Here is a 144,179-nt window from a genome sequence, read left to right as displayed (position 1 = left end):
CAGTGGAACAAAAACTTTTTGATTATTATGGAACTCAGACCAATAAAAATTGCAGCATTGTTAAAAAAACAAATTTTTAAGATTAAACACAGTTTGTAGATAGTACTGTGTTGCACAGTTACCTATATTAATTGGGAGAAAATACATTGAGTCCTACTTTTAGCTTCCACATCAATCACCTAGAAAATCAGAAAGTTTTTATGGAAATAGGAACATGAAGGCATGCCTCACTATGTGCTGTAGAAACCTTAATCGGGCAGGACAGATAATACAGCAGCTGAGGCACTTGTCTTGCATGTAACTCACCGGGGTTCAATCCTTGGTACCATATATGGTACCAGGTGCTGGTCCCCTGAGATTCACTAGGAGTGATTCCTGAGAACTGAGCCAGCAATAATACCTGAGCACAGTCAAGTGTGGCCCCCAAACAATAAATAAAACACTGCATTGTGTATCACTGTCATCTCATTGCTCATCTATTTGCTCGAGCAGGCACCAGTTAACACCTCCATTGTGAGATTTGTTGTTACTCTTTTGGGCATATTGAATATGCACAGGTTACCTTGAGTAAACAAAATATTTCAGTGACATATTTACCCTAATTAGAGTAGTTTAAAATATACACTGCTGACAATTAAATGGTACATATAAAATCTGCTCCTAAATATATAACTTACCATTATTTGAAACACCAACACCATGAATTTCCCAGGAAGTTAGAGACATAGGTAATGTCAAATCCAGCTTATACCTAGAACATAAAATAGTTTATGGCTGTCAAATTTTTGGAACCTGTCCCTCTCCTTCCCCTCCCCCATGGGACTCTGAGATGATGCCCAAGAACTGCCCCCAGCTACTTATTAAGCTCCTAAATGGCCATGATCCAGAGAAAGACAAACAACAGATTGTTTAGCACTGCCTTTTCGGCAGGTTTGAGTGGTGGTGGCAAAATTCCACATAATAATGGTGGAACTGGTGTCAAAATATTGAATGTAATCAAAGTAGAGAGAGAGTGAAATGAGTCAGAAAGAAAGAGACAGACACAGAAAGATTGCACTCATATATGGAATATAAAGTAGCAGAGAGGTATGAGCTAGCAATGATGCAACCTCTGGCAGAAAGCCCTCTAGACTTAAGCATTATAATACTAAAATACAGAAATCTATAACTTCGCGGCCGCTACTGTTGCCATGCAATCTCATATCTCTTCATTCTCAGCAATGGAAAACGAAATGTCAAATGGTTGCTTTCCAGCAGGTCAGACTCTGGGGGAGGGGGGAACTCCAAACAATAATAGTGGTTTCTTTTGTTTGTATGTAATCAAAGTAAAGAGAAAGTAAAGTGAAATTAATCAGCTACACAGGCGAGATGGGGGGCTGGGAGGCAGGGGGTGGGGTGGGGAGGAGGTTCACCATGGTTCTTGGTGGTGGAATATATGCACTGGTGAAGGGATAGGTGTTCGAGCTTTATGCAACTGAGACTTAAGCCTGAAAGCTTTGTAATTTTCCACATGGTGATTCAATAAAAAATAAATTAGGAACAAAAACAAAGTAGAGAGAGAGTATTGTGGAAATTGTCTGCCACATAGGCAGGGAAAGGGTTGGGATGGGGGGGCGAATACTGGGGATTTTGGTGGTGGAAAACGTGCACTGGTGAAGGGATGGGTATTTTATCACTGTTTGACCGAAACTCAAACATCAATGCTTTGCAACTGTATCTCACGGTGATTCAATAAAAAAGAAAATAAAAAAGAAAAAATAAATGCCTAAACCCAGCGGCTTCTTACAGAAATGTAGCTAGACTGTGAGCTGAGCTACAACCCCATGCCACCCCAGGAGGGGAAATGTCTTTTTCTCTTGGCCTTTTTTTTTTCTTTTTTTTCGGCAACTTCTAGCAGAAATCTCTCTGGACTTAATCACTAAAATATCAGAAATCCAAAACCACGCGGCCGTGACAGTGGCTGCACAAGTCCATAATTTTTTCATTCTCAGCAATGGAAAACAAATTATCAAATGATGCCTTTTCAGCAGGTTTGATTGTTGGGGCAAAATTCCAAAAAGTAATAGTGAATTTTCTGTTGAAATATTGACTGTCTTCAAGGTATAGAGAGAATAAAGTGGAGATCATTAGCCATGCAGGTGGAGGGGTGGGTGTGGAAGGGGGGGTATACTGGGGTGCTTGGTCATGGAAAGTCTGCATGGTGAAGGTATGGGGGTTTGATCATTATGCGACGGAGACTTAAACTGAAAGCTTTGTAACTTTTTTCAGGGAAATTCAATAAAATAATAAAAATTTAAAAAAACAAAAAATAAATGCCTAAATGTAATAGGAAAAAAATTTAAATAAAAGATGAGGGCATATGGTGCCACCAGCAGGTCAACCTATACCTGTAGGGCAAGTGCATCAGCAGCCTGATGGTGCCTTCAGACTTCCAGATAGCCCAAAATTGCTACTGTGCCTTTGGCCAGACCCCAAGAAATTGGGGCTATGTTTACCAAGAAATTAAACGGCCCAAAGGTAGATATGTGGGAGATACACCCAGAAACCACCTCCGGCTTAGCTCTAAAAGCTCATTTATTGGCCTTATTTCAGAGACCCATAAATCTCAAAAGAGATCAAAAGATGCAGTTAGGGCCTGTAGCACAGAGGTAGGCGGGAACCTGTGACTCAGAGCTCCAGGCCCACTTGGATCGGGACTGGTCCTCCACCTGTCAGGTAACCAGTTTTCCAGTAGCTTGGCAGTCACACCCACAGACTACCCCAGGTACTATGTAATCTCATCAGTGGCCAAGACCCAGGGACTATAAACCAACTCCTAAAAGAGAGAGTCGCAGAATGTCCTGACCCCGTGCCAGGCTGTCTTCACCAAGGTGCCCCGGAGGGGGGCAGGGGAGAGTCCTCCCCACCCCAAGGGACCCAGCTCTGGCAGCCATAAGCCTCCACAACCCAACCACTGCCATGCTCAAGACCACTCCCCACGTGCTCTGACTGAGCCTCACATATGAGTAAACATGCTCCTGGACCATGTGGCTGCGAAAGACACATCATAAAATACTCCCTTACCCATTCCCCATAATTACCACACCACATTTGATGGGGTTCAGATAGTAGGCAACAAATCATAGAAGCAAATATATATAATATGATATATACATATTTTCAGATATATATATATATACTAAAGCTCATATCATCCAAACTTTAACAACATGTTAGTGATATACTACAGGATGTCTTAATGGCTCCTGCCAAAATAGAACAATCTTCACACTGTTTTCTATATGAACACTTTTTTGTAAGTATGTTCAGCAGTTCTTCATAACAGACAATATGAAATATACTATTTCAGTTTGAGATTGGGGTTTGGTATGGAAACATCCCAAATTTGGTGGTGGGAAGGTGTAATAGTGCTGGGATGGGTGTTTGAATATTGAATGCAATCAAAGATTGTGAACTAACTTATAAAATTTAAAAAAAGGGAATGTGGAGTTCACGCCCAATTCAATCAGCTTAATCAATGGCTAAATAAATGGGAATGCTCCTACATTATAAAAATAATAAATAAAAATTAAAAATGTTGTTGCATACCTGTGGTACTCAGGGACTATCCCTGGCTTTGCCTTCAGGGATTACTCCCAGTGTTGCTCAGGGAACAGGCAGTACCAGATCTCTGCATGCAAAGCACGTGCTTCATTGAGCTATCCCTATGGCCCTAATCTTAAAATCTTTCCCCCTCTTCCCTTCCCTGTATCGCTGCTGTCACTGTCATGTCCAGGACGGTTACACTCTTGGTTGTGGTACACCAGAGACTGTGCAGGGGGGGTCACACTCAGGGATGTGGGCGGTGGCAGGAGATAAATTTAGGGTCTCAGGCCTACAAAACAAGACTTGTTTGTGAGCCACGTCCCCCAGATCCTAGATAATTTCTTTACTAGTTGAATATTTTAAAATAAAATTTAAACGAACAAAGGGGCATTCTACAAAGATAATGAAATCTGCAAAGATGATCACATTTTCACTTAGTCCTGGTACTGACAGAAAAACCGAACAAACCAAACCTACCAACAAACCAAATTAACCTTCATCAATTTTAGCACCATCCTTAGTTACCAAGGAAGCTTTTAGCAGAATAATGAACCATTTATCATTTTAATATTTTTCAGGTTTTCTAAGAAAAAGAAAAATGAAGTTTCAGATTACCTTTTAAGAACATGATAAACATTCCATAAGCGCTTGTCAGGAAGCTTCAATGTAATAAGGCCAGAACCTAGTAAATTAGAAACATAACAGTAATTATCATCATAACAGAAGATAGGTTAATATATAAAAGCATTTTGGCTAACTTTTATTGAAGTACTTTAAGACATTTGGTCATGCATTTAATGTCTGTGATATCAAAACTGAAAAGAAAAATATTGATTTCAATATCTAAAATATCATCGTGGCACAAAGCAAGGTGAAGATGAGATACCCCATACGTACAATACAATAATTATACACAGAGCCTGGCCCACCATTCCCTGCCCTCAGAACCAGATTCCACCCTACACACACACACACACACACCCGACCCAGCCCCCGAATCAGAAATGAAAAGGGGGACATCACAACAGAAATTAAAGAAATTCAAAAGATCATCAGAGACTACTTTAAAAGTCTATATGCCATGAAACAACAAAACCTAGAAGAAATGGATAGATTCTTGGATTCCTATAATCTCCTAAAGCTGAACCAAGAAGATCTGGAATGCCTGAATAGACCTCTTACTATCAAGGAAATTGAAACGGTAATCAAAACTCTTCCCCCCCAAAAAGATCAGGCGCAGAGTTTTCTTTTCTTTTCTTCTTTTTTTTTGATAATTTTACCAAACATTTAAAGAGGACCTATTGCCAGTTATTCTCAAGGTTTTCCAGGAAATTGAAGAAACAGAAACTCTTCTAAACATTTTCTATGACATACATGTCTTTGCCTCAAAGACACACAAAAAGAGACAATTACAGGCCGATATCCCTGATGAACATGGATGTGAAGATCCTCAACAAAATATTTGGGAACAGAATGCAAAAACTCATCAAAAAGATTATACACCATGACCAAGTGGGATTCATCTTGGGATGCAAGGATGGTTTAACATTCAGAAATCAATCAACATAAACATCATATCAACAAAATAAAAGTTAAAAACGATATGATCATATCAGTAGATGCAGAGAAAGCATTTGACAAGATCCAGCACTCATTTATGATGAAAACTCTCACCAAAATGGGTATTGAAGGAACTTTCATCAATATAGTCAAAGTCATCTACCACAAGCCTATGGCAAGCGTTATCCTCAATGGGGAAAAACTAAAAGACTTCTTTCTAAGATCAGGGACGAGACGAGGATGCCTACTGTCACCACTTCTATTCAATATAGTACTGGAAGTACTTGCAATAGTGGTTAGGCAAGAAAAAGATATTAAGGGCATCCAGGTAGGAAAGGAAGAATTTGAATTCTCAGTATTCACAGATGATATGATACTGTATTAAGGCCCTAAAATATTTTGATGCTAAAGCCTCTACAAGAAGCTCCTAGAAACAATAAACTCGTTTGGTAAAGTCGCAGGCTGTAAAATCAATACCCAATAGTTCATGGATTTCCTATATGCAAGTAATGAGAAAGAAGAAATTGACATGAAAATAGCAATCCGTTAACAATCATGCCTCAGAAATACAAGTACCTCGGAATCAGCTTAACTAAGGAGGCAAAGAACCTATCCAAAGAAAACTACAAACTGCTATTTCACAAGATAAAAGGGGACACAAGCAAATGGAAACATATCCCCTTGCTCATGGATTAGGAGAATTAACATTGTCAAAATGGCAATACTCCCGAAAGCATTGTACAAATTCAATGCAATCCCTATACGGATACCCCATGACATTCCTCAAAGAAATAGATCAAACACTTCTGAAATTCATATGGAACAATAAGTCCCCACAAGTAAGCTAAAGCAATTCTTGGGAAAAAGAAGATGGGAGGCATCACCTTCCCCAACCTCAATCTCTACTACAAAGAGGTAATAATTAAAACAGCATGGTATTGAAACAAAAGCAGAGGCGCAGTCCAATGAAACAGGGCTTAATAGCCTGACACACAACCTCAAATATATGATTATCTAATCTTTGATAAGGGAGCAAGAAATGTGAAATGGAGCAAGGAAAGCCTCTTTAACAAATGGTGCTGGCAAAACTGGACAGCTACACGCAAACAAATGGGCTCAGACCTCTACCTAACACTATGCACAAAAGTCAGATCAAAATGGATTAAAGACCTCATCATCAGACCAGAATCCATAAGTTACGTTAAAGACAGGGCCGGCAAAACCCTCCACGATATTGAAATTAAGGGTATCTTCAAAAAATGACAAGCCACTGACCAACCAAGTAGAGACAGAGATAAACAAATGGGACTATCTTAAACTAAGAAGCTTCTGTACCTCAAAAGAAACAGTGAACAGAATTCAAAGACAGTCTATAGAATAGGAAAGGATATTCACCCAATACTCATCTTATAATGAGTTGGTATCAAGGATGTACAAGTAAAATGTGGTTGGAGGCCACGAGGGGGAGGGGTGATGAGTGCTGAATGTAGACTAAAGACTGAACACAATGGCCACTCAACACCTTTATTGCAAACCATAACACCTAATTAGAGAGAGAGAACAAAAGGGAATACCCTGCCACAGTGGCAGGGTGGGGTGGGGGGAGATGGGATTGGGTGGGTGGGAGGGATGTTGGGTTTATTTGTGGTGGAGAATGGGCACTGGTGAAGGGATGGGTTCTCGAACTTTGTATGAGGGAAACATGAGCATGAAAATGTATAAATATGTAACTGTACCCTCATGGTGACTCACTAATTAAAAAATAAATTAATTTAAAAAATTAGAATAAAAAATGTTGAACTACTAATGTCATATCTAAAGTGTTGCTTTTATGAGTAACTTATTTTACAATCTCAATTGTCTATGTTATGTATAATGTGATAACAGGTAAAATATAATTAGATTTATTTATTAAAACATACTTAAATTGGCAAAAAAAAAACAGGCAAGGAAGGATATGCCAAACATAAGAGAGTGTGCTTTAAATGTGAAAACAGTTCAACTGTACAATATAGGTGATAGAATAGTTGTATTATCATAAGTTGTAATAGTTGATTCCAAAGTATGTACAGAAGATAACATACCAATGAAATATGATTTGTTTCCTAAAATAATTAATATGTTAGTATATCCTTTGCTGAACATATATAAAAAAGAGAGTAAAACCCATAACAAATATGAATTAAAGTGGCAAGGGTTACCATAGATGAGGGTGTAATGATAGCACAGGGGGTAGGGTGTTTGCCTTGCATGCGACCAACCTGGGTTCAATTCCCAGCATCTCATATGGTCCCCTGAGCACCACCAGGAGTAATTCCTGAGTGCAGAGCCCGTAGTAATCGCTATGCAATGCCGGTGTGACTCCCAAAAAGCAAAATAAATAAATAAATAAAAATAAAAATTATTAGAAGTAACAAATCAAAACAAATGTTTCATTACAAAAACATACCTCAACAGAATCAGCAAGATAGAAATTGTGTCAACGATCTTTTCACACCATGATGCACTGAAAATAGAAGCTAAGCACACACAGACATGGAGCACCAAATCGAACACCTGGAAATTAAACAACTCCCTGTTGAACAACGAGTGGGTCAAGAAGGAAATCAAGGAAGAGAGCAAAAGATACCTTGAAACAAATGAGAATGAAGACACAACCTACCAGAACCTATGGGACGCGGCTAAAGCTGTGTTAAGGGGAAAATTTATATCTCTGCGAGCATATCTCAGGAAGGAAGAAAGGGCCTGCATAGAGAGCTTGACTTCACAGCTCAAGATCTTAGAAAAGGACCACCAAAAGGAACCCAAGCCAGACCAAAGGAAAGAAATAATAAAACTTAGAGCAGAAATCAACGATATGGAAACCCATAAAACAATCTGAAAGATCAATGAAACAAAGTGCTGGTTCTTTGAGAAAATAAGCAAGATTGATAAACACTAGCAAGACTCACAAAGAAAGAGAGAGAACCCTAATAAACCAAAGCAGAAATGAAAAGGGGATATCACAACAGAAACCGATGAAATTCAAAAGATCATCAGAGACTACTTTGAAAATCTCTATGCCACTAAACAAGAGAACCTAAAAGAAATGGACAAATTCCTTGATTCCTACAATCTCCCAAGACTGATTCAAGAAGAGTTGGAATACCTGAATAGACCCATTAATATCAAGGAAATTGAAACTTATCAAATGTCTTCCCAAAAACAAGAGCCCAGGCCCGGATGGATTCACTAGCGAATTCTTCCAAATATTTAAAGAGGACCTGTTGCCAGTTCTCTTCAAGCTTTTTAAGGAAATTGAAGGAACAGGGACTCTACCAGTTTTTATGAGGCTCATATCTCCCTAATACCAAAAGCAAACAAAGATACCACTAACAAAGAAAACTACAAGCCAATATCCCTGATGAACAGGAATGCAAAGATACTCAACCAAATTTTATCAAATAGAATCCAACAACTCATGAAAAAGATCATACATCACGACCAAGTAGGATTTATCCTGGGGATGCAAGGATTTTTTTAACAGTCGGAAATCAATCAACATAATCCATCATATCAACAAAAGTAAAAATAAAAACCATATATATTATTGTTGGTATACAACATCCCATAATTTCAGGCCTAGCTAGGCCTGAATGTAAACGTCATTTTCTATTATTGTTACTGTTACTTTAACTGACTTTGATACTGTTTCTGTTGGCTAAGTTAATTTGCATATTCTGCCTATGTGACTGAATATCATTGGTTAGTACATCAACCTAGTAAATAAAAGGGGGTTGAACAGGCTGCTCTCCAGCAGGCCATAACAAAGAACCTCGGAGACAGTCATGTGATCCTCCCCCAAAATGTATATTTCTTCAGCGAGTGAAATGCCTCGACTGTCAAGTAAAACTGCAACATTGTTTCAACATATGGCGCCCAGTGCGGGCGGTAAGGAAGAAGTAGAGAAAGGGGAGAGATAAAGAAAGGGAATTAAGAAAGACAGAAAGAAAGAAAGGAAAAAAGAAGAAAAAGAAAGCGAATAAAGAAATATGATAGAAAGAAAGGAGGAAGAAGAAAAAGAAAGGGAATAAAGAAATATAGATAGAAAGGAGGAAGAAGGAAAAGAGAAAGGGAATAGAGAAATGTAGATAGAAAGAAGAAAAAGAGGGAAGAAGAAGTAAAGGAGAAAGAAAGGGACAAAGAAGAAATATGTAGAGAGAAAGAAAGGAAGGAAAGAAGAAAAAGAAAGGGAATAAAGAAATAGAGATAGAAATGAAGGAAAGAAGAAAAAGAGAAAGGGAATAAAGAAATATAAGTAGAGAGAAAGAAAGAAGAAATATAGATAAGAAGAGAAGAAGAAAAAAGAAAGAAAGGGAGAAAGAAGAAATATAGATAGAAAGAAAGGAAGGAAGGAAGGAAGGAAGGAAGGAAGGAAGGAAGGAAGGAAGGAGGTAAAGAAATAGAAAGGAAGAAGAAAAAGAGAAAGAAAGGGAGAGAGAAGAAATATAGATAGAAAGGAAGAAAGGAAGTAAAAAAATAGGAAGGAAGAAGAAAAAGAAAGAAAGTGAGAAATAAATAAAGATAAGGAAGGAAGAAGAAAAAGAGAAAGAAAGGGAGAAAGAAGAAATATAGATAGAAAGGAAGGAAGTAAAAATAGGAAGGAAGAAGAAAAAGAAAGAAAGGGAGAAAGAAGAAATATAGAAAGAAAGAAAGAAAGAAAGAAAGAAAGAAAGAAAGAAAGAAAGAAAGAAAGAAAGAAAGAAAGAAAGAAAGAAAGAAAAGAAAGAAAGAAAAGAAATAGGAAGGGAGAAGAAAAAGAGAAAGGGACAGAAAAGAAATATAAATAAGGAAGGAAGAAGAAAGGGAGAAAGAAGAAATATAGATAAGGAAGGAAGAAGAAAAAAGAGGAAGAAAGGGAGAAAGAAAGATAGGCAGGAAGAAAGAAAGAAAGAGAAAAGAAGAAAGAAAGGGAGAAAAGAAATAAAGAATAAATAAAGGAAGAAAAAGAAAAAGGGGCAATGGGCAATTCTGTAACTTCTCAGCAGGATGCCTATGTTGACATTTTGAACTCTCTAACAAAAGCAGCTGGTCTGCCTTTAAAGGAACAGATAGGGGCTGGAGCAATAGCACAGCGGTAGGGCGGGGTAGGGCGTTTGCCTTGCATGTGGCTGACCTGGGTTCGATTCCCAGCATCCCATATGGTCCCTTGAGCACCACCAGGGGTAATTCCTGAGTGCAGAGCCAGGAGTGCAGAGCCAGGAGTAACCCCTGTGCATTGCCGGGTGTGATCCAAAAAGCAAAATAATAATAATAATAATAAAATAAAGGAACAGATAATAAGATGCCTCCTTGAGAGGATACAAAAGTACTGTCATTGGTTTAAGCCAAAAAATATAGAACAATTCTATCTAGATTTATGGATAAAAATAGGGAGAGAACTGTGTTATGCACAGAAAAATGGAGATTAGATCCCAGCAAAGAAATGGAGGGTGTACAATTGTATTGCTGCTGCCCTGAATTTTTCAGTTAGACTTTGAGTATGAGGAGCCTTCTCTCTCATCTTCTCATATGGCTCTCTCCACTAATTCATCAAATTCTAAGTCAATTTACAGGGAAACTCCTGTGTTAGAGGAGAAAAGTGGAGAAGAATCTTTGATATTGCCAAAATTTTGTGCTAAGCTAAGAGCATCTGTCTAGTCTGGTGAATCATATCAAATTGATGATTCACCTGCCCAGTCTGAGTCTGACAGCGTCAAGTCAGACACAGAAAATTCAGTTTTAAAAGAGGTTGTAAACTCCCATGAGTTGAGAATAGTTAATGAAAAATTAGATGAATTAATTAGACAAATGAAGTACCTTGAGATGCACCACCCTTCTGAAAGAAGGATAATGCCTGCTGTACAGGGTGTCACTGATCCTGACCCTTTGGCAGTTCCTTCCCCTCAATTATATAAGAATAAGGAAGAGGAATCTCTGTGTTGCCATTTTAAGCTTACTCCTGAGTTACATTCTCTGATGCAAAAATATGAAGCTCCTTTATATAAAGCAAAGTTGAGTCAACAGCCTGTTCAGTTTATGACTTTTCCAGTTGTTTGTAATCCTGATATACAAAGAAAAAGACAGGCAGGGCAATATGAGCCTGTTCCTTTTAAGTTTCTTTCCTTGCTTAAGCAAGCTGTGACCACCTATGGTGTTCCTTCTAACTATGTGCTAGCTCTTCTAGAAAATTTTGCAGAAGCTAATACTGTAATTTCGTTTGATTGGCAAATTCTTGCAAAGGCAGTGTTAGAAATTAGAAAATTCTTAATATGTACAATTTAATATGTACATATAAATTCTTAATATGCACAATTTAAATCCTGAGACCGGGATTTAAAAGAGGCTGAGAAATTTGCTAGAATTAAAACACTAAAACAAGTTGATAACACTGTGAACCGGATTTTAGGCACTGGCAAGTGGGCTTTAGTGGAAGAACATGTCCGTTTAGAGGCAAACATTTTAGAAGCTGTCAATAAGACCTGTCTAAAGGTGTGGCATTTTCTTGAGAACTCTGCAAAATGTACTATGTCATTCACAAAAATCTTTCAGGAAATAAATAAACTTTACACAGATTTTATTGCCAGACTCCAGACTCTCTTGAAAAGGTTGTACCTGATGAAGGCCTTCATGAAACGCTTATGCTAACTTTAGCAGTGGAAAATGCTACAGCAGATTGCAAAAAGGCAATTCAAACTGCTAAGGTAATGGGAAAAATCTCTCTGGATGATTTTATTAAAGTACGTAGGGAAGTGGGAACACCAACCCATCAGGCGCAAATAGCAGCTGATATTTCAGTTTTACAGGATTTGTTTCTGACTCCTCATAAAATTTATAAAATTTCAACTAATTTTTATGGCCCCCTTCCAAAAGGAACAGCAGGATTGATCTTAGGGAGAAGTAGTATGACTCTGCGAGGTGTTAATGTAAAAGTGGGACTCATTGACAGTGATTTTGTGAATGAAATCTCAATTATAGTCACTGTCCAAGCAGATATTAGAATATTAAAAGGGGAACATATTGCTCAACTTCTTTTGCTTCCTTGTATACTAGGAAAAAATACAGGCATGAAAAGAAAGGGTGATTTTGGAAGCACTAATGCAGAAATATTTGGGGCAAAAAAGATTACTGATGATAAGCCTACTTTGGTTATGACCTTTGAGGATGGAACAAAACTGGAGGGTATGTTAAATTCAGGTGCTGATGTTACTGTTGTCGCCTCCCATCATTGGCCTAAAGTTTGGCAAAAGCGTTGTGTGGACGTTACTTTTTCTGGTATGGGCGTGGTCACTGATGTTCAACAGAGTGTGCAACCTCTTCGTTGTAGTGATCCTGATGGAGACATGGCAGTCATCCAGCCATATATTGCTCCAATAGCTATCACCCTATGGGGACGAGATTTGTTGCAAAAACTTGGTGTGAAATATATTAAAGAAAAAGAGGTGTCTCAGCAATCGCCTTTTTAATTTGGGCTGCTGCTCAAAGAACAGCTCTCCCAATAGTCTGGAAAGAGGTTCAGCCTGTTTGGGTTGAGCAATGGCCCTTAATCAAAGAAAAACTTAAGGCTTCATTTAAAGTTACAGAACAGTTTGAATTGTGACATATTGTTTTAAGCTCTAGTCCCTGGAATTCACCAGTATTTGTTATCAAGAAAAAGACTGGTAAATGGCAAATGTTAAGTGATCTAAGAAAAGTTAATGACTGCATGGAACCAATGGGCCCTTTGCAAATGGGTCTACCTAATTTAGCCATTATTCTAAAACAATGGAGTATTATTATAATTGATCTAAAGGATTGTTTCTATCCCATCCCTTTGAGAAAGGAGGATAGAGAAAAATTTGCCTTTACTGTGCCTTCCTTAAATAGTAAAACTCCTGCTAAAGATATCACTGGACTGTTTTGCTTCAAGGGATGATGAATAGTCCCACAATGTGTCAATATTTTGCTAATCAACCATTGGATATAACGAGGGCACATTACCCTGATCTCAAAATTATTCACTACATGGATGATATTCTTATCACTGCTCCATCTTATATAAATTTGTAAAAGGTTTATGAAGCTGTAACTTACCAACTAGAGTCATGGGGTTTAAAAATTGCACAGGACAAAATTCAACGTCAGGTTCCTTGGGAATTTTTGGGACAAATAATATGGGAAAGTAGAATTGCACCTCAAAAGGTTCAAATTCAGAGATATAAATTAAGAGCTTTAAATGACTTTCAAAAATTATTAGGAAATATAAATTGGCTACGGCCTTCTTTGGGTATTCCAACCTATGCCCTACAAAATTTGTTTCAAACACTGGAAGATGATCCCTCTTTAAATAGTCTAAGGCAACTTAGCCTGGCAGATGAAAAGGAATTAGAAATAATTGAGGATATTGTTAATAAGACTCAGCTGGATAGAATTGACTTTTCAGAAAGTTTAAATCTGATAGTGTTCTGTACTTCACATTCTCCTACTGGAATTTTGCTACAAGGAACTAATATTGTGGAATGGAGTTTTTTATGTAACAAGTCTAGTAAAGCATTGGGAAATTCAGGATAGTTCAGAAGAAATAAGTTCTAATATAATTAAAAATGATTTAGATAAAATTAATCAGAGATGTAAGGTCCTTTACAGGGACCCAGTCTCTGAGAGTTGGATGCCAGGTCAGGTGGAAAGGTGGGGACAAGGTTTTGCTTTTATTTCAGCGAGCAAAAACCACTTTTGGTGTCCTACAAAAAGACTAAAGCTTCTCAGTGAATAATGAATAGCAAATGAAAAAACTGCAGTATGGATTTCTTTTTCATAGATTTTTGCCGGCTTTGTAAAAACAGAAGCGCTTCTCTTCTTTTCTTTTTGGATCCAATTTTACAAGCAGGAGACAGGCTAGCTGAACTGAAAAATGGGGGATAATCCCAATCAGCCGACAGGGACATTTTTACCTTGGGGACTGCCCTTCCTTTCTCTGTCCGTCAGTTTTCTTCCCTGGTTCTTGAGGGTCAGAATCAGGATCAGGTATGTATGAATGCACATGCATGTGATTTTGTTGTCTTTCTGTATATCTGTCTGTGTTAAGTATTTAAATATTGAAGTCAGATTGAATAAAGAAGTGGCAGGCCTACTCCAAATTTTCTTAAAATTTTGAGTGTTTTTTGGAGCTTATTAAGAGTTGTAAAATTAGAGCATGAAACCAAGGTGAAAACTGTTAAAGATTAACATAAAAGGTTCATGATTTAAAATATCTAAAGTATAATAACTATTAAAAGAACTGTTAAAGGAGAATTGAAATAATTGTATATAAAATAGGTTCAAAAGATATTGCTTTATTTTAAGAGATAACAGGTTTATTATATAAGATTGGATGATATTCCAAGCATATGTTATGGGGACATCTATGAAGTTTGAGAAGGAGGAAGTTTCTAATTTTACTTATGGATGCCGGTGATTCTTCTTTGTTCTTGAGAGAAGAATCTGAAAACAGGAGTACTTCGGCAGTTACTGATTGTGGAAAAACCTGGACTGTGAAGATTATCCAGAAATGGCATGAAAGTGTTGTTTTTGCAGCATGGTACTGGAACAAAAGCAGAGCCGCAGACCAATGGAACAGAGTGGGATATCCCAACACACAACCCCAAATGTATGATCATCTAATCTTTGATAAGAGGACAAGAAATGTGAAGTGGAGCAAACAAAGCCTCTTCAACAAATGGTGCTGGCATAACTGGACAACCACATGCAAAAGAATGGGCTTAGATCTCGATCTGACACCATGCACAAAAGTCAGATCAAAATGGATTAATGACCTCAGCATCAGACCACAATCCATAAGATACATAGAAGACAAGGTTGGGAAAACCCTCCACGATACTGAAGCTAACGGTATCTGCAAAAATGACATGCAGCTGAGCAACCAATTGAAAACAATGATAAACAATTGGGACTATATAAGAACCTTCTGCACCACAAACGATACAGTGACCAGAATACAAAGGCAATCAACAGAATGGGAAACGATATTTACCCAATACTCATCTGATAAGGGGTTGATATCAAGGATTTACAAGGCAGTGATTGAACTCTACAAGAAGAAAACATCCAACCCCATCAAAAAATGGGGCAAAGAAATGAACAGAAACTTTCTCAAGGAAGAAATACGAATGACTAAAAGGCATATGAAAAAAATGCTCTTCATCACTAATCATCAGGGAGATGCAGATCAAAACAACTATGAGATACCACCTCACACCACAGAAATTGGCTCACATCCAAAAGAACAAAAGCAACCGCTGTTGGTGTGGATATTTGGAGAAAGGAACCCTCCTGCACTGCTGGTGGGAATGCCAACTGGTTCAGCCCTTTTGGAAAACAATATGATCACTCCTCAAAAAATTAGAAATTGAGCTCCCATTTGACCCAGCAATACCACTGCTGGGGATATATCCCAGGGAAGCGAAAAAGTATAGTCGAAATGACATCTGCACATATATGTTCACTGCAGCACTGTTTACAATAGCCAGAATCTAGAAAAAACCCGAATGCCTGAGAACTGATTGGTTAAAGAAACTTTCGTACATCTACACAATGGAATACTATGCAGCTGTCAGAAAGATGAAGTCATGAACTTTGCATATAAGTGGATCAACATGAATAGATTTGTGATAAGTGAAATGAGTCAGAAAGAAAGAGACAGACACAAAAAGATTGCACTAATTTGCGGAATATAAAACAACAGAATGGGAGACTAACACCCAAGAATAGTAGCAATAAGTACCAGGAGGCCTGCTCCACAGCTTGGAAGCTGACTTCACATGCTGGGGGAGAGGGCAGCTCAGATAGAGAAGGGAACACCAACTAAAGTGTAGTGCAGAATCCACTCAGGATGGGAAAGGCAGGTTGAAAGCAGAGTATAGATTGAACATGATAGCCATCCAGTATCTCCATTGCAAATCATAAAACCCAAAAGGAGGGAGAGAACAATAAGGAATTCCCTGTCAGGGGGTGAGGGAGGTGGGGAGACAGAAATGGGGGGGTAGGGACCCTGGGCCATCCATGGAGGAGAATGGGCACTGGTGGAGGGATGGGTACTCGAGTATTGTATAACTGTAACACAGGCAAAAAACTCTGTAACTGCACACTCATGGTGACCCATCGATAAAAATAAATAAATAAATAAAATATAAAAAATGCTGTATTTCTATATAGAAAAAACAAATTAGAAAAAAGAGAAATCAAGAAAATAATTCTGTATTCCCAATTTCATCAAAAACAATTAGTAATAATTCTAGAAATAAATTTCAGAGAATGAAAGATTTGTATATTTAAAAATGTATCACTATTAAAATAAATAGAAGATACAGAAAATGGAAATGTAATCTTTTCTCTTGGGTTGATATTTAATATTAATATTTAATATTAATAATTAACATTAATGACAATCTTACCCCAAACCCTACATATTATATTATATTATATCAACAAAATGGAATACATTTCAAATAAAATATTAAAAATTAAAGTAAAAATAAGTTCTTAAAAGTGTAAAATAAACTGGGACTGAAACAATAGTACAGTGGGTATGTAATTTGCCTTCATGTGGCCCACCCAGGTTAGATACCCGGCATCCCTTATGGTTACCCAAGCACTGCCAGGAGCAATTTCTGAATGGAAAGTCACGAGTAAGCCCTTAGCACTGCTGGGTGTGCACCAAAAACAACAACAAGAAAAAAACCCACACAAAATACACTAAACCTGCATTATATTTTTTAGTTTTCCTCTGCTTTGATTTTCTTATTCTCCATAGTAATGTAAATAGAATTCAGAGGAAACCAAAGAAAGTATGCTGAAAAGTAAACCTTACAAGTAAAAAGGTTTTAAATTGCGCATATTACAATTTTGCATGTTTTGCATTAAAATGACATGTTTGAATAATTACTTTTATGTAGCCTCATTGAAATTCCTTCTATATCTTATACTCTTATTGACTAGTACTTTGTGAAAGGATCTGGAATGATACTTTGATTCCTTAAAACATGGCAATATCTTTATGGAAAATTGTAAGTATCATGCATGGGTAATGACCTGTGTATAAATATCACAGTCATTTGACTAATTTTGTTTTACATATCAGGATTTAAAGGATGGATAATGAACAGCAGCCACTGCATGAAGACAGTGGTTAAGCTGGGTCCAGTGGTATCTAAAATATTATTGCTGCTGCTACTGTATCTGCATTTTCCCACTGAGTTATAGTAGCCTATACTTATTTTTCTGTATTAACGCAAATTTGGAAGTATTTATTCCCAGGCAGCTCACACTCTTTAAACATGATGTTACTCACTGCAATGGAGAGGGGTTTTTATACATACCACGTACTGTATCTAAGGACATATGAGTACTCTCGAACCGCTGAATATTTGCCTTGGTACAACAATGAGAGAAAGCCTTGAAACAACTGGGTCCAATCTTAATCCGTGCAGCTCTTTCCTCGCAGCTCTCCTCAGATTCCCTGGCCCCATCATAACAACATTTCTGAACCACCGGGTGTTTGTATTGGGATGCTGAAACAATGACATAACGGTCAGCCAGGTACAGATGCAGAGGCCTGGATTTGGACTGGTCCAGCTTCTTCCCCGGTGTCCTGTTCCCCTTCTTGTACTGACAGTGACCAGAACCAGGTGGAGTAGCTCACTGAGGAGGCAAATTACTCCCTTCCCAGAAAGTTCTTCAATTTTATAGAGTTCCAAAGCTGGAAAATTCTTCTTGGCCTCTAAACCAAGATCTAACTTCTATTGCTAGTACCTACAGATTTCATCCTCTTGCTCAGAAAAGGACACAAAATGCTGTTTTGCAAGTAACTGCTGAAATGGTGAAGAAACTTCTAAGATCATCATCATTACTAAAGCACAGTATCCCTAATTCCTCCAATTACTATTATTATAATTCATATGAAATTTAAGTGGTATATGAAATAATTGGTTTTTTCAGATTCATCTTTCAAATGGTCTATATGGTCCTAAACAACTATAGATCAAAGAAAAGAGGAGATCAGAGGACACAGGGTAGAGATCCCCAGTGCCATGGATTCTGTCTCAGTCTCACCTGGGTTTACATTTGCCCTGTACCATTCACCATGCTAGGGCATTGGGTATGCCAACTCGTCGTATATCATCATTATTACTAATTTCTCTTTGTGCTATATGTTGTCATATGGAAAATGCAATTATAAAGTACCTTCAACATGTCACTAGAGTAAATATTAAGAGAAAACTATGAATCAGATTATGAGGCTTTCAAAAAGCCTCTCACATTATAAGTGTTCCAAGCTATTATTTACTATTATTTCACCAAATATAAGTCTTCTATAAAATTATTTTTTTAAAGTCATGCATTTGGGGCTGGAGCAATAGCACAGCAAGTAGCGTGTTTGCCTTGCACATGGCCAGCTCAGGTTCAATTCCCAGCATCCCATATGGTCCTCTGAGCACCGCTAGGAGTAATTCTGAGTGCATGATCCAGGAGTAACCCCTGAGCATCGTCAGGTGTGACCCAAAAAGAAAAAAATTCATGCATTTGATAGAGTAAAATCTATTAAGCAATTAAAAACCATATTATAACTATAGAGAATAGATAAGATGGAGACCTATTTCCTTTACAGCAACACAATATAAATTTTTAAAATCCTGGATGATTGATCCTAAGGAAAAGTTCAGTGTCCACAGATTTTTCAACCTGATGTATGTCAATTAGCTAAAAAAATATTGCAGATGCTGGATTATTTCCAAAATCTTATAAAAACAAATGAAACCTTAGAATACCTATCTTATCAATCTTCTGCTTCAAGTCTCTTTTTGACCTGAGAACTTTCTTAAATGATCCACCTGTTAAAAGAAAGACAGCAAGAATAATACTTAGAACAAATATTTCAGCTAAATTATATACTATGCTCAAAATAGTCACAGAGCTGAGACTAGAGACAATGCCCAAAGGGTTGGGGTGCATATTTTGACTCCAAAAGGCCTCCAGTCCGACCCTCAGCTCTTTATAACTCCCCTGAGCGCCACCAGGGGAGGGTGAATAGGGATCACCAGTGCATCCTGATTCTCCATCTCACCTCTGGAACCAGTGCACGAGAGGCATGTGTGACAGCCTATCTCTGGGCACATACATATTTGTTTTTGATTATAAGGGTTAATTTTAAAATAATGTTAAGAAGATAAGCTCTTACTTCAGTAAAAGGTTTCCTTTTGATTCTGTTTTGGCACCATATTCAGCAGTGCTCAGGGATTATTCCTAGCTCTGCATTCAGAAATCACTCTTGGCAGAGTTCAGGGACCCATACCTGGTGCTGGGAACCTAACTGAGTCAGTCGTGTGTGAGGCAAGGGCCCTACCTGCTATGCTATATCTACAGCCCATTTCGATAAAATTTTTAATGAAAACCAGATCATACTATGGGTATAAGAAAGATTTTTAAGGGAGAATGTATGTGGGGTCAGCAAAAGCAATATATTCTTTTGAAATCGTATCCAGGTCAGAGCTTGGAGACAGCTGAGGCACTCAGGAGAGCGCGCCGCCTTACACTCACAAGCCTGAGTTCCACCCTGGCAACTCATCTCGCACTGCTCCCCCAGAACTACTATGTATAACCAGGGAGGTCCCCTAACATGCCTGAATGTGGTTGTGTTGTCGTCCAACTTTGCCAGGCCACAGTACTGAAATTTACTCCATTATTATGAGGAGTGTCCCTGCACCCCGTAATCATTGTTTTGGAGCCCACCCCCGGATAAAGAATTCTCCGGTGAGTTTCAAATGGAATGAGTTACCATCTTGTTGGGAGCAGGCTGTGTCCACGTTGCTAAGGACAGTGAGTCCCGTGGAGCAGAGCACCTCGGTATTATTCCTGCCACCACCTGCCCCGCACTCCTGGCCGGGTTTGTGTGAAGACTGAAGTATCTGCTCAGAGAAGAAATAATTTCCCCAAAAAACAATAATTAGTGAAATGTTGGGAATTAGCAGAACTGTAAATAACGTTAGCTGTAAGTTGCTTGCTAAATGCTAAAACCTAAGTTTTCAGTTTTCCCAAGCCTTTTCCCATTTTTTATTTTAAAAGTAATTTTTAAAATGAGTCAGAGAGAAAGAGACAGACATAGAAAGATTGCACTCATATGTGGAATATAAAGTAGCTGAGAGGTACAAGCTTGCAATGATGCAATTTCTGGCCGAAATTTCTCTGGAATTAGTTACTAAAATATTAAAATACAGAAATCCAAAACCGTGCGGCCGCTAGTGTGGCCGCTCAACCTCATATCTCTTCATTCTGAGCAATGGAAAACAAATTATCAAATGCTTCCTTTTCAGTGGGTTCAACTTTGGAGGAAGAAACTCTAAACAATAATAGTGAGTTTTTGTTGAAATATTGAATGTAGTCAATGTAAAGTGTAAGTAAAGTGAAATTTATCAGTTGCACAGGTGGGGAGTGTGACTGGGGAGATGGGGGGCATGGGGGTAGGTATACTGTGATTCTTGGTGGTGGAATATGTGCACTGGTGAAGGGATGGGTGTTCGAGCATTGTATAACTGAGACTTAAATTTGAAAGCTTTGTAACTTTCCACATGGTGATTCAATAAAAGAATAAATTTTTTAAAAAATGTTGTTTTACAATAATAGTGAGTTTTGTTGAAATATTGAATGCAATCAAAGTGAAAGTAAAGTGAAATTTATTAGTTACACAGGCAAGGGGCTAAGGGTGGGGGGCTAGGGGCGTGGGGGGGTTAGGGGTGTGGGGGTGCGGGGTGGAGCTATACTGGGATTCATGGTGGTGGAATATGTGCACTGGTGAAGGGATGGGTATTTGACCATTGTATAACTGGGATTTAAACCTGAAAACTTTGTAATTTCCACATGGTGACTCAATAAAAAAAAAAACAACTTAAAAAAATGTTTTACTAAAACACTGTGATTTACAGAGTTTTTCATAATACAGTTTTTCCGGCATAGAGTGTTCCACATCAATTTATAAATTATTCCTACTGAAATTTACTCCATATAATACCTCAAATATATAAAATACTTGATATGAAAGTATGAAAAGATGCTAAAAAATCACCACAACTCCAGTGCCTTTACTACCAGAATAATTCCTCTGTGAGAGGACTGGTTTCCAGCTCCAGCATTTTGGGGCCCCAGCACCACTAACTGTGACCCCTGAGTCCACCAGGAGTATCCCCCAAGCATTTCCAAAGTGGCTGAACAACAGAAAAATTAGAAAATGCAAATTATGACTGCTACCCAATCCCTGTCCACCTTCTTTTTTCCCTCTGGAAATGGCTCGCTTTTTACACAAAGTTTGTATTTTTTTTAACCTCCCAAGAGAGAAAAAAATTTGAGAAAAATCCTTAGAGACTCATTTTGATCAAGAGAATTCCTGAATAGTGCTGATAACTATTACTGAACGGCCTGTGCCAGGAGAGGCAGGAGAGAGGAAATGGCAAGTCCCAGATGTAGCTATTTTGTGTGTAGCTATCTAGTCTCCCCACCATCGCCCTGTTTCTGCTGCTCTTTCATCATTGTCCCATGGACTGAGTATACTCATTCCATAAGAAAACCAGTTTGTAGTTATCTACATTCCTTGGAATGAGCAAGGAATCTAATTTTATACATGAACTTAGAAGATGCTCTATAAATAGACTTATTAAAATGGCAAAAGAAACAAGGCCTCATATACCTGGGAAGAAACATGATTCACACAAGATTTTGTAACTAAAATTCTATATGCAAGAAGAAAATGTAATGATGTATTCAAAGTATTCAATGAGAAGACTCTCTAGCTAAGAATCCCAAACCTGAAAGATTATAATTCATATTTAAAAAGTGATAAAAAATATTCTCAGACAAACCATGGCCGAGGTCATTTGTCAATCAAAATCATCTTTGCTAGGAATACTGAATAGCATCATAAAAAGCAAAGGTCAATGGTATAAACAACAAAATTCTTCATATGGAATTGTCACAAAATACTTCCTTCATATCAATAATTTCTCTAAATATCTAAGTGTTGAACTCTCCCATTAAAAAGCATAGACTTGTTAGTTGAATCAGGAAAAAAAATCAAATTTCCGATTAAAAGAGTCACACTGGAACTCTCACAATAAACAGAATCAGAGTTAATGGTTGGACAATGATCTTACAAGATGAAAGTAAGCTAAAAAAATCAAGGACAGTCATACATATATCAGATCAAATAACATTCAAGATAGAGAAATTATTACAAGATAAGGATGGATATTACATACTGATTAAGGGATTACTAAACTATTATCAATAGCAATATACCAAGTGAAGTTTAGTTTGAAAAGCAAAGTTTATAAAGCAAACGTTGGTAACCCTGAGGTAATATATAGGTGGCAACATACAGTGGGAGACTTTAACACCCCATTATCATCCTGTTCAATCTATAGTCTAAGACTTTCAGCACACATCTCCCATCCTGGGTGATCCATCCAAGTATCATTTACTTAGCAGAGGAACATTAAGTTTTAAAAAATGTATGCACCTTCATAAGTGGATCAACATGAAAAGTATCATACTAAGTGAAATGAGTCAGAAAGAGAGGGACAGACATAGAAATATTGCACTTATCTGTGGAATATAAAGTAACAGAATGGGAGACTAACACCCAAGATTAGTAGAGATAAGTACTAGGAGGCTTGTTGCATGGTTTGGAAGCCAGCCTCACATGCTGGAGGAAAAGGCAGCTCAGATAGAGAAGGGAACACCAAGTAAAGGGTGTTTGGAGGACCTGCTCGGGATGGGAGATGTGTGCTGAAAGTAGACTATAGATCGAATATGATGGCCACTCAAGACCTCTATTGCAAACCACAACACCCAAAAGGAGAGAGAGAATAAAACAGAATGCCCTGACACAAAGGTGGGGGTGGGTTTTGGGAGGGATACTGGGATCACTGGTGATGGAGTATTGGCACTGGTGGATGAATGGGTACTGTGCATTGTATGACCGAAACACAAGCATGAAAGTTTGTAAGTCTGTAACTGTTCTTCACGGTGTTTCACTAATAAAAAAATTATTAAATGTATGCACCTCTACATTTGGCACTTAGTATAGCAGCAAGAATATGGAAACAAATCAAATTTCATATCTCATAAATGTATAAAGAAGTTGTGATATCAATACACAGTTGGATACTGTAATGTTCTGTAGAACAGGATAGAATCCTGCAGATTGCTGCAACTTGGATGAAACTGAGGGTATCATGTTATGTAAAATAATCAGAGGAAGAACAAATATTAGATGACCTTAGTCTTCTTGTATATAAAGAAACAAAGCAAGGTAATAAAGACATCAAATGAGAATAGGCTAAGATTACAAAACTGTGAGGGCAAAGGAAAAAAGGATGAGGTGGACTGGAAGTGATCTAGGAATAGTGATAAAGGGTCTTAGACATTCTGGAGGAGGTAATGGCACAACTTTGTACATCAAAATCATGAAAGCTAACACCAATGTAACCAAGTCTCTTAAACTTGAGGAAATTAATTGATTTAAAAGGAATAATCTGAGTTAGTAAGATTATTGCTCTTTCCAGCAAATGTGTTAGTAAACAAGATGTTTTCATCAATTATTGATAGGAAGACAGTATGAAATTGGTTGTGATTGGTTTGTTTCTGAAGTGCATGTAATTATATTTTAGCTTATTCCATGAGTAAATGGATATTTGGCATTTTACCGGGATAGACACAAAGTGATAATATAATACAAAAAATAAATTAGAGAATAGACCTATTGGATATATGTAATATATATGGATAAATATATGGGGTAACTTGACCAAAAAAGTTTTCTTAACTCTAGCTTTATAGGGATTCAACTCATTTAACTCAGACCATAAGTCACCAAATATTCCTAATTCAGTTTTCTTCATCAATGACATAAGAACTGTACTAGTGTAAAACTTTTTTTAAATTTTTGAAATGTAGACCCAGCCAACCGATGAACAAAGGCTGTTCCAAGTCAGTGCTTGGGGATTGCTCCTGGCAGTGCTCAGGAACTATGCAGTAGCAGAAAATCAAAGCCAGATCTTGTGCATATCAAACTTGCACTTGAGCCCTTTGAGCTATCACCCAGCCCCATGTTAATTATCCTTATTATTGTTATTCTTCTCAAGGTTTTGTTGTGGATATTGCATTTGTGTGCAATTTGTATGCCGATAACCTGTATTTAAACCCCTGCAATACGTGGTCACTTAAGGACAACTGGGAGACACTCTAGAATCTTGCCAGGTATGGTCCCCAAATCAAGCAAACCAAAACTATTAGAGATGTAAGTCTTCACAAAGATACTTTGAATAGTAATGATGTCATAAATGCTATTTGTATTCCTATCCTTAAATCTTACTGAATTATCCTTCAATCTAACTTAAATCTAATTAACTCTAAATTACAGGTATACCAATGAGCATCTATGTGTTTCCTTAATCTCCCTTCTACCGGCAGCCCGCAGTGTCAGACAGAACATTGGTGGTCACTTGGCCCTGAGTCAAGTCAAGTGTCAGTAATCACAGCAGTTATTTTACTTAACTCTTTCCACGAAACTTTTGCTTCTTTCTTCAGAGTTATATGTAGCAACATCCGCTAATGATAATGCTACCCATGATTCTGACCGAGTTTTAACAGTCAGAGAAAGGCGTTCACCTGGTGAATATACATCTTTATTTGGAGACACACGTATCTAAAATATTTGAAAAAGTAAGAATTTTAGTGTCAGGTTAAACAGCCTTAGTATTAGAACAATGAAGAGGAATTCAGGTGTTTTTGTGGCTTACCTGAAGCTGATTGCCACATTTTTCTTGAATCTTTAGGCAGACTGAGTCAGACACTAATTCTGTCGTCTGATCTCCTGTGACAAAGTAATAGACCAGGAGACAGGCTGTAGGAGCCATGTGCTGAGTCAGGGGAAGTTTCAAAACTTGGGAGGATGAGCCTGGGAGTTTCTCCGCTGTTCCAAAGTGGATAACTTTTCCTTTAGAAGAAACCTAAAAATACACAGCAGTCAATAAACATCAAATGGGGCTAAAAGCTGGGTAGAAGTTGGTGAAGAGGAAAAGAATTAATATTTGTGAGTTTCTAAAGAAAAAAGTGCATGGGTGCACGTGGGACTTGAGCGGTCGGTGGCTGAGAGACGTTTCCTGGCCAACACAAGGCACAGACAAATGTGGATGGATAGGAACGAACGGGAATGAAGAAACAGGCCCCAGGCCCCAGTGGTCGGTGGTCAGTTGATTTCTCTCTCCTCCTTCTCCCTTAAGGCACAGTCACAGTCATAGGTTTTTTTGTTTTTTGTTTTTTTTTTGCTTTTTTGGGTCACACCTGGCTGGCGGTGCTCAGAGGACCATAAGGGATGCTGAGAATTGAATCTAGGTTGACTGTGTGCAAGGTAAATGCCCTACTCACTGTGCTATTGCTCCAACCCCCACAGTCGTAGTTTTGGTCAGAGTCCCAGTCACCATGGTTCCCTCATCCTAGTCTCTTCGTAGACTCAAAGTCCTCTCTTTCTTACCTCTTCTTTCTCATCATGTTGTAGACTCCTAGTCCTCTACTTCCAGCCATCATCATAATCTAGTCCTTCTTCGAGTCCCAAAGTCCCAAAGTCCCCGTTCTCCTCTAGTCTTCAACGTCTAGTCCCCTCTTACCCCTCACAGCATAGTTATATAGAAATCATGAAAGGTGGCGATACACAAAGGTGGGGTTGAACATTATCATAACAGCAAAGAGATGTAAAGCCAGTCCTTCAGGTGACTAACTCAAGAACAAAGTCTCATCTGAGGGTTCAACACTCCAGATTAGTAGGAGATCCACTCAACAGTGGAATTCCACCCAGGGTGTATTACTGTATCCTTGCCTCAGCTAGCTAGCGATCCATTTAAACAATCATAGTAAATCTTGTATCACTTGTATCACTTCTCTTCTTGTTGATCTTCGATTTGCTTGAGTGGGCACCAGTAACATCTCCATTTGACTCTGTTGCGTGCTAGTATAGCCCAATGATATCTGCTGGCTCCCGGGACAGGAAGTGCCTCAAACTGTTTATTCAGGGTTTTGATGAAGAAGTCTGACCATCTCGCAGCCACACGGTCTTTTGATGTCCCATGGAATACAGTCGGTAACAACTCTAGTCCAGCGGTCGTCCTTGAATTGCATTATATGTTTGGCCCATTTGATTTTTGATGTCTCGGCAAATGAGACAGCATGCCTGATTCTTGACCGTCTACAGATGTCGGAACTCTGGATTCTTTCCCTCACTTGAGTGAGACGTGATACGCCTAGCATAGCTCTTTCGATTCCTCTTTGGGATACCCAAATCGGTTTCTCATCCTGTTTGCATAGGGCCCAGGTCTCTGAGGCATATGTTAGTGCAGGAAAAATGGTGGAATCAGAAAGATGTGCCCAGAGTCGGAGATCCTTCATAAATCTACTTCTTATAATATTTCTAGTCATTTTGTATGAACATAGTAAGAGTAAGTAAGTAGGCTTAAAGGTTGGCTCTTCCTAGGAACATTTCACTATATATTCCAGGCCAGGTTAGTCTTTGCTAACCCCAGCAGGGTCCTTATTCAGTTACTTCTTTTGAAGTCATGACTAAATTTGTCCATGACCATGCTCTTAACTTATTATACTTAAGGAGCTTAGCTTTGTCTCCTTTTGATGCCAGGGTAGCTTACAGCTTGCCCTTAGTCCATCCAGTTCCTTCACTGGGCCCCTGCTTTTGGAGCTCAAGGAGCTAAATGCAACTGAGGCTTAAGTCAAGTAAATATGGATGCCCAGGAGTAAATATTATTTTGAAGTCAATTAACTCCCATGTTACAAAGCATAGCATAACTGTCTTCATGTATCTATACAAAAAGGACATTGGCAAATAAACCATGCAAATGACATACAGGAACGAGAAAAGCAATATAGGGTTATTAGTGCCTGATGGAATTGGGTGTGCCTCAGGGCACTGTTGTGGGAATAGCTCAATAGACCTTAAGCATCCTGCAGGAGGAGCTAGGACAACTCAAAGTTATCCAACAAATATTCATTTGGCATATATTCTGAAATTGGTACATATATGAACATAAACACTTATTGTGATCAAATTATTATGGTTTTATTAAACTCATTGATTAGTTGCAAATTAAGTTTCACGTATAGATACAAGGTATTCATTTGCTCAGGCTGAGTGATAGTGCAGCATTTTTCCACAAGTGAGGCCCACAAAAGTTCAATTCCTGGCACCCCCTATGGTCCCCCATACTTCACCAGGAGTGATGCCTGAGCACAGAGACAGGAGTAAGCCCTGAGAACCATTAGGTATGACTAAACCTCTAGCCCTGATAAAAAACAAACAAACAAACAAAAAAACCTGTCCATTAGCCTAAATCTGCTTTTCTCAGAATCAATAAGGTTCTTACCTAGTTTTTTAAAAAATGGCTTAGTAAATAATACGTTATTAGACACTGAAAGAAAGAGAGCTTGGAACTGTTTGCATTAGTTGTTGCTTTCTAAACAGATATTTATCTAGGAAAAAAATCCATATCACGATGATCTATTTTTTAATAGATCATGCTGTTGATCTTGCTATTTTTCAATTCAATGGGTTAAGTGGGTTTTTTTTTTCAAATTTTTCCCCTTCCCTTCCTATTGTTGTTGCTCTGATGACCTAGGGTTGTCCACATTTGGTTGTGATACTTGCCAGGATTTCACAACTTAATTGTAGTGCTCTCACTCATTTGGAAGTGCTGCAACTGATATCACACACACAGTTAGTACTCACATTGTGGTGGGCCCTAGGATCCCGAACAATAGTGCCAAGATTTCCCTAGTATATGGGACTGTGTTGAAGATGAAACTTTAGAACTAATGTCTGCAGGGCAGATGCTCTACCACTGAGCCATCCCTGAGTCCAACTAAAAAATTTTTTTTTCAGGGACCCAACATTCATTATTTAATAAGACAAAAAAGAATTATTTTGTTTTTTTTGTTTGTTTGTTTTGGGGACCATACCCAGTGGTGCTCAGGGCATAGTCCTGGCTCTGTACTCATAAATCACTCCTGGTGATGGGGGACCATGTGAGGTATTGGCCACATGCAAGGCAAGTACTCTACCCGCTATACTATCACTCTGTACCCAGGTGAAGAGAATTGTTTTTATATGCACAAATAAAATTAGGACATCAATTGATTTTAAAAATACAATGAATACACTCAACTTAATTTTATTTTCAAGAGAAATTAGTGCCTAACAATGCTACATCCTTTCTTGAATATATGGTTAAATTCTTTTTTATTGTAATTCAGTCCTAGAGACTAAATCCCTTGTAATGGCCATGACTACTCTGAAGACTGAACAAACGCTCTCATTAAAACGTTGTCAACATATGATCCAACACCCATTTATGATGAAAACTCTCACCAAAATGGACTTTGATGGAACTTTCTTCAAGATAGTCGAAGACATCTACCACAAACCCATGGCAAGCATTATCCTCAATGGAGAAACACTAAGGGCCTTCCCTCTAAGACCAGGACAAGAGAAGGATGCCCACTCTCACCACTTTTGTTCAATATATTACTGGAAGTACTTGCAATACCAATTAGACAAGCAAAAGACATTATGGGTAATCAGATAGGAAAGGAAGAAATCAAGCTCTCACTATTTGCAGATGACATGATTCTACACCTAGAGAATCCTAAAACCTCCACTAAGAAACACCTAGAAACAATAGACTTGTACAGCAAAGTCTCAGGCTATAAAATTAATACCCAAAATTCCATGGCCTTCCTATGCACAAATAGAAAAAGAGAGTGAAGTGGCATTAAAAATAAATCCCATTCACAATTGTGCTCCAGAAATCAAGTACCTCAGTATCAGCTTATCTAAGGAGGTAAAGGATCTCTACAAAGAAAAATATCTACAAAGAAAATTACAAAACGCTACTCAACGAAATAAAAGAGGACATGAGGAAATGGAAACATATCCCCTGATCATGGATAGGAAGACTTAACATTGTCAAAATGGCAATACTCCCCACAGCACTATACAGATTCAATGAGATCCCTATAAGGATACCCGTGAAATTCCTCAAAGAAATTGATCAAACACTCCTGAAATTCATATGGAACAATAAATGCCCACAAATAGCTAAAGAAATCCTGGGAAAAAGATGATGGGAGGCATCACCCTCCCCAACCTCAAACTCTACTACAAAGAAGTAATAATTAAAACAGCATGGTACTGGAACAAAGGCAGAACCGCAGATCAATGGAACAGAGTGGAATATCCCTACACACAACCCCAAATATATGATCATTTGATCTTTGATAAGGGAGCAAGAAATGTAAAGTGGAGCAAGGAAAGCCTCTTCAACAAATGGTGCTGGCATAACTGGACAACCACATGCAGATAAATGGGCTTAGACCTGAACCTAACACCATGCACAAAAATCAGGTCAAAATGGATTAAAGACCTCAGCATCAGACCACAATCCATAAGATACATGGAAGACAAGTTCAGTAAAACCCTCCACAATACTGAAGCTAACGGTATCTGCAAAGATGACACGCCACTGACCAACCAAGTGGAATCAGAGATAAACAAATGGAACTGTGTTAAACTAAAAATCTTCTGCACCACTAAAGTTACAGTGACCAGAATACAAAGGCAATGTACAGAATGGGAAAGGATATTCACCCAATCCCCATTGGTAAGGGGTTAATATCAAGAGTATACAAGGCACTGGTTGACCTCTACAAGAAGAAGGCGGATTGGGGTGTGCGGGGCAGAGTGGGGAGGTGGGAGGGACGCTGGGGTCATCCTTGGAGGAGAATGGGCACCGGTGGAGGGATGGGTACTCGAGTAATGTATGACTGTAACACAAGCATGAAACTCTGTAACTGTACCCTCACGGTGACTGATTAATTAAAAAATAGTAATAATAAAAAAAAAGAAAAGAATTTTCAAAAGGAAACAAACAAACAAACAAAAACTTCGTCAACATCATTCATAGTAACATAAATGGGACTAGAGGATATCATGCTGAGTGAAGTCAGTCAGAATGAAAGGGACAGAGACAGACTGATCTCTCTCATCTGTGGGACTTAAAGACACATAGCAATGTAGCAACAAATGTCCAAAAGCAGCATAATGGGAGAACTGATCCACGCAGTTGGGGAGGGGAAGGGGTGACAGGGAGGGATGATGGGGTTCTTGGGGAGGAGGATGCATACACTGGTGATGTATGTGATACTGGAATTATGTGCATGAAAAACTATTAATAGCACGGAAAACCATGAGCTCTCAATCAATAAACAATAATTTTAACCCCTTGACATCATGCCATAGGCTATCACTCCAAGAGTTAGAAGACGTTAAAGGAATCTCAAAGTGCACGCACTCATTCACTAACAATTGAGCACAGCCTTGTCTCAGGTAAGGAACTCTTTCAAATATTTTTTGTGTAGTAGGTTTCTAGGTATAAGTTAGATATTATCAATCTTACCAGGTAGTTGTAGTGTGTAATACTGTCAACGTAAGGACTTTCAGGGGTGACGGTTATGCTCAGAGTTTTCCCCACAAACAAAGTCTTGTGACTGTCTGGCCAGCTGAGTGAAAGGAAACTGTGACTGTGGGATGAGTAAGCCACCGCTTCATAGTCCTTGCTGGCTTGGTATTTGGCTGGAAGGTCTGGGATAGCAGTTCTGACCTAAGGAAGATAAGAGACAAACACGTCAAGTGCTCTCTTCTTGGGGAGATACAGGAAGAAGGGAAGTAAAGATAATCTGTTTAAGAGTAAGGTCATGGTGAATTCTTGCAAATATAAGTGCCACTCTATACCCATCCTTTAACCCACACATATTTGGCCCATTGATGTTTTTCTTGAAGCTGAAGAATTGGATGCTATTTGCTGAAGATATTATTGTGGAGGTAACTTGGAAACAGTGAAATACAATGGGGAAAATACTCTGAGAGAGAAGAAACATCTATTTTAACCCTTCTTTAGTATTAGAAATATATATATCCATTCTGGCAACTAATATTTTCTTGTTCCTACTTTGTCAGTGTGTATACTAATTGACAGACACAAAAGTGATGAGGATATATTTTTGAGAAATTTGAGGGCACTTGAAATTTCTAAGATCTGCATCAATGTTGATGCTCCTGAGGCTTGAGTCAAGGCTCAGTGAAAAAATATAAGCTTTGTCTGCGTGACACCTGTGTTAACTCCCTGGACTGAAAGGGCCGGTACTGACAAGGAAGAAAAAACAGACATCCACCATTGGCCCCAAAGTAAGGCATTAAGGACTGAAAAACAGGGAGAGTCGAAGGTAGAGTTTCAAAGACCTCTCAACAGTAGAGAACAGGACATTTGGAACCTGAAAACTACCTCAGATGACTGAATTTGAGGTAGCATGGGTGGGCAGTACGCAATGTCTATGGAGGGGATCTAGGACAGGGTCAGTTGAGATCAGAGGTGACAGAGAGTACACTCCAACTCTCTGGCACTTGTTGATAGAGAAGTAGGATGGTTGTAGACCGTTTGCTAAAACAAGGCACCCTGGAGGAGATCTAGACTGGAGGTGGAAGGAGGCGTGTAGTTTTATACAAACTGAGTCTTATGGGAGCCAGAATGTTAGTACAGTATGTGGGTTGCTTGGCTGGTATGCGACCAACCTGGGTTTACTCCCCAGCACCCCATTTGGTGCCTGAGCCCCACCAGGAATGCACCCTGACCACAGATCCAAGAGTAAGTACTGAGTACCGAGATGAGTGTGACTGAAAAATAAAGAAAATAAGTCCTATACTTTTGAAAAAATATGAGAAAAAGTGGGGCCAGAGAGATCGTACAATGGGTGAGGTAGCTGCCTTCACTGGCTGACCAGGACTTATTTTTCTGGCACTACATATGATCCCCTGAGTCACTAAGAAGTGATCCTTGAGATCAGAGCCAGGTGTAAATTGCCAGGTATGGCCCCCCAAAATGAAAAGATAGGAAAATATTAATCCGTAGAAATGTCTTGACTGCATAGAATAACTTTAATATTAGATTTAAGAGAAAACTGAATCACAGAAATATTTCAACTAAACTGTTTCATATAAGAAGAAAAGATAGGGCGAACATAACCTGAGAATCACCCCAAAATAGCCAATGAACAAGGGATTACTGATCAAAAGTGAAGGCTAGAAGAGGAAAGAAGAAAAGTTTTAAAGTAAGGAACAAATAAAATTGTACTGAGAGTATGACAGGATACACATGTGTCTATGTTTCATCCTGGTCCCCCAAATGTCACTAAGGGAGACCCCCAAGAACCAGTAGGTGTTTCCAAAAAGGACAAAAATGAATAACAAAGCTCAAAAGCAAGTGCAGTACAGAAGGCAATAATAAATTTAAATTTGTCACTTTAAATAGTACAATGTTTAGAAAAAGAAGCAAAAAGTTAACTCCTAGATACAGAACTAATAGGATCATGCCCTTCATGGAATGTTCATTATGTGAAATTGTACTCCTTGTGATGATGGGTCAAATGTTCCTGAGAAGTTCATGAGACATGAAATAAAACGTTCCCTTCTATCTGGCACACTAATTACTCCACAGGCTTAAATACATTTGAAGTACAACACATCATAATTCTGCTCACATGAAAATCCAGTGTTGCCGCATCAGAGGGAATGTTAATGATAAATGAGGCTACTCCATCAGAATTTGTGGTACTTTGCATTGTTCCCAGATTCAGGGATTTATCAAATATTCCTTCCAGTATTACTGCAACCCCTCCTGTAACGTGGCCAGGAGCATTCACCTGTACCTAATGGAATAATCCATTTCAATAGCTAGTTAATACTATTAACTGTAACAATATAGCACATTGTACAATAGCTAGCATTGATTTTTAATAGATCAGTCTATATTTTATGGTAGAAAATAACACACATATCCTTTATACAGTCATGATTTTTCTATTAAAATTTTTCCCATCTTTTAAGAACTATGATTTATAGTACTATCAGTGATAGTTTCCTGCATACATTTTCCCAATATCACCCTCCATAGGTAAGTCTGCTCCCCCCAAGAATGTTCCAGGAACCCCTACACCTCCCCTCTATCTCCACAATTGATTCTTATACAGCAAACCTTAAATAAATTCCCTCTTTCACTACCAGGCACAAACTTGCTGGATTTAAGCTAGTAATCAGATGCATTTCTACTATGCTTGTGTTTTAAGAATTTCAGATATATATAATAATTGCATTCAGTTCAAAGTCTAGTGACTGAATTGTTAGATTAGTGTTTGACATGGATTGGTAAAATTATTGCCAGACCAGTAAGTAGACAATTGTTTGTTGTTATCACTTTTGTTCTCCTCTTTGCATTATAGGCTTTATGACTGCCTTGTCTTACTCTTTGTCTCCACAATCTCTTCTTCTTTTTATTATGTACCCTGTAGCCCACAAAGGAGCAATAGCTTTCAGAGATTCTCTGCCCACCACAAACTCGACCATATTTGATTTTCTAGTCATCTCACCTTGATGGGAAATGGATTTCCAGGCTTCAGGAAAAGAGGAGTGGCAACCAAATCCAGAGTGTAGGGTGAGATGCTGTATTTGATATCAGTTATTTTGCTTTCATGGAATTCACCTGTTAGAATAATATGCACTACTCTGAAAATATGGTACGCACAATGTAACATCTCCATGTTCCTTGGTTCCCACTCTGTGAGAACCAAGAACGTATTTGATTAAGAATACGACATTCATTTATTCTCTGGTCACTTAATAAAGAATTACAAATCTATATTTCAATGATTTCTCTGCTCATCCTGAAAGAACCTGACTCCTCCTTGAGCCAGTAAAGTGTGGTTGTCAGGAGGTTGGCCAGACTTCCATTCATCAGTTGCAATAACTGTGTTCTTGTCTAGACGATTTGAATTATCAGATCATTTAATCTCATTTTCTCATTGAATAATTGAAATAGAAAATAGAAATAGTCTCATGTCCTAAAGTATAAAGTATACTTTCCTGTGGGAAGATTCATGCGCGTATGTTCTCACAGCTTGTTATTATTTCCAAGGCCACAGTTAAAGCATTTCCACGCAGTGTAAAAGAGGGCAGCCTCAGTTTCCCCTTGCCAGTGAGAGAGAGTGTCACAGTTTTCTCTTGCCACTCTCCATCCACCTAACACATGCTTCATCATCCCCAGGGTTCTGACTTGACATTCCCGGAATTACCCAGGACCATAAAATTCTGCCCTGGAGTTTAGGCTAATAGGGAACTCACAATGACTGAGGCAAATGGCAAGAAAGCTAATCCAGTAAACTCTTTAATTAATAAGAAGCATGAAAATCCCAGTTTCCTTCTAAAAGGGTCTACAGGAAGAACCTTTATCTTCCTGTAACTTTACCTGTAAGTTTTTTGCATCCTCTGTAATATTTATCAATTGAATACCAAAAGAAATTCAATTGACCAGAGAGCCTTTAGAAGGGGCTATACAAAACTCCCTTTTTAGTACAATACGAAATTCTTCCCTACTTGGGGAGCTCCTTTTCTTTTCTCTTCTCCATTCCAATAAAGTTTTCTACTTTCCAACTCTGAACATCTTTATTATTCAATATTTTCATTCTTGAAAATATTGACTAACCCGAGAATAGTGAAGGAACACGGAGACCTGCCATCACTGCTTCTGCCTCACCTGTGACAGCGTGATAAAAAAAAAAACAAACTTGTGATAATTCATTAAAAAATTTAAAAGGACATCCAAATGTCAGTGAAGTTTTCATAATTTTATTACTTTTTCTATAATTTACTATAATTGTGCAAGTAAAATTTCCTGGTAGCAGCACCACTTATTCTTTATGATAAAAGGTTATCTTTTCCAGGCATAATTTGATGAGTCACTATTAGAGACAGAAACTTTTATTTTAAATTTAAATATTTTTTTATTTTATAAGGTAGTTCACAATAACAAACACTCCATTTCCATGGAGCTCATGGATAGTATTTTGATAGAGCGACTGTGCTTGCCAAATACTGAATCAATATCAGTTACTGATTAAAATGTAAACTTTGAAATGTGAAAGAACTGTAAGATGACCCCTGGGGTCATATTATTGCCACTACCTATTATCATAAATTGCACAAGTTTCTGCCGAAATTAATATGTTTGAAGGAGAGTTAGCCCCAAGGATAAGCACATTCACGTCAAAACCAGAAGTGATTTCTGGTGTGGGTTGCAATCAAGTTTGCAGAACCACAACACAACCATGCCTGTGACCTAGGTCAGGGCAAAAGAAATCAAGAGAAATAAAGGGGAAAACAAGGAAAAGGAATTAGAAATGAATTTATACAGTACTGTAGGAACTTACCTGCACTTACGTCCATGAAAATATTAAGGTACTTGTTATTTAAATCTCCTGGACTTATATTTAATTTTTTAATTTCCTCTGTAGTATTAAAACTGATTTGTGCAACACCATCAACCAGCTGTTGTTTTTTAAATAAAAGGGCAAAAAAGGAGAGTCAATAATTTATAGAACTCTGAGAAACAAACTCACAGAGAAACAAGTTCTCCTTTCATCAATCTGCAAATCCTTCACTTGAAAATAGCATTGTTTGGGGCAGGTATGGCATTTGCCTTGCACACGGCCCACTAGGGTTCAACTTTCCACATTTCATATGGTCCCCCTGAATCACCAGCAGTCACTCCTGAGTGCAGAGCCAGGAGTCACCTCGTAGCTTCGCAGAGTGTGGTCTATCCTCCCGGCACTCTGCCCAACTGCCTTCCCCTCCCCCCACCAAAAAAGAACATTGTAGATATTATTCGGATCATTCCATGTAAGCCTTCAGCTTCAGGTCATGTTCTTCCTTCCTAGGCAAGAAGATTCTGATGGACTGAAAATCCCTGATGTCTAATCATGTTAAAAATTTAAGGTTGTAATTGGGTACCACCATATCTGCTGGATCCAAATTTAAAGTGTATAATATCAGGTCCACAAAATGATGAGGCTTCTTTAGAAAGCAGGTTTTGAAAACTGAAATCATATATTTCCAAAGCCCAATGGCTTATTGGTTTGGCTTAGTTCTGTAAACCCTTAAAGAGGAAAGCCCACTTTTATTCTATACATTCTGATTAGCTTGCCCCAATTCTCCATTTCTGTAAAGACTGATTTATCTCTTCTTACCTTTGTCGTTTGTATTTCTGCAAGCAACATTTCTTTTTCATCATCATGTAAATCTTCTTTTATTGCAAAAAAGACAAAAACATCCCCTTCAGGAATAATCCTATTGAAATATTTGTTAAAAAATATGGTTAACTTCCTTTTGGGCTTTGTTATTTTTGGGGCATTTGGATCCTTGGGGAGAAATCACCAGCAGTTTTCAGGGTTATCTCCTGACTTATGCGCAGGGACCACACACAGTGCCTGGGAATTAAACAGAAGCCAGCTCTGTGCAAAGCAAGTGCCGTAATGCCTTACCATCTTTCCAGCCCTTAACTCCTTTTTAAATAGTAATTTTTTATTAAAATCTAACGTAATCACTAGACATTTGCTTCTCTCTGGAAACAGACTTGATGTTCACTAATGTATTTCATTCAGAGTCCACCAGTGCTGGAGTAGCAATTTCTATTATTGACAAATGAGGAAGTTGAGTCTCATGATGACAGAAAGAACTTATTCCACTTCCATATATTTTAAGTTCATAATAAGTTGGCACAGAACTGTGTTTCGACCCACGTGTCTGTCTATAGAATCCTTAAACTTCTGCTGCCCATTTAATAAAACAATTAATATCACATTGATCCCAAGGGTACTGGAGGCAAATTGTTTGTATGTTAGCTGTGTATTCCTAAAACGAATACAAAGCCCGAAAGTCTCTCGAAGCCTGCATTTGGTGGTCTCAAGCCACTTCTCCCACCCTGGAAGACCGATGGCAATGGGTGGACAAAGGAGGAACCGAGGGCCAGGCTGGTTGGTATCAATTGCAGTTTACTCCAATCTCGTCTCATTCTCTCCTGATTTGCTGGGTCCTCTTGATTCTCCCTGGGATTCTCCTTAGTTCCTCTCTTGGATTCTCCTTCATTCTCCCCTTGCCCAATCTCTTTTACTCCTCCTCCCTCTGCCCCTCTTTCAGCCTAGTTATCTCCCAAATCATAAGAGGGCTAGGGTAGCAATTACACATAGGTGTTGTCATAAAGTCAACCGATGTAAGATCCCTCCCTCAATGTTATACTGCAATTAGTCACATATATACCTTTCCATTAAAAGGAAAACATGAACTCTCTCTTTTTAAATATAAAGCAGCAAACCGGTGTTCGTACCAGTTCATATGCAAGTATAATTTCTGATCTATTCAATAAATTCTAGAATCACTGTATCACTCTCGTGCCATTTATTAATATTAGCACTTGTAGCACTGTTGTCCCATGTTCATCGATTTGCTTGAGCGTTCACCAGTAATGTCTCCATTGTGAGACTTGTTACTGTTTTGGCATATTGAATAGGCCATGGGTAGCTTTCCAGGCTCTGCCGTGCGGTTGGGATACTCTTGATAGCTTGCCGGGCTCTCCGAGAGGGATGGAGGAATCGAACCTAGGTTGGCCGCATCCAAGGCAAACGCCCTACCCGCTCCTGCCAGTTATTAATATCAATTGCCACAAATAAAAGGAACTATATTTTTTAACATCATATTTTACTACCTGAGTAATTGGAGTCACCTAAATAGTCAGTGTAATGTTCAATATTTTTGATTATTTATTACAAAGTTATAAAACACCTCTAAGTACCAAACCAAGTATACTTCTGATAAGTATTAAACTCACCTGCAGTAACTATGGCAGTTATTTTAAATTATATTATTTTAAATTTTGAATCAGTCTTTTTCAACACAAAACCCGCTGGAAATCATAATTGACTCACTCCCAAAATTAAATACTTTTGCATACTTGATGAATCAGAAAATAAAATTTTCTTACCTAACTTTTATATTAATCTTGAAGTCCTCTAGATTTTTATAGCTGATAACATTGTTTTCTGGTTCTACTAAGACATAATTTGCTCCCTCTAAAAATAAATGTAAGCAAGAAATAATACATTTATTACTATAACTGCTATTCAAGTAGAAATTCTTTGCTTCAAGGGGATGATAAATGTCAATAACATTAATGTCCTTCCCCTGGTCATGCCCACTGTTCACACACAGGGAGCCTCTTTATCACCTCACAGAGACGAACCTCATCTTTCCTCTAGCAATGCTATCTTCACTGAAGCGCATGTGCTACTATCAGAAGTCTGATAAGACCAAGGTTCAGGTTTGCTTATTGTGTAAAGGTCTTTTCCTATGACTTTTATAGAGGGTTTGATGATCTCCCAGGTATTCATGAAATTGAAAAGAAGTTGATTCATTAGTATCCATGGTGTTTAGCGATTCTCTTTCACTCTATCCAAGATCCAAACAACAATCTCATACTCTCACCACAGCAAGACATTAGTATTTGTAGAGCATCAATTAATTTTTTTTTTTGCTTTTTGGGTCACACCTAGTGATGCACAGGGGTTACTCCTGGCTCTCCACTCAGGAATCACCCCTGTTAGTGCTCAGGGGACGATATGGGATGCTGGGAATTGAACCCGGGTGGGCTGTGTGCAAGGCAAATGCCCTACCCATTGTGCTATTGCTCCAGCCACCCGTAAATTAATTTTTAAATGAGAACTAAACCAAGGGAGTGAAGGCAAATTTGGTACCAAGGTGAGCAGAGCAGGTGGTAAAAGGCAAAGCAAGTATATCTTCAGGCTGCTTCTCTCTAAAGATAAGTAGAGCAAGAAGCTTATGATTTGACTGGAGTCCAAGACACTTAATTAGTAACTCCAAATATCGACTTCAATCATGTCAGGGGGTATTCTGTTGCAAGTCTTTTTCCAGACATTACCATTCATCTTAATCTCAAATTGCGTAGTTCCTGTTGTTGTGAAATTCTCCCTGTGCTTAGCATTAATTGTCCATAAACCAAGCCTGTGGAAAAAAAACATTCAAAATATGTAGGTCCCATCAAATCATATCTCTAATTCACCCATTGATTATGTCTACTCTTCCAATGAGCTTTTAGTAAGGGTTAAGCACTGTGCTCATTGATTTGTGTGTTAAGTCATTCAATCCCCACATAAGTATTCAAGAATACATTATATTATTGGGTTGGGTTACCCAATTACTTTATTGGAGAGAGCAGATGCGGTTGGGCTACACTAGCACGCAACAGGGATGAAGGGAGACATTACTGGTGCCCACTCGAACAAATCGATATACAAAGGGATGACAAGTGATACAAGTGATTACATTATTATCTCGATTTTATCATCAGAAAAATCTCTTCCAGAGAGATTAATTAGCATGCCCAGGAACAAAATGGAGACTTGGACTTTTATTGATCTTTCTGGCTCTTAAAATCCTTGGCCAAAATTCTGTGCTAGTGGACAATGACCACAGTGGATAACCTAATATACTATGTCTGCTGGATTTTTAAATTATAGATAAAAACATGCATTTTAAGAAGAGTTGTATGCATACTGCAACTTCTTTATTTCTGTACACTGTCTGGTATACCATAGTATATATTTAGCTGGAAAATATTTAAATTTAAAGGCAGTGGTCAACCAACCAATATGAAGTTCTATCATATTACTAGATAACACAGAATATAGCATAGGACAGAAATATGGATTATGTGTTTAGGACCATTTGATAAGATGAAGCTCGAAATGATCAAATGCAGTTTTGAAGACAACTCAAAGCTAGTGTGAATTTTTTTTCAGTGTCAGGAATGAAATATGAGACTTCACACATGCAAAGCATTGACTCTATCCATGAGCCACATCTCCAGCCCCCAAAATAATTTTAGAGGGGCTATATGGAGAAAGGAAAGAGCGAAGGAGCATCTAGTCATCAGGTAGATCTGGGTTCTTATTTCAACTAACTTTTTTAGATCTGCATTACCTGAAAAGGGCTATACATTTCTCTAATACTTAATATTCTTAACTGGAAAAGAGAAAAATTAAGGAGCCGAGTTCTTGGCACACAAGAATTCATAAATGTTCATTTTCTCTATATGTGGAAGAGTTTCAAAACACTGTGCAATATGAAATTATCCATGTATATCTCAGAATGTCCTAGGAATTATCGTCTGATGCAATTTGAATGTTTCTGCAGACTCTGAATCACATACTTAGTCCATTTGCAACATTTTTCTATTCTATGAAACTCTTAGAAACTTGGGGGCAGTGTCTGTCTCACAGTGTCCCGGGCCTGTCTTTTTCTCTGAATCAGACAGAGCAGACTGGCTTGGTGCTGGTGCTGGCCATGTTGTCAGGCCCTGTCCTTGCTGCAGAGAAGCCCATGCCGATGTCCCTATAGGAAGAGGACAAAGGACACTCACTGGCTCTGAGAAATAGTAGGAAACAAACTTTCTTTACATCAGTTATTTTTGTCATATATAAATGTCTCCAAAAATCCATGCCATAACTCCAGGCACATCTACTGATTATAAACAAAATAATTTCAACAACAAATATTTTTAAATACTTAGCATCTGATGGAATGTTGAAATGAGGGAAAGTTACAATTCCAGGATTTGTAGTACTTCCTACCATGTCAGTTTCTTTCCCTTTTGGGTCCTACAAGTAAGAAGAAAAAAGTGAGTTTTATTTTTCAGACAACCTATAAAACATGAGTTCATATATACAAAATAGCATGTGATGGATTGTCTCAATAGATATATATTGTCTAAGAAACTATGTTGAAACTAGGTACAGCAACATTGGCCAGGTATAGAGTCTGAGACTGTCAGCCATTCAAGTTAGTTAGCAAATATTAATAACACATAACAGAGTAAGGCAATTAGAAAGGCTTATATTTAGAATAATCATAAACAGAATGATGAATGGGTGTTAAACTCACTTTCCTTCTCCCTGAGTGAGACTTCTAGGATAATTTTCAGGCAAAGTCTCCAGCTATGCTCAAAAGGTTTTCTTGATTTCCTGTCATATTCAGGATCAACTCACAATATATCAGGAAATGTCATAGTAATGTCCTCTGACCTCTTCAATATCTCCTCTCCATGGAGACTCCTAACAAGTATCCACAAGGCTGTGTGGAGCCATTTACCTTTCCATCAAGACTACCTGAACCCAAACCTGTCTGTCCCAGACAGTGTCTCTTGATGCAAAGTAACATATCAAAGCTTTGACTCTATCATTCTGGAGTGTTTCTGAGACATTTCTTTGTGATCAAGCCATTATTTGGTCCAGTCCTATACCTTGATTTTTCATGTCTTCAAACCTCTGCTTCTTCTCAGATGCCAAGACATAGTCCAGCTTCTATCTGTCAATCTTCCCAGTGGTATTCTAAAAGACCAAGATCAGAATCTGCCTTCATTCTTCAGCACTTTCTTCCAGAATAATTAGTAGCTATCTTTTCTTAGATCTGTTCTTCGATTGGTCCTGTATTTTCTTTACCTGGTTTATTATATTCAACTGAAAAATCAGTTATTATCTGTATGATCATGGTAGTGACTCAAGTTTTCTAAACTTCCACTTTCTCGTGTATAAGGAGAGGTGAAAATCATTGTAAGGTTGTCATGACAATGCATTTCATGGTCCTCTTACATAACACACACACACTTGCTTTACCTGTCCAGGATTCACAGTTACCAAGAGGACACACACATTTAACAGAATTGCATAAAGAGTCTTCCACTTTGTTCCACTTCTGAGATACCTTTATTCCCAGAAGTGGAATTACTGTGTCAAATGAGAACTCAATTTCTAGTTTCTTGAGGAATGTCCATATTGTTTTCCAAAAAGTTAGACCAGTCTGCATTCTCACCAACAATGAAAGAGTTCCTTTCTCCACATGCATGTCAGCACTGGTCTTTAATGTTCTTTTTGATGTGTACTAGTCTCTGTGAGTTGATATCTCATTGTTGTTTTGATTTGCATCTCCCTGTAGATAAAACGTAGAGCATTTTATCATGTGCCTTTTGGCCATTTGTAATTCTTCTTTGAGGTAATTCTTCTTTGAGGTTCATTTTTTCTCTCCATTTTTTGATGGGGTGGGATGCTTTTTTTTTAGGAATTTCTACCTGTGACAGATATATCTTGGATATACATCCCTATTTGATGGTTATTGGGTGACTAATGTTTCCCATTCAGAGGTCTGTCTCTGTATTTTGGTCACCATTTCTTTTGAGATGCAGAAGCTTCTTAGTTTAATGGAGTTTCATTTGTTTATCTTCGCTTTCACTTGCATGGTAGCTGCTGTTTCATCTTTGAAGATGCTTTTAGCTTCAATGTCAAGGAGGGTTCTGCCTACATTTTCCTCCATGGAGCTTATGGATTCAGGTCTAATATTTAGATACAACTGAAACTCAACCATGAACAGCTTTGGAACCATGTATCTCACAATGATTCAACAAAAATAAGTAATTTATTTTAAAAAAAGGTTGCCAATTGGATAAGATAATACTGAAATTGGGGGCAGAGGTATAGAGCAGCGAGTAAGGTGCTTGCCTTGCACCCAAATAACCTGGGCTTGATCCCGTGGCATCAGGAGTGATCCCAGAGCACAGAGCCAGGAATAAGCCCTGAGCACAGCCAAGTATGGTCCCCAAACCAAAATAAATACACAAACATTTAAATTGGTACCTTGTACACATAATTGATGTACTATTGTAGCTTTGAAATAAGTTTTGTCACATTTGACCAGAGATAAAAGAATGAAAACTCTTTATTAATATGATAAAACCATCCAAGTGAAATTTTTGTATTTAAAATTAAAAATACTAAATATTCAGTCATGTTAATTACAATGTAACTTGTGATTACATTTCAGGCATTCTATATTCCAACACCAATCCCACCCCCAGTGCCGACTTCCTTCTGCCAATGTACCCAATTTCCCACCAGCCTGCCTCCTTGACAGGCACTGTCTTGTTTGTTTGTTTGTTTGGGGCTATACCCAGTGGTGCTCAGGATGTACTCTTGTGTCTGTGCTCAGGATCATTCCTGGAAGCCTGAGGAACACTATGTGGTGCTGGGGATAGAACCCAGGTGGCTTCACACAAGGAGAATGCCCTATCCACTATACTATTGTTCCAGACAGGCACATTTTTACTTGGTTGCTGTAGTCCCAATCTCTTACTTGCAGTATGTTTGGCTCTATAGCATATATGTGTTTATATATACATATGTACTAAAACTATGATTCAGCTTATCATAAATTATTTTTGTATTTAAGCCAGTTATAGCACAGCAGGTAGGGTGTTTGCCTTGCATGCAGCTGACCCGGGTTTGATTGTTCCGTCCCTCTCACAATGGAGACGTTACTGGTGCCTGCTCGAGCAAATCGATGAAAAAAGGGAGGACAGTGCGAAAGTGCTACATCAAGGTTAAATTTTGATTTTAACCACAGGCAGTTCATTGCAACTTGGATGAAACTAGGGTTTCTTGATCAGGAAAGTGAGTCAGAAGGAGCAGAACAAATACTGGATGATACCTCTTTTGTGGTATATAAAGAAGCAGGACAGGGGAACCTCAAGTATCAGATGATGGTAGACCCTTACCCCTGATGACAGAACTAAAAATGTCAAGTAAGTGGGGAGACATACTAGGGAGAGACAGATAAAATGGACTGAACGTAACATAATGACTCTGGTAGTGATTAGGTAAGATACTTATCCATTAAAACCATTAGTGTTGACACTGTTGCAATATGTGACCCAAGTATAGTAATAAAATATTTTTTTAAGTTTGCCAATAGTGTAATGTGCAGTCCAGGAGGGAGTGTGTGTGTCTGTGTATGTGTGTGTATGTGTGTATGTGTGTGTGTGTGTGTTGGGGTAAGGGGTAGTGTAGATCTTGAAACCTTGGTGGAAGGATACTGTCACTCTGGCTATAGACTTGGAACATTTGTATGCCTGAAACTAAGTTATTAACAGTATTATATATCCTGGGTCCCAAATAAAATCTCAAAAGAAGAAAAATTTAAAATTAATGCCATACTCACTATAAAAGTTAAGATAACTTCTCTTTGAGCTGGTTTTAGGTCTTCGTCAAATGTATAAGCTCTAACTTTTACTGTAAAAGAAAAGTCACAATAGAAAACTTTTTAAAAGTGAAAGTAAAGTGAAATTTACCAGTTACACAGGCAGGGTAGAGGGCTTGGGAGGTGGGGGGAAGAGGGGGAGGTATACTGTGATTCTTGGTGGTGGAATTTGTGCACTGGTGAAGGGATGGATGTTCGAGCACTGTATAACTGAGACTTAAACCTGAAAGCTTTGTAACTTTCCACATGGTGATTCAATAAAAGAATAAATTAATAAAAAAAAGAAAATTTTTAAAAAACATTTAAAAAAGTTTTTAAAACATTTTGGAAAAAGAAATGGACACGATCCTAAAGTTTTTTATATTTTATACTGATATGTTTCTCATATTTTGCTTTTATCATTTATAACTTAACCTTTGGTTTATCAATTCTTAACCATTCTATATGGTATAAGTTGAGAATTAACTTCATTGATGGGGGCAGGGGAGAATACAAAAATAAGTCATTGTCTTGATTTATCCATTGATCAACTATCTTTCTCCCACCACCATACCCCAGATTAAAATTTACTCTTAAACCTTAAAAGTCTCCAATAAAATAATTATCCACTTTATCCCTGTTATCCCAATGTTCATCGATTTGCTTGAGCGGGCATCAGTAACGTCACCATTGTGAGAATTGTTGTTACTGTTTTTGGCATATAGAATACGCCACGGGGAGCTTGCCAGGCTCTGCCGTGCAGGCGGGATACTTTCAGTAGCTTGCCTCGCTCTTTGAGAGAGATGGAGGAATCAAACCAGGGTCGGCGGTGTGCAAGGCAAACGCCCTACCTGCTGTTCTATTGCTCCAGCATTAAAAACAATAAACAAAGCAAAATAATAGGTTGGAAAAATCAGCGCACAAAATACGTAGCATTCTATATGCAAATAAAGTACTTGAAAAGAAACAAACAACAACAAAATCAGCTTAATGGTGGTGAAGAATCAAGTACTTAAGAATCAATTTACAAAAAAAGTGACACTCTGATACTGATGAGAGGAATTTGAGGCCACTGAACATGGCCAGAGTAACCTGCATGGCAGCGTCCAAGCACCCACATCCCTGGACACTAGCACTGTACCACTCGCCTGACTATCACCTGGAGTGGACCCAGCACCCCTGAGCACTGCATAGGAGCCCCGACCCCTGAAGAAGATACAAGACTTATACATAAACAGCTTTAGACACATTTAAAAGACATAGCAGAGAACACATGGAAAAGGAAGAGAATTCCCATGTTTTTGTATTGGAATAGTTAACAAAATTAAAACGACTATTCTTCCCAAAGCATTATACAAAATCTGTGCAATCCCTATCAAAACGGAGGATATAGTGAAAGAGGAAACTTTATCCACTGTTGGTGGGAATGTTGTGATCAGGTTGTTTCTATGAAAAACAGTTTAGAGACTTCTCATGAAATTAAAAAGAAAACTCTCATATAACCCAGTGATTCCACTCTGTGGCTTCTATCCCAAGAACACATAAACCTTATATGAATACTTTTGCCCAAAGCAGCAATATTTAAGATAGCTGAGATTCAGAAAGAACCCAAATATCCAGCAACAGTCAATGATTTAAAATGTGGTAGCAGTAAACTATTCAGCTATAAGAAAAGATTGCATCATGAAATTTTCTGCTATGTGGATGGAAGAGAGTATCCTACTGAACAAAGTCTGAGAGAACGGGACTGACACAGAATGATCTCTCTCATGTGTGGAATATAAGGAGTGACAGTAGGAGTATAGCAAGTATCCAGCGAGTAACAGAAACTCAGAACTGGTCTTCAGGGGGAATTGGGTGGGGAAGGTGGGGAAGGGAGAATGCTTGGACAACAGAGGAGGGAGCAGACACTCAGGGGTAGGGGTGATGTTTATATACAATCATCATCATTAACAATATTGTAAGCCCCCATGCCTAAAATAAAATTTAGGAAAAAATTTTGTGGGTTTTCTATAGCAACACACTTTCTGTAATCTCCTGGCACAATGAGGAATAATTCCAGAGCACAAAGTGAGGAGTGAGGCCTGAGCCCTTCTGAGTGTGGCCCAAAGAACAGCAATAAGTTGTGGCATTTATATGTGATAAAAGGTTGGAGTGATAACCTAGCGGCTTGGGCGTTTGCCTTGCACGAGGCCAACCTGAGTTCGATTCCTCCACCTCTCTTGGAGAGTCCAGCAAGCCACCGAGAGTATCTCACCCACAGGCAGAGCCTGGCAAGCTCCCCGTGGCGTATTGGATATGCCACCAACAGTAACAAGTCTCACAATAGAGATGTTATTGGTGCCTGCTTGAGCAACTCGATGAGCAGCGGGATGACAGTGATACAGTGAAATTCTCTCTGTAGCACTGTTGCACTGTTGTCCCATTGCTCATTGATTTGTTTGAGTGGGGACCAGTAACGTCTCTATTGTGAGACTTCTTGTAACTTGTTGGCATATGTAATACACCATAAATAGCTTGCCAGGCTCTGCCATGTGGGCTGGATACTCTCAGTAGCTTGTCTGGTTCTCTGAAAGGGACGGAAGAATCAAACCCTGGTCGGCCACGTGTAAGGCAAATGCCCTAGCCGCTGTGCTATCACTCCAGTTCTTAAATTCTCTCAACTATAATGAAACATGAAATTTTTCTTTATTTACAGAATGATTGGAAGTAGAGTCTCATATTCAATAAGTCATAGGGAGAAGGACAATGATAAATCATTTTATTTACAATGTTTTGTAAGGAAGAGAAGCAATGGAATAGAGAGTACATACTAATTACAAACTCTTAAGTTCAACTACGGAACTGAAATTACCAATCAGTTGTGAGGAAAGGCTTGGATGGAAGGAAGAAATGGTCCACAAGTCACATTAGGTCACTGGTGGTGGTGGCACGGTGGGGGGGAGGTGTGTGGGGGAGAGGTCATGTCTTTGGCACTTTGGTGCTGGTAGAGGTACAATAACTCTGCCACCAAAATCATAGATATTTGCGCTTATTATAATTATATTACCCCAAGTATAATTTTTTAAAAATCCCATCTCATACCTGATGTTTCATCTGGAGTGTAAATAGATTTATCTGTCTGAATAAAGATGAATCCATTGTCATAACGCAGTGGAATTTTTGTTGTTTTTGAAAAATGAGCACATACAACTTCTAAGTACACATATGAAATTGCATTTGGTTCTCCAGGCAAATCTTTTCGTTCTATCTGTTAAAATATCAATATTTTAATATTAATTGTAGAAATATAATATATGTGGCCCTTTTCAGACATATTGATAAGGTCAGAAAACTGTACTACTAGGTTCATGGATATTTTTTCGTATTCCTTGAACATATGGTTCACATATTTGTCTGAGAAAAAGTTCACTTGCTTTGATATATATTTTAGCAAAATAATTATTTTGGAGAATCAGGTATATTTTCTAAAATATAAGCATAATTTAGTAAAACATATGTTCAGAATGGAATGTTCTCCATTCTATAAATATTTTGGAACAAGTGATACACCAATATATATCTCTCTCCAGATGTATTTTCCTTCTAATATTAGTTAAAATTTCATTATATAAATAATCTTTCCCTAAAATTCATCATGTAACTTTGAGACAGTTTCAAAACTGGTTTTGTTTTCAAGTCGCCAAATCTTTTCTCATCAATAATTTTTATCTGACACATCTGACTTGTGTATATTCACATTAACCACAAATCAAAAGCAAGTTTCCTAACATTTTATTCTGACCTGAATATACAAACATGGGATTTTTCAACTCATCAATGATTGCACACACTTTTGTACTGTGTATCATATCTTTATCTATATGTACAACAGATGAGTGCATTAGTGATGCATGTCCTTTACAAGGAGAAATTAGACATGATGAGAAAATATACATACGATTAAGCTTGCAGAGTCTTGGAATTTATTTTCTGGAGATAAATTAACTTGCCCAAGGGAATATATGAAATTTTTGTCAGGATAACTTTTAATAGCAACAGACACAGAAAACGGTTCTGTATATCCATGAGCTTGAATCACTACTTTCTCAGAGGCATCAACACAGAAAGCTTTAGGTGCGAAGACAACATACCTGTTGAAAGAGCAAAATTATAGACATTTTTTTAAGTCTCCAAACTTCCTTTCTTTTTCTTAATATTTTTAAATTTTTTACTAGTGAATTACCGTGGCGTACAGTTACAGATTTGCAAACTTTCATGCTTGCATTTCAGTCATACAATGATCGAGTACTTATCCCTCTATCAGTGCCCATTCTCCACCACCAATGATTCCAGTATCCCTCCCACCACCCCCACTCCTTATCCCCCACCCCACTCTGCCTCTGTGGCAGGGAATTCCCTTCTGTTCTCTCTTTCCTTTTGGGTGTTGTAGTTTGCACTGGAGGCATTGAGTGCCATTGTGTTTGATCTATAGTCTACCTTCGGTTCGCATATATAGAGATATTCTTTTAATAAAAAAATAATATTTATTTTTTTACCTAAGAGAAGCAAGACACTTAATCAATGGTTCATGTACTTAGCAGTACATATTTTATTTCTCAAAATGTAACTTTTCTATGTTAAAACTAGGAGACTCCAGAGAGCATCCTAAGATGCTTTTATATAGAAGCAGATAAAAGGCATTTGGCTCCCTATCTCCAGGGGAATGTTTAATAGAGTCCCCTAAAGATGCTGCAGATAGGGATTATGATCTGGGCGGCTCATGAGCATGAGTTCATAATGACACAGAAATGCCTCTGGACCTTGCACCAGGACGATTTCACCTGGGTGCCTCAGATGGGAGCAGGCATTGGCCCTCCACCTGTCCCCTTTGAGTCCCGGCAGCCACAAACTTCCAGAACCCAATGAAAACACCCGGTACATGGGACCAGTGACTGCTAACTCCAGGTCTCAAGGGACCGGGAACAGGCCACTCCTTCCCATCTCCATGAAACATTTAAAATCAAAATACTAATCAGCAAGTTATACCTCTAGAATACCTGGATACCATCTTATATTAGGACACAAATCATGCCAGGCCAGTAACAGCATTGATCAATATATACAAGTGGACATTTTCATAAGTAGGAGGTTAGGAGGTTAATTTTTAGAAGTAGGAAGTTAACATTTTAGGGCACGAACTAAATTTGGCTTCCTCTGTAACTACTACACAAACATTTGCAAATGAAATATGGAATCCTTCACTTACGTTTGCTCCTGTCCCCAACTTCTTCCCAAGTAGAAAAATATACATATTATGCTTAAGATATCCATGGCTGGAATAGTATCAAATTGTGCTTGTAAGGTATCTCTTTTTGTGAGCTCTACTTAAACGTTTTATTTAAATGAGTGTTCAGGTTAATAATTAATGTCTGAGAGTTTGTAAACTTAAGTAAGAAACCCAATTGTTTACGGGATAACCTCTTAGTGTCTATCAGCAATTTTGGAATCTGAAGCGAGTGCTGTTTGCTCATCTGTTTGTTTGTGATGAATGTGTTTGACTATGATGAATCAAACAGAAATGACATCCAAATAAAAGTCTCTTAGAAAATGTTTCAAAACTGGACACAGGCACAAAGTTCTTGAAGGCTGTCTTAGGTTCCACAATTTCTGGGAGTGGACTATGGAGTGAATGCCCCGAACCATTGCCTTTACTGGTTCCAGTGCATCGATCCTACAGATGTAGGGGCTGATGGCTAGTTTCCTTATTGCTTTGTTTTTCTCATTAAGTCATCTTGGCTGCTGGAGACAGCCCAGAGAAGCCTGGGAAGTCTTGTCCTCACACTATAATTTGGCCTCAGTGAACAGTTAACCTACTCTGGGAGACATACCAGTTAGGTTACAAATCTCAAGGTGGAACAACCTTGCGCCATCATTCAATCTATTGAGCCCCCTCAACAGGGGCACCTGAGTTGTTTGTTTGTTTGTTTTTACCTTCCTTTCTGCCCTGTTTGCTCTCTACACTGCTTCCAAATCTCGCTTGAGAGAAATGTCACTTAAACTGCTTGTAAGAGGCTGTCTTAGGTTTTGTCTCTTGGAGACTTTAAATGTAATAATCAAGGGAGGAGATTGTCAACCAGGACCGCCTGTGGTGAGTCTCTGAAGCTTCCCTGATATAGGTGGGGTTTAAATTTGGATCCACCAGGCCTTTATCAGATCCACTTGAAAACACACTTGAAATCCCAAGGCAGTCTTCCAAATGCTGAGGTGTAACCAGGAACTCTAGGACCAACAATAACGCATCAGTGTTCAGAACGTGGGCACAAGAGCTGAAGCTATTGCTGCCTTAGGTTTCCTTAAGTCTAAAATCAATGACATGCATAGATTTATTCTGAACCATAAGTTATCTGTTTTGGATGACTAATGGTTAGATTACTATTTCAGACAGTCTTCTGAACTGAAACTAATGGGCTTATATTTAACCAATGTATGAGTTTTGAGCCATGTCAAACAAAATCATAGATAAGAAAATTATGAAGCAACAGTAGATTGTAAAGGATGATTTAATGTAAAAGAATCTTTCGTTTGCAGCAGGTGCCATAAATCTGCCATAAATCTAGTGCAGAATATTCTCAGACCAAGAGTGTCAGGAGCAGATCACCTCTGATGAGACTGACTGACTGAATTTTAATTTTGTGCTGATTGTCTCAATCATTGAAGGGCTCTGAAGAAGAAGGAATTACCACGCGGAGCATATGATCACATAGGATCCAGTTTTGACCATTAGAGGACATAGATCTCTGGTCTGTACTCAATGCTATGCATAATCTCACTTTGACATCAAAAGATATCACCAAAGGAAAAAAAATTCAGAGACCCAAAAGCTTTGAGTTAAATGCATATTATTGCCAGTAATGGTATCACTTTATTAGGCCACAAACATCCCACATTTTCCAACACTGAAATATTATGGCTTCCCTGCCGCTGTATCTTTTCACAAGTAGGAGGAAATAATTTTTCAAGTGCTCTCATCTTTTAGTGGAGAGATAACTCTCAAACAAGGCTCACTGTGCACTGAGACAACTCCTAGTGATTCTCGCCCCTAGTGAGCTGAAAGGTTCCATGAACCAGAGCTAGAAGGTTCAATGCTAGCGAATAAGGATCTGGTGCTGTTCAGGCCTCTGTGGTGATGGGGATAACCAGAGTCACCCCAGCAGTGCTTGGGGAACATGAGGTTCACACAGTGGTTTCTTAGGCGTGTCCTGTGCTATGCCGCCGAAGGCTCACAGATCCATGTTGTGTGAGAATTTAATCTCAGGTCAGGCACATGCTTAAGTGAGGTTGTTTAAGCTGACTTGTTTCAACCACACTGTATTTTATTCTAATACAGTCTGCTACCCTTGTACCCAAGAAGAACAATTTGATTATTATATACTAAATTCAAAATTATTATCTTTTGCATGACTGATTTTATACTGGAGGAGAAGACTAAAAAGACTGAAGATTCAAAAGCTCTGTTTACATGGGATAGGTGGTAGAAGAATTTATTGGAGGGTGGTATCTAGCAGATCTTTAACAAGAAAGGGAGAGAGATATAAAAAGAATAGAAAAATAAAAAAGATATAGAGGAAAGGATGGTGGGAATTTTCTTGGATTTTTTATCTTGGTATGTAACCTCTACTTTGAGTGGTGTCTGTTTAACCCCTCTTCTACATTTTTCTCTTCTGTTTTTTATATTTTTAAATTTTACAAGTGCTTTATGTATACTTAATTTTTACCCATTGTTAGATGAATAGTGAGCAAATACACAGGATCAGTCTGTACAGTTATTGAGATGCTTATTAATTTGATGTCATCCTATTTGTTTATTTATTGATTTTTATTTTTTACCTTGTTTTGCCTGGTCAATGACACTAAGTATTGTAAAAGCCTCCAGGTTCAATGTCATGATGAGTCCTGCTTATGTTTTCCTGAATTCAGTTTGTGGGTTCAGGTCTGATAACAAGACATTTCATCCATTTAAATAGATTTTTGTGTATGCTGTGAGATAGGGGTCTGAGTTCATTTTCTTGCATGTGACTGACCAGTCTTTCCCACCATTTGTTGAACAGCTTTTTCTTGCTCCAATTCATATGTCTAGCTCCTTCATCAAAGATTAGCTGTCTGCAAATGTGAGTCTGTCTCTGGACTCTCAATCCTATTCCCTTGGTCTGAGAGTCTGTCTTTATTCTAGGTCCACACAGTCTTGGTTACGATAGCTTCATAATTTTATGTCAGGATAGATAATACCTCTCATCTCCTTTTTTAAAAAATTTCATTGGATAGACAGAGAGGCCCATAATTTTGTACTAAGCTGAGTTACATTTGCTCTGCATCCAAATATTGAAAATGTCATCAATATTTTAATAATGCTTGAATAGGATATTTTGACAATATTAGTTTTTCAAATTCCTGAACATGAATTTTTAATTTTCCAGTGTTAGCTTTTATTTGTTTTCATTAGTGACGTCTAGTTTTCTATGTAGAAGTCTTTCACGCCCCTTTTAATGTTGATTCCTAAGTCCTTAAGATTTTTTAATGCTATTTGAGGGTCTCTTGCCCGCACGCCTGGCTGTCTTCTCAGGGGCCCCTGGAGGGGGATGGGCTCCAGCTTCCCTCCCCACCCCGAGCAGAACTCAGTGGCCGAAGACTACCGGAACCTAGCTACAGCCATGCTGGAGGCCCCTCTCCACACATTCAGACAGGCCTCATGCATGAAGGTACCAGCAGAGGAACCCAGGTGTGTGTAATCCCATCAACGGCCAACATCCAGAGAGAGACTTAAAAGCAAGCTCTTAGAAGCGCGATATCTTTAGCCTTCTTCTCCCTCTGGGAGAAACTGGCAATCTTCTGAGAGTTTCCTGCCCACATGGGACAGCCTTGCAAGCTTCCCATGGTGTATTCATATGAAAAATCCAGTAACACGCTGGATCTCATTCCCCTGACCCTGAAGAGCCCCCAGTGCAACACCATTAGGAGGGCCGAGTCAAGATGGATTTCTAAGATCTCAGGGAAAGGACGAAATGAGATGTTACTGAGCCCGCCCGAGAAATCAGTGAATAACGGGATTTCGGGATTTCGGGATTGTGATTTGAAATAAAGTTGAATTTCTATTTCTTTTTCTAGTTACTGTTTACATATATAAATGCAATAGATGCGGGGAGGGCATATTTTGGACCACACCTGGCAGTGCTCAAGGCTTATACCTTGCTCTGCATGCAGAGATCACTCCTGGCAGGTTTAGAGATCCTCACAGATGCTGGGGATCAAACTGGGGATGGCCACTTGCAAGGCAACTGCCTTAACTGCTGTACTAATGCTCCAGCCCTTCAATTGCAGTGTATTTTTATATCTCTTTTATAACCTAATACTTTATTTTTATGGTTATTTTTAAATAGATTTTTAGTAGTAGCCAGGTGTGATTCACTAATGCAGAGGCAGGAGTAAGCCTTGAGCACCACCAGGTGGGCCCCTACAAAAGAGCTTTTTGGTGAAGTCTTTAGGGTCTTACTGTGTATTACCAAACCACCCTCAAATAGTGACATTTTAGATTTTGGGGTTTTTACTTGGAGAATCTCAGAGTCTACTCATGACTCTGTGCTCACAGATGACTCATCACTCCTCGTGGTGCTCACGAGACCATATATGGTATCCGGAATTGAACCTGGTTTAGCTACATACAAGGCAGTTGCCCTACCTCCTGTACTAATGCTCTGTCCCTCACGCAACTGTTTTATTAAACTTCTTGGTACATGTGTATTCTTCCAATACTCATTATATTTACCTATAATAAATTAGAAAAGCCTAAAAGACGAAAAAACTGTCTTCTCCCTCAGTTTACGTCTAGCACAACATATTTTGTGTAAGTGGGTGACTAATTCAGAGAAGTGATGGGAGCAAGGAAAAAAGTGAAAAGGTTTCTCAGTCATGTGCATGTTCTAAACACAGCAGATATATATATTTTTTAATTTTATTGAATCACCATGAGATAGGTACAAGCTTTCATGTTTGGGTTACAGTCTCACAATGATCAAATACCCATTCCTCCACCAGTGCACATTCCCCACCACCAATATCCCAGGTATAACCCCCCTTTCCCACCCTCCCCCTGCCTCTATGGCAAACAATATTCCCCATACTCTCTCTCTACTTTTGGGCATCGTAGCTTGCAACACAGACACTGAGAGGTCATCATGTTTGGTCCATTATCTACTTTCAGCATGCATCTCCCATCCCATCTGGTTCCTCCAGCCATCATTTTCTTAGTGATCCCTTCTCTATTCCATCTGCCTTATCCCCTCCATTCATGAAGCAGGCTTCCAGCTATGGGGCAATCCCCCTGGCCCTTGTATCTACTGTACTTGGGTGCCAGCTTCATGTGATGTTATTTCATATTCCACAAATGACTGCAGTCCCTCTATGTCTGTCTTTTTCTGACTCATTTCACTTATCATGATACTCTCCATGTCTATCCATTTATAAGCAAATTTCATGACTTAATCTCTCCTAACAGCTGCATAGTATTCCATTGTGTAGATTTCCAAAGTTTCTTTAACCAGTCATCTGTTTTAGGGCACTTGGGTTGTTTCCAAATTTTGGCTATTGTGAACAGTGCTGCAATGAATATATAGGTACAGATGTCATTTCAACTGTGCTTTTTTGCATCCTAGGGATATATTCCCAGAAGTGGTATTGCGGGGTCATATGGAAGTTCAATTTCTAGATTTTGAAGGCCTGTCCATATTGTTTTCCAGAAAGGCTGGACCAGTTGGCATTCCCACCAACAGTGACAGAGCGTCCCTTTTCCCACACATCCACGCCAGCACTGGTTGCTTCTGTTCTTTCAAATGTGTGCCAGTCTCTGTGGTGTGCGATGATATCTCATTGTTGTTTTGATTTGCATCTCCCTGATGACTAGCGGTGTGGAGCATTTTTTCATGTGCCTTTTGGCCATTTGTATTTCTTTTTGAGGTAACTTCTCATTTCTTCTCCCCATTTTTCGATGGGGTTGGAGTTTTTTTTCCTCATACAATTCTACTAGTGTCTTGTGTATCCTTGATATTAATTCCTTATCAGATGTGTATTGGGTAAATATTCTTTCCCATTCTGTGGGCTCTTTCTGCATTTTTGTCACTGTATCTTTTGAAGTGCAGAAAACTGGATAGTTACCTGCAAAAAAATGAACTCTGACCTCTGTCTGATGCCAGGCACAAAAGTCAGGTCAAAGTGTAATAAATACCTCAATATTAGACGTGAATCAAAAAGCTTCATAGAAAAAAATGTAGGCAGAGCTCTCCATGACATTGAAGCTAAAAACACAGCAGATATCTTTTCAAAAGTTCCTTTGCAACAGAAAGTGTCAGCAACTCTGCTTGCCTGTAGCTGAGGTATACTGAATTTGTTCTCACTGTGACTCTCATCGAAGGTCTGCACTTTTGGGGTCCACAGATGAATTTCATTGTGAACACTCAGTATAAGTGGGGCAGCAGGAATAGTGTAAATCTTCTTCTTCACATACTCTATTGTCCCATCAGACTTCACTTATAAAGTTCATATGCAAAATAATTATTTTGAGACAGAGTTTTCCTTGAAATTAAGCATGAGGACTTCTAAAAGCTGAGTTCTGTGCCAATGAACAGATTAGTTGTCTAAAAATTCAGCTCTAGAATATCTCTGGTTAGGACTACACAAATAAGAGTCTTAGAACATCACACGGAGTCTCCCCAAATAACAATGGACATGGGACCTACAGAGCAAGTAGACAATATCAGAAAGATGAGACACTTCTCAGAGGCTATGAAAGTAACCGAGAACTACTGTCCTGGGACTGGGTAGTTAGAGATGTCATGAAAGAGATTGAAAGATGGGAGACTATCAGAATGGAAAGGGTGTAGGGGCTAAAATATGGGAGGAGAATAAGGAGTGGTTAGACTCACTAGACAAGGAGAGGGTGATCAGAGGACAGAACTATCCAGAGACTTCAATAGACTCATCAATGGATGGAAGTTATGGCCTAAAAGGAGCAGTCCCCCAAGGACAGAGAAAGTTCTAATCTGTAGAGGGTTTTGAGCACTTGTGGAACTATTATGTATAGCAAGTATAGATGTTTCCCAAGAAAGAAAAGGCCAAAGAGTTGGCTAGTACCATGGGTTTAACAAAGTGAAGTCACATATGGTTGGCTATCCTGGGGTCATTCCTCAGAGCCACATCAGGTCCACATCAGGTCATATCATGGAGCCCTACATAGGGAAGCAGATAGGACCTAGAAACAAGACAGAGGCCCATTTCTGACAGAGAAGCAGATGTATGGGGATTCCTTGTTTAATGGTACAAAGTTTTGTTGTAGATAACAGGAAATGTGGGGTATAAATGTGGGATATAAATGGTGGTGTTTGTTGCATCGCATCATGCATATATGTGTGTACTGAAAAGTCAACATAATGTTATATTTATTATACTACAATGTGCAAGTGTGTGTTTGTGTGTGTGAGAGAGATGCTGAAGCTCAGATTTGGGGTCTCAGACATGAATGGCATGCTCTCTTCCACCCACCAGAATTCCATTTCAATGCATTTTTTAACCTGTAAAAAGGAAAATGGGAAACAAGCTGTGCTATGAAATTTGCCAGATGATGCATAGAAAAGTTAAAAAATTAGAATTTTTGCATATATTATTAGGAAGTTCCAATTTTAGTGTATGTGCTCCTGAAGTGAAGGGACTGGAGTGACAGCACAGAGGGTAGAGCATTTGCCTTGCATGTAGCCGACCCAGATTTGATTCCTCAGTCTGGCAAGCTACCCATGGCATATTCGCTATGCCAAAAACAGTAACAACAAGTCTCACAATGGAGATGTTACTGGTGTCCGCTCAAGTAAATTGATGAACAAAGGGATGACATTGCTATTATTTGGAAGATAAAATGGATGTCAAATTCCACATCACACGTACTCAGAATCTTACTAACAATCGATTTGAGATGATACAGAATCACCTAGGAACTATGCCTGTTTCCCTCAAGAAAATCAAAACCTCAGGAGTGGAGAGATAATGCAGCACATAGTTTTCTTTGCACAACACCAACCTGGGTTCAATTCCTGACACCCTATTCGCTGCCCCTAGTCCTGCCAGGAGTGTTTCCTTGACACAGAGCTGGGGATAAGCCCTGAGCATCACTGGTGTGTTGCCCCCCGCCCCCACCAAAGAAAAGGTTTAAAAGGAAAAAAGATGAAAATCAAATTCTGGAGGCAATAGCTGAGATCTGACTGGGGATGCAGGACTAAATTCTTCCTCATCCTCTTTGTGGGGAGGAAACAAAGCAGCTTGATGTGGGCACCTCTCTTTGGTGGGTTTTTTGATTGCTGAGCAGATTCCCTCCTGTGAGAAGCAGCTTTTCAGGGTCCTTGGGTGGGACATGATCAGAAGACCAAAGTGTGTGAGCAAGGTGGGGGATCAAATACTGCCATGTCAGAGGGAGGTCCCTCATACCAATTCCAGGCTGGTCACAGTTAGAAGATCTCTGGAGCCACAGTGCCACAATATCATGTGTTAAGTATGAACTTGCCTCTCAAAATCCCCTGGAACCTGCAGAATCCCACCTTAGGTACTATGTGGGACCCTGCTTCAAGTGTGGCCAGAGAAAAGAGACCTGAGTTTCCGTTTCATTCTCCTCTTAGGGTCAGGTTCTTGATCTTTGAGAAACTGGTGGAGTATATCCAGGCATCCTTGACTTGGGAATGAGGCATACTCTGGAAAGGCATAAGGGGTCGTGAGGGGCGGATGAGGTGATGGATCAAGGTGGGACAGGATTGAGTTGTCACTAAGGATAGAGGAAAAGGATGAGTTAATGAGATTAAAAAATTGGCATATGGGGTAATATATACAGCAGAGAGAAGGGCAAAGATATGAGGGAAATGCTGTTTAAATGGTCCTGTCATCATGAATTCACAAATGTTCATGGGCACTTCACATACAGCAGACACTGAGCTTGGAGTTGGGTAGCAGTGAACCAGACTGAGGCTCAAGGAACCCGTGTCTAGGGTTGAGAACAGAGCAATCCGTGATGAACATTGTGAAGGGAAACTAGGTTGAGGAAGGAAAACGATTTACACTTAGAACTAGGTCTTCTTGTTTGTAACAGATGATCGACAAAGTGTTGCTGAAATGAGATCAAAGTTTATTTTTCACATGAAAGAAATAAAAATCTGGGATGGCATCTCCACGGGTCATCAGAGATAGGAACTACTATTTTTTGTTCCTCCATGGTAGCATCAATCTTCCAATTTCACTGTTGCCTCTTAGATGACTGCTGGAGCTCCAAGTTCCAAGTCACTTTTGTTTAGGGCTGCAAAACAGAAGGATAAGAAAAGGACCCTCTCCTATGAATAAACTCTCCTTCCTAGAAGCATCACGTAATTTCTTTTTTTTTTTATAGTTTATTTTTAATTAGTGAGTCAACATGAGGGTACAGTTACAGATTTATACATTTTTGTGCTCATGTTTCTCCCTTACAAAGTTTGATAACCCATCCCTTCACCAGTGCCCATTCTCCACCACCAGTAAAACCAACATCCCACCCCCCCTTCCCAGTCCCGTCTCCCCCCACCCCACACTGCCACTATGGCAGGGTATTCCCTTTTGTTCTCTCTCTCTGATTAGGTGTTGTGGTTTGCAATAAAGGTGTTGAGTGGCCATTGCGTTCAGTCTCTAGTCTATATTTGGCCCGCATCATCTTTCCCCCACATGACCAACAACCACATTTTACTTGCTGTTCCCTTCTCTGAGTTGCCCAGAATGAGAGAACAGCCTCCAAGCCATGGTGACAACCTCCTGGTACTTATTTCTACTATTCTTGGGTGTTCGTCTTATAGTCTATTATTCTATATTCCACAGATGAGTGCAATCTTTCTATGTCTGTCTCTCTCTTTCTGACTCATTTCACTTAGCATGATACTTTCCATGTAGATCCACTTATATGCAAACGTCATGACCTCATTTTTTCTAACAGCTGCATAGTATTCCATTGTATATATGTACCAGAGTTTCTTCAACCAGTCATCTGTTCTAGGGCACTCGGGTTTTTTCCAGATTTTGGCTATTGTAAACAGTGCTGCGGTGAACATATAAGTGCATATGTCACTTCGACTATACTTTTTGGCTTTTCTGGGATATATTCCCAGCAGTGGTATTGCTGGGTCAAATGGGAGCTCAACCTCAAGTTTTTTGAGAATTGTCCATACTGTTTTCCAAAAGGGCTGAACTAGCCGGCATTCCCACCAGCAGTGTAGAAGGGTCCCTTTCTCCCCACATCCTCTCCAACAGCGGTTGCTTTTGTTCTTTTGGATGTGTGCTAGCCTCTGTGGTGTGAGGTGGTATCTCATGGTTGTTTTGATCTGCATCTCTCTGATGATTAGTGATGTAGAGCACTTTTTCATGTGTCTTTTGGCCATTCGTATCTCTTCCTTGGTAAAGTTTCTGTTCATTTCTTCGCCCCATTTTTTGATGGGGTTGGATGTTTTCTTCTTGTAGAGTTCAACCAGTGCTTTATATACCCTTGATATCAACCCCTTATCTGATGGGTATTGACATCACGTAATTTCGATCCTACAGGAGTCTCATAACTTATCTCTACCCAATTTCATGACCAAGAATGGTGGCAATATGGCAGGCTAAAATTGAGATTCTTAAAATAAGGAAGAGATTATACTAGGTTAGCCAGATATTTATGACACATATTGTTTTCCTATTTTGCCTTTAAAAATCATGAATATTGAGTATTTAATATTTAGAAATATTATCCTGACTTTGTAAGATCATCATTTTTGATACAGAACATTTTAATAAAATGTAAAACTTATAAAAAAATCATTATAAATTATATAATTCTTCCCTTTTTGACCAAGAATCACACTGTTTGGCTTGGACCCCAGCTCCATGTCAAGGTATGTTTTATCCCCACCCTTGCTTCAAGGTGTTTATTCCTGGAAAACATTACTTTTTGATATATGCTTTAATTTCCCCTTACAAAATTGCAATTCTTGTAAGAGGAGAATATATAAAATATCTTCTTCAGGTGAAGTTACTGCAGGATGACATTACTTTGTCCTCTGCCCCCTTGCCACACGGAGCTTGTCCCGGTTTTTCCCGGAGTTTAGGCATACCCCAGTCTCACCCATCAAGGTGTTCCTGAATCACTCCCATCCCTTTGTTTAGCTTATAATCACTTCTCTATGCTCTCTTTCCCAAAACAGTTAATTCGCTTTCCCTTAATCTGACTCTGCTAATTTGTAATGTCAGACCTTCCTAGGACACTGAATATTATAACAATGCCTTTCTCCCCTCTTTATGCCTTTTGAATAATTTACTTTAAAACTATGTCTTTTTTGTATAGACACAAGAAGACAATATTATGTTTTTGTAACTTGGGACTTAATTGACTTCGAATATTATTCCCTCCCGGGCATCTGCTTTCTTCACTTAAGCCTCAGTTGTCCTCAGTTCCTAGCACCCCAAAAGCAGGGTCCCGATGAGGGACTGGACGGATCCAGAGCAAATGGTGAGTTATGTGTTACCCTGGCATCGAGATGGACCTGGCCAAAGTGTCTAATTCTTAACTATAAGTTAAAAGCTTGATCATAGACAAATGCTGTCATGATCCAAAAGTAATGATGAGACTAGGACCCTGCTAGGGATAAAAAAGACTGATCTGGCCTGAGCACTGTAGTCTGAGATCGAGATGGCCCCTGAAGAGTAATTCTATAAGCTTTAATTTCTATAAGCTTTTCTTATTGTGTCCACACAAAATGATTAATATTATGAATTCTTATATGTTTGCTGACTGAGGAGAGGAGAAACACACTCATGGGACTCCACCCTTGGGTGGATCCTCCTGCTGAAAGGGAGTCAGTCCTAGGAGAAGCATCGCTTGAGGGAAAGGAACCTCACCCCTATTGATGGTGACCACACCTATGTGTACACCCCAACCCCCTCATGCTGGGGAGATTTAACTAGGCTGTAAGAGTGGGTTGGGGGGCCAGATCCAGAGATCCAGTGAGAGATCGAGAGCCGGGAGAGAAGCAGAGAGAGAGAATGAAATAAAATGATTGAGCAACCAGTTTGGCCTTCTTCCTTCTGTCGCCTGCCCTTGCCCAACAGCCACACACAGTGGTTCCAGGGCACCGAACGTGAGCGTTGAGACAGAGTCTCTCGGAGAGCCCGCGAGTGCACACGGCCCTCGGTGTGCTTTAGTTTTTTACAAGTTACAAAGTGATTAGTTAATAAAGCTTGAGGGAGGATAAGATAGACTAGGTGTGACAGTGGTGGAGGGTCTTGAATACTTTGTTTACCAAAAGCATATGTGTTAACACTACTGTAAGTACATTACCTGAGCCTGCAATGTTTTTTAAAAAAGAATAAACAAAACCACTTCTTGAATAATATTCCACACTACTCCAACTCCATTCTTGCACTGCAAGTTTGTTGTATATATTAAAATCTAATAAATATTTCTTATTCTGATTTTAATGGAAATATACCATTTATCTCAACCTAAATCACCACTTACCTGCCCTGTTTGATATACTAGTCATTGTATTTTCAGTCTTTCCACTTTCTCTCTTTCCTTCACCTAAGTCTCCTTCTCTTGAAACTCCTTTGCGAGTTTCCAAGAAAAGCGTGGGGGCACTCAAGGGAATTGAGAATTCGGTGGCTGAGAGCTGCCTCCCCAGGTCGGCCTACAGCAGTGAGAGACAGAAGAAGGACCCGGGTAACGGAGAAACATGGTCCAGGCCCCAGCTGTTGGCAGTCAGTTTATTTCTCTTTCCCAGCATAGTCCAATCTCTCCCCTTACGGCGCAATCGTGGTCATAGTTTTGGTCGTAGTCCCAGTCACCATAGTTCCATCATCCTCGTCGACCTCAAAGTCCTCTCCTTCATTATCTCCTTCCTCATCTTGTCGTAGATTCATAGTTCTCTACTTCCAGTCACTGTCTTCCTTCTAGTCCTCACAGACCCTCTAGTCCTCAAAGACCTCAAAGTCCCAAAGTCCCCTTCTATTCCCCTGAAGAGCATAGTTATATAGAAGTCATGAAGGGTTGGGGTACACATAGGTGGGGTTGAACATGGGTATAACAACAAGCCACTCTTTCTGGGGCAGCTCTAGGAGATTAACTCACGGACTAAAATTTCATCTGAGGGTTCAGCACTCTAAATTACTAGGAGACCTGCTCAAGGCAGGATTCCATCCAGGGTGTATTATTTTATCCTTGCCTCAGCTAGTAATCCATTTAAACAATCACAGTAAATTTACTTCTTATATTCTATCTAGTCATTTTGTGTGAACACAGTAAGAGATGTATTAAGGTTAAAGGTTGATTGTTCCTGGGAACATCTCACTGTATATCCCAGACCAAGTTATGATTTCCTAACCCAGCAGGGTTCTTATTCAGTTACTTCTTTTTTGGATCATGGCATAGTTTGTTCTATGACTATGCTTATTATACTTATGGTGCTTAGCTTTGATGCCAGGTAGCTTACAGCTTGCTGTGGCTTCATCCAGCCCCTTTTCAGGACCTTCCTTTTGGGGGTATTAAGAAGTAAAGAAACTGAGGCTCAAGTAAGGTAAATATGATGGATGCCCAAGAGTAAATATTATTTAGAGTCAATTAACTCCCATGTTACAAAAGCATAGCATCAACTGTATTCCTGTGTCTATACAAAAGACCAAACCATGCAAATGACATAAAGGAAATAGAAAAGCAATAGAGGATTATTATTAGTGTATGATGGAATTGGCCGTGCCTCAATGGCACTCTGTGGGAGTAGCTCAATAAACCTAAGTTCTGTGCCGGAGCAGCAAGGACAACCCAATGTTATCCAACACTCCTGCATCTCAAAAAAAAAACAGTGAACAAGATATGAAGACAGCCCACAGAATGGGAAAATTATTTACTTAATACCAATAAGAGAATATAAAAGATATATAAGGCACTGGTAGAACTTGACAAGAAAAAAATCCAAACTCATCAAAAAATGGAGAGAACAAATGAACAGAAATTGCCTCAAAGAAGAAATAGGATTGGACAAAAGGCACATGAAAACATGCTCTACATCGCTAATCAGCAGGGAGATGCAAATCAAAACAAGCATGAGATATCCTCTCACAACACAGAGACTGACCCACATCAAAAATAACACGAACAACCAGTCACGGTATGGATGTGGTGAGAAAGAGACCTTTATTCATTGTTGGCAGAAATGCTGACTGGTCTAGCCCTTTTAGATAACAATATGGGCATTCCTCAAAACACTAGAAACAGGGCTTCTATGTGACCCAGCAATACCACTTCTCAGAATATACCCTGAGGACCAAAAAACATGCGCAGAAATGCCATTGCAGTTCTATGTTCATTGCAGCACTATTCACAATAGCCAGAATCTGGAAACAACCCAAGTGCCCAAACACAGATGACTTGATAAAGAAACTGTGGTACATCTACACAACGGAATACTATATAGGCACCAGGAAAAATGAAATCATGAAATTGGCTTATTAATGGATGGACATGGGGACTATCATTCTCAGTGAAATGAGACAGAAGGACAGGGACAGACAGGATAATCACACTTCTTTGTGGGATAATACAACATAAACATTGTAGGAGACTAATACCCAAGGACAATAAAAACAAGGGCCAGCAAAACTGATCCATGGTGGGAAGCTTGCTACAAATGGTGCAGCGGGAGAGGGTAGTTAGGATAGAAAAAACCACTTGACAGTGATAGCCAGAAATAATCAATCTGGACCAACACTAGGTGCTGAGAGTAGGTAAAGCGATAAACATGATAATCTTTTCAGTATCTGTATTGCAAACCATATGCCCAAAAGAGCGAGAGCAAGAGAGAGACAGACAGACAGACAAACACACAGAGACAGAGAGACAGAGAGAAAGGATAAAGTGCCTTCCAACAGGACAGGTTTTAGGGAGTGGGGGAGACACTGGTGGCAGGAAGTGTGCACTGGTGAGGGGAAGGGTGATGGAACATTGTATGACTGATACCCAATCATGAACAGTTTTATAACGGTGTATCTCACGGTGGTAAAATAAAATAAGAGATATTTTAAATGCCCCCAAAAGCTTTCTATACACTTAATGCTCAATTCACTCAGCACTGAAGTGAATTGTGTGCACTGCTTTTACTTCAGATTTCTCAGTTCTAGTGTTACATGGAATGATTTAGGTTTCATGGTGCCATCCACGTAAGAACTTACATTCTGGAGTCTGGGTGTTGGAAGTGGCCTCTCAGTTGTCTCTTGTGATGTGGCCTATTTTTAGAAAGTGATCTTGAAAATTCCACAGGTGCTGCGCATCAGTAATACACAGACCTACAATACATGAGTGTGCACGGGTATATCAGGGCTTCTCCATTCAGCTTGGATATGCTTTAAGAAAAAGCACTGCATCACAGTGAACACCACTACCATCCCATGCCACTTCCCTCCCTCCCCAATATTAGTTACATAGCCACAATTTTGCTTAAAGGTACAGTTAATTCAGCTGCAAGTAGAAATCTAGGTACAAGCTAGAATAGGGTTTTGGTTTGTTTGTTTGTTTGTTTGTTTGTTTTTCAAAATGTCTGACAAGTCAAGGAATGAGAGTATCATTGGTTCACATGCATTTGCTTCCTGACACTTTCTTCATTTTCCCACCATGGAATATCAGCTGAACAGAAAGTATAGAGCTCAGATAAATGCAGCCAGCAAGTGAGAAAGTGGGGACATGACAAGATGCCCTCCATCTACATCTCTCCTCAGCTCTTCTTGGTCATCAGATCACCAGATGTCTGTGGACTTTGTGTCTCCGTCACTTACCTACTCAACTCATTCTCATATTATTTTGGTCAACTTTCCATTTTTTTAATAAGACAAGATATTACAATTTTTGTTAGAAACTGCTTTCATTTATTTATATCTGTTGTGGAATGCACTGAATAGATCTTTTAAAAATTTTCATGATTACTCATTTGTTATATGGTTAATGCTCTAGTAACAAGATAGCACAAGCTTTTTAGCAGTCTGTCCTGATCCTATTTTTAAATATAGCAAAAATCTCTATTTTTTAGAATCCACAATTATTAAAAATAAGACAACTATGAAAAAAACCGTATCTTTAAAAATACTAGTACTGAGTGGCATTTACCCATATTAATAATGGGGAAATGCATTAGTGAGTCCTATTTTTTATTCCCTGCTTCAACCTCTTGGCAAATAACAAGATTTTAGGAAAAGGAAATTTGAAATGATTGCTCATAAAATAGTGACTTAAAGTGGTTAAAGAATTATGTATTTCTAATATATAAAAATTCCTTGTCTATCTTATTACAATAAGTTTGAAATATACCACTGTTAATGAAATGATAAACAGATTTCAATGGAAAAACTGTTCCCGAATTTCAGTATTTCATATACAAGATTCTTACCTTTTTCTGAGATGCTGACGCTTTGGATTCCTCAGACACTTAGATAAGTCGGTACTATGAAATCCACCTGATGTCTACAACAAAAAGTATTTCACAGTTTTCATACACAACTTACTTAATTAACTTGGATCCAACATGACACCATCTCCTATTAAACAGAATCTTTCTGTTTTTGCCATATAGAATTTTGAAACAACAAAAAAAGAAAAGAAATCAGTGGTTTCCAAATTGGTTGGAAAGAATTAAGAAAAAGGAAGGGAACTTACCACTGTGGGAGAGGGTAGGGGAAATAGAAGGGAGTGGCACTATGAGGATGGTGAAGGAAGTAGAGGGCTTGGCACTGGAATGTTCTATGCAGGAAATCCTACCATGGACAGTATTGTAAACCACAGTGCCTAAAATAAAATTTTTAAAAAGAAGAGAGAAGATCTTCTAACAGATTCAGAATAATTGTCTATACATCTTTGAGATTTAGGCATAAAGTATAATATTTGTGTAGATCAAGATCTACACAAATGTGTAGATAGTGTTGATGGGTATGTGCTGATAGACTTTATTTGCCACAGACCGAATGTCTATCCTTTACCCAATTTGGTACCGACAGCTTAACCCCCAAGGTGATGGTTGTTGGAGGTAAGATCTTAAAAGATAATTGAGTCATGAGGGTTTAGCTTGTAGCAGTAGAATGAATGCACTTATGAAAAAAGGACATTGAACATTTGCTCATCTCTTCTGCCATGAAAGGTTATAGTGAAAGGTTGTGAACCAGAAAGGTGATTCTCACCACATACTAGTTTGCTAGTGTTTTTATCTTGGACTTCCATCTTTCAGAACTGTGATAAACTATCACAAAACACTGTCCTTCTATACTATTGCATGTAGCATTTCTGTTTGACAGTCTAAGACACAGTTAACTTAATACTTAAATTTCTATGATTTGGTTTGATTGTCATGCTCTCACAGCTTGAAAGAACTGTGATATGAATCATCAAATAAAAATTACATTACTGAACTTCAAAAAGCAAAGGGAAAGATGCAAACAAGGCGAAGACAAAAGGAATTTCAGATCAGCAAAGTTCAATCATATTTCCTAAATTTTTAACATTTACAATCCATAGTTCTAAGATTTGTAGTCAGTGTAGGAATAAATCACAAAGAATTTGCCTTCATGATATTTATTCTAAAACAGGAGAGAAATAGGATATATTTTTCACAAGGAGGTAATAAATACTTCAATAAAGCATATACAACTTCAGTGTAAGTGCAGAAAAGTGAGTAATAAACTATTGAGAGCCTATTCTTTGGGATATTTTTAAAATTTTTAAAATTTTATTGAATCACCATGAGGTAGTTACAAGCTTTCATATTTGGGTTACAATCTCACAATGATCAAATACACATCCCTCCACCAGTGCACATTCCCCACCACCAATATCCTGGGTATAACCCCCCTTTCCTACTCTCCCCCTGCCTCCATGGCAGACAATATTCCCCATACTCTGTCTCTACTTTTGGGCATTATAGCTTGCAACACAGACACTGAGCGGTCATCATGTTTGGTCCATTATCTACTTTAGGCATGCATCTCCCATCCCAACTGGTTCCTCCAGCCATCATTTTCTTAATGATCCCTTCTCTATTCCATCTGCCTTCTTCCCTCCACTCATGAAGCAGTTGAGAGCCTATTTTTCAGACAACTCAATCTCTACATGGATTACAAAAGGAATATAACATCAAATGTTATTTAAAGAGCATTTCTAGTAAAATATATGAAGGATATTTTTTTTAAAAAATTACTATTTCTGGAGCATATGTGCACAGTAAGGAAGAGAGGTAGGGATTGTGGAGGAGGTGCTAGAGGTACAAGAACTCTTGGAGACAACATCATATAAATATAACTTTTGCTGAATAGATCATGGAGAAGTGCTTAGGATGAGGAAGGAACATGACTTAGGGTTTTGTATTTTAATATAACCCCTGTGCAGCTGTTTGGAAACTTAATTGGAAAAGAAAAAAAGATAGCACTAGAGTGAGGGAGAGAAAAACATCTGTTGTCACTTGCAGCAAACTAAACAAAATAACTAAACAAAATATGAATCACTTTCCAAGTCTCTAGATTCACAACTTTGAAGTGTGTGTTTCTTACGACAATGTTTTCTCCTCTCATTTGTTATATGGAGAGCTAGTGTGATAAAGAAATACCTAAAGGGATATTATTCGTTTTTGGACATATTTCTATAAAACAATTCCTACAAAGAATAAATCACTATATATTACTATATAGAAATGAGAAACCAAGATTCACCACAATTTGCAAGCTAGATTAGTAACTTCAAGGTAAGTGAAATGGCATTTTATGCTGAAAATTAGTTTTCCAATATATGCTGCTACTAACACAGCAAAACATCCACCCATCAACACATAAAGCTAGATCAATTTAATAATATCCTTAATTATAAAGGTAAATAACAGAACACTTAGAAATAACTATAATATTTTTTATATTTTCAAAATAAAAGATAAAGTCTTAGAATACCTTTGGAAAACATGATGTACATTCCATAACAAGTTTTCTGTTATAAATTGTTTGCATACCATTTTTGTTTCTGAATTAGAAATATAAAGTAGAGTAAAATGATTTTGACATATAATAGGATTATACTAAACACAAATAAATACATTTTAGAGCTATATTATAGCATGATGATTTAATTTTAATAAAATATTTAATATATTTGAATATACAGGGCTGGAGAGATAATACAATGTCTAAGATGGTTGCTTTGCATGCTACCCATTCTGGTTTGATCCCCTGCAGCCCATAGGTCCTGTGAGCACCACCAGGAGTGATTACTGAGTGATTGAAGAGCCAGAAGTATCCCTGAGCATCGCTGGGTGTGGCCCCCCTCAAAGAATTGAACACATAATACTTCTATGATATTAATTTGGAAAAGTAATTTAAGATGCCTAAAATACAATCAGTGTAAAAATTAATATGCATTATTTTAATATCTCATAGGTATCAAACAAAATATAAACATGGATTTAGATGTAAATGTAAATATTATAAAGTCAAAGAAATGTCTTGGATGAATATAACAATTATAAGCAATGGCAACATGCTGGAAAGGAAGTAAATATGTCATCAAGCATTATAATTTTGTTTTTCACATTGCTTAACACAGAATTACTACTATAGTAAAAATTGGTGTTAAATTTGAACTGAATAGTAAAGAATAATGATGTACAGAAGCAAGTCAGCAAAATACAAGGAAGGATAAAAAGAATACAGAAGTATCATTACACGGATAACAACAAATACCCAAAGTAGGTTTTTGAATAGTGACACCAAAAATAAATGTTCATATGACAATGATCAATAGATCATTGAAATGAAGAACTATTTTTTTTTTAAATTTATTTATTTTTAATTAGAGAATCACCGTGAGGGTACAGTTACAGATTTATACACTTTTGTGCTTATACTTCCCTCATACAAAGTTTGGAACCCATCCCTTCACCAGTGTCCATTCTCCACCACCCGTAAACCCAGTGTCCCTCCCACCCTCCCCAATCCCATCTCCCCCCCACCCCACCCTGCCACTGTGGCAAGGCATTCCCTTCTGTTTTCTCTCTCTAATTAGCTGTTGTGGTTTGCAATAAAGGTGTTGAGTGGCCGCTGTGCTCAGTCTCTAGCCCTCATTCAGCCCGCAACTCCCTTCCCCCACATGGCCTTCGACTACCATGTAGTTGGTGATCGCTTCTCTGAGTTGACCTTTCCCCGGAACGTGAGGCCAGCCTCGAAGCCATGGAGTCAACCTCCTGGTACTTATTTCTACAGTTCTTGAGTGTTAGTCTCCCACTCTGTTATTCTATATACCATAGATGAGTGCAATCTTTCTATGTCTGTCTCTCTCTTTCTGACTCATTTCGCTCAGCATGAAACTTTTCATGCCCATCCACTTGACTACAAAATTGAAATCAAGAACTATTTTAAATGACACATAAAATCAGCACACTCTTAGAAGTATCATGAAGAAAAACAACAACAACCAAAAAAAAAAGCAAAGTAAAGCCTACTAAATAGACTCAGAAGTTAAAGGAAATACTATAGAACAGATAGTGTAAAAATGCAAACTATCCCAAGAGACTATCATAAACAAGTTTACCTCACTAAGTTAGAGAACCCAGTAGAGTCAGAAGAATCCTAGAATCATAGCAAAGGCCATGTATGACTGACCCACATCTAATATCGTATTCAGTGATAAAAAAGAAAAAAAATTTTTCTTACTCTCCAATCAGGTGTAAGAAAAGGCCATCCACTGTTAGAAATCCCTTACGAGAGAAGGGTACCAGCTAGAAGAAATCCAAGTAAAAATACCCCAAAATACATCCTGATCAAAAGGACCAAAAGCTTTGATGGAGACAAAATCCAGAAAGCAGCAAGATCAAAGAAAAAAATTGCCTATAAAGGAGCATCCTTAAGATTCACAGTCGACCTGTCTGATGAAACCCTCATGGCCCGAAAATAGTAATGGGATATAGTGAAAAAACTCAATGGAATAAACGCCTCACCAAAAATACTTTACCCGGCTAGATACTCATTCATAACAGTAGGAACAACACACAGTTTCACAGATAAACAACAGCTCAGGAACTTCATAGACTGAAAACCATGGTTACAAGAACAACTGAATGGACCATTTTAAGACAAGACAGGCCCCTCACATACACCAAATTTCAGCAGAAAAATGGGACAAAACCCCAAGACAATAATCTCTCTCTCAATGTCAGTGGGCTAAACACACCAATTAAAAGACACAGAGTGGCAGGATGGAATAGAAAATTGAACCCAACATTCTGCTGCCTGCAAGAAACACATCTCAACAGTCAGAGCAAACACAGACTCAAAGTCAAAGGCTGGAAAACAATCTTACAGGAGAACAACTCCCATAAATAAGCTGGGGAAGCCATCCTAGTATCAGACCACATTGATTTCAGACTGAAGAAGGTCACAAGAGACAGTGAAGGTCATTTCTTATTGATACATGGATCTGTACAACAGGAAGAACTAATAATACTAAATATATATGCACCTAACGAGAGACCAGCAAAGTACTTAAAACAACTACTCATAGGCTAGAAGAAAGACATCAATAGCAACATAATGCTAGTGGGAGACTTCAACACCACTTTATCACCTCTTGATGCATCAACCAGACTCAAGCTTAGCAAGGACATACTTCATTTGAGAGAAGAAATGGTAGAAAGGGACTTAGTAGATATATACAGGACACTTCATCCTCAAAAAGCTGAATGCACATTCTTCTCAAGTGTGCATGAAACATTATCCATATAGACCACATGCTGAGCCACAAAACATACCTCTATAAAATTCAAAAGATAGAGATTATATCAACAATCTTCTCAGACCACTATGCACTGAAATTAGAAATAAATCACACACAAACAGAAAACTAAATCAAACATCTGGAAATTAAATGACTCACTTTTGGACAACAAGTGGCTTAGAAAGAAAATCAAAGAGGAAATCAAAAGATTCCTGGAAACAAATGAAAATGAGGACATGAGTTACCAAAACTTATGGGACAAAGCAATAGTTGTGTTAAGAGGAAAGTTTATAGCTTTACAGGCATTCCTCAGGGAGAAGGAGTATGCCCACGTAAGTAGCCTAACCTCACAGCATAAAAGCTTGGAGAATGACTAACAAAAGGAGCCCAATCCAAACAGGAGGAAGAAAATAATAAAACTCAGAGCAGAAATTATCAAGATGGAAACCCAAAAAACATTTCAAAAGATCAATGAAATCAAGAGCTGGTTCTATGAGAAAATAAACAAGGTCGATAAAACTCTAGTAAGACTCACAAGAAAAGGGAGAGAGAAAGCCCTAATAAACCGAATCAGAAATGAAAATGGGGACATTAAAACAGAGACTACAGAAATTCAAAGGATCCTCAGAGATTACTTTGAGAATCTTTATGCCACGAAACACAAAAACCTCAAGGAAATGAATAAATTCCTAGACTCCTATAGCCTCCCAAGGCTGAACCAAGAAGATCTGGAATACCTGAATAGACCTATCACCATCAAGGAAATTGAAACAGTAATAAAAAGTCTCCCCAAGCACAAAAGTCCTGGCCCAGATGGATTTACTAGTGAATTCTTCCAAACCTTTAAAGAGGACTTACTCTCAATCCTCTTTAAGCTTATCCAGGAATTTGAAGTATCAAAAATACTTCCAAACAGTTTCTATGAAGCAAATATCACCCTGATACCAAAAGCAGACAAAGATACCACAAAGAAAAAGAATTACAGAGCGATATTCCTGATGGACACAGACGCAAGATCCTCAACAAAATATTAGCAAATAGATTCAATGACTCAACAAAAAGATCATACACCATGACTGACTAGGACTCATCCCAGTGATGCAAGGATGGTTTAGCATTTGCAAGACAATCAACATCATTATCATATCAATAACAGAAATATTAAAAACCATACCATCATATCAATAGATGCAGAGAAGGCATTTGACAAAATTCAGCACCTGTTTATGATGAAAACTCTCAGCAAAATGGGCATCGAAGGAACTTTCCTCAATATGGTCAAATCCATCTACCACAAGCCGATGGCAAGTATCATTCTCAATGGAGAAAATCCAAAAGCCTTCCCTCTAAGATCAGGCACAAGACAAGGTTTCCCACTCCTATTCAATATAGTACTGGAAGTCCTGCCCATAGCAATTAGACAAGAAAAAGATATCTGTATAGATAGGAAGGAAGAGGTCAAGTTATCACTATTGCAGACAATATGATACTATACTGAGAAAACCCTAAAGACTCTACAGAAAAGCTCCTAGAAACAATAGGTTGATATATTAAAGTGGCAGGCTACAAAATCAACACCCAAAAGTACGTGGTTTTCTTATATACAAATAATGAAAGAGAAGAAAGAGATATTAAAAAAAATCCCATTCACAATAGTACCTCAAAAAATAAAGTACCTTGGAATCAGCTTAATCAAAGAGGTGAAGAACCTATACAAAGAAAATTACAATACACTGCTTCAAGAAATAAAAGAGGATGCTAGGAAATGGAAACACATCCCCTGCTCATGGATAGGGAGAATTAACATTATCAAAATGACAATACTGTTCAAAGCACTATACAAATTTAATGTGGTTCCTATCACATGACATTTTTCAAATAAATAGACAAAACACTCCTGGAATTCATATGGAACAATAAACCCCCACTAAAGCAATCTTTGGGAAAGAGAAGATGGGTGGTGTCACCTTCCCCAACTTCAAACTCTACTACAAACAGCAGTAACTAAAACAGCATGGTATTGGGCTAAAAACATACCTGCAGACCAATGGAACAGAGCTGAATATCCTGTCACAGACCCTCAAGTATATGGTCACTTAATCTTTGAAAAAAGAGCAAGAAATGTGAAGTGGAACAAGGAAAGCCTCTTCAACAAGTAGTGCTGGGAAAACTGGATAGCTATCTGCAAAAAAATGAACTCTGACCTCGGTCTAATGCCAGGCACAAATGTCAGATCAAAGTGGATTAAAGACCTCAATATCACACAAGAATCTATAAGGATCATAGAAGAAAATGTAGGCAGAACGCTCCAGAACATTGAAGCTAAAAGCATCTTTAAGGATGAAACAGCACTGACCATGCAAGTGGAAGCAAATATAAACAAATGGGACTACATCAAAATAAGAAGCTTCTTCACTTCAAAAGAAACAGTGACCAAAATACAGAAAGCGCCCACAGAATGGGAAAGAATATTTACCCAATACCCATCTGATAAGGAATTAATATCCAGGATATACGAGACACTAGTAGAATTGTATAAGAAATAAACCTCCTGAATATAGACTAGAGACTGAACACAATTGCCACTCAACACTTCTATTGCAAACCACAACACCTAATCAGAGAGAGAGAACAAAAGGGAATACCCTGCCATAGTGGCAGTGTGGGGTGGGGGGGGGAGACGGGACTGGGGAGGGTGGGAGAGATGCTGGGTTTACTGGTGGTAGAGGATGGGCACTTGTGAAGGGATGGGTTCTTGAACTTTGTATGGGGGACACATGAGCACAATAATGTATAATTCATTTCAATTCTTAATGTAATTTTATTAGATCAATAAAGTCCAGATTGAAAAAAAAGAAAAGAAATAAACCTCCAACCCCATCAAAAAATGGGGAGAAGAAATGAACAGAAGTTTTCTCAAAAAGGAAATACAAATGGCCAAAAGCAATAAGAAAAAATGCTCCATATCGCTAGTCATCAGGGAGATGCAAATCAAAACAACAACGAGATATCATCTCACACCACAGAGATGGGCACACATTCAAAAGAACAAAAGCAACCAGTGCTGGAACGGGTGTGAGGAAAAAGGAGGCTCTTTCACTGTTGGTGGGAATGCTAACTGGTCCAACCTTTCTGGAAAACAATATGGACAGGCCTTCAAAAACTAGAAATTGAGCTTCCATATGACCCTGCAGTACCAGTTCTGGGAATATATTCCAAGGATGCAAAATAAGCATAGTAGAAATGGCATTTGCACCTATGTATTCATTGCAGCACTGTTCACAGTAGCCAAAATCTGTAAACAACCCAAGTGCCCTAAAACAGATGACTGGTTAAGGAAACTTTGGTACATCTAAACAATGGAATACTATGCAGCTGTTAGGAGAGATTAAGTCATGAAATTTGCTTTATAAATGGATAGACATGGAGAGTACCATGCTAAGAGAAATGAGTCAGAAAGAGAGGAACAGACATAGAATGACTGCACTCATTTATGGAGTATAGAATAACATCACATGAGGCTGACACCCAAGGACAGTAGATACAAGGGCCAAGACGATTGCCCCATAGCTGGAAGACTGCTTCACGAGCAGAGGGGATAAGGCAGATGGAATAGAGAAGGGATAATTGAGAAAATGATGGCTGGAGGAATCATTCGGGATGGGATATGTGTGCCGAAAGTTGGTAATGTACCAAACATGATGACCTCACAGTGTCTGTGTTGCAAGCCATAATGCCAGAAGTAGAGAGAGTATGAGGAATATTGTCTACCATGGAAGCGGGGGAGGGTAGGAAAGGGTGGTAGACCAGGGATATTGGTGGTGGGGAATGTGCACTGGTGGCGGGATGGGTGTGTGATCATTGTGTGATTGTAATGCAAACATGAAAGCTTGTAAGTATCTCAGTGATTCAATAAAAATTACAAAAAAAAGTCAGGAATCTGGCTAAAGAAACTGGTGCATCTACACAAAGGAATACTATGCAGCTGTTAGAAAAGATGAAGTCATGAAATTCGCATATATATGGATCAACATGTAAAGTATCATGTTAAGTGAAATGAGTCAGAAAGAGAGGGACAGACAAAGATTGCACTCATTTGTGGAATAATAAAGTAAGAGAATGGGAGACTAACACCCAAGTTTATTAAAGATAAGTACTGGGAGGATTACTCCACAGCTTAGAAGTTGGCCTCACATACTGAGGGAAAAGGCCGTTCAGTTAGAGAAGGGATCACCAAGTAAATGGTGCTAGGAGGGTCTGCTCGGGATGGGAGACGAATCCTGAAAACAGACTATTGACCAAACATGACAACCACTTAATACCTCTATTGCAAACCACAACATCCAAAAGGAGAGAGAGAGCAAAAGGGAATGCCTGCCACAGAGGTGGGGTGGGGGAAGGGGGAACAGTGTGGGGATGGTGGTGGGATCTGGGACCATTAGTGGTGGAAAATGGGCACTGGTAGAGAGATGGATACTTGACCATTGTATGACTGAAATGTAAGAACAGAAGTTTGTAAGTCTGTAACCGTACCTCAGGGTGATTCACTAATAGAAAAAAAACAATGTTAGTAGTCTACAAAATGTGTGGGATGGGGAGGGAATGGTTACTTAGTTTCTTATTTTCAGGCCACAGTCAATCAGGGGCTACTCACAACATGGTGTTTGGGAAACATTCCTTGTGGTACTCGGAGTACATGGATGCCAAAGGAAAGAATCCATGCTCTCTACATACAAAACAGGCATTCCAGCCTTCTATTCTTCCTGACCTACATTTTAAATATCTTTATTATTGATAGCAATCTTTAGGGATTATTGGAATATTTACTAAGATTGCAAAAGCTGTGTTGGGAGAGAGCTAGAAGGACCGGAACTCATGCTTTGCATCTTGGGGACCTGGATGTAATCTCCCGACTCTGCATGGTCTCCCAAGCACCATAGAGAGTGATCCAGGAGCACCAACAGATAAAAGAAACAAAAATATTACAGATACAAAGACCTTGTAATGATACTAAACTAATAAAAATATTTAGCAATGTGGCTATAAATGCTTGTTTCCCTTTATTCTGCCATGGAGAGAAACACGGAGTTCAGCTGGTCCAAAGTCATACCAAGTGTCTGTGATCAGCATTTACTTAACTCTTTCTATGGGACTTTTGTCTCTTTCTTCATCTTGATAGGTAGCCATGTTCACTGCTGAAAATGCTACCCAGGCTTCTGATTGTTTCTATAGTAAGAGAAATTTTTCGAGGAGTGTGTGTATCTCTACTCGGAGACCAATGAACCTGAAACGAGTTGAGAAAGAAAGAATCTTCTTGTTAGATTAAACTGTGTCAGTGCCAGATTACAGAGGAGGAATTCAGGCTGGTAAGGGTATTTGGGGCTACCCGGAGCTGATTGCCACACTTTTCTTGAATCTTTAGGCAGACTGAATCAGACACTAATTCTGTCATCTGATCTCCTGTCACAAAGTAATAGACCAGGAGACAGGCTGAAGGAGCCATGTGCTGAGTTAGGGTGAGTTTCAAAAGGTGGGACGATAAAATTGGTAGCTTCTTCTCTGAACCGAAGTGGACAATTTTACCCTTAGATGAAATCTAAAAATAAGCAACAATAAACAAACACGAGAGTGGGTTGAAAACTGAGTCAATAACAGAAATATTTTCATAGAGATATTTCTCTGCATTAAGCCCACATATGAATTTATACATGTGATCATCATAACATTATTTCTTTATCTAAACCTTTTAGTAACATAGAAATTGAGGTTCACAGATACAATTTATTAGCCTGAAAGTTGCTTCTCTCAGAATCAATAAGCTTCTTGCTTACTTTAAAAAAAAAATGGCTCAGCAAATAAGATGTTATCAGTCACTGAAAGGAAGAGACCTTGGAATTGTTTGTATTCAAAGGTTTCTTTCTGAACAGGAATTTATCTAGAAAATGACCTCTGATCATGCTGACTCAGAGTCCAGGCCTTCTTTAGGTAGAATATCATGCTATTGGTATTGCTAGCTTGTACTTCAATTTTTAAAAAAATTTTTCACGTTCCCCTGCCTCTATTATTGTTATGATGATCTAGTCCAGAGCTATATACACCTGGTTATAATGTTGCCAGGGTCGCAACCCTAGTGTCAGTGCTCTCACCTTTTCAGTTGTGATATACCAGCTTTAATGCACCATGCTTTTTTTGCCAGAGATCCCAAATAACAGTTCCACCAGGATGGCCATTGGTATATGGAGTTGTATTTGCCATGGAAACCTTAAACTCATACCTGCAGCCTAGGTACTACACCGTGACTCAACAAAGCCACCAAGAGTTTGCATTTTAGATAGCAATGAACAATGACTGGAAATACTACATTCTTTTTTGAGTACAGAGTTAATATATTCCCTTTGTAAATAAGGCATGTTCTTAAAGAATGTTACACTCCCTATGAGTCTAATCCCTGGTCATGCTCTTCATTCGCCAGGACCAATCTGGAGACTGAATGAAGGCTCTGATCAGACGTCTGGCTCACACCACAGATTATAAATCTAAGAGTTAGGAGATATCAAACACAATCTCAAAACTACTCCTGAGTACCTGTGACCAAGGCAGATTATTGATTCTCTCTACTCTACGGCGCTGTAGTATGGAGTTCAGGGAGGAGTTCTGAGGCTCTGTTAGGAAGATGATTGTGATGTGCTATTTAGACTGTAAATGGTTGTGTAGGTGCATCCACACATTCATTAAATATCACTTGGGTGTTTTTTCTGTCTTGGGTGAGTTATTGGTTATTTACATTAATGTTATTGGTTATTGGTTATTACATTAATGGGTTAGTAACACAAAGAACTGTTGCGTTAAATGACCTTACCAGGTAATTGTACTGTGTAATTCTGTCAACATAACTTTGGCAGTGTGTTGAGTAAGTCACTGCTTGATAGTTATTGCTGGCCTGATATTCCTCTGGAAGTTTTGGATCATCCAATCTGACCTAAAGAACACAGTAGCAAAAATGTGAAGTCCAGGACCAGAGTGATAGTACAGAGTATAGGGCTTTTGCTTTGGAATTGGCAGCCCTGGGTTTATTCTTGGCATCCTATATGGTCCCTCAAGCCGGTCAGGTGTGAACCCGGAGCACAGATCCAGGAGTAAGCCCTGCGCACCACGGAGTATGGCATCACCAAAACAAAACAAAATAATAAAGTGCTGACAGTAAACTTTCCATCAATGATGACCAGAATGAGGGTGGTGTTGGTGTTAGTGATTCTCAACACTTTTCTAGCTGTCACTGGCAGATCTGGTTCTAATGACAGCTTAATCAATATATCCACGTACTTCATACATATTTGGACTCACAAAGTCTTATGTAAAGAATACCATACTAAGTTGTGCTGTGACATGTCTACATACTGTTGGTTAAATACAACAAAATTAACTATGAGCATATGGAAGTTTGAAAGAGTTCCAAATAAGGCAAAGAAGAAGGGGAGATCTGACATATGTACTCTCCCCTTAGATTACCTAGAAGAACTAGGCATGGGGCTGGCAGGAGTGCTTAGTTTTGCATAAAGTAATGCTTATATATTTTTTCAAATATCCAATGAAAAATGTACAAAACAATAATGCACAGGGTCCTCAGTGTATGAGATGAATCTTTAGCATCACCTTTCAGATTGGGCTAGAGGCAGAGTTCTTGCCCTCGTGACTGACCAGGGTTTGATACCAGTACCTGATATGGTCCCCTGGGCCCTAGTAAGACTTAACCTTGAGCCCAAAGGAGTAATCCCCTAGAACCACTGGGTGTGACCAAAAAAATTAAACAAAACAAGCAAACAAACAAGAAACAAACAAACAGACAAAATATAGAAAATTAAAATTTGTTTCATAAGAAGAGAGGAGAAGCTGAGCAGAACTTTGAGAATCACCTGTAACTGACAACAGTCCAAGGATTACTGGAGAAAGTAGAAAATAAAAGAAGAGATCAAAGAAGAAAACTTAAAATGCAGAAATTTACTTTTTAAACGACTGGTGAGACCCAGCCCCAGCAGTCAAAAACTTCCAGAAACCAGCTGGCGCCATGCTCAGGGCCACTCCCCACATGCTCAGAACTGAGCCTTACACACAAGTGTACCTATTCTTAGATGGCGTGGTCACATCATAAGACACAACCCAACCATTCTCCAAGAGTACCACATCACATTGATGAGGTTCAAATAGAAGGCAATCAATCATAGAGGGAAATATGTGAGTGTGTGTGTGTGTGTGTGTATACCTAACCAGAATATAGGATGAGTCCTTGGAGGCTGACCTGCAAGCAGGCACAACCCTAGACCCCATTTCAGGAGTGGGCAAGCAAAGGCTTGTGAGTTCACCTGATCTGGAAAGGGTTAACATTTCTTCCCTGAGCTGCCTTGGCCTTACTCTAACTCCTAGTATAACAAAGCAATCTTCCCTTTCTCACAGACCCCTAACCCAGATGGGCTTTGGAATGCAGACATTCTCTCACATATCCTTATCACCCTGGGTGAAGGACTGTAATCCATGGTGCAGCCTAGGTTATTGACCATTGGGATTACAGATTCAACAGGTTGTTGACCATTGGGATTACTGATTCAACAGGACAAATATTCCTTGATGTTTTATTGTCCCTCCTGTAAACAATTTTCCCCTTTAATGATTTCTCTGTATTGAGTGCATTAGAGTGTGTTGTTACAATGGTAAATTAAAAAGGTTGAGGAATGTTTCTCTATGCTTCTCAGCCAGAGCCAGCAAGAAGCCTCTCTGGCAAATCTCATTTCTCTCACGTCTCTCATCTCAGCATCCCCAATCGAAGGACTATTCACACAACATATATCACTGTCATCCCATTGTTCATCAATTTGCTCGAGCATGTGCTGGTAACAACTTCATTTGTCCCTGTCCCGTGCTAGTGTAGAGCAATGCAGAGCCACATATATGTATATATACATATATATATATCTATAGATATACATAGGAAAGTTCACAACACTCAGCCTTTAGCAACATGTTAATGATATCTTAACGAAGGTCTTAATGGCCCCTGTCAAAATAGAACAATCTTCACACTCTTTCCTCTTGGATACACAAGAAGCTGTACAAGCCTGATATAAATGAACACATCCTTTGAAGCTTGACTTGAGTCCTCACATAAGTCACATAGGAGCACCTAAGAGGAAGGCAGTATTCTAGAAGGAGAGAAAGGTGACCACCATCAACTGAAGTCATCCAGAATCCTTTCCTCGAAGCAAGAGGGGGATACTGATAGTGAATTGGAAGGTCCACCTCCATACTACCACAGCAGCATGAAGAAACAGCAAAGGTCCCCACCACGAGGAGAGGATGAAGAAAAGAGTTTAAAAACCTCAACAGGGGTTACCCACAAATACAATCTCTCCAATAAAGAATTCAGAGATGAACTCAAAGAAACTGTGGAACAGCACCCAGTAAATTAAAGGAGGACATAAAAGAAGCAGTGAAATGTACAGCCAAGAAAATACAGGAAGAAATGAAAGCAGAAACAAGATAGCTACAAACAGAAGTGTCATTAATAAAGGACTCAGTAGATGAAATAAAAAACTCAGGGGCTGGACTGATAGCACAGTGGGTAGGGCATTTGCCTGGCATGGAGGCGACCCAGGATCAATTCCCAGCATCCCATATAGTCCTCCGAGAAAAGTCAAGAGCAATTCCTGAGTGCAGAGCCAGGAGTAAGCCCTTTGCATTGCTGAGTGTGACCCAAAAGGAAAAAAAAACAACTCAGTGGGTGCCCTAAGCAGTAGAATGATTACAGCCTAAGACAGAATCAGTGAGCTTGAAATTGAGCTGCAGAAAGCTTACCAATAACAGCAAGCAATGGGAAAAGATCTCAAAATAGCTCAAGGGCAAATCAGAGACCTCATAGATGAACTCAAGAGCAACAACATAAGAATTCTCAGAGTATCAGAAGGACAAGGAGACAACCCCAAAGAAAAAGCCACCGTTAAAAATATCATTGTGATTCACGTGTGCCCACTCCCCTCACGGAGCATCCCAGCACTCCGTGCCTCCTTGCTCTGAGCACAGTCCTAGGACCCGATCTCAACCTTACTCTCCCGCCCCTTACTCTGCTGACCCTGCGTTTCCTGCTTCCTCACTCAGGTGTGCCTACTCCCCTCACTGAGCATCCCAGCCCTCCCTGCCTGGGCCCTCTGCACAGGGCCCCAGAACCAGATCTCAAGTCAGCATCCAGTGGTGAGAAGGGGCATGGCTTCTGTGTTGTGGGCGTGGTCTCCGCTGTAGGGGGTGTAGTCTCTGGGGGTGACTGCAGTTTTTTACCCCTATTCTAGTATACTTGACAGACGTCTCAATCCCCATTAACTAACTTCGTGGAGATCTCCCCAGCTACCTCAAACACAAAAGGTAAATAAACCACTAGCATACTCTAATCGCACCAAAATATCGAAACCTCACAAAAAGAGAGAATAGCTCTAGTGATGTGGAAGGTCCAACCTCCATACAACCGCGCCAGCATGAAGAAACAGCACAAATCCCCACAGCAAGGAGAGGACGAAGAAAAGAGTCCAGAAGCCTCAGGAGGAGTTTCCCACAAACATGATCTTCTGATAAAGAATTCAGAGAAGAAATTCTGAGAATGTTCATCGAACTTAAAGAGACAGAACCTGTGGGACACAGCTAAAGCTGTGTTAGGGGGGAAATGTATAGCTCTGCAAGCATATCTCAGGAAGGAAGAAAGGGCCCACATAAATAACCTGACCTCACAAATCAAGATCTTAGAAAAGGACCAACAAAGCGAGCCCAAACCAGGCAGAAGGAATGAAAGAATGAAACTTAGAGAAGAAATCAATGATATGTTAACCCAAAAAACAATTCGAAAGATCAATGAATCTAAGAGCTGGTTCTGTGAGAAAATAATTAGGATTGATAAACCACTAGCAAGACTCACAAAGAAAGAGAAAGAGAGAACTCTAATAAACCGAATCAGAAATGAAAGGGGGGGCATCATAACGGAAACCAAAGAAATTCAAAAGATCATCAGAGACTACTTTGAAAGTCTGTATGCTACGAAAAAAGAGACTTAAAAGAAATGGATAAATTCCTGGATTCTTATAGACTCCCAAGGCTGAACCAAGAGGATTTGGAATACCTGAATAGACACATTACTATCCAGGAAATCGAAAATGTAATCAAAAGTCTCCCCAGAAACAAAAGACCAGGTCCAGATGGATTCACTACTGAATTCTTCCAAACATTTAAAGAGGACCTATTGCCAATACTTCTCAAGATCTTCCAGGAAATCGAGAAAACAGAAACACTCCCAGACAGTTTCTATGAGGCACATATCACCCTAATAGCAAAAACAAAACAGAGACACCACAAAAAAAGAAAACTACAGGCCAATATCTCATATCTCTGATGAACACGGATGCGAAGATCCTCAACAAAATATTAGCGAATAGAATCCAGCAACTGATCAAAAAGATCATACACCATGACCAAGTGGGATTCATCCCGGGATGCAAGGATGGTTCAACATTCGGAATTCAATCAACATAACCTACCATATCAACAAAAGAAAAGATGAAAACCATATGGTCATATAAATAGATGCAGAGAAAGCATTTGACAAGATCTAGCACCCATTCATGATGAAAGCGATCACCAAAATGGGCATAGAAGGGAATTTCCACAATATAGTCAAAGCCATCTCCCACAAGCCTATAGCAAGCATTATCCTCAATGGGGAAAAACTAAGGGCCTTTCTTCTAAAATCAGGGACAAAGCAAAGATGCCCACTCTCACCACTTCTGTTCAATATAGTACTGGAAGTATTTGCAATAGCGATAAGGCAAGAAAAACACATTAGGGGCATCCAGATAGAAAAGGAAGAAATCAAGCTCTCACTATTCGCAGATGATATGATATTATATTTAGAGAACCCCAAAGCCTCTACCAAGAAACTCCTTGAAACAATACACTCATATAGTAAAGTCTCAGGCTAGAAAATCAATACCCAAAAGTCCATGGCTTTCCTCTATGCAAATAATGAGAGAGAAGAAAGTGATATGAAAAAAGCAACCCCGTTCACAATCATGTCTCAGAAAATCAAGTACCTTGGAATCAACTTAACTAAAGAGGTTAAATCAACTTAACTAAAGGACCTGTACAGAGAAAATTACAAAACGTTACTTCATGAAATGAAAGAGGACATGAGGAAATGGAAACACATCCCCTGTTCATGGATTGGGAGAATTAACATTGTCAAAATGGCAATACTTCCCAAAGCATTATCCAGATTCAATGAGATCCCTATAAGGATACCCATGACATTCTTCAGGAAGTGGAAGTAACACTCCTAGAATTAATATGGAACAACAAATCCCCACGAATAGCTAAAGAAATTTTGGGGAAAAGGAAGATGGGGGGCATCACTTTCCCCAACCTCAAGCTCTACGACAAAGCAGTAATATTTAAAACTGCATGGTACTGGAACAGAGGAAAGCAGTAGACCAATGGAACAGGGTAGAAGACCCTTACACAAAACCTCAAGTATATGATCATCTAATCTTTGATAAGGGAGCAAGAAATGTAAAGTGGAGCAAAGAAAGCCTCTTTAACAAATGGTGTTGGCTACACTGGACCGCTACATGCAAAAAAATGGGCTCAGACTTATACCTAACACCAGGCATAGAAGTCAGATCAAAATAGATTAAAGACCTCAACATCAGACCACAATCCATAAGGTACGTTGAAGACAAGGTTGGCAAAACCCACCATGATATTGAAGCTACAGGTATCTTCAAAGAGGACTCTCCACTGACCAGGCAAGTAGAAACGGAGATAAATAAATGGGACTATCTTAAACTAAGAAGCTTCTGTACCTCAAAGGATACAATGACAAGAATACAAAGACAGTCTACAGAGTGGGAAAGGATATTTACCCAAGGATAGCGGTTGATATCAAGGATTTACAAGGCACTGGTTAAACTTCACAAGAAAAAAGCATCCAATCCCATTAGAAAATGGGGCGATGAAATGAACAGAAAATTTCTCAAGCAAGAAATCCGAATGGTTAAAAGACACATGAAAAAATGCTCCTCATCATTAATCATAAGGGAGATGCAGATCAAAACAACAATGAGATACCATCTCACACCACAGAGACTGGCCCACATCCAAAAGAACAAAAGTGACTGGTGTTGGCGTGGATGTGGGGAGAAAGGGACTCTCCTTCACTGCTGGTGGGAATGCTGACTGGTTCAGACCTTTTGGAAAACAGTATGGACACTTATCAAAAAATTAGAAATTGAGGTCCCATTTGACCCAGCAATATCGCTCCTGTTAATATATCCTGGAGATGCAAAAAAGTATAGTAAAAGTGATATCTGCACCTATATGTTAATTGCAGCACTGTTCTTGATAGCCAAAATCTGGAAAAAACCCAAGTGCCCTAGAACAGATGACTGGCTAAAGAAACTTTGGTACATCTACACAGTGGAATACTATGCAGCTGTTAGAAAAGATGAAGTCATGAAACTTTCATATAGGTGGATCAACATGGAAAGTATCATGTTAAGTGAAATGAGTCAGAAAGAGAGGGACAAACATAGAAAGATTGCACTCATCTGTGGAATATAAAGTAACAGAATGGGAGACTAACACCCTGGAATAGTAGAGAAAAGTACCAAGAGGAGTACTCCACAGCTTGGAAGCTGACCTTACATGCTAGGTGTAAAAGCAGCTCTGATAGAGAAGGGATCACCAAGCAAAGGTGCTGGGTGGGCCCACTAGGGATGGGAGATATAGGCTGTAAATAGACTATAGACTGAACACGATGCCTACTGAATACCTCTATAGAAAACCAAAACACCCAAAAAAGAGAGAGTGAGCAAATGGGAATGCCCTGCCAGAGGCAGGGTGGGATGAAGGGGACAGGGTGGGGGTGGGAGTGGTGGGAGGGATGCTGAGACCATTGGTGGTGGAAAATGGGCACTGGTAGAGGGATGGGCACTCAGTCATTGTATGACTGAAATGTAAGCATGAAAACTTGTAAGTCTGTAACTTTGTCTCATGGTGATTCACTAATAAAATAAAATTAAATTAAAACAAATAAATAAAAAGAACCTCATTCTTGGGTTTCATGTGGGATTTAGTTTTGAGTTTTCCGAGAAAGAAGACAGGCTTGCATCTTATTCTAGATCCTGACACTTCTGAAGAATTGATGAAGTACATCCCAGATATCGTTATGGTGATGAGGGTGAGGTACTGGGATGAGTTGGATGACTGAGTTGTCATTAAAGATGGAGAAAGAGAGAGAGAGGCCAGAGAAACAGTATAGTGAATAAGATGCTCATTGTGTATGCAGTTGACTTGGGTTTATACTCAGACACACCATATGGTTCCTTGAGTACTACCAGGCATCAATCCCGCATAATGCCCCGAGTGAGCTATGAGTGTATTCCAAAACAAAAAGCAATAATAATGGAGAGAGAGAGATGAAAAATAGTTTAATCATATGAAGAAGTTTGGCATATGGTATAATATGTACAGGAGAGAAGGCTAAAGCATGGAGGGGAAATACGGTTTCGATGCTCCTGGATGTTTATGTAACAAATATTCATTGGATATCTCAAAGGTTAGACACAAAGCTGGGGGGCGGGGCTTGACATAAGAGAGAATGCTCAAGAGTTTGGGGTCTAGGGCTGAAAATAGACCACGTTGTGATGAATATTATGAAAGGAAACTAGGCAGGCCAAGGAAGAAAATGAATTTATGATTAGAATTAGGTCCTATTGTCTATACAACAGACAACAAAACAACCGTTGTTTAAATGAGACAAATCTTTATTCATTTCTCACATGGAAAGAATTTTTGAAGACCGGTATGTCAGCCTCAAATGTCATCAGGGTCAGGGATTAGAAGGGGCTATTATCTTTTGATTCTTCCATGCTGGATCGATGTTCCATCTTCAGAATTATGTTGTGGTCAAAATGGTTGCTGGAGCTTTCGCCATTCTCTCTAAGGTAAGGGCTGCAAAAGCTAGAAAAAAAAGGGGATCACTCTCTGTGAATCAACTATCTTTATCCTTCTCTCAGACAAGCTATTTAGAGGAATATGAATTAGGAAGCATATTTGTTGTATTACCCTCTACACTTATACTTCTTTAAAAATTAATTTTTCTTCACACTTTTCAGATCTATGATCCTATTTGATTTCTATGAGGTAGTTGATTTCTACACGTAGTTGAGTAAGTGTTGGATACAGAAAGGTTCAGTGACTTTCTAAGAGCTGCTCAGCCAAACATGAGTGATTCCTGAGTTGGAATCCAGGATGAGCACTGCTTGGACAGATAACTAGTGTGGGTCCTCTTCCACTGGGCTGTGTGCTAGTGCTAAGGAGCAAACAGGGAGACACAGCTGCTCTTGGGAGCTCCTGTGGGTGGGCTCAGGAACCAGACTGGTAGGCTTGGGTCTTGTTTCTGCCTCAAGCTGATTCAGCCTGGGAGAACTAGTTTTGTGAGTCGAATTCCCCTTTGTTAGGGGAAATAAATAAAACATGTACTTCACAGGATTGGGCTGGAGCCATAGCACAGAGGTAGGGCGTTTGCCTTTCATGCGGCCGACCCTGGTTTGACTCCTCCGCCCCTCTCGGACAGCCTGGCAAGCTACCAAGAGTATCTCCCCCACCCGGCAGAGTCTGGAAAGCTACTCGTAGCATATTCGATATGCCAAAAACAGTAACAGCAAGTCTCACAGTAGACATGTTACTGGTGCCCACTCAAGTCAATCGATGAGCAATGGGATGACAGTGACAGTGACAGTGACTTCACAGGATTGTCCTGACAATTAGATCAATACATTCTTGTAAAAAGCTCAGTGTCAGGGATAAATTCTGATGTTAAGTAAGTCCTTTGTAACAGATATGATTAGTGGAGAGGCAGACAATAATTAAATAAATATTCTCGTAACAGACTTTACTAAAGGATGTCTTGGAATACTTGATGTCTTAAGAAACAGAAGTTTTTTTTAATTATTAAATATCCAGTATTCTTTCTCTTCAGTCACAAAAATCGCTCAGTCACCCAACACCCAGGGTCTGCACGATTGACATGTTACTCTGCATGAAACAGTAATTTGAGGGGCAGTCGGGCCAAGGCAGGCACCGGCGCGAGCTCCGCTGAGATTTGACCCGGGTGGCCATGCCTTTGCACAGCTGCTTTGCTGCTGAACGCCCAGGGTCCAGAACCAGCTATATGACTTTGGTCCCAGCGAGTGTTTGCAGCCATGTCTCCAGACTGTGAATTAAGCTTTTGCCCCATGCCGGCTAAGGGGGGGAGATATTCTTTCTTGGTTTTCCTTCCCTCTGGAAAGAAGCGGTGTGGTGTCCACCATATTATAGAACTTTTAAAGAGGTATGAACTTGGTGGCACGGGAAAAATAAATGTGTTTTGAAATTGAAACAGTGGGAACCTTGGGCAGTCTTGGGCCAGGGCTGACACCAGCTCGAGCTCCGCCGAGATTTGACCCGGGTGGCCGTGCCTTTGCACAGCCCCTTTGCTGCTGAACGCCCAGGGTCCAGAACCAGCTATATGACTTCTGGTCCCAGCAAGTGCTTGCAGCCATGTCTCCAGACTGTGAACTAGCTTTTGCTCCATGCTGCCCCAGGAAGGGAAATGATGCAATTTCCACCTTAAATCTCCCTGGACTTAATTACTAAAATACAGAAATCCTAAACTGCTCGGCCGCTACTGCTACTAATTATCAAATGTTTCCTTATCAATAGGGCCATATTTTGGGGAGAAAAACTCCAACAAGAATCGTGAATTCTGTGTTGAAACTCTAACAACGATAGTGAGTTTTGTGTTGAAATATGGAATGTAATCAAGGCAAAGAGAAAATAAAGTGAAATTTATCAGTTATGCAGGTGGGGGTGGGGGGGTGGGAGGTATAATGTTTTTTTTTTTGTTTTTTTTTTTTTGGTGGTGGAATATGGGCACCGGTGAAAGGACGGGTGTTTGAGCATTGTATGACTGAGATATAAGCCTGAGAACTTTGTAACTTTCCACATGGTGTTTCAATAAAATAAATTAATAAAAAAAAAGAAAAGTAATTTGAGGGTGAATAGCAGTTCTGTCATAGCTTGGGTTTTGAGATCATACATGTCTCCCAAGAAAATGGCCTTGAGAGTAGCTCTAATTTATTTTATTTTGCTTTTTTTGATCACACCTGGCAATGCACAGGGGCTACTCCTGGCTCTGCACTCAGGAATTACTCCTGGCAGTGCTCAGGGGACCATATGGGTTGCTGGGAATCTAACAAACACTCTACCCACTGTGCTATTGCTCCAGCCCCTAAATTTAGAGATGAATTCTTACCGACTATTTTCACACCAGTAATTCTCATAACAAAAGTAAGCATTCAAATAAATTTCCAAATTTGCCTCAAGTGACAATTGAGTGGTACTGAGTCCATTGACAGTGTTGTCATGTTCTACAAAGCACTATATCATCTCATTCTTAAATACTTTTACCCTTAAAAAATAGCCATTAAGGATATTAAGCAATTATTCCCATCCTGTCAACCTCCACCTACGGACACCACTAGCCTGCTTTGTATTCTTAGGGGATTACTTGAGAACTATTTCTCTCGCTTCTCATAATTACCCAGAAAGTGTAAGGTTTGTCTTCAACTAAAATTTCAATGAACTCCCGTTGATACAAGATGACAGTTATCTGCATTTTGACAGTCATTACTACCTCCTTCTCCAGTAGATGCCGAGTTTACTCAGATGCTCTGATCACTCAGGAGGGAATAGTGTTTATTTTTTATTTCACAGCTACTGAATCTAGTGTCACACATTGACTGGTTTAGGTGCCATGGTGCAATCCACTTACCTACTTAAGTTCTGGAGTCCCACTCAGGTGGCTCTGTGACATTATTGTTCCTGACTCACTCGTCCCTGCAGCACATCAGCAACACACAGACCTAGCAGAGGCAACAGTACACAAGATATTTCAGGGCTCCCAGGGTGCTATACCACCTCTAAATGGCTTGATTTGTTTTAAAGAAAAAAATGCTCTAATATAGAGATTTTTTTTCCTCTTCTGCTCTTTTTCTATCTTCTGGAAAGTTCTTTAGTAATCCCGCCTCAAAAATCAATTAATACTTTGAAAGACTGTGTGCACAGCCCCTATTCACTATGAAACAAAAAAAAATCTGCTTACTCGTAAAGGTGGCATAAAGAAATATGTTATAAAATGTAAGCATGCAATATAAATACTATAGAGAATGTAAGGGCGGAGGAAAATAGTAAATGTGGTCAAAAAGTAAAAATTCCAGTTATAAGGTAAAGACTGAAATAGTTTGGTCATAGGAGTAGACCAAACTTACAGCACAGTAGTAAAGATACCATATTTATAAGATAGCAGATCTTTCCCCTGTTCGTTTTTTTCCTTTTGTTTAGCCAGGCTTTGCTCAGGGCCAACTCCTGGCTCTGTGCTCAAGGATCACTCCTGATGGCCTCAGGGGACCATATAAGGGTATCGGGGATTGAATTTGGATTGGCCACATACAATAAAAGCACCTTACCTGCTGCATTATTGCTCCACCCCAAAATAGTATATCTTAGAAATTCGCACACAAAACATCTGCATTTGCACTTGTGTCTAGCATACACGTTAACTAGACTCAGCGAGGTGACCATTTTGCAACTTAAAATGTATAGAATCATCACTTTACATTACATAAGCCAACATATGTATAAGAATTTTAGCTCCATAAAAAGAATTAATAGGGAAATTAGGAGAAAGCATGATGGAGCTTGATTTCTGTTTAGATAGGCTGGCCAGAATAGGTTTGAAAGTTGCGAGAGTGAACTACAGTGGTATTTGCAGAATCTGTCTTGATCTTGTTCACACAAAGAAATACCATAAAGGAAGAGTATCTCATTGTTATGACTTAAACTTAATTTTTTTGTTGGGAAGAATTCCATTGGAGAATTTGCACCTATATAAAAAGTAGTGAGAATGTCATAATGAGCTCCCATGTACCAATGACAAAACTTCAGTTATTATCAGCTCATGACCTCTTCTGTTTTCATATATTCATTTTTCCCTACAATCCCCAGATTATTTTGGGAAAAATAATCCTAGCATCATGTAATTTAATCTGTAAATTGTCCCATGAACATCTCTCAAAGAAAATGATCCAGGACTGAAGTGATTGTATAGTGGGTAGGTCATTTTCCTTGCACACAATCGACCAGGATTAGATCTCAGCATTCTCTATGGTCCCATGAGCATCATCAGTAATAATTAGTAATTCCGGAGGGCAGACCAGGAATAACCCCGGAGCATCACCGGGTATGACCCATAATACAAAAAGAAAAAGGTTCCCTTTTGGGGAAAAATGTCTTCTCCTCAAACAAGAATTTCTTAATATTGTGAAATTCCCATGTATTTCATGAATGTTACACAGGATGGACACGGAGTTAATTACTTCTACTAGTGGTTGTTTTCTTGATATCATTATGCTAATAACATTAATTATATACCCATAACTTTTATTAAAGGTACAGTTTATTCTGAAACTGGTACAAGTCAGGAAGCTAATTTATTCAACATAACTTACAAGTAAAGGTAAATAAAGTATGTCACTGGTTCACATGGGGTTGGGTGGCTTTTCCCACCAAGGAGTATCAGCTGTAGAAAAGTGTAACACTCAGCTGAATGCAACCAATAAATGAGAAACTGAGGACAGTGACAGGTTTATCCATCCATGCTACTTGTTTCCTTGGCTCTAATTGGCCAATGGTTTCTCCAGGTGTCTATGAGCTTTATGTCTACTTAACCCACCCTCTTTTATCTTTTTTTCACACCACCTTTTTCTTTCTTTATTTTTCCTCCCTTGGTTCAATTTTGGCCATTCCTTATAGTGCTCAGGGCTTACTCCTGCTCTGTGCTCAGGGATCATTCCTGGCAGCTCGGGGGTACTGTATGAGATGCTGGGAATCAAACGTGGGTCAGTCATGTGCAAACGCTCTACCTGCTATACTATTTTTCTGCTCTCTCACTTCACCTTTGATAACCCACATTCGTTTTCTTTTTCAAGTAAACAGCTATATTTTTGGTCAGAGAGTAATCTTTCTATTTATTTATATGGTCCCAGAGAGGGAAACAACTTTAAGGTCTTTTTAACATTATTACTATTGTTATTCTTTTGGTTTTGTTGTGAATTTCTAACTGCAAAGGTGCATAGATTTGTTAGCTATGTCTTCCAATTCTTTACTTCAGTGGAACAAAAACTTTTTGATTATTATGGAACTCAGACCAATAAAAGTTGCAGCATTGTTAAAAAAACAAATTTTTAAAATTAAACACAGTTTGTAGGTAGTACTGTGTTGCACAGTTACCTATATTAATTGGGAGAAAATACATTGAGTCCTACTTTTAGCTTCCATATCAATCACCTAGAAAATCAGAAAGTTTTTATGGAAATAGGAACATGAAGGCATGCCTCACCATGTCCTGTAGAAACATTATTGGGGCAGGACAGATAATACAGCAGCTAAAGTGCTTGTCTTTCATGTAGCTCACCGGGGTTCAATCCTTGGTACCATATATGGTACCAGGTGCTGGTCCCCTGAGATTCACTAGGAGTGATTTCTGAGAACTGAGCCAGCAATAATACCTGAGCACAGTCAAGTGTGGCCCCCAAAGAATAAATAAAACATTGCATTGTTGTATCACTGTCATCTCATTGCTCATCTATTTGCTTGAGCAGGTACCAGTAACACCTCCATTGTGAGACTTGTTGTTACTGTTTTGGGCATATTGAATATGCATAGGGTAGCCTGAGTAAACAAAATATTACAATGACATATTTACCCTAATTAGAGTAGTTTAAAATATACACTTCTGAAAATTAAATGGTACATATAAATGGTACATATAAAATGCTCCTTAATATACAACTTACCATTATTTGAAACACCAACACCATGAATTTCCCAGGAAGTTAGAGACCAAGGTGATGTCAAATCCACTGTAGAACTAGAACATAACATAGTTTACGGCTGTCAAATATTTGGAGCCTGTCCCTCTCCATCCCCTCCCCCATGGGACTCTGTGATGACGCCCACGAACTGCACCCAGCTACTTATTAAGCTCCTAAATGGCCATGATCCAGAGAAAGGCAAACAACAGATTGTTTAGCACTGCCATTTTGGCAGGTTTGAGTGGTGGTGGCAAAATTCCAGATAAAAATGGTGGAACTGGTGTCAAAATATTGAATGTAATCAAAGTGGAGAGAAAGTGAAATGAGTCAGAAAGAAAGAGACAGACACAGAAAGATTGCACTCATATATGGTATATAAAGTAGCAGAGAGGTATGAGTTAGCAATGATGCAACCTCTGGCAGAAAGCCCTCTGGACTTAAGCATTATAATACTAAAATACAGAAATCTATAACTTTGAGGCTGCTACTGTGGCCACATGTTCTCATATCTCTTCATTCTCAGCAATGGAAAACAAAATGTCAAATGCTTCCTTTCTAGCAGGTCTGACTCTGGGGGAGCGGGGGGACTCCAAACAATAATAGTGATTTCTTTTGTTTGTATGTAATCAAAGTAAAGAGAAAGTAAAGTGAAATTAATCAGCTACACAGGCGGGGTGGGGGGCTGGGGGGCAGGGGGGGCGGGGAGGAGCTTCACCATGGTTCTTGGTGGTGGAATATATGCACTGGTGAAGGGATAGGTGTTCGAGCTTTATGTAACTGAGACTTAAGCCTGAAAGCTTTGTAATTTTCCACATGGTGATTCAATAAAAAATAAATTAGGAAAAAGAAAACAAAGTAGAGAGAGAGTATTGTGGAAATTGTCTGCCACATAGGCAGGGGAAGGGTTGGGATGGGGGGCGAATACTGGGGATTTTGGTTGATGGAAAACGTGCACTGGTGAAGGGATGGGTATTTTATCACTGTTTGACCGAAACTCAAACATGAATGCTTTGCAACTGTATCTCATGGTGATTCAATAAAAAAGAAAATAAAAAATAAAAAATAAATGCCTAAACCCAGCGGCTTCTTACTGAAATGCACCTAGACTGTGAACTGAGCTACAACCCCATGCCACCCCGGGAGGGGAAAGGTTTTTCTCTTTCGACTCTTTCTATAGGGGAGGCAGTGGTGGTGGCAGCATCCACGTGGCGACCGCCATCTTCTAGAACCCAGTAACCAGAGGTCTGAGCATGCAGTGATGTGGTGCGCAGGAGATCTTGGGGAGCGGGGTGCTATCGGCGGGCTCTCCGCCCCAAACGAGATCTGGAGCGGCTGCACACAAAACGGCTCCTCTGCTCCTTAAAGACTATGATTCTGGAGGTCTATTAACCCCTTTTGGCACCCAGCATTTTCTTACAGAAATGCATCTAAACTGTGAACTGAGCTACAACCCCATGCCACCCCAGGAGGGGAAAGGTCTTTCTCTCTCGCCTTTATTTTTTCTTTTTTTTCGGCAATTTTAGTAATTATGTCCAGAAATCTCTCTGGACATAATTACTAAAATATCAGAAATCCAAAACCACGCGGCCGTGACAGCGGCTACACGAGTCCATAATTTTTTCATTCTCAGCAATGGAAAACAAATTATCAAATGATGCCTTTTCAGCAGGTTTGATTGTTGGGGCAAAATTCCAAAAAGTAATAGTGAATTTTCTGTTGAAATATTGACTGTCTTCAAGGTATAGAGAGAATAAAGTGGAGATCATTAGCCATGCAGGTGGAGGGGTGGGTGTGGAAGGGGGGGTATACTGGGGTGCTTGGTCATGGAACGTCTGCACTGGTGAAGGGATGGGGGTTTGATCATTATGTGACGGAGACCTAAACCTGAAAGCTTTGTAACTTTTTTCAGGATAATTCAATAAAATAATAAAAATTTAAAAAAACAAACAAAAAATAAATGCCTAAATGTAATAGGAAAAAAAATTTTAAATAAAAAATGAGGGCATATGGTGCCACCAGCAGGTCAACCTATACCTGTAGGGCGAGTGCATCAGCAGCCTGATGGTGCCTTCAGACTTCCAGATACTCCAAAGATTGCTGCTGTGCCAAGAACCTGGGGCTATGTTTACCAAGAAATTAAATGGCCAAAAGTTAGGTATGTGGGTGATACACCCAGAAACCACCTCCGGCTCAGTTCTATAAGCTCATTTATTTGCCTTATTTCAGAGACCCATAAATCTCAAAAGAGATCAAAAGATGCAGTTAGGGCCTGTAGTACAGAGATAGGCGGGAACCTGTGACTCAGAGCACCAGACCCACTTGGATAGGGACTGGGCCTCCACCTGTCAGGTCCCCAGTTTTCCAGTAGCTTGGCAGTCACACCCACAGACTACCCCAGGTACTATGCAATCTCATCAGTGGCCAAGACCCAGAGACTATAAACCAACTCCTGAAAGAGAGAGTTGCAGAATGTCCTGACCCTGTGTCAGGCTGTCTTCACCATGGTGCGCCAGAGGGGGGCAGGGGAGAGCCCTCCCCACTCCAAGGGACCCAGCTCTGGCAGCCATAACCCTCCACATCCCAACCACTGTCATGCTCAAGACCACTCCCCACGTGCTCTGACTGAGCCTCACATATGAGTAAACATATTCCTGGACTGTGTGGCCGCAAAAGACACATCATAAAACACTCCCCTACCCATTCCCCATAATTACCACCCACATTTGATGGGGTTCAGATAGTAGGCAACAAATCATAGAAGTAAATATATATATGATATGTACATATTTTCAGATATATATATACTAAAGCTCACATCACCCAAACTTTAACAACATGTTAGTGATATACTATAGGATGTCTTAATGGCTCCTGCCAAAATAGAACAATCTTCACACTGTTTCCTATATGAACACTTTTTTGTAAGTGTGTTCAGCAGTTCTTCATAACAGAGAATACAAAATATACTATTTTAGTTTGGGATTGGGGTTTGGTATGGAAACATCCCAAATTTGGTGGTGGGAAGGTGTAATGGTGGTGGGATTGCTGTTTGAATATTGAATGCAATCAAACATTGTGAAGTAACTTATAAAATTTTTTAAAAAAGGAATGTGGAGTTCATGCCCAATTCAATCAGCTTAATCAATGGCTAAATAAATAGTAGTGCTCCTACATTATGAAAAAATTAACAAAAATAAAACATTTTGTTCCACACTTGGTGGTTCTCAGGGACTATCCCTGGCTTTGTCTTCTTTGTCTTCAGGGATTACTCCCAGTGGTGCTCAGGGAACAGCAGTGCCAGAGGCTGAACCTAGATCTCTGCATGCAAAGCATGTACTCCATTGAGCTATCCCTATGGCCCTAATCTTTAAATCTTTCCCCCTCTTCCCTTCCCTGTATCGCTGCTGTCACTGTCATGTCCAGGATGGTTACACACTTGGTTGTGGTCCACCAGAGACTGTGCAGCTGGGGGTCACACTCAGGGATGTGGGCAGTGGCAGGAGAAAAATTTAGGGTCTCAGGCCTACAAAACAAACACTTGTTTGTGAGCCACATCCCCCAGATCCTAGATAATTTCTTTAAAGTAAAATTTAAATGAAAAAGGGGGCATTCTGCAAAGATGGTGAAATCTGCAAAGATGATCAAATTTTCACTAAATCCTGGTACTGACAGAAAAACCGAACCAAACCAAACCTACCAACAAACCAAATTAATCTTCATAAATGTGAGCACCATCCTTAGTTACTAAGGAAGCTTTTAGCAGAATAATGAACCACTTATCATTTTAATATTTTTCAGGTTTTCTAAGAAAAAGAAAAATGAAGTTTCAGGTTACCTTTTAGGAACATGATAAACATTCCATAAACGCTGTTCAGGAAGCCTCGGTAGTGTAGGGCCACCGGCTAGTAAATTCGAAACATAACAGTAATTACCATCATAATATAAAATCGGTAAATATATAAAAGCATTTTGGCTAACTTTTATTGAAGTACTTTAAGATATTTGGTCATGCATTTAATGTCTCTGATATCAAAACTAAAAAGAAAATTATTGATTTCAATATCTAAAATATCATCATGGTACAAAGCAAGGTGAAGTTGAGAATGCCTCATAAGTACAATACAAGAATTATACACAGAGCCCGGCCTGCCATCCCCATTCCCTGGAAACCAGATTCCACCCTCCTCACATACCCTCTGCCCTATCCCAGCCCCTGAATCAGAAATGAAAAGGTGGACATCACAACAGAAACTAAAGAACTTCAAAAGATCATCAGAGACTACTTTGAAAATCTATATGCCATGAAACAACAAAACCTAGAATAAATGGATAGATTCTTGGATTCCTATAATCTCCTAAGGCTGAACCAAGAAGACCTGGAAGCCTGAATAGACCTCTTACTATCAAGGAAATTGAAACGGTAATCAAAAGTCTTCCCACAAAAAACACCCTGGTGCAGAGTTTTTTTTTTTTTTGCAAATTTTACCAAACATTTAAAGAGGACCTACTGCCAGTTCTTCTCAAGGTTTTCCAGGAAATTGAAGAAACAGAAACTCTTCTAAACAGTTTCTATGACACACATGTCTTTGCCTCAAAGACACCACAAAATGAGACAATTGCAGACCGATATCCCTGATGAACACAGATGCGAAGATCCTCAACAAAATATTTGCGAATAGAATGTAAAAACTCATCAAAAATATTATATAGCACGACCAAGTAGGATTAATCTGGGGATACAAGGATGGCTTAACATTCGGAAATCAATCAGCATAATCATTATATCAACAAAATAAAAGTTAAAAATGATATGATCATATCAGTAGATGCAGAGAAAGCATTTGACAAATTCCAGCAAACATTTATGATGAAAACTCTCACCAAAATGGACTTTGAAGAAACTTTCTTCAAGATAGGTGAAGATATCTACCACAAAAACATGGCAAGCATTATACTCAATGGAGAAACACTAAGGGCCTTCCCTCTAAGATCAGGGACAAGACAAGGATGCCCACTCTCACCACTTCTGTTCAACATAATATTGGCAGTACTTGCAATAGCAATTTGACAAGAAAAAGACATTAAGGGTATTCAGATAGGAAAGGAAGAAATCAAGCTCTCACTATTTGCAGATGACATGATTCTACACCTAGGGAATCCTAAAACCTCACTAAGAAACACCTAGAAAAAAATAGACTTGTACAGCAAAGTTGCAGGCTATAAAATCAATACCCAAAAATCCATGGCCTTCCTATTGCAAATAGTGAGACAGAGGAAAGTGATATTAAAAAAAATCTCATTCACAATTGTGCCCCAGAAAATCAAGTACTTCAGGATCAGCCTAACTAAGGAGGTAAAGGATGTCTACAAGGAAAACTACAAATCACTACTCAACAAAATAAAAGAGGACATGAGGAAATGGAAGCATATTCCCTGCTCATGGATAGGAAGACTTAACATTGTCACAATGGCAATACTCTCCAAAGCACTATATGGATTCAATGCGATCTCTATAAGGATACCCACGAAAATCTTCAAAGAAATTGATCAAACACTCCTGAAATTCTTATGGAACAATAATCGCCCACGAATAGCTAAAGCAATCCTTGGGACAAAGACGATGGGAGGCATCACACCCCCAACCTCAAACTCTACTACAAAGCAGTAACAATTAAAACAGCATGGTACTGGAACAAAGACAGAGCCGCAGGTCAATGGAACAGGGTGGAATATCCCTATATGCAACCCCAAATATATGATCATCTGATCTTTGTTAAGGGAACAACAATTTTGAAGTGGAGCAAGGAAAGCCTCTTCAACAACTAGTGCTGGCACAACTGGACAACCACATGCAAAAGAATGGGCTTAGACCTCAACCTGACACCATGCACAAAAATCAGGTCGAAATGGATTAAAGACCTCAGCATCAGACCATAATCCATAAGATACATGGAAGACAAGGTCGGCAAAACCCTCCACGATATTGATTCTAATGGTATCTGTAAAGATGACACACAGCTTAGCAACCATTGGAAACATTTATAAACAAATGGGACTATATTAAACTAAGAAGCTTCTGCACTGCAAACGATACAGTGACCAGAATTCAAAGGCAATCTACGGAATGGAAAAGGATATTCACCCAATACCCATCTGGTAAGGGGTTGATATTAAGGGTATACAAGGCACTGGTTGACCTCTACAAGAAGAAAACATCCAACCCCATCAAAAAATGGGGCAATGAAATGAACAGAAACTTTCTCAAGGAAGGAATACGAATAGCTAAAAGGCACATGAAAAAGTGCTCTTCATCACTAATCATCAGGGAGATGCAGATCAAAACAACTACGAGATACCACCTCACACCACAGAGATTGGCTCACATCCAAAAGAACAAAAGCAACTGCTGTTGGTGTGGATGTGGGGAGAAAGGAACCCTCCTACACTGCTGGTGGGAATGCCAACTGGTTCAGCCTTTTGGAAAACAATATGATTACTTCTCAAAAAATTAGAAATTGAGATCCCATTTGACCCATCAATACCCCTTCTGGAAATATATCCTGGAGAGGCAAAAAGATACAGTCGAAATGACACCTGCACCTGTATGTTCATTGCAGCACTGTTTACAATAGCCAGAATCTGTTAAAAACCCGAATGCCAGAGAACAGAGGACTGGTTAAAGAAACTTTGGTACATCTACACAATGGAATACTATGCAGCTATCAGGAAGGATGAAGTCATGAACTTTGCATATAAGTGGATCAACATGGAGAGAATCATGTTAAGTGAAATGATTCAGAAAGAAAGAGACAGACACAGAAAGATTGCACTCATTTGCGGAATATAAAACAACAGAATGGGAGACTAACACCCAAGAATAGTAGCAATAAGTACCAGGAGTCCTGCTCCGAAGGTTGGAAGCTGACCTTACATGCTGGGCGAGAGGGCAGCTCAGATAAAGAAGGGAACACCAACTAAAGTGTAGTGGCGGATCCACTCAGGATAGGAGAGGCAGGTTGAAAGTAGAGTATAGATAGATCACGATAGCCACCTAGTATCTCCATTGCAAACCATAACACCCAAAAGGAGAGAGAGAACAATAAGGAATTCCCTCTCACGGGGCAGGGGGTAGGGGAGATAGCAATGGGAGGGGGGAGGGACCCTGAGGCTGTCGGAGAATGGGCACTGGTGGAGGGATGGGTACTTGAGTATTGTATAACTGTAACACAGGCACGAAACTCTGTAACTGCACCCACACGGTGACTCATCAATAAAAATAACTAACTAAATAAATATATATAAATACTATATTTCTATATAGAAAAAACATTAGATAAAATGGAGAAATCAAGAAAATAATTCTGTAATCCCAATTTGATCAAAAACAATTTAGTAATAATTCTAGAAATAAATTTCAGGAAATGAAAGGTTTGTATATTAAAAAATGTATCACTATGAAAAGAAATAGAAGACACAAAAAATGGAAAGGTAGTCTTTGCTCTTGGATTGATATTTAATATGATATTTAATATTTAATGTTAATAATTGATATTAATGATAATCTTACCCAAACCACTACACATTATTTTCACTGTCATCCCGTTGCTCATCGATTTGTTCGAGCGGGCACCAGTAATGTCTCTCATTGAGAGACTTATTGTTACTAATTTTTGCATATCCAATATGCACGGGTAGCTTGCCAGGCTCTGCTGCGTGGGCTTGATACTCTCGGTAGCTTGCCAGGCTCTCCGAGAAGGGCAGAGGAACCAAACATGAGTCGGCCGCATGAAAGGCAAATGCCCAACCGCTGTGCTATTGCTCCAGCCCACACATTATATTATATTATATCATATGATATTATATTATATTATAACTCAATAAAATGAAATATGTTTCGAATAAAATATTAAAAATTAAAGTAAAATTAAGTTCTTAAAAGTGTAAAATAAACTGGGACTGGAACAATAGTACAGTGGGTAAGTCATTTGCCTTGCGTGTGGCCCACCCACATTAGGTCCCCGGCATCCCTTATGGTTCCCCAAGCACTGCCAGGAACAATTTCTGAATGGAGACACACGAGTAAGCCCTTAGCACTGCTGGGTGTGCCCCCAAAACAAACAACAATCAAAAAGAACCACAATATAAACTAAACCTGCATTATATTTTTTAGTTTTCCTCTGCTTTGATTTGCTATTCTCCATAGTAATGTAAATAGAATTCAGAGGAAACCAAAGAAAGTATGTTGAAAAATTAACCTTATAAATAAAAAGGTTTTAAATTGCACATATTAGTATTTTGCATATTTTGCATTAAAATGATATGTTTGAATAATTACTTTTATGTAGCTTCATTGAATTTCCTTCTATATCTTATACTCTTGTTTACTGGTACTTCGTGAAAGGATCTGGAATGATATTTTGATTCCTTAAAACGTGTCAATATCTTTATGCAAAATTGTAACTGTCATGCATGGGTTGTGACCTGTGTATGAATATCACAGATTCATATGGAGAATTTTGTTTTACATATCAGGATTTAAAGGATGAATAATGACAGCAGCCACTGCATGAAGACTTAGTGGTTAAACTGGGTCCAGTGGTATCTAAAATATTATTGTTGCTTCTACTGGATCTGCATATTCCCACTGAATTATTGTAGCCTATTCATATTGTTCTGTATTAGCATAAATTTAGAAGTGTTTATTCCCAGGCAGCTCACACTCTTTCAACATGATGTTACTCACTGCAATGGAGAGAAGTTTTTATACATACGATGATGTAGCATTCCTGAGTCCATATGAGGATTCTGGAACCGCCGAATATTTGCCTCTTCACAACAACGAGAGAAAGCCCTGGAACAATTGGGTCCAATCTTAATTCGTGCAGCTCTTTTCACGCAGCTCTCCTCAGATTGGTAGGCCCCATCATAACAACATTTCTGAAGCACCGGGTGTTTGTATTCGGATGCTGAAATAATAACATAACGATCAGCCAGGTACAGATGCAGAGGCCTGGACTTGGACTGGTCCAGCTTCTTCCCCGGTATCCTGCTCCCCTTGTACTGACAGTGACCAGAACCAGGTGAAGTAGCTTACCGAGGAGGCAAATTACTCCCTTCCCAGAAAGCTCTTCTATTTTATGGAGTTCCAAAGCTGGAAAATTCTTCTTGGTCTCTAAACCAAAATCTAACTTCTATTGCTAGTACCTACAGAGTTCATCCTCTTGCTCAGAAAAAGTCACAAATCACTGTTTGACATGTAACTGCTGAAATGGTGAAGAAACTACAAAGATCATCATCATTACTAAAGCACAGTATCCCTAATTCCTCCAATTACTATTATTATAATTCATATGAAATTTAAGTGGTATATGAAATAATTGGTTTTTTCAGATTCATCTTTCAAATGGTCTATATGGTCCTAAACAACTATAGATCAAAGAAAAGAGGAGATCAGAGGACACAGGGTAGAGATCCCCAGTGCCATGGATTCTGTCTCAGTCTCACCTGGGTTTACATTTGCCCTGTACCATTCACCATGCTAGGGCATTGGGTATGCTAACTCATCATATATCATCATTATTACTAATTTCTCTTTGTCCTATATGTTGTCATATGGAAAATGCAATTATAAAGTACCTTCAACATGTCATTATAGTAAATATTAAAAGAGAAAACTATGAAGGGGATTATGAGGCTTTCAAAAAGCCTTTCACATATTAAGTGTTCAAAGCTATTATTTAATCAAATGTAAGGGTTCTATAAAATCATTTTTTTAAGTCATGCATTTAGGGCTGGAGCTATAGCACAACAAGTAGGGTGTTTGCTTTGCACGATTTCCAGCATCCCATATGGTCCCCTGAGCACCGCTAGGAGTAATTCCTGAGTGCATGAGCCAAGAGTAACCCCTGAGCATCGTCAGGTATGACCCCAAAAGAAAAAAATGTCATGCATTTGACAGAGTAAAATCTATTAAGCAATTAAAAACTATATTATAATTATAGAGAATAGATAAGATTATTTATTTCCTTTACAGCAAGGCAATATAAATTTTTTTAAATCCTGGGTGTTTGATCCTAAAGAAAAGTTCAGTGTCCACAGATTTTTCAACCTGATCTACGTCAATTAGCTAAAAAGAAAATATTGCAGATGCTGGGTTATTTCCAAAAAACTTATAAAAACAAATGAAACCTTAGAATACCTATCTTATCAATCCTCTGTTTCAAGTCTCTTTTTGATCTGAGCACTTTCTTAAATGATCCACCTGTTAAAAGAAAGAAAGAATAATACTTAGAACCAATCCCTCAGCTAAATTATATACGATGCTCAAAATAGTCACAGATCTGAGACTAGAGACAATGGCCAAAGGGTTGAGGTGCAGATTTTGACTTCAAAAGGCCTCCAGTCCAACCCTCAGCTCTTTATAACTCCCCTGAGCGCCACCAGGAGAGGGTGAATAGGGATCACCAGTGCATCCTGGTTCTCCCATCTCACCTCTGGAACCTGTGCATGAGAGGCATGTGTGACAGCCTATCTCTGGGCACATACATATTTGTTTTTGATTATAAGAGTTAATTTAAAAATAAAGAAGATAAGTTCTTACCTCAGTAAAAGTTTTCTGTTTGATTCTGTTTTGGCACCATACTCAGCAGTACTCAGGGATTATTCCTAGCTCTGCATTCAGAAATCACTCTTGGCAGAGTTCAGGGACCCATACTGGTGCTGGGAATCTAACTGAGTCAGTCGTGTGTGAGGCAAGGGCCCTACCTGCTATGCTATATCTACAGCCCATTTCGATAAAAATTTTAATGAAAACCAGATCATACTATGGTATAAGAAAGATTTTTTAAATTTTTTTATTGAGTCACCATGTAGAAAGTTACAAAGTTTTCAGGTTTAAGTCTCAGTTATACAGTTACAAAGCTTTCAGGTTTAAGTCTCAGTTATACAATGCTCGAACACCCATCCCTTCACCAGTGCACATATTCAACCACCAAGAATCACAGTATAGCTCCACCCCGTCCCCCACACCCATAGCCCCCCCACATCCCTAGCATCCCTACACCCCTAGCCCCCCACCATCCTTAGCACCCCCTTGCCTGTGTAACTGATAAATTTCACTTTACTTTCACTTTGATTGCATTCAATATTTCAACAAAACTCACTATTATAGTTTGGAGAGTCTCCCCCCTAAAGTCAGACCTGCTGAAAAGAAAGCATTTGACAATTTGTTTTCCATTGCTGAGAATGAGGAGGTATGAGGTCGAGTGATCGCACCTAGTGGCTTCATGGTTTGGGGTTTCTGTATTTTAGTATTTTAGTAACTAAGTCCAGAGAAATATCTGCCAGAAGTTGCATCACTGCAAACTTACACTTCTCAATTATATTATATTCCACATATGAGTGCAATCTTTCTATGTCTGTCTCTTTCTTTCTGACTCATTTCACTCAACATGATACTTTCCATGTTGATCCATTTATATGCAAATTTCATGACTTCGTGTTTTCTGACAGCTACATGGTATTCCATTGTGTGTATGTACCAGAGTTTCTTTAACCAGTCATCTGTTTTGGGGCACTCTGGTTTTTTCCAGATTCTGGCTATTGGAAACAGTGCTGCAATGAACATAGAAATGCAGATGCCATCTCTACTATACCTTTTTGCATCTCCGGGAAATATTCCCAGGAGTGGTATTGCTGGGTCAAATGGAAGCTCAATTTCTAATTTTTTGAGAATTGTCCATATTGTTTTCCAAAAGGGCTGAACGAGTTGGCATTCCCACCAGCAGTGAAGAAGAGTCCCTTTCTCCCCACATCCGCGCCAACACCGGTTGTTTTTGTTTTTTAGGATGTGGGCCAGTCTCTGTGGTGTGAGATGATATCTCATTGTTGTTTTGATCTGCATCTCCCTGATGATTAGTGATGTCGAACATTTTCTCATGTGCCTCTGAGCCATTCGGATTTCTTCTTTGGTAAAATTTCTGTTCATCACCCCATTTTTTGATTGGGTTGGCAGTTTTCTTCTTGTGGAGTTCAACCAGTGCATTGTATATCCTTGATATCAACCCTTTATCGGATGGGTACTGCATAAATATCCTTTCCCATTCTGTAGATTGTCTTTGTACTTTGGTCACTGTTTCTCTTGAGGTGCAGAAGCTTCTTAGTTTGAAATATAGTCCCATTTATTTATCTCTGTTTTGACCTGCTTGGCCAGTGGCATGTCAGCTTTGAAGATACCAGTGTCTTCAATGTTGTGGAGGGTTTTGCCGACCTTGTGTTCAATGTACCTTATGGTTTGTGGTCTGATGTTGAGGTCTTTAATCCATTTTGATCTGACTTTTGTACATGGTGATAGGTGGAGATCTAAGCCCATTTTTTTGCATGTAGCTGTCCAGTTTTGCCAGCACAATTTGTTAAACATGCTTTCCTTGCTCCACTTCACATTCTAATCTTATCGAAGATTAGATGGTCATATATTTGGGGGGATGTGTCAGAATATTCAACCCTGTTCCATTGGTCTGCTGCTCTGCCTTTGTTCCAGTACCAAGCTGTTTTAATGACTACAGTTTTTTAGTAGAGTTGGAAGTTGGGGAGGTTGATTCCTCCCATTTTCTTTTTCCCAAGAATTGCTTTAGCTATTCGTGGGGGCTTATTGTTCCATATAAATTTCAGGAGCACTTGTCGTTAATTTCTGCTCTAAGTTTTATTATCTCTTTCCTTCTGACTGGTTTGGGCTCCTTTTGTTGGTCCTTTTCTATGGTCTTGAGTTGTGAAGTCAAGTTATTTATGCGGGCCCTTTCTTCCTACCTGAGATATGCTATAAATTTTCCCCTTAAAATGGCTTTAGCTGCATCCCACAGGTTCTGGTAGCTCGTGTCTTCATTCTCATTTGTTTCCAGGTACCTTTTGATTTCCTCCTTGATTTCCTTCCTGACCCACTCGTTGTTCAACATCGAGCTGTTTAATTTCCAGGTGTTTGATTTGGTTTTCTGCATCTGTCCATGATTAAATTTTATCTTCAGTGCATCATGGTCTGAAAAAATAGCTGGTACAATGTCTATCTTGTTGATTCTGTTGAGGTATTCTGTGTGGCCCAGCACATGGTCTATTTTGGAAAATGTTCCATGTGCACTGGAAAAGAATGTGTATTCCTTTTTTGGGGGATATAAAGCCCTGTATAGATCTATTAGCCCTCTCTCTTCTATTTCTTCCTTCAAAGCCAGTATTTCCTTGGTGAGTTTTAATCTTCTTGATCTGTCCAGAGGAGACAGGGTGGTGTTGAAGTCTCCAACTATTATTGTGTTGCTCAAGATGTCCTTCTTAAGGTCTCTTAGCAGCTGTTGGAGGAATTTAGCTGGTCTCTCATTGGGTGCATAGACGTTTAGGAGAGTAATTTCTTCTTGATGTACATATCCCGTGATTAATAAAAAACTGGCCTTCACTATCCCTTCTAATTTTTTTCAACCTGAAGTCTATGTTGTCCGATACTAGTAAAGCAACCCCAGCTTTCTTGAGGGAGTTGTTTGCTTGCAGGATTGTTTTCCATCCTTTGACTTTGAGTCTGTGTTTGTTCTGGCTATTCAGATGTGTTTCTTGCAGGCAGCAGAATGTTGGGTTGAGTCTCTGAATCCATTTTGCCAGTCTGTGTCTCTTAATTAGTGAATTTAGACTATTGACATTAAGGGAGATTATTGTTATGGGATGTTGCGCCATCTTTGTGTAAGGGTTTGTTGTGCTTGTAGGGGTTCTTCTTGTCTTGCAAAAGGCTCCTTAGTCCTTCTTTTAGGTTTGGTTTTGAGTCTATGAAGTGCCTGAGCTGTTGCTTGTCCGTGAAATAGTGTATGGTTCCTTCAAGTTTAACTGATAGTTTAGCCGGGTAAAGTATTCTTGGAGAGGCATTCATTTCATTAAGTTTTTTCACTATATCCCACCATTGTCTTCGGGCTTGGAAGATTTCTTCTGATAGGTCTGCTGTGAATCTAAGGGGTGCTCCTTGGTATATGATTTCTTTCTTTGATCTTGCAGCTTGCAGTATTGTGTCTCTATCCACGGCATCCATCATTCTGACTATGATATGCCTTGGGGATTTTTTATTTGGGTCCCTTTTAGCTGGCACCCTTCGGACTCCTTGGATCTGGATGCCTGCATTCTCTAGCTCTGGGAATTTCTTAGAAATGATATCTTTGACTGTGTTTTTTTCAATGGGGTTGGTTTCCTGTGGTTCTGGCACTCCAATGATTCTTTTTTTTTTTAATTTATTTATTTTTAATTAGAGAATCGCCGTGAGGGTACAGTTACAGATTTATACACTTATGTGCTTATACTTCCCTCATACAAAGTTTGGGAACCCATCCCTTCACCAGTGCCCATTCTCCACCACCCGTAAACCCAGTGTCCCTCCCACCCTCCCCAATCCCATCTCCCCCACACCCCACCCTGCCACTGTGGCAAGGCATTCCCTTCTGTTTTCTCTCTCTAATTAGCTGTTGTGGTTTGCAATAAAGGTGTTGAGTGGCCGCTGTGCTCAGTCTCTAGCCCTCATTCAGCCCGCAACTCCCTTCCCCCACATGGCCTTCGATTACAATGTAGTTGGTGATCGCTTCTCTGAGTTGACCTTTCCCCGGAACGTGAGGCCAGCCTCGAAGCCATGGAGTCAACCTCCTGGTACTTATTTCTACAGTTCTTGGGTGTTAGTCTCCCACTCTGTTATTCTATATACCATAGATGAGTGCAATCTTTCTATGTCTGTCTCTCTTTCTGACTCATTTCACTCAGCATGAAACTTTTCATGCCCATCCACTTAACTACAAAATTCTTGACCTCCTTTTTTCTAACAGCTGCATAGTATTCCATTGTATAGATGTACCAAAGTTTCCTCAACCAGTCATCCGTTCTGGGGCATTCGGGTTTTTTCCAGATTCTGGCTATTGTAAACAGTGCTGCGATGAACATACATGTGCAGATGTTGTTTCGATTGTACTTTTTTGCCTCTCTGGGATATATTCCCAGCAGTGGTATTGCTGGGTCAAATGGGAATTCAATATCTAATTTTTTGAGAGTCGTCCAAATTGTTTTCCAGAAGGGCTGAACCAGTCGGCATTCCCACCAGCAGTGAAGAAGGGTCCCTTTCTCCCCACATCCTCTCCAACAGCGGTTGCTTTTGTTCTTTTGGATGTGTGCTAGTCTCTGTGGTGTGAGGTGGTATCTCAAAGTTGTTTTGATCTGCATCTCTCTGATGATTAGTGATGCAGAGCACTTTTTCATGTGCCTTTTGGCCATTCGTATTTCTTCCTTGGTAAAGTTTCTGTTCATTTCTTCGCCCCATTTTTTGATGGGGTTGGATGTTTTCTTCTTGTAGAGTTCAACCAGTGCTTTATATACCATTGATATCAACCCCTTATCTGATGGGTATTGTGTAAATATCCTTTCCCATTCTGTGGATAGTCTTTGGATTCTGGTCACTGTATCTCTTGCGGTGCAGAAGCTTTTTAGTTTAATGTAGTCCCATTTGTTGATCTCTGTTTTTACTAGATTGCTTAGTTCCGTGTCACCTTTGAAGATACCTTTATCTTCAATATCGTGGAGGGTTTCGCCGACCTTGTCTTCAATGTACCTTATGGTTTGTGGTCTGATGTTGAGGTCTTTAATCCATTTTGATCTGACTTTTGTGCATGGTGTCAGGTCAAGGTCTAAACCCATTTTTTTGCATGTGGTTGTCCAGTTGTGCCAGCACCATTTGTTAATGAGGCTTTCCTTGCTCCACTTCACATCTCTTGCTCCCTTATCAAAGATTAGATGGTCATACATTTGGGGTTGTGTGTAGGGATATTCCACCCTGTTCCATTGGTCTACGGCTCTGCCTTTGTTCCAGTACCATGCTGTTTTAATTGTTACTGCTTTGTAGTAAAGTTTGAGGTTGGGGATGGTGATGCCTCCCATCATCTTTTTCCCAAGAATTGTTTTAGCTATCCTTGGACGTTTGTTATTCCATATGAATTTTAGGATTGCTTGATCCATTTCTTTGAAGAATGTCATGGGTATATTTATAGGGATCGCATTGAATCTGTATAATGCTTTAGGGAGTATTGCCATTTTGACAACATTGATTCTCCCTATCCACGAGCAGGGTATATGTTTCCATTTCCTCATGTCCTCTTTGATTTCATGGAGTAGCGTTTTGTAGTTTTCTTTGTAAAGGTCTTTTACTTCCTTGGTTAAGCTGATTCCGAGGTACCTGATTTTCTGGGGCACGATTGTGAATGGGATTGCTTTTTTCATGTCCCTTTCCTCTGCCTCATTGTTTGCATATATGAAGGCCATGGATTTTTGGGTATTGATTTTGTAGCCTGCAACTTTACTGTATAAGTCTATTGTTTCTAAGAGTTTCTTAGTAGAGGTTTTAGGCTTCTCTAGATATAGTATCATGTCGTCTGCAAATAGTGAGAGTTTGATTTCTTCCCTTCCTATCTGGATGCCCTTAATCTCTTTTTCTTGTCTAATAGCTATCGCAAGTACTTCCAGTTCTATATTGAAGAGGAGTGGTGAGAGTGGGCATCCTTGTCTTGTGCCTGATCTCAGAGGGAAGGCCCTTAGTTTTTCCCCGTTGAGGATAATGCTTGCCGTAGGCTTGTGATAGATGGCTTCGACTATCTTGAGGAAAGTTCCTCCAAACCCCATTTTACTCCAATGATTCTTATGTTGCTTCATTTGTGGTCATCCCCTAGGACTCTAATTCGCTCTAGAGCCATTTTGAGATCTTTTGCCATTATTTGTTGTTGCCTATATGCTTTCTGCAAGTCATCTTCAAGCTTACTGATTCTGTCTTCGGCTGTAGCCATCCTATTATTGAGGGCTCCTACTGAGTTTTTAATTTCATCTACCGATTCTTTTAATTGTGTAACTTCTGTTGGTAGCTTTGAGATTTCTGCTCTCATTTCTTCCTGGATTATCTTAGTGGACCATTCCAATGCTGCATCCATATCCTCCCTTAATTTATTGGATGTTCGTTCCATAGTTGCTTAGAGTTCGTGAACCATCTTGATGATTTCCTCTCTGAATTCTTTATCTGAGAGGATATTGTATTTCTGGGAAGTCCCTGTTGGGATTTCTGAGATCCTCTCTCCCATTTCTCCTGGTGGTGGGGATTTTCTCTGTTTCTTCATGTTGTTATGGGCTTTACTGTCAGGCGCACTACCTTAGCTTATGAGGGATCTCAATTGAAGATGTGGGGCTATGATGTCTTTAAAATGGCCTTTTTGTTGCGCTTGATGTGTTCACTGCAAGACGGCGGGGGGGTGGGGGTCAGGCACGGTGCACGAGATGGCTGAGAGCTGCCAGCCAGGGTGGGGGGTTTCCGAGCTGACCCCCAACCGCTGGCAGGGGACGAGGGGAGAACTTCTCTGGTATAAGAAAGATTTTTAAGGTGTAATGTATGTGGGGTCAGCAAAAGCAATATATTCTTTTGAAATTGTATCCAGTTCAGAGCTTGGAGATAGCTGAGGCACTCAGGAGAACACGCCGCCTTACACTCACAAGCCTGAGTTCCACCCTGGCAACTCATCTCGCACTCCTCCCCCAGAACTACTATGTATAACCAGGGAGGTCCCCTAACATGCCTGAATGTGGTTGTGTTGTCACCCAACTTTGCCAGGCCATAGTACTGAACCATTTCGTCCATCATTATGCAGAGTTATCTCTGCACCCCCTAATCATTGTTTTGGAGCCCACCCGCGAATAAAGAATTCTCCGGTGACTTTCAAATGGAATGAGTTACCATCTTGTTGGGAGCAGCCTGTGTCCACGTTGCTAAGGACAGTGAGTCCCGTGGAGCAGAGCACCTCGGTATTATTCCTGCCACCGCCTGCCCCGCACTCCTGGCCGGGTTTGTGTGAAGACTGAAGTATCTGCTCAGAGAAGAAATCATTTCCCAAAAAACAACAATTAGTGACTCTTATGGGAAATAGCAGAACTGTAAATAATGGTAGCTGTAAGTAGCTTGCTAAATGCTAAAACCTAAGTTTTCAGTTTTCCCAAATCTTTTCCCATTTTTTATTTTAAAAGTAAATTTTAAAAAGTTAAAGATTTTAAAAGTTTTTAAAAAGTTTTAGTTTTACTAAAACACTGTGATTTACAGTTATTCATAATACAGTTTTTCAGGCATATAGTGTTCCACATCAATTTATAAATTATTCCTACTCATATTTACTCTGGTATAAAGCCTCAAATATATAAAATACTTGGTGTGAAAATACGAAAAGATACTAAAAAATACAACAATTCCAATGCCATTGCTACCAGAATAACTCCTCTGTGAGGGGACTGGTTTCCAGCTCCAGCATTTTGGGGCCCCAGCACTACTAATAGTGACTCCTGAGTCCACCAGGAGTATCGCCCAAGCATTTCCAAAGTGGCTGACAAACAGAAAAAACTAGAAAATGCAAATTATGACCGCTACCCAATACCCACCCACTGGAAATTGCTCACTTTTTACACAAAGATCATATATATTATGACTTCCCAAGAGGGAGAAAAAATAGAGAAAAATGCTTAGAGAGTCATTTTGATCAAGAGAATTCCTGAATAGTGCTGATAACTATTACTGAATGGCCTGTGGCAGGAGAGGCAGGAGAGGGGAAATGGCAAGTCCCGGATGTAGCTATTTTGTGTGTAGCTATCTAGTCTCCCCACCATCGCCCTGTTTCTGCTGCTCTTTCATCATTGTCCCATGGACCGAGTATACTCATTCCACAAGAAACCCAGTTTGTAGTTATCTACATTCCTTGGAATGAGCAAGGAATCTAATTTTATACATGAACTTAGAAGATGCTCTATAAATAGACTTATTAAAATGGCAAGAGAAACAAGGTCTCATATACCTGGGAAGAAACATGATTCACACAAGATTTTGTAACTAAAATTCTGTACGCAAAAAGAAAACACAATGATGTATCCAAAGTATTAATAATCTGAGACAGGAAAATTATTGCTCTTTCCAGCAAATATGCTAGTAAACAAGATGCTTTCATCAATTACTGATAGGAAGACAGTATGAAATTGGTTGTGATTGGTTTGTTTCTGAAGTGCATGTAGTTATATTTTAGTTTATTCCATGAGAAAGTGGAAATTAGGCATTTCACCGGAATAGTCACAAAATGATAATATTATGCAAAAATAAATTGGAGAATAGACTTACTGGATATATGTAATATATATGGATAAAAATATGGGGTTACTTGACCAAAAAAGTTTTCTTAATTCTAGCAGTGCTGGGATTTAACTCATTTAACTCAGACCATAAGTCACCAAATATTCCTAATTCAGTTTTCTTCATCAAAGACATAAGAACTGCACTAGTGTAAAATATTTTTTAAAAATTTTTGGAATGTAGACCCACCCAAGCAATGAACAAAGGCTGTTCCAAGTCCAGTGCTTGGGGATTGCTCCTGGCAGTGCTCAGGAACTATGCAGTAGCAGAAAATCAAAGCCAGATCTTGTGCATATCAAACTGCACTTGAGCCCTTTGAGCTATCACCAGCCACATGTTAATTATCCTTATTATTGATATTCTTCTCAAGGTATTGTTGTGGATATTGCATTTGTGTGCAATTTGTATGCAGGTAACCTGCATTTAACCCCCCTGCAATACATGGTCACTTAAGAACCACTGGGAGACACTCTAGAATCTTGCCAGGTATGGTCCCCAAATCAAGCAAACCAAAACTATTAGAGATGTAAGTCTTCACAAAGATACTTAGAAATAATAACGATGTCATAAATGCTATTTGTATTCCTATCCTTAAATCTTACTGAATTATCCTTCAATCTAACTTAAATCTAATTACTCTAAAACTCTAAATTACAGGTATACCAATGAGCATCTATGTGTTTCCTTAATCTCTCTTCTACCGGCAGCCCGCAGTGTCTGAGAGAACATTGGCGGTCACTTGGCCCTGAGTCAAGTCAAGTGTCAGTAATCACAGCAGTTATTTTACTTAACTCTTTCCACGAAACTTTTGCTTCTTTCTTCAGAGTTATATGTAGCAACATCCACTAACGATAATGCTACCCATGATTCTGACTGAGTTTCAACAGTCAGAGAAAGACTTTCACCTGGTGAATATACATCTTTATTTGGAGACAGATGTATCTAAAATATTTGAAAAAGAAAGAATTTTAGTATCAGGTTAAACAGCCTTAGTGTTAGAACAATGAAGAGGAATTCAGGCTGGCAGATGTCTTTGTGACTTACCTGAAGCTGATTGCCACATTTTTTTTGAATCTTTAGGCAGACTGAGTCAGACACTAATTCTGTTGTCTGATCTCCTGTGACAAAGTAATAGACCAGGAGACAGGCTGTAGGAACCATGTAACGAGTCAGAGGAAGTTTCAAAAGTTGGGAGGATTTGTCTGGGAGTTTCTTCACTGTTCCGAAGTGCACAACTTTTCCCTTAGAAGAAACCTAAAAATACACAGCAATCAATAAACATCAAATGGGGCTAAAAGCTGGGTAGAAGTTGATGAAGAGGAAAAGAATTAATATTTGTGAGTTTCAAAAGGAAAAAGTGTGTGGGTACACATGCGACTTGAGTGGCCAGTGGCCAAGAGCCGCTTCCTGGCCAACACAAGGTGATAGACAATTGTGGACAGATAGGAACAGACAGGAACAAAGAAACAGGCCCTAGGCCCCAGTGGTCTGCAGTCAGTTGAGTTCTCTCTCCTCCTTTTCCATTATGGCACTGTCACAGTCGTAGTTTTTGTTTGTTTGTTTGTTTTTCTTTTTGGGTCACACCTGGCGATGCACAGGGGTTACTCCTAGCTCTGCACTCAGGAATCACTCCTGGCGGTGCTCAGAGGACCAAATGGGATGCTGAGAATCGAACCCGGGTCGGCCGTGTGCAAGGCAAATGCCCTACCCGCTGTGCTATTGCTCCAATCCCCACAGTCGTAGTTTTGGTCGGAGTCCCAGTCACCATGGTTCCCTCATCCTAGTCTCTCCATAGACTCAAAGTCCTCTCTTTCTTATCTGTTCTTCCTCATCCTGTTGTAGTCTCATTGTTCTCTACTTCCAGCCATCATCATAATCTAATCCTTCTTCGAGTCCCAAAGTCCCAAAGTCTCTGTTCTCCTCTAGTCTTCAACGTCTAACCCCCTCTTACCCCTCACAGCATAGTTATATAGAAATCATGAAAGGTGGTGATACACAAAGGTGGGGTTGAACATTATCATAACAATAAAGAGATGTAAAGCCAGTCCTTCAGGAGATTTACTCAAGGACAAAGTCTGATCTGAGGGTTCAACACTCCAGATTAGTAGGACATCTACTCAATGGTGGAATTCCACCTAGGGTATATTACTGTATCTTTGCCTCAGCTAGTTATCTATTTAAACAATCATAGTAAATCTTGTATCACTTGTATCACTTGTCTTCCTGTTGATCTTCTATTTGTTCGAATGGCCTGTAGTAACGTCTCCATTTGATCCTGTCGCATGCTTGTGAAGCCCAATGGTATCTGCTCGCTCCAGGGACAGGAGGTGCCTCAAACTGTTCATTCATGGTTTTGACAAAGAAATCTGACCATCTCACGGCCACTCGGTCTTTTGATGTCCCGTGGAATCCAGTTGGTAATAGCGCTAGTCCAGGGGTCATCTCTGAATCTTATTATATGTTCAGCCCATCTGATTTTTGATGTCTTGGCAAATGAGACAGCATGTCTGATTCTTGACTATCGACTGAGGTCCAAACTCCGGATTCCTTCTCTCACTTGAGTGAGACGTGATACTCCTAGCATAGCTCTTTTGATTCCTCTTTGGGATACCCAAAGAGTGTTCTCATCATGTTTGCGTAGGGCCCAGGTCTCTGAGGCACATGTTAGTGTAGGGAAAATGGTGGAATCGAATAGATGTGCCCAGAACTGGAGATCCTTCATAAATCTACTTCTTAAAATATTTCTAGTCATTTTGTATGAACATAGTAAGAGTAAGTAAGTAGGCTTAAAGGTTGGCTCTTCCTAGGGAAATCTCACTATATATTATAGACCATAGTCCTCAGGCCAGGTTAGTCTTTGCTAACCCCAGCAGGGTACTTGTTCAGTTACTTCTTTTTAAGTCATGACAAAATTTGTCCATGATCGCACTCTTAACTTACTTATGGAGCTTAGCTCTGTCTCCTTTTGATGCCAGGGTAGCTTACAGCTTGCCTTGGGTCCATCCAGTTCCTTCACTGGGCCTCTGTTTTTGGATCTCTAGGAGCTAAAGGCAACTGAGGCTTAAGTCAAGTAAATATGGATGCCCAGGGTAAATATTATTTTGGAGTCAATTAACTCCCATGTTAAAAGCATAGCATAACTGTCTTCCTGTATCTATACAAAAAGGACATTGGTAAATTAACCATGTAAATGACATAAAGGAAAGAGAAAAGCAATATAGGGTTATTAGTGCCTGATGGAATTGGGTGTGCCTCAGGGGCACTGTTGTGGGAGTAGCTCAATAGACCTTAAGCATCCTGAAGGAGGAGCTAGGACAACTCAAAGTTATCCAACAAATTTCCATTTGGCACCTACTCTGAAATTGGTACATATATGGACATAAACACTTATAGTGATCAAATTATTATGGTTTTATTAAACTCATTGATTAGTTGCAGATTAAGTTTCAGGTATAGATACAAGCTATTCATTAGCTCAGGCTGAGTAATAGTACTGCATTTTTCCTTGAGTGAGGCCCACAAAAGTTCAATTCCTGGCACCCCCTGTGGTCCCGCATACTTCACCAGGAGTGATGCTTAAGCACAGAGACAGGGTAAGCCCTATGAACCATCAGGTAAGACCCAACCTCTACCCCTGCTTAAAAAAAAAAAATTCCATTAGCCAAAATCTGCTTTTCTCAGAATCAATAACGTTCTTACCTAGTTTTTAAAAAATGGCCTAGTAAATAATATGTTATTAGACACTGAAAGAAAGAGAGTTTGGAACTGTTTGCATTAATTGTTGCTTTCTAAACAGATATTTATCTAGGAAATAACCCATATCATTATGATCCATATTTTAATAGATCATGCTGTTGATCTTCCTATTTTACAGTTCAATGGGTTAAGTGGTTTTTTTTCTTTCTTAAAATTTTCCACCTTCCCTTCCTATTGTTGTTGCTGATGACTAGGGTTGTCCACATTTGGTTGTGATACTTGCCAGGATTTCACACCTTAATTGTAGTGCTCTCACTCACTTAGATGTGCTACAACTGATATAAAACACAGAGATAGTACTCACATTGTGGTGGGCCCTAGGATGCTGAAAAATAGTGCCAAGATTGCCCAACTATTTGGGACTGTGTTGAAGATGAAACTTTAGAACTAATGTCTGCAGGGCAGATGCTCTACCACTGAGCCATCCCTGAATCCAACTAAAAAAATTTTTTTATCAGGTACCCAACATTTATTATTTAATAAGAAAAATGAAATTATTTTTTTTGTTTGTTTTGGGGATCACATCCAGTGGTGTTCAGGGCATAGTCCTGGCCCTGTACTCATATATCACTCCTGGTGATGGGGGACCATGTGAGGTATTGGCCACATGCAAGGCAAGTACTCTACCCACTATACTATCACTCTGGTCGCAGATGAAGAGAATTGTTTTTATATGCACAAATAAAAATAAGGACATCAAATGATTTTAAAATACAACAAAGACACTCACCTTAATTTTATTTTAAACAGTAATTATTGCCTTAAAACTACTACATTCTTTCTTGAATATATGGTTAAATTCTTTTTTATTGTAATTAAGTCCTAGTGATTAAATCCCTTGTAATGGCCATGACTACTCTGAAGACTGAATGAAGGCTCTCATTAAAACTTTGTCAACACAAAATCCAACATCCAATTATGATGAAAACTCTCACCAAAATGGGCTTTGATGGAATTTTCTTCAAGATAGTCGAAGACATCTACCACAAAAACATGGCAAGCATTATCCTCAATGAAGAAACACTAAGGGCCTTCCCTTTAATATCAGGGACAAGACAAGGATCCCCTCTCTCACCACTTCTGTTCAACATAGTACTGGAAGTACTTGAAACAGCAATTAGACAAGAAAAAGACATTCAGGGTATTCAGATAGGAAAGAAAGAAATAAAGCTCTCACTATTTGCAGATGACATGATTCTACAACTAGGGAATCCTAAAACCTCCACTAAGAAACTCCTAGAAACAATAGACTTGTACAGCAAAGTTGCAGGCTATAAAATCAATACCCAAAGATCCATGACCTTCCTATACGCAAATAGTGAGACAGGGGAAAGTGACATTTAAAAAAAATCCCATTCACAATTGTGCCCCAGAAAATCAAGTACCTTGGGATCAGCCTAACTAAGGAGGTAAAGGATCTCTATAAAGAAAAATATCTACAAAGAAAACTACAAAACGCTACTCCACAAAATAAGAGGACACGAGGAAATGGAAACATATCCCCTGATCATGAACAGGAAGACTTAACATTGTCAAAATGGCAATACTCCCCAAAGCACTATACATATTCAATGCATTCCCTATGAGGATACACATGAAATTCTTCAAAGAAATCGATCAAACAGTCCTGAAATTAATATGGAACAATAAACGCCCATGAATAGCCAAAGCAGTCCTTGGGAAAAAAATGATGGGAGACACCACCCTCCCAACTTCAAACTCCACTACAAAGCTGTAACAGTTAAAACAGCATGGTATTGGAACAAAAGCAGAGCCGCAGGTCAATGGAACAGGGTGGAATATCCCTACATTCAACCCCAAATATATGATTATCATATCTTTGATAAGGGAGCAAGAAATGTGAAGTGAAGCAAGGAAAGCCTCTTCAACAAATGGTGCTGGCACAACTGGACAACCATATGCAAAAAAATGGGCTTTGACCACAACATGACTCCATGCACAAAAGACAGGTCAAAATGGATTAAAGGCCTCAACATTAGACCACTATCCATAAAATACATGGAAGACAAGGTCAGCAAAACCCTCCACAATATTGAAACTAAAGGTATCTTCAAAGATGACACACAACTGAGCAACATAGTGGAAACAGAGATAAACAAATGGGACTATCTTTAACTAAGAAGCTTCTGCACCACAAAAGATACAGTGACCAGAATACAAAGTCAATCTACAGAATTGGAAAGGATATTCACCCAGTACCCATCTGGTAAGGGGTTGATATCAAGGGTATATAAGACACTGGTTGAACTCTACAAGAACAAAACATCCAACCCCATCAAAAAATGGGGCAAAGAAATGAACAGAAACTTTCTCAAGGAAGAAATGCAAATGAATAAAAGGCATATGAAAAAATGCTCATCATCACTAATCATCAGGGAGATGCAGATCAAAACAACTATGAGATACCACCTCACACTACAGAGACTGGCTCACATCCAAAAGAACAAAAGCAACTGCTGTTGGAGAGGATGTGGGGAGAAAGGGACCCTCCTACACTGCTGGTGGGACTTCCGACTGGTTCTGCCCTTTTGGAAAACAATATGGTCGCTTCTCAAAAAATTAGAAAATGAGCTCCCATTTGACCCAGCAATACCACTTCTGGGAGTATATCCTGGACAGGCAAAAATGTACAGTTGAAATGACATCTGCACCTGCATGTTCATTGTAGCACTGTTTACAATAGCCAGAATCTGAAAATACCCGAATGCTCACAATTTAATACTATGCAGCTGTCAGAAAGGATGAAGTCATGAACTTTGCATATAAGTGGATCAACATGGAGAGTATCATGCTAAGTGAAATGAGTCAGAAAATAAGAGATAGACATAAAAATATTGCACTCATATGTGGAATATAAAACAACAGACTGGAAGACTAACACCTAAGAATATTAGCAGTAAGTACCAGGAGATTTGCTCCATGGCTTGGAAGCCGGCCTCACATACTGGGGGAAAAGGCAGCTCAGAAGTGTGGTGCGGTATCCACCCGGGATGGAATAGGCGGGTTGAAGGCAGACTACGGATTCTACACAATAGCCACCCAGTACCTCCATTACAAACCACAACACCTAAAAGGAGAGAGAGAACAAAAAGGAATTCCCTGTCAGAGAGCAGGGTAGGGTGGGGGGAGAGGATGAGGGGGTAAGACGGACCCTGGGGCCATCCTTGGAGGAGAATGGGCACCAGTGGAGGGATGGGTATTTGAGTAATATATGACTATAAGAGAAGCATGAAACTCTGTAACTGTACACTCACCGTGACTCATTAATAAAAAATAGTAATAATAAAAGAGAAAGAAACTAATTTTCAAAAGGAAACAAACAAACAAAAACTTTGTCAACAAAATTCATAGTAACATGGATCAAACTAGAGGATATCATGCTGAGTGAAGTCAGTCAGAAAGGGACAGAGAGAGATTGATCTCTCTCATCTGTGGGACTTAAAGACATATAGCAATGTAGCAACAAGTGTCCAAAAGCAGCATAATGGGAGAACTGATCCACGAAGTTGGGGAGGGAAAGGCGTGACAGGGAGGGATGATGGGGTATTTGGGGAGGAGGATGCATACACTGGTGATGTGTGTGATACTGGAATTATGTGCATGAGAAACTATTAATAGCATGGAAAACCATGAGCTCTCAATCAATAAAAAATAATTTCAACCCCTTGACACCATGCCATAGGCTATCACTCCAAGAGTTAGAAGACGTTAAAGGAATCTCAAAGTGCACGCACTCATTCACTAACAATTGAGCACAGCCTTGTCTCAGGTAAGGAACTCTTTCAAATATTTTTTGCGTAGTAGGTTTCTAGGTATAAGTTAGATATTATCAATCTTACCAGGTAGTTGTAGTGTGTAATACTGTCAACGTAAGGACTTTCAGGGGTGACGGTTATGTTTAGAGTTTTCCCCACAAACAAAGTCTTGTAACTGTCTGGCCAGCTGAGTGAAAGGAAACTGTGACTGTGGGACGAGTAAGCCACCACTTCATAGTCCTTGCTGGCTTGGTATTTGGCTGGAAGGTCTGGGATAGCAGTTCTGACCTAAGGAAGATAAGAGACAAACATGTCAAGTGCTGACTCATAACTTGCATCAATAATTATCAATAAAAAGATCAATATTGATTATTATTTATGATAAATATTGATCATTATTGATGATCAATATGTATGGGGCAGGTGTTTCCAGTCCTCAATCCCGTTCTAGTCAGGTATGTAGCATGGGCATTCCATTCATTGTGAATAAAAGTGGTGGTGAATAATATTCTCTATTCTTGGGGAGATACAGGAAGAAGGGAAGTAAAGATAATCTGTTTAAGAGTAAGGTCATGGTGAATTCTTGTAAATATAAGTGCCATATTATACTCATCCTTTAACCCACACATGTTTGGCCCATCGATGTTTTACTTGAAGCTGAAGAATTGGACGTTTTTTGCTGAAGATACTATTGTGGAGGTAACTAGGAAACAGTGAAATACAATGGGGAAAATACTCTGAGAGAGAAGAGACATGTATTTAAACCCTTTTTTAGTTTTAGAAATATATATATCCATTCTGGCAACTGCATAGAATAACTTTGATATTATCTTATCCCTAGTTTGTCAGTGTGTATACTAATTGACAGACACAAAGGTGATGAGGATATATTTTTGAGCAATTTGAGGGCACTTGAAATTTCTAAGATCTGAGTAAATGTTGATGCTCCTGGGGCTTGGGTCAAGGCTCAGTGAAAAAAATATAAGCTTTGTCTGCGTGACACCTCTGTTACCTCCCTGGTACTGAAAGGGAAAAAACATCCTCCGTTGGTCCCAAAAGTAAGGCATTAAGGACTCAAAGAACAGGGAGAGTCCAAGGTAGAGTTTCAAAGACCTTTCAATAGTAGAGCACAGGACATTTGGGAGCTGAAAACTACCTCAGATGGCTGAATTTGAGGTAGCATGGGCGGGCAGTACACAATGTCTATGAGGGGATCTAGGACAGGGTCAGTTGAGATCAGAGGTGAGTGAGAGAACACTCCAACTCTCAGGCCACATGTGGAGAGAGAAGTACAAGGTGGTTGCAGACCGTTTGCTAAAACAAGGCACCCTGGAGGAGATCTAGACTGGAGGTGGAAGGAGGCGTGTAGTTTTATACAAACTGAATCTGGTGGGAGCCAGAGTGTTAGTACAGCATGTGGGTTGCTTAGCTGCTATGCGACCAACCTGGGTTTACTCCCCAGCACTCCATTTGGTCCCTGAGCCCCACCAGGAATGATCCCTGACCACAGATCCAGGAGTAAGTACTGAGTACCAATGAGTGTGGCTGAAAAATTCAGAAATTAAGTTCTGTACTTTTGAAAAAATATGAGAAAATGTAGGGCCGGAGAGTTCATACAATGGGTGAGGTAGCTGCCTTCACATGGCTGACCAGGGCTTATTTTCTGGCACTCCATATAAACTCCTGAGTCAGTAAGGAGTGATGTCTGAGGTGAGAGCCAGGAGTAAATTGCCAGGTATGGCCCCCAAAAATAAAAAGATAGGAAAATATTAATCTCTAGAAATGTCTTGACTGCATAGAATAACTTTAATATTAGATTTTAAAGAAGACTGAACACAGAAATATTTCAACTAAAAATGTTTCATGTAAGAAGAAAAGATAGGGCGAACATAACCTGAGAATCACTCCAAAATAGCCAACAAACGAGGGATTACTGATCAAATGTGAAGGCTAGAAGAAGAGAGGAAAGAAGAAAAGTTTAAATGAAGGAATGAATAAGAGGGTACTGAGAGTATAAAAGGCTACACATGTGTCTATATTTCATCCTGGTCCCCCAAATATCACTAAGGGAGACCCCCAAGTACCAGTAGGTGTGTTCCCAAAGAGACAAAAATAAATAATGAAGCTCAAAAGCAAGTAAAGTACAGAAGGCAATAATAACTTGTTTAAAAGGAAAAGGGTCCCTTGGCCCAGCAGTTATTTGCCTTGCAGAAAACTAGAAAGAGAACTAAAAAAATTACTGTGAACTAGGAAAACACACAGATAACTCCGATGAGAATATTTCCAATGCTGTAGCAGGTGCATAATCCAGATTTCACCTTTGAGGAGAAATTGAAATCCAGATTTCATAATTTGAGGAGATGTGGGAGGGGGAAAAGAGAATGAAAAAAATTTCTGATTTCACTTGTGAATTGAGGGAGAGGATGAAAATAGGAAATAATGGAGATGACTCTAATTCTTGTATTCCATTGGCAGTTTGGTTTAAATTTGTCACCTTAAGTAGTACAATGTTTAGAAAAAGAAGAAAAAAGTTAGCTCCTAGATATAGAACTAATAGGATCGTGCCCTTCATGGAATGTTCAGTATGTGACATTGTACTTCTTGTGATGATGGGTCAAATGTTCCTGAGAAGTTCATGAGACATGCAGTAAAACGTTCCCTTCTATCTGGCACACTAATTACTCCACAGGCTTAAATACATTTGAAGTACAACACATCATAATTCTGCTCACATGAAAATCCAGTGTTGCCACATCAGAGGGAATGTTTATGATAAATGAGGCTACTCCATCAGAATTTGTGGTACTTTCCATTGTTCCCAGATTCAGGGTTTTATCAAATATTCCTTCCAGTATTACTGCAACCCCTCCTGTAACGTGGCCAGGAGCATTCACCTGTACCTATTGGAACAAATCCATTTCAATAGCAATTAACACCATTAACTGTAACAATATAGCAAATTGTACAATCGCTAGTATTGATTTTTAATAGATAAGTCTATATTTCATGGTAGCAAATAACATAATAGAAAATAACACACATATCCTTTATATGGTCATGACTCTTCTATTAAATATTTTCCCATTTTTTATGAACTGTCATAGATAGTACTATTAGTGATAGTTTCCTGCACACATTTTCCCAATATCACCCTCCATAGGAACGTCCATTACCCCCAAGAATGTTCCAGGAACCACTGCACCTCCCCTCTATCTTCACCATTGATTCTTTTACAGCAAACTCAAAATAAATTCCCTCTTTCACTACCAGGCACAAACTTGCTGGATTTAAGCTAGTAATCAGGTGCATTTCTACTATGGTTGTGTTTTAAGAATTTCAGATATATATAATAATTACATTCAGTTCAAAGTCTAGTGACTGAATTGTTAGGTTAGTGTTTGACATGGATTGGTAAAATTATTGCCAGACCAGTAACTAGACAATTGTTTGTTGTTATCACTTTTGTTCTCCTCTTTGAATTATGGGCTTTATGATTGTCTTGTCTTACTTTTTGTCTCCACAATATCTTCTTCTTTTTCTTATCTACCCTGTAGCCCACAAAGGAGCAATAGCTCTAAGAGATTCTCTGCCCACCACAGACTCAAAATCAACGATATTTGATTTTCTAGTCATCTCACCTTGATGGGAAATGGATTTCCAGGCTTCAGGAAAAGAGGAGTGGCAACCAAATCCAGAGTGTAGGGTGAGATGCTGTATTTGATATCAGTTATTTTGCTTTCATGGAATTCACCTGTTAGAATAATATGCACTACTCTGAAAATATGGTACGCACAATGTAACATCTCCATGTTCCTTGGATCCCACTCTGTGAGAACCAAGAACGTATTTGATTAAGAATACGTCATTCATTTATTCTCTGGTCACTTAATAAAGAATTACAAATCTATATTTCAATGATTTCTCTACTCATCCTGAAAGAACCTGACTCCTCCTTGAGCCAATAAAGTGTGGTTGTCAGGAGGTTGGCCAGACTTCCATTCATCAGTTGCAATAACTGTGTTCTTGTCTAGACCATTTGAATTATCAGATCATTTAATATCATTTTCTCATTGAATAATTGAAATAGAAAATAGAAATAGTCTCATGTCCTAAAGTATAAAGTATACTTTCCTGTGGGAAGATTCATGCACGTATGTTCTCACAGCTTGTTATTATTTCCAAGGCCACAGTTAAAGCATTTCCAAGCAGTGTAAAAGAGGGCAGCCTCAGTTTCCCCTTGCCAGTGAGAGAGAGTGTCACAGTTTTCTCTTGCCACTCTCTATCCACCTAACACATGCTTCATCATCCCCAGGGTTCTGACTTGACATTCCCGGAATTACCCAGGACCATAAAATTCTGCCCTGGAGTTTAGGCTAATAGGGAACTCACAATGACTGAGGCAAATGGCAAGAAAGCTAATCCAGTAAACTCTTTAATTAATAAGAAGCATGAAAATCCCAGTTTCCTTCTAAAAGGGTCTACAGGAAGAACCTTTATCTTCCTGTAACTTTACCTGTAACTTTTTTGCATCCTCTGTAATATTTATCAATTGAATACCAAAAGAAATTTCAATTGACCAGAGAGCCTTTAGAAGGGGTTATACAAAACTCCCTTTTTAGTACAATACGAAATTCTTCCCTACTTGGGGAGCTCCTTTTCTTTTCTCTTCTCCATTCCAATAAAGTTTTCTACTTTCCAACTCTAACATCTTTATTATTCAATATTTTCATTCTTGAAAATATTGACTAACCCGGGAATAGTGAAGGAACACGGAGACCTGCCATCACTGCTTCTGCCTCACCTGTGACAGCGTGATAAAAAAAAAAAAAACTTGTGATAATTCATTAAAAAATTTAAAAGGACCTCCAAATGTCAGTGAAGTTTTCATAATTTTATTACTTTTTCTATAATTTACTATAATTGTGCAAGTAAAATTTCCTGGTAGCACCACCACTTATTCTTTATGATAAAAGGTTATCTTTTCCAGGCATAATTTGGTGGGTCACAATTAGAGACAGAAACTTTTATTTTAAATTTAAATATTTTTTTATTTTATAAGGTAGTTCACAATAACAAACACTCCATTTCCATGGAGCTCATGGATAGTATTTTGATAGAGCGACTGTGCTTGCCAAATACTGAATCAATATCAGTTACTGATTAAAATGTAAACTTTGAAATGTGAAAGAACTGTAAGATGACCCCTGGGGTCATATTATTGCCACTACCTATTATCAGAAATTGCACAAGTTTCTGCCGAAATTAATATGTTTGAAGGAGAGTTAGCCCCAAGGATAAGCACATTCACGTCAAAACCAGAACTGTGATTTCTGGTGTGGGTTGCAATCAAGTTTGCAGAACCACAACACAACCGTACCTGTGACCTAGGTCAGGGCAAAAGAAATCAAGAGAAATAAAGGGCAAAACAAGGAAAAGGAATTAGAAATGAATTTATACAGTACTGTAGGAACTTACCTGCACTTACGTCCACAAAAATATTAAGGTACTTGTTATTTAAATCTTCTGGACTTATATTTAATTTTTTAATTTCCTCTGTAGTATTAAAACTGATTTGTGCAACACCATCAACCAGCTGTTTTTTTTTTTTTTTAAAAAAAAAAGGACAAAAAGGGAGAGGCAATAATTTACTGAATTCTGAGAAACAAACTCGCAGAGAAACAAGTTCTCCTTTCATCAATCTGCAAATCCTTCACTTGAAAATAGCATTGTTTGGGGCAGGTATGGCATTTGCCTTGCACACGGCCCACTAGGGTTCAACTTTCCACATTTCATATGGTCCCCCAGCATCGCCAGCAGTCACTCCTGAGTGCAGAGCCAGGAGTCACCTCGTAGCTTCGCAGAGTGTGGTCCATCCTCCCGGCACTCTGCCCAACTGCCTTCCCCCCCCCACCACCAAAAAAGAACATTGTAGATATTATTCGGATCATTCCATGTAAGTCTTCAGCTTCAGGTCATGTTCTTCCTTCCTAGGCAAGAAGATTCTGATGGACTGAAAATCTCTGATGTCTAATCATGTTAAAAATTTGAGGCTGTAATTGGGTACCACCATATCTGCTGGATCCAAATTTAAAGTGCATAATATCAGGTCCACAAAATGATGAGGCTTCTTTAGAAAGCAGGTTTTGGAAACTGAAATCATATATTTCCAAAGCCCAATGGCTTATTGGTTTGGCTTAGTTCTGTAAACCCTTAAAGAGGAAAGCCCACTTTTATTCTATACATTCTGGTTAGCTTGCCCCAATTCTCCATTTCTGTAAAGACCAATTTATCTCTTCTTACCTTTGTCGTTTGTATTTCTGCAAGCAACATTTCTTTTTCGTCATCATGTAAATCTTCTTTTATTGCAAAAAAGACAAAAACATCCCCCTCAGGAATATTCCCACTGTAATATTTGTTAAAAGAAAATATAGTTAACTTTCTTTTTGGCTTTAATATTGTTTGGGGCCTTTGGATCCTTGGGGAGAAATCACCAGCAGTTTTCAGGGTTATCTCCTGACTTATGCGCAGGGACCACACACCGTGCCTGGGAATTAAACAGAAGCCAGCTCCGTGCAAAGCAAGTGCCATAATGCCTTACCATCTTTCCAGCCCTTAACTCCTTTTCTAAAAAGTCATTTTTTTATTAAACTCTAATGTAATCACTAGAAATTTGCTTCTCTCTGGAATCAGACTTGATGTTCACTAATGTATTTCATTCAGAGTTCACCAGTGCTGAAGTAGCAATTTCTATTATTGTTGACAAATGAGGAACTTGAGTCTCATGATGACAGAAAGAACTTATTCCAATTCCATATATTTTAAGTTCATAATAAGTTGGCACAGAACTGTGTTTCAAAACATGTGTCTGTCTAAATAACCGTTAAACTTCTGCTGCCCGTTTAATAAAAGAGTCACTTGATCCCAAGGGTACTGGAGGCAAATTGTTTGTATGTTAGCTGTGTATTCCAAAAACGAATACAAAACCTGCAAGTCTCTGGCAGCCTGCATTTGGTGGTCTCAGGCCTTTCCCCCACCCTGGAAGACCGATGGCAATGGGTGGACAAAGGAGTAACCGAGGGCCAGGCTGGTTGGTATCAATTGCAGTTTACTCCAATCTCATCTCATTCTCTCCTGATTCCCCTTCCCCGGGTCCTCCTTGATTCTCCCCTGGGATTTTCCTTAATTCCTCTCTTGGATTCTCCTTCATTCTCTCCTTGCCCAATCTCTTTTTCTCCTCCTCCCTCTGACCCTCTTACAGCCTAGTTATCTCCCAAATCATAAGAGGGCTAGGGTAGCAATTACACATAGGTGTTGTCATAAAGTCAACACATATAAGGTCCCTCCCTCAATGTTATCCTGCAAGTAGTCACATATTTACCTTTCCATTAAAGGGAAAACATGAATTCTCTCTATTTAAATATAAAGAAGAAAATCGGTGTTTGTACCAGTTTGTCTGCAAGTATGATTTCTGAATCTATTCAATAAATTCTAGAATCACTGTATCACTATTGTGCCATTTATTAATATTAGCACTTGTAGCACCGTTGTCCCATGTTCATCAATTTGCTTGAGCGGGCACCAGTAATGTCTCCATTGTGAGACTTGTTACTGTTTTGGCATATTGAATACGCTGTGGGTAGCTTGCCAGGCTCTTCCGTGCTGTCGGGATTTTCTTGATAGCTTGCCGGGCTCTCCGAGAGGGATGGAGGAATCGAACCCAGGTCAGCCGCATCCAAAGCAAACACCCTACCCGCTGTTCTATCGCTCCAGCCAGTTATTAATATCAACTGCCAGAAATAAAAGGAACTATATTTTTAACATCATACTTTACTACCTGAGTAATTAGAGTCACCTAAATAGTCAGTGTGATATTCAGTATTTTTGATTATTTATTACAAAGTTATAAAACACCTCTAAGTACCAAATCAACAAGTATACTTCTGATAAATTATATACTGTATAACAAGTATATATTCTGATAAATATTGAACTCACCTGCAGTAACTATGGCAGTCATTTTAAATTCTATTATTTTAAATTTTGAATTAGTCTTTTTCACACAAAACCCGCTAGAAATCATAATATTTGACTCACTCCCAAAATTAAATACTTTTGCATACAGAGGTTTGATGAATCAGAAAATAATATTTTCTTACCTAACTTTTATATTAATCTTGAAGTCCTCTAGATCTTTATAGCTGATAACATTGTTTTCTGGTTCTATTAAGACATAACTTTGTCTTTCTAAAAAGAAATATATGCAAGAAATAATACATTTATTAGTATATCTGCTATTCAAGGAGAAATTTTTTGCTTCAAGGGGATGATAAATATCAATAACATTGATATCCTTCCCCTGGTTATGCCCACTGTTCACACACAGGGAGCCTCTTTATCACCTCATAGAGACAAATCTCATCTTTCCTCTAGCAATGCTATCTTCACAGAAGTACACGTGCTACTATCAGACGTCTGATAAGACCAAGATTCAGTTTTGCTTATTGTGTAAAGGTCTTTTACTATGACTTTTATGTAGGGTTTGATGATCTCCCAGGTATACACAAAATTGAAAAGAAGTTGATTCATTAGTATCCACGGTGTTTAGTGATTCTCTTTCACTCTATCCAAGATCTGAACATCAATCTCAAACTCTCACCACGGCAAGACATCATTATTTGTAGAACATAAATTAATTTTTAAATGAGAACTAAACAAAGGGAGTGAAGGCAAATTTGGTATCAAAGTGACCAGAGCAGGTGGTAAAAGGCAAAACAAGTATATCTTCAGGCTGCTTCTCTCTAGAGATAAGCAGAGCAAGAAGCTTATGATTTGACTGAAGTCTAAGACACTTAATAAGTAACTCCAATTATTGACTTTAATCATGTCAGGGGGTATTCTGTTGCATGTCTTTTTCGAGACATTACCCTTTTTCTTAAACTCAAATTGTGTAGTTCCTGTTGTTGTGAAGTCCTCTCTGTACTTAGCATTAATTGTCCATAAACCAAGCCTGTGAAAACACAACATGCAAAACATGTAGGTCCCATCAAATCATATCTCTAATTCACCCATTGATTATATCTACCCTTCAAATAAGCTCTTAGTGAGGTTTAAGCACAGTGTTCATTGACTTGCGTGTTAACTCATTCAATCCTCACATAAATATTCAAGAATACATTATATTACTGGGTTTGGTAACCCAAGTACTTTATTGGAGAGAGCAGTCGCCGATGGGCTACACTAGCACGCAACAGGGACGAATGGAGAAGTTACTGGTACCCACTCGAACAAATCGATGAACAAAGGGATGACAAATGATTACATTATTATCTTGATTTTATCATCAGAAAATCTCTCCTAGAGAGATTAATTAAATTGCCCAGGAACAAAAATGTAGACTTGGACTTTTATTGATAATTCTGGCTCTTAAAGTCTTCTGCCAAAATTCTGTGCTAGTGGAAAATGACCACAGTGGATAACCTAATATACTATGTCTGCAGGATTTTAAATTATAGATAAAAACATGCATTTTAAGAACAGTTGTATGCATACTGTAATTTCTTTATTGCTGTACATTGTCTGGTATACCATAGTATATATTTAGCTGGAAAATATTTAAATTTAAAGACAGTGGTCAACCAACCAACCAATATGAAGTTCTATCATATTACTAGATAACATAGATTATACCATAGGACAGAAATATGGATTATGTGTTTAGGACCGTTTGATAAGATGAAGCTTGAAATGATCAAATGCAGTTTTGAAGACTTGACAACTCAAAGTTAGTGTGAATTTCTTTTTCAGTGTCAGGAATGAAATATGAGACTTCACACATGGAAAGCATTGACTGTACCCATGAGCCACATCTCCAGCCCCCAAAATAATTTTAGAGGAGAAGTATGGATAAAGGAAAGAGCGAAGGAGCATCTAGTCATGAGGTAGATCTGGTTCTCCTTTCAGCTAACTGTTTCAAAGCTACATGGCCTTAAGAGGCCTATAAATTTTTCTAGCACTTAATATTCATAACTGGAAAAGAGAAAAATTAAGGAACTGAGTTCTTGGCACACAAGATTGGGGGGAATTCATATTCATTTCCTCTATATGTTGAAGTGTTAGGGTTTCAAAACACTATGCAATAAGAAATTATCCATGTATGTCTCAGAATATCCTTGGACTTATTATATGAAGTAATTTGAATGTTTTTGCAGACTCTAAAACACATATTAGTGGACATAGTGCATTTACAACATTATTCTATTCTATGAAACTCTTAGAAACTTGGGGGCAGTGTCTGTCTCACAGTGTCCCTGCCTGGCTTTTCCTATGAAACTTGTTTACTGAATCAGATAGAGCAGACTAGGTTGGTGCTGATGCTGGCCATGCTGTCAGAGAAGCCTGTGCAGTTGTCCCTACAGGAAGAGGAGAAAGAGAGAAGAAAGGACACTCACTGGCTCTGAGACACAGTAGGAAACAAACTTTCTTTACATCAGCTTTTTTTTTTTGCTTTTTGGTCACACCAGGCAATGCACAGGGGTTATTTCTGGCTCTGCACTCAGGAGTTACCCCTGGCGGTGCTCAGGGGACCATATGGGATGCTGGGAATCTAAGCCGGTCGGCTGTGTGCAAGGCAAATGCCATACCCACAGTGCTCCAGCCCCCCAACATCACCTATTTTTTATCCTATATAACTGTCTCTACAAATATATGCCATTACTCCAGGTACATCTACTGATTATAAACAAAAGGACTTCAACAACAAATATTTTTAAATACTTAGGAAAGAATGGCATGTAGAAATTGCGGAAAGTTACAATTCCAGGATTTGTAGTACTTCCAACCATTTCAGTTTCTTTCCCTTCAGGGTCCTACAAGTAAAAAGAAAAAAGTGAGTTTTATTTTTCAGACAACCTATAAAACATGAGTTCATATATACAAAATAGCATGTGATGGATTGTCTCAATAGATATATATTCTCTAAGAAACTATGTTGAAACTAGGTAGAGAAACATTGGCCAGGTATAGAGTCTGAGACTGTCAGCCATTCAAGTTAGTTAGCAAATATTAATTACAAATAACAGGGTAAGGCAATTAAAAAGGTTTATATTTAGAACAATCATAAAGAGAATGATGAATATTCAAGTGTGTTAAACTCCTCACTTTCCTTCTCCCCGAGTGAGACTTCTAGGATAATTTTCAGGCAAAGTCTCCATGCTATGCTCAAAAGGTTTTTTCGATTTCTTGTCATATTCAAGATCAACTCAGAATACATCAGGAAATGTCATAGCAATGTCCTCTGACCTCTTCAATGTCTCCTCTCCATGGAGACTCCTAACAAGGATCCACAAGGCTGTGTGGAGCCATTTACCTTCCCATCAAAACTACCTGAACCCAAACCTGTCTGTCCCAGACAGTGTCTCTTGATGCAAAGCAACATATCAAAGCTTCCACTCTATCATTCTGGAGTGTTTCTGAGACATTCCTCTGTGATCAAGTCATTACTTGGTCCAGCCTTATACCTTGATTTTTTATGTCTCCAAACCTCTGATTCTCCTCAGATGCCAAGACATAGTTCAGCTTCTATCTGTCAATCTTCCCAGTGGTATTCTAAAAGACCAAGATCAGAAACTGCCTTCATTCTTCAGCACTTTCTTCCAGAATAATTAGTAGCTAACTTTGCTTTCATTTCTCTTTAGATCTGTTCTACTATTGGTCCTGTATTTTCTTTGCCTGGTTTACTGTATTCAACTGAAAAATCAGTTATTATCTGTATGATCATGGTGGTGACTCAAGTTTTCTAAAGTTCCACTTTCTCATGTAGAAGGAGAGGTGAAAATCATTGTAAGGTTGTCATGACAATGCATGTCATGGTCCTCTTACATAACACACACACGTGCTCTACCTGCCCATGCATCACAGCTACCAAGTAGACACATACATTTAACAGAATTTTATAAAGAAAGAGTCTTCCCCTTTATTCCACTTCTGAGATACCTTTATTCCCAGAAGTGGAATTACTGTGTCAAATGAGAACTCAATTTCTAGTTTCTTGAGGAATGTCCATATTATTTTCCAAAAAGTTAGACCAGTCGGCATTCTCACCAGCAATGAAAGAGTTCCTTTCTCCACATGCATGCCAGCTCTGGTTGTCTTGTTCTTTTTTATGTGTGCCAGTCTCTGTGAGTTGATATCTCATTGTTGTTTTTATTTGCATCTCCCTGTAGATAAAATGTAGAGCATTTTATCGTGTGCCTTTTGGCCATTTTTAATTCCTCTTTGAAGTAGTTTCTGTTCATTTCTTCTGTCCATTTTTTGATGTTGTGGGATGTTTTTTTCTTGTGAAGTTCTACCAGTGCCAGATAGATCTTGGATATCCACCCCTATTTGATGGTTATTGGGTGAATGATGTTTCCCATTCAGAGGTCTGTCTCTGTATCTTGGTCACCATTTCTTTTGAGATGCAGAAGCTTCTTAGTTTAATGGAGTCCCATTTGTTTATCTTTAGTTTCACTTGCATGGTAGGTGATGTTTCACCTTTGAAGATGCCTTTAGCTTCAATATCAAGGAGGGTTCTGCCTACATTTTCCTCCATGGAGGTTATGGATTCAGGTCTGATATTTAGATACAACTGAAACTCAACCATGAACAGCTTTGGAACCATGTATCTCACAATGATTCAATAAAAATAAATAATTTATTTTAAAAAAATGTTTCCAATTGGATAAGATAATACTAAAATTGGGAGCAGAGATATAGAACAGTGAGTAACGTGCTTACTAGCTAACCAAACTAACCTGAGTTTGATCCCATGGCATCAGAAGTGATCCCAGAGCACAGAGCCAAAAATAAGCCCTGAGCACAGCCAAGTATGGTCCCCAAATCAAAATAAATACATAAACATTTAAATTGCTACCTTGTATACATAATTGATGTACTATTGTAGCTTTGAAATAAGTTTTGTCACATTTGACCAGAGATAAAAGAATGAACTCTTTAATAATATGAGAAAACCATCCAAGTGAAATTTTTTATTTAAAATTAAAAATACTAAATATTCAGTCACGTTAATTACAATGTTACTTGTGATTGCATTTCAGGCATTCTATATTCCAACACCAATCCCACCCCCAGTGCGGACTTCCCTCTGCCAATGTCCCCATGTTCCCACCAGCCTGCCTCCTTGACAGGCACTGTTTTGCTTGTTCGTTTGTTCAGGCTTTACCCAGTGGTGCTCAGCATGTACTCTTGTGTCTGTGCTCAGGATCATTCCTGGAAGCCTGAGGAACTCTATGTGGTGCTGGGGATAGAACCCAGGTGGCTTCACACAAAGGGAATGCCCTATCCACTGTACTATTGTTCCAGACAGGCACTTTTTTAGCTTGGTTGTTGTAGTCCCAATCTCATGCTTGCAGAATGTTTGGCTCTGTAGCATATATGTGTTAATGTATACATATATACTAAAAATATGATTCAGCTTATCATAAATTATGTTTGTATTTAAGCCAGTCTTAGCACAACAGGTAGGGTGTTTGCCTTGCATGCAGCCGACCTGGGTTTGATTGTTCAGTCCCTCTCACAATGGAGACATTACTGGTGCCCACTCGAGCAAATCGATGAAAAAAGGGAGGACAATGCTAAAGTGCTACATCAAGGTTAAATTTTGATTTTAACCACAGGCAGTTCATTGCAACTTGGATGAAACTAGGGTTTCTTGATCAGGGAAGTAAGTCAGAAGGAGCAGAACAAGTACTGAATAATGCCTCTTTTGTGGTATTATAAAGAAACAAGACAGGGGAATCTCAAGCATCAGATGATGATAGACCCTTACCCCTGATGACAGATCTAAGAATGTCAAGTAAGTGGGGAGACATACTAGGGAGGGATAGATAAAATGGACTGAACGTAGTAACATAATGACTCTGGTGGTGAGTAGGTAAGGTACTTATCCATTAAAACCATTAGTGTTGACACTATTGCAGATATGTGACCCAAGTATAGTAATAAAATATTTTTTTAAAAGTTTGCCAATAGTGTAATGTGGCAGGCCAGGAGGGAGTGTGTGTGTGTGTGTGTGTGTGTGTATGTGTGTTGGGGTGAGGGGTAGTGTAGATCTTGAAACCTTAGTGGAAGGATACTGTTACTGTGGCTATAGATTTGGAACATTTGTATGCCTAAACCTAAGTTATTAACAGTATTATATATCATTGGACCCAAATAAAATCCTAAAAGAAGAAAAAATTTAAAATTAATGCCATACTCACTATAAAAGTTAAGATAACTTCTCTTTGAGCTGGTTTTAGGTTTTCGTCAAATGTATAAGCTCTAACTTTTACTGTAAAAGAAAAGTCATAATAAAAAACTTTTTAAAACATTTAAAAATGTTTTTAAAACATTTTGAAAAAGAAATTGACACGATCCTAAGGTTTTTTTCTATTTTATACAGATATGTTTCTCATATTTTGCTTTTATAATTTATGGCTTAACCTTGGTTCATCAATTCTTAACCATTCTATATGGTATAAGTTGAGAAATAACTTCATTGATGGGGGACAGGGAGGACACAAAAATAAGTTATTGTCCTGATTTATCCATTGATCAACTATCTTTCACCCACCACCATCCCCCAGATTAAAATTTACTCTTAAACCTTAAAGTCTCCAATAAAATAAGTATTCACTGTATTCCTGTTCTCCTGTTGCTCATCGATTAGCTCAAGTGGGCACCATAACGTCTCCATTGTGAGACTTGTTTCTGTTTTTGGCATATGGAATACACCACGGGGAGTTTGCCAGGCTCTGCCATGCCGGCGGGATACTCTCGGTAGCTTGCCGGGCTCTCTGAGAGGGAGAGAGGAATAAAACCCGGGTTGGCCATGTGCAAGGCAAACGCCCTACCTGCTGTGCTATTGCTCCAGCATTAAAAACAATAAACAAAGCAAAAAAAATAGGTTGGAAAATCAACACACAAAATGCGTAGCATTCTACATGCAAGTAAAGTACATGAAGAGAAACAAACAACAACAAAAGCAGTTCAATGGTGGTGAAGAATCAAGAATCTAAAGTCAATTTACAAAAAAAGTGACACCTATGATACTGATGAGAGGCATTTGAGGCCACTGAACATGGCCAGAGTAAACTGCATGGCAGTGTCCAAGCACCCACATCCCTGGACACTAGCACTGTACCACTCGCCTGACTGAGTATCACAGGGAATAGTCCCAGCACCCCTGAGCACTGAACTTTGCATATAAGTGGATCAACATGGAAAGTATCAGCTAAGTGAAATGAGCCAGAAAGAGAGGGACAGACATAGAAAGATTGCACTCATCTGTGGAGTATAAAATGGCAGACTAGGAGACTAATACCCAAGAATAGTAGTATATAATACCAGGAGGTTGGCTCCATGGCTTGGAAGCTAGCCTCACATTCTGGGGGAAAGTCATCCCAGATAGAGGAGGGAACACCAAGTAAAATGTGATTTGAAATCCCAAACGGGGAGTGAGATGCACGCTGAAAGTAGACTAGAGACTGTACATGATGGCCATTCAATACGCCTATTGCAAACCACAACACCCAAAAGGAGAGAGAGAGGACAAATTGGAATGCTCTGCCACAGAGGTGGAGTGGAGTGGGGGGGAGGGATAGGGGGTGGGAGGGATACTGGGTTCATTGGTGGTGGAGAATGGACACTGGTGGAGGGATGGGCTCTCAAACATTGCATGAGGGTAAAACAAGCACGAAAATGTGTGAATCTGTAACTGTACCCTCACTGTGACTCACTAATTAAAAAATCAATAAATTATAAAAAAATATTGTAAGCCCCCATGCCAAAAATAAAATTTAGGAAAAAATTTTGTGGTTTCTTTATAGCACCACATTATCTGTAATCTCCTGGCACAATGAGGAATAATCCTGGAGCACAGAGCCAGGAGTGAGGCCTGAGCACTGGTGAGTGTGGCTCAAACAACAGCAACAAGTTGTGGCATTTTCCTGCAATGAAGGGCTGGAGCAATAACCTAGGGGCTAAGGTGTTTGCCTTGTCTTGCAAGCAGCCAACCTGGGTTCGATTCCTCCATCCCACTCTGAGAGCCCAGCAAGCCACAAATAGCATCTAGCCCGCACAGGAGAGTCTGGCAAGCTACCCGTGGCATATTCGATATGCCAACAACAGTAACAACTTTCAGAATAGAGATGTGACTGGTGCCCGCTCGAACAAATCAATGAGCAACGGGATTACAGAAACACACTGAAATTCTCTCTGTAGCACTGTCACACTCTTGTCCCATTTGTTTTTTTGTTGTTGTTCTTCGATTTGTTTGAGTGGGCACCAGTAATGTCTCTATTGTGATACTTCTTGTAACTGTTGTTGGCATATCGAATACGCCATGAGTAGCTTGCCAGGAATGGCCATGAGGGCTGGATACTCTCAGTAGCTTGGTGGGTTCTCCAAAAGGGACAGAGGAATGAAACCCTGGTCGGCCACGTGCAAGGGAAACACCCTAGCTGCTGTGCTATTGCTCAGAGAATCCTTAAATTCTCTCAACTATAATAAAACATGAAATCTTACTTTATTTACAGCACAATAGGAAGTAGAGTCTCATATTCAATAAGTCACAGGGAGAAGGACAATGATAAATGATTTCATTTACATTGTTTTGTAAGGAAGAAAAGCAATGGAATAGAGAGTACATACTAATAACAAACTCTTAAGTTTAACTACAAAACTGAAATTACCAATCAGTTGTGAGGAAAGGCTTGGATGGAAGGAAGAAATGGTCCAGAAGTCACATTAGGTCACTGGTGGTGGTGGCACGCTGGGGGAGGGGTGCGCGGGGGAGGAAAGGTCATGTCTTTGGCACTTTGGTGTTGGTAGAAGTACAATAACTCTGCCACCAAAATCATAGATATTTGCACTTATTATAATTATATTACCCCAAGTATAACTTTTTAAAAATCCTACCGCATACCTGATGTTTCATCTGAAGAGTAAATAGATTTATCTGTCTCAATAAAGATGAATCCATTGTCATAACGTAGTGGAATTGTTATTGTTTTTGAAAAATGAGCACATATTACTTCTAAATACACATATGAAATTGCATTTGGTTCTCCAGGCAAATCTTTTCGTTTTATCTGTTAAAATATCAATATTTTAATACTAATTGTACAAATATAATGTATGTGGCCCTTTTCAGACATACTGATATGGTAAGAAATATATACTACTAGGTTCATGGATATTTGTTTCATATTCCTTGAACATATGCTTCACATATTTGTCTGAGAAAAAGTTTGCTTGCTTTGATTTTTTTAGCAAAATAATTATTTTCCAGAATCAAGTATGTTTCCTAAAATATTAGTATAATTTAGCAAAATATATGTTCAGAATGGAATGTTCTCCATTCTATAAATATTTTGGAACAAGAGATACATCAATCTATGTATCTCTCCAGATGTATTTTTCTTCTAATATTAGATAAAATTTTATTACGTAAATAATCTTTCCCTAAAATTTATCATGTAACTTTCAGACACTTTCAAAATTGGTTTTGTTTTCAAGTTGCCAAACCTTTTCTCATCAATAATTTTTATCTGACACATTCCAACTTGTGTATATTTACATGAACCACAAATCAAAAGCAAATTCTCTAGCATTTTATTCTGACCTGAATATATAAACATGGGATTTTTCAACTCATCAACGATTGCACACACTTTTGTACTGTGTATCTTCTCTTTATCTATATGTACAACAGATGAGTGTGTTAGTGATGCATGTGCTTTACATGAGAAATTAGACATGATGAGAAAATATACATACGATTAAGCTTGCAGAGCCTTGAAATTTATTTTCTGGAGATAAATTAACTTGCCCAAGGGAATATATGGAATTTTTGTCAGGATAACTTTTAATAGCAACAGACACAGCAAATGGTTCTGTATATCCATGAGCTTGAATCACTACTTTCTCAGAGGCATCAACACAGAAAGCTTTAGGTGCGAAGACAACATACCTGTTGAAAGAGCAAAATTATAGACATTTTTTTGAGTCTCCAAACTTGCTTTTTTTAAAATTATTTTTAAATTTTTTATTACTGAATCACCATGGCGTACAGTTAGAGACTTACAAACATTCATGCTTGCGTTTCAGTCATACAATGATCGAGTACTTATCCCTCTACCACTGCCCATTCTCCACCACCAATGATTCCATTATCCCTCCCACCACCCCACCCCTTATGCCCCACCACACTCCACCTCTGTGGCAGGGAATTCCCTTTTGTTCTCTCTTTCCTTTTGGGTGTTGTAGTTTGCACTAGAGGCCTTGAGTGGCCATTGTCTTTGATCTATAGTCTACCTTCAGGTTCGCATATATATATTCTTTTAATAAAACATGATATTTAATTTTTTTTCGCCTAAGAGAAGCAAGACACATAATCAATGGTTCATGTACATAGCAGTACATATTTTATTACTCAAAATGTAACTTATCTATGCTAAAACTAGCAGACTCCAGAGAGCATCCTAAGATGATTTTTTATGGAAGCAGATAAAAGGCAGTTGGCTCTCTATCTCCAGGGGAATGTTTAGTAGAGTCCCCTAAAGATGCTACAGATAGGGATTATGATCTGGGCGGCTCATGAACATGAGTTCATAATGATCCAGACATGCCTCCGTACCTTGCACCAGGACGATTTCACCTGGGTGCCTCAGATTGAACAGGCATTGACCCTCCACCTGTCCCCTTTGGTTCCCGGCAGCCACGAACTTCCAGAACCCAATGAAAACACCCAGTACGTGGGACTAGTGACTGCTAACTCCCAGTCCCTTGAGAACCAGGAGAACAGGCCACTCCTTCCCATCTCCATGAAATATTTTAAATCAAAATACTAATCAGCAAGTTATGCCTCTGAATACCTCGATACCATCTTATATTAGGACACAAATCATGCCAGGCCAGTAACAGCATTGATTAATAGATAAAAGTGGACATTTTCATAAGTAGGAGGTTAATTTTTAGAAGTAGGAAGTTAAAATTTTAGGGCATGAAGTAAATTTTGCTTCCTATATAACTACTATACAAACATTTGCAAATAAAATATGAAATCCTTCACTTACGTTTGCTCCTGTCCCCAACTTCTTCCCAAGTAGAAAAATATACATATTATGCTTAAGATATCCATGGCTGGAATAGCATCAAATTGTGCTTGTATGGTATCTCTACTCATGACCTCTATTTAAAAGGTGTATTTAAATGAGTGTTCAGGTTAATAATTAATGTCTGAGAGTTTTTTCATTTAAGTAAGAAACCCAATCATTTACGTGATAACCTCTTAGTGTCTATCAGCAATTTTGGAATCTGAAGCGAGTGCTGTTAGCTCATATGTTTGTTTGTGATGAGTCTGTTTAACTATGATGAATCAAACTAAATGACACCCAAAATAGTCTCTTAGAAAATGTTTCAAAACTGGACACAGGCACAAAGTTCTTGAAGGCTGCCTTAGCTTCCACAAGTTCTGGGAGTAGACTATGAAGCCAATGCCCAGAACCATTGCCTTTACTGGTTCCAGTGCAACGATCCTACAGATGTAGGGGCTGATGGCTAGTTTCCTTATTGCTTTGTTTTTCTCATTAAGTCACCTTGGCCGCTGGAGATAGCCCAGAGAAGCCTGGGAAGTCTTGTCTTCACACTATAATTTGACCTCAGTGAACAGTTAACCTACTCTGGGAGACAATAACAGTTAGGTTTCAAATCTCAAGGTGGAACAACCTTGCACTATCATCCAATCTACTGAGCCCCCTCAACAGAGCTGTCTGAAGTAAGCACCTGAGGTGTTTGTTTGTTTGTTTGCTTGCTTTTACCTTCCTTTCTGCCCTTCCTGCTTTCTACACTTCTTCCAAATCTCTCTTGAGAGACGTGTCACTTAAACTGCTTATAAGAGACAGTCTTAGATTTTGTCTCTTGGAGACTATTACATGTAAGAAGCAAGGGAGGAGATTGTCAACCAGGACCGCCTGTGGGGAGTCTCTGAAGCTGCCCTGAGATAGGTGGGGTTTGAATTTGGATCCACCAGGCCTTTATCAGATCCACTTAAAACAAACCCGAAATCGCAATGCAGTCTTCCAAATGCTGAGGTGTAACCAGGAACTCCGGGACAAACAATAATGCATCAGTGTTCAGAACGTGGGTACAAAAGCTGAAGCTAGGGGGCTGGAGAGATAGCACAGCGGGTAGGGCGTTTGCCTTGCACGCGGCCGACCCGGGTTCAAATCCCAGCATCCCATATGGTCCCCTGAGCACCGCCAGGGGTAATTCCTGAGTGCAGAGCCAGGAGTAACCCCTGTGCATCGCCAGGTGTGACCCAAAAAAGAAAAAAAAAAAAAGCTGAAGCTATTGCTGCCTTAGGTTTCCTTAAGTCTAAAACCAATGACATGCATAGATTTATTCTAAACCATAAATAATCTGTTTCAGATGACTAATCATTAGATTACTATTTCAGACATTCTTCTGAACTGCAACTAATGGGCTAATATTTAACCAATGTATGAGCTTTGAGCCATGTCAAACAAAATCAAAGATTAGAAAATTATGAAGCAACAGTAGATTGTAAAGGATGATTTAATGTAAAAGAATCTTTCGTTTGTAGCAGGTGCCATAAGTCTGCCATAAATCTAGTGCAGAATATTCTCAGACCAAAAGTTTCAGGAGCAGATCACCTCTGATGAGACTGACTGACTGACTGAATTTTAATTTTGTGCTGATTGTCTCAATCATTGAAGGGCTCTGAAGAAGAAGGAATTACCACGCGGAGCATATGATCACATAGGATCCAGTTTTGACCATTAGAGGACACAGATCTCTGGTTTGTACTCAATCCTATGCACAATCTCATTTTTACATCAAAAGATATCACCAAAGGAAAAAAAATTTAGAGAATCAAAAGCTTTGAGTTAAATGCATATTATTGCCAGTAGTGGTATCATTTTAGAAGGCCACAAACATCCCAGGTTTTTCAACACTGAAATATTATGGCTTCCCTGCCGCTGTATCTTTTCACAAATGGGAGGATATAACTGTTCAAGTGCTCTCATCTTTTAGCGAGAGATAACTCTCAAGCAAGGCTCACTGTGCACTGAGACAACTCCTAGTGATTCTCGCCCCTAGTGAGCTGAAAGGTTCCATGAACCAGAGCTAGAAGGTTCAATGCTAGGGAATGAGGATCTGGTGTTGTTCAGGCCTCTGTGGTGATGGGGATAACCAGAGTCACCCCAGCACTGCTTGGGGAACATGAGGTTCACACAGTGGTTTCTTAGGGGTGTCCTGTGCTATGCCCCCTAAGGCTCACAGGTCCATGTCGTGTGAGAATTTAATCTCAGGTCTGGCACATGCTCAAGTGAGGTTGTTTAAGCCGACTTGTTTCAACAACGCTGTATTTCATTCTAATACAGTCTGCTACCCTTGTACCCAAGAAGAACAATTTGATTATTATATAGTAAATTCAAAATTATTATCTGTTGCATGACTGATTTTAAACTGGAGGAGAAGACAAAGGAGACTGAAGATTCAAGAGCACTGTTTACATGGGATAGGGGGTAGAAGAAGTTATTGGAGGGTGGTATCTAGCTGATCTTTAACAAGAAAGGGAAAAAGAAATAAAAAGAATAGAAAAATAAAAAGATATAGAGGAAAGGATGGTGGAAAAACTCTTGGATTTTTATCTTGTTATATAACTGCCTACTTTGAGTGGTGTCTGTTTAACTCCTCTCCTACATTTTTCTATTGTACTTTTTATATTTTTAAGTTTTACAAGAGCTTTGTATATACTTGATTTTTTACCCATTGTCAAATGAATAGTGAGCAAATGCGCAGGGTCAATCTGTACAGTATCTTTTGATTCTAGTCAGTGTTTCTTTTTTAATGAGACGTTTGTTAATTTTATGTCATCCTATTTGTTTATTTATTTATTTTTATTTTTTACCTTGTTTTGCCTGGTCAATGACACTAAGTATTGTAAATGCCTCCAGATTCAATGTATGAAGAGTCCTGCTTATGTTTTCCTGAATTCAGGTTGTGGGTTCAGGTCTGATGACAAGACATTTCATCCATTTAGATAGATTTTTGTGTATGCTGTGAGATAGGGGTCTAAGTTCATTTTCTTGCATGTGACTGAGCAGTCTTTCTCACCATTTGTTGAAAAGCTTTTTCTTGCTCCACTTCATATACCTAGCTCCTTCACCAAAGATTAGCTGTCTGCAAACGTGAGTCTGTCTCTGGACTCTCAATCCTATTCCCTTGGTCTGAGAGTCTGTCTTTATTCTAGGTCCACACAGTCTTGGCTACCATAGCTTCATAATTTAAAGTCAGGATAGATAATACCTCTCATCTCCTTTTTCCAAAAATTTCAGGTATCATTCGCTCTGCATCCTTGAAAAATGTCATTAATATCTTAATAATGCTTGAATAGGATAGATATTTTGACAATATTAGTTTTTCAAATTCCTGAGCATGAATTTTTTTTTATTTTCCAGTGCCAGCTTTTATTATTTTGTTTAGTGACTTCTAGTTTTCAATGTAGAAATGTTTCACGTCCCTTTTAATATTTATTCCTAGGTCCTTAAGATTTTTTAATGCTATTTGAAATAAAGTTGAATTTCTATGTCTTTTTCTAGTTACTCTCTTCATATATAAATGCAAGAGATGGGGAAGGGCATATTTTGGACCACATCTGGCAGTGCTCAAGGCTTATTCCTTGCTCTGCATGCAGGTCTCACTCCTGGCAGGCTCAGGGAACCTCAGATGCTGGGGATCAAACCTGGGTCGGCCACTTGCAAGGCAACTGCCTTACCTGCTGTACTAATGCTCCAGCCCTATAAATGCAATGGATTTTTATATCTCTTTTGTAATCTAGTACTTTATTTTGTATGTTTATTTTTTAATATATTTTTAGTAGAAGCCATTTATGATTCATGAATGCAGAGCAAGAAGTAAGCCTTGAGCAACACCAAGTGGGCCCCCACAAAGTGCTTTTTGGTGAAGTCTTTAGGGTCTTACTGTGTATTATCACACCACCCTCAAATAGTGACATTTTAGATTTGGGGGTTTTTACTTGGAGAATCTCAGAGTCTACTCATGACTCTGTGCTCACGGATGACTCATCACTCCTCGTGGTGCTCAGGAGACCATATGGGGTATCCGGAATTGAACCTGGTTTGGCTACATACAAGGCTAGTGCCCTACCTCTGGTACTAATGCTCTGGCCCTCAAGCGACTATTTTATTAAACTTCTTGATACGTGTGTATTCTTCCAATACTTTTTATATTTGCCTATAATAAATTAGAAAAGCCTAAAAAATGAAAAAACTATCTTCTCCCTCAGTTTATGTCTAGAACAACATATTTTGTGTAACTGGGTGACTAATTCAGAGAAGTGATGGGAACAAGGAAAAAAGTGAACAGGTTTCTCAGTCATGTGTATATTCTAAGCACAGTGGATTTCTTTTCAAAAGTTCCTTTTCAACAGAAAGTGTCGGCAGCCTGCTTGCCTGTAGCTGAGGCATGCTGAACTTGTTCTCACTGTGACTCTCATCGAAGGTCCGCACTTTTGGGGTCCAGATGAATTTTATTGTGAACGCTGTATAAGTGGGGCGGCAGGAATAGTGGGGATCTTCATCTTCACATACTCTATTGTCCCATCAGACTTCACTTATAAAGTTCATATGCAAAATAATTATTTTGAGACAGAGTTTGGCTTGAAATTAAGCATGAGGACTTCTAAATGCTGAGTTCTGTGCCACTGCACACATGGCTTGTCTAAAAATCCAACTCTAGGGTATCTCTGCTCAGGACCACACAGACAAGGGTCTTAGAACATCACATGGGTCTCCCCAAATAACAACGGACATGGCACCTACAGAGCGAGTAGAGAATGTCAGGAAGATGCGACACTTCTCAAAGGCTATGAAAGCAACACAGAACTGCTGGCCTGGGGCTGGGTACTTAGAGATGTTACAAGAGACTGAAAGATGGGAGACTACCAGAATGGAAAGAGTGTAGGGGCTAAAATCTGGGAGGAGGAAAAGGATGGGATAGACTCACTAGAGAAGGAGAAGGTGGTCAGAGGATAGAACCGTCAGAGATTTCAATAGACTCATCAATCGATGGGAGTTATGGCCTAAAAGGAGCAGTCCCCCAAGGATAGGTCAAAGAAAGTCCTAATCTGTAGAGGGTTTTGAGCACTTGTGGAAATAATGTGTATGGCAAGTATAGATGTTTCCCAAGAAAGAAAAGACCAAAGAGTAGGCTAGTAACATAGGATTAACAAAGTGAAGTCACATATGGTTGACTATCCTGGGGTCATTCCTCAGAGCCTGGACATCAGGTCATATCATGGAGGCCTACATAAGGAAGCAGATAGGACCTAGAAACAAGATTGAGGCCCATTTCTGACAAAGGAGTGTATGGAGATTCCTTGTTTAATGGTACAAAGTTTTTGTTGTAGATAACAGGAAATGTGGGGTTTAAATGTGGGGTATAAATGACGGTGTTGGTTACATCGCATCATGCATATATGTGTGTACTGAAAAGTCAACATGATGTTATATTTATTATACTTCAATGTGCAAGTGTGTGTTTGTGTGTGTCTGTTTCAGATGCTGAGGCTCAGATTTGGGGTCTCAGACATGAAAGGCATGCTCTCTTCCACCCACCAGAATTCCATTTCAATGCATTTTTTAACCTCGAAAGAAAGAAAAAAGGGAAACAAACTGTACTATGAAATTTGCCAGATGATGCACAGAAAAGTTCAAAAATTAGTATTTTTGCATATATTATTAGGAAGTTCCAATTTTAGTGTATGTGCTGCTGAAGTGAAGGGACTGGAGTGATAGCACAGAGGGTAGAGTGTTTGCCTTGCATGTAGCCAACCCAGGTTCAATTTTTCCATCCCTCTGGGAGAGCCCGGCAAGCTACCCATGGCATATTCGATATGCCAAAAACAGTAACAACAAGTCTCACAATGGAGACGTTACTGGTGCCCGCTCAAGTAAATTGATTAACAACGGGATGACATTGCTATTATTTGGAAGATGAAATGGATGTCAAATTCCACATCACATGTCTTCAGAATATTAATAACTATCTATTTGAGATGATATAGAATCACCTAGGAACTACTCGTGTTTCCCTCAAGAAAATCAAAACCTCAGGAGTGGAGAGATAATGCAGCACATAGTTTTCTTTGCACAACACCAACCTGGGTTCAATTCCTGGCACCCTATTCTCTACCCCTAGTCCTGCCAGGAGTGGTTCCTTGGCACAGAGCTGGGGGTAAGCCCTGAGCGTCATT

General features: G+C 39.1%; 2 protein-coding genes across 2 annotated transcripts in view; both read right to left on the bottom strand.

Annotated features, from left to right (window-relative positions):
• LOC101541669 (complement C5-like) overlaps positions 1-49,601 on the bottom strand; it is a 54,060-nt gene extending 4,459 nt beyond the window's left edge. The window contains exons 1-19 of the mRNA XM_055132253.1: positions 49,512-49,601; positions 48,204-48,396; positions 47,348-47,513; positions 44,246-44,316; positions 40,766-40,857; positions 39,120-39,202; positions 38,166-38,253; positions 36,376-36,475; positions 35,560-35,677; positions 33,724-33,836; positions 32,839-33,006; positions 30,702-30,905; positions 24,987-25,196; positions 24,743-24,892; positions 19,973-20,102; positions 18,966-19,028; positions 17,517-17,708; positions 4,201-4,267; positions 678-751 (exon numbers count right to left, since the gene is read on the bottom strand). Coding sequence (XP_054988228.1) covers positions 678-751; positions 4,201-4,267; positions 17,517-17,708; positions 18,966-19,028; positions 19,973-20,102; positions 24,743-24,892; positions 24,987-25,196; positions 30,702-30,905; positions 32,839-33,006; positions 33,724-33,836; positions 35,560-35,677; positions 36,376-36,475; positions 38,166-38,253; positions 39,120-39,202; positions 40,766-40,857; positions 44,246-44,316; positions 47,348-47,513; positions 48,204-48,396; positions 49,512-49,576 — 2,347 coding nt within the window. The 5' untranslated portion in view covers positions 49,577-49,601. The remainder of the gene's footprint in view (positions 1-677; positions 752-4,200; positions 4,268-17,516; positions 17,709-18,965; positions 19,029-19,972; positions 20,103-24,742; positions 24,893-24,986; positions 25,197-30,701; positions 30,906-32,838; positions 33,007-33,723; positions 33,837-35,559; positions 35,678-36,375; positions 36,476-38,165; positions 38,254-39,119; positions 39,203-40,765; positions 40,858-44,245; positions 44,317-47,347; positions 47,514-48,203; positions 48,397-49,511) is intronic.
• A 36,418-nt stretch (positions 49,602-86,019) lies between these two features.
• LOC129403484 (complement C5-like) lies at positions 86,020-138,062 on the bottom strand. Its single transcript, XM_055132144.1, has 21 exons — positions 137,953-138,062; positions 136,655-136,847; positions 135,801-135,966; positions 133,096-133,166; positions 129,611-129,702; positions 127,762-127,844; positions 126,994-127,081; positions 125,138-125,240; positions 124,313-124,430; positions 122,476-122,663; positions 121,570-121,737; positions 118,922-119,125; positions 112,350-112,559; positions 112,098-112,247; positions 109,875-110,004; positions 102,303-102,365; positions 100,876-101,070; positions 95,940-96,006; positions 92,087-92,160; positions 89,005-89,095; positions 86,020-86,150 (listed from the first exon to the last, which is right to left on the bottom strand). Exons 1-20 carry the CDS (start codon positions 138,060-138,062, stop codon positions 89,046-89,048), a joined length of 2,523 nt encoding a protein of 840 aa, XP_054988119.1. The 3' UTR covers positions 86,020-86,150; positions 89,005-89,045.
• Between the last annotated feature and the right edge of the window lie 6,117 nt (positions 138,063-144,179).

Source organism: Sorex araneus, chromosome 1, assembly GCF_027595985.1.
Source record: "Sorex araneus isolate mSorAra2 chromosome 1, mSorAra2.pri, whole genome shotgun sequence".
NCBI classification, from domain to species: Eukaryota; Metazoa; Chordata; class Mammalia; order Eulipotyphla; family Soricidae; genus Sorex; species Sorex araneus.
Note: the sequence above shows the minus strand (reverse complement) of the source record. Positions and strands in the feature narration are given on the sequence as shown.

Bases quoted from the DNA above. Each gene is read 5' to 3' on its own strand.
- LOC129403484 (XM_055132144.1), bottom strand. From the start codon at position 138,062: ATGAGTAGAGATACCATACAAGCACAATTTGATGCTATTCCAGCCATG. The intron at 125,241-126,993 runs GTAAGAAAATAT...CAAATATTACAG, and splicing joins AAGATTAATATAAAAGTTAG to TGGGAATATTCCTGAGGGGG. The intron at 121,738-122,475 runs GTGAGATGACTA...TTGTTCCAATAG, and splicing joins GAAATCCATTTCCCATCAAG to GTACAGGTGAATGCTCCTGG.